Source organism: Camellia sinensis, chromosome 5 (assembly GCF_055761805.1).
Source record: "Camellia sinensis isolate YWXY chromosome 5, ASM5576180v1, whole genome shotgun sequence".
NCBI classification, from domain to species: domain Eukaryota; kingdom Viridiplantae; phylum Streptophyta; class Magnoliopsida; order Ericales; family Theaceae; genus Camellia; species Camellia sinensis.
This window is the reverse complement of record NC_138965.1, coordinates 126,901,988-127,046,166: the sequence shown is the minus strand read 5'-3', so window position 1 is coordinate 127,046,166 and position 144,179 is coordinate 126,901,988. Positions and strand designations below refer to the sequence as shown.

At 38.6% G+C, this 144,179-nt stretch overlaps 3 protein-coding genes across 15 annotated transcripts; 1 reads left to right on the top strand and 2 right to left on the bottom strand.

The window, feature by feature from the left end:
- Positions 1 to 23,507: 23,507 nt before the first annotated feature.
- Positions 23,508 to 30,893, bottom strand: LOC145790855 (putative protease Do-like 14). The gene is made up of 4 exons (XM_082869770.1): positions 30,188 to 30,893; positions 25,023 to 25,115; positions 23,954 to 24,078; positions 23,508 to 23,655 (listed from the first exon to the last, which is right to left on the bottom strand). Exons 1-4 carry the CDS (start codon positions 30,281 to 30,283, stop codon positions 23,604 to 23,606), a joined length of 366 nt encoding a protein of 121 aa, XP_082725896.1. The 5' UTR covers positions 30,284 to 30,893; the 3' UTR covers positions 23,508 to 23,603.
- Positions 30,894 to 51,433: 20,540 nt separating this feature from the next.
- Positions 51,434 to 87,939, top strand: LOC114295457 (SKP1-like protein 21). 12 transcript variants are annotated; one of them, XM_028239692.2, is made up of 11 exons: positions 51,434 to 51,790; positions 52,248 to 52,325; positions 55,930 to 55,997; positions 64,740 to 64,961; positions 65,161 to 65,352; positions 65,467 to 65,577; positions 65,747 to 65,825; positions 80,842 to 80,981; positions 81,131 to 81,312; positions 83,351 to 83,484; positions 87,645 to 87,939. In XM_028239692.2, exons 3-11 carry the CDS (start codon positions 55,962 to 55,964, stop codon positions 87,665 to 87,667), a joined length of 1,119 nt encoding a protein of 372 aa, XP_028095493.1. In that variant the 5' UTR covers positions 51,434 to 51,790; positions 52,248 to 52,325; positions 55,930 to 55,961; the 3' UTR covers positions 87,668 to 87,939. The 12 variants fall into 12 exon arrangements, with proteins under 12 accessions (XP_028095493.1, XP_028095492.1, XP_082725892.1 ...); XM_028239691.2 differs by having other exon boundaries at positions 65,747 to 65,834; XM_082869766.1 differs by having other exon boundaries at positions 51,438 to 51,790; positions 52,161 to 52,325.
- Positions 87,940 to 89,955: 2,016 nt separating this feature from the next.
- SPPL4 (SIGNAL PEPTIDE PEPTIDASE-LIKE 4) lies at positions 89,956 to 119,729 on the bottom strand. 2 transcript variants are annotated; one of them, XM_082869761.1, is made up of 14 exons: positions 119,329 to 119,729; positions 117,743 to 117,901; positions 116,559 to 116,670; positions 115,325 to 115,444; positions 114,977 to 115,128; positions 114,675 to 114,857; positions 113,000 to 113,034; positions 103,471 to 103,633; positions 102,838 to 102,891; positions 98,476 to 98,568; positions 98,223 to 98,365; positions 91,478 to 91,548; positions 90,950 to 91,033; positions 89,956 to 90,574 (listed from the first exon to the last, which is right to left on the bottom strand). In XM_082869761.1, exons 1-14 carry the CDS (start codon positions 119,467 to 119,469, stop codon positions 90,468 to 90,470), a joined length of 1,617 nt encoding a protein of 538 aa, XP_082725887.1. In that variant the 5' UTR covers positions 119,470 to 119,729; the 3' UTR covers positions 89,956 to 90,467. The 2 variants fall into 2 exon arrangements, with proteins under 2 accessions (XP_082725887.1, XP_082725888.1); XM_082869762.1 differs by having other exon boundaries at positions 103,471 to 103,627; positions 119,329 to 119,720.
- Between the last annotated feature and the right edge of the window lie 24,450 nt (positions 119,730 to 144,179).

Here is a 144,179-nt window from a genome sequence, read left to right as displayed (position 1 = left end):
GCGCCAAATTGTGTGAGTGATTTTCCGATCACACTGCCCAACTTAGTATTCAGCTGGAGAACACTGGCAGAATAAATGACACCTGGCTAACCTGCAACAGAAAGAAGAGATTTCGGCGGTGGCTCGTCCACCCAGGGGCACTCTGACGATCAAGTCAGTATATCTCTCAAAGATAATCAATAGTGCTAAATTCACTGTTCAGAACATAAATTGCATACTTTAGGTCCACGGGAGTGCCTCTCTTTTAGAGCTAACTCAATCCTTGTCCCAACAGGAGCCTAGCTCTAATGGACTTAGGATTACTATTAATCTTGGACTCCCAGTAGGATTGGGATAAACTCCCTAAGAGTCTTATCATTTTCCAACTGTAGTCTTCCCCCTTTCTAGGACTCTTGTGCCTTATCCGCTTATCTCGGATTCCGATATCTTCGGAAGTAACCTCGGCCTCACTGAGATAACCTCGGCGTCATGACCAGGACACGTGGCATCTCGGCTGATACGTTGGCATCACCTTAGCCGCGTGTTGGTACTTAGAAAATATATCCCCACAGGTAACGTTTGGTAGAGTTTTCTAAATATGATTTGAGAATAGAAATTGTATTTTGAATTTGTAAATTTTAGAATTATGATTTAAGTATAGAAAATTTGTTTGGTGAATAAGATTTGAATTGAGTGGGAAATTTTTTATGTGACATATGATATTTGATACAAAAACTTACAACTCATAACCAAACACACAACTCAAAATTTTATTCAAAAATCATAAAAAAGTTTAAAAAATTCCAAATTCTTTTAATTTAAAATATAAAAAATAACAAGTGTCAATTGTAAATATATATATATATATATATACATTGCACTGTTCCGGTCAACCGACCGAACATTCGGGAGGGGGAGGCCGACTGGCCAGACGTCCGGGGGACGACCGGTAAGTCCAAATTTTCCCGCCTCGAAAAGAGTTTTTAAAATTGAATGTGGAATTAATTTTTTTAAACTGTAACGAAATACCATGTACAAATCAAGAGGTAGAATTATATTTCAAAAACTCTTCCAAACAGAGCCTTAATTTTAACATAATTTTTTTTAGAGGGTAGAGGAATTTTAACATAATTATATTAATTTTTTTTGAGATTTAGAAAAATTACGATAAGTTTATAATTTTAATATAATTATATTTATTTTCTTTTAGTTAGGTTAATTGAATAAAAATTAATACAAATGGCGAAAAATCACAAAAAATAAACAATGTAAGTTATACATTTTCGTATAAAAAAATGATAATATTATTTTTTTCATCCATATAACTAACAAATTAGTTGTGAAAAATCTCAACAATAGTAAATGTAACTGTATTAAAATTATGAGATTTATTATATTTTTTAAATCTCAAGAGAGGTAAATGTAATTTATCCTAATTATATTGATCATTTTTTTTAAGAATTTAGGAACAAGTTATTTTAATTAATTTTTAAAATTTTTACAAAAAAAAGTGTAAAAAAATAGAGAAAATAATTAACTTTTCTGTAGTGAATTTTTGACTATTTTAGGTGGTTCTTACAAAAAATACATTTCAATGTAAAATAAATTATGACATTATTTTTAGGTGGTTCTTACAAAAAATACATTTTAATGTAAAATAAATTATGAAATTATTTTTTCATTCATATGACTAACGAATTTAAGATAAAAAAGGGTTAAGTGTAATATAAATTAAAATCTTAAACCAAACCAAATCAAGCCTAGGGATGGCAATTGGTTGGAGTGGGGTCAGGGATCATACTCCTCGTCCCTGATCCCCGATGGTGAAAATTTCCATGTCCTCGGCCCTAGCCCGAATCCCCGACGGGGAACCTATTACCATCCTCGCCCCCGTCCCCTAACGGGGATCGGATTTCCCCGCCCCTGAAAATTCCCCAACTTAAAAAAAATAAAAAATAGTAATTGTAATACAGAAGAAGCCCTCAATACGCAGAAGAATCTGGAGATGATCATCCAAACAAATTCAAATCCAAACTAGATGAAACAAGTACTTTGTTACAAAACCCAAATTCCAATATACCTAGTAGTTCCATCAAAGAGAGGAGGTGGTTCGGAAGTAGAATCGAGAGATGGGGGAAGAAACTCTTTTACGAACTGAAAAATCCAAAAAAAAAATAATAATTCAAAAAATTCAAACAAAACATTCACAGAATCAGACTGTTCGAACAATGAAATATATGGTTTATAGAACTAGATTGGAGTGAAAAGAGCTTACACAGTGGCCATTTGCATTGATTGTTGAGCGATTTGGAGTTGGAAACTCTCTAAGGTAGTGAGAGATCGATCATGTACGAGGTCGATCGTGTAAAAGTCACGAGCAGTGACAATGAAGGATGAAACTATCTGGAAGATTTGTGTGATTTCACTAGTAATGATGAAGCAATGTATATTTGTTTCATCTAGTTTGAAAGAGAGAGGGAGAGAGAGAGAGAGTAATGGGAATGATGAAAGAGGAGAGAAGTAGTGAGTGAATAAAAAAAAAAATTCTAAACATATATATATATATGTATACGGGGGTGATTCGGAGATAAGTCAGGGCTGGGGCCGGGGCCAGGACAAGGGAACTTATCACCGTCCCTAGCCCGAAAACTATTAGGGATCAATTTTTCAATACTAGCCCTGGCCTTATGCGGGTAATTTTCGGGAAAATCCGACTTATCGACCCGTCGGGCCGACTTCAAATTGTCATTTCTGGTCAAGCCTTAAGTCTTATCAAATGGGAGTCGGTTACATGAATCATTCTTCTCCACTCAATGTAAATTAAAATCTTGTGGGAGCCTAATATAATTATACTAAATTTATGAGATTTATTGTATTTTTTTAAACTTCAAATGAGGCAATGTAATTTACCCTAATAAAAACTATTGATTTGTTTGGTTTGCAATTTTTTTTTTTGGGGGGGTTCTTTTTTAGATAATTTCTAGCATATTTTGCTTTTTAGATATATTTAATATTAATGTATTTAGAATAAAATACATATACATAAATTTTAAAAAATGTATCATTAAAGATTAAAAAAAAAAAGTGGGGCAAATTACAACAGTGAATGTCAAAAAAAAAAAAATTAAAAAAAAGTTGTAAATAATATAAATATTAATTATTAAAATTATAAATTTTTCTATTAATATGTAAAAACTTTTAAAAACCCATGTTGAAGAATAATTTCCCCTAAAAAAAACACAGAAATATGCTAGTTTTTGTTTTTGTTTTTTTTTTTTGAATTTTTTTAGATTTTTCTTTTATATGCTTTACTTTTTAAATGTATTTAAATTGAATCTATTTTTTTAAAATTAAAATTAACTAAATTATGAAGAAAAAAAAAATTCATGATACATTAAAAAAATACCAAAAACAAAAAGTCCACTATAATGCCTTACAATTGAGGCGAGGTTCCTGGTGGGACAAGTTTTGGGAGAGTTAGGGTGGATTATGATGACGGCACTCCACAAAATATTAGATTCTTAAGAATTTGAGTATGGATTTCCACAGATCAACCTATTATTAGTGATTTTTTCCTTCAGCAGTGCTGCATACCCCCAGTGAGGGTCGCACCCCCAGTGAGGTGTTGCGTCCCCACTGGTTGAAACTTAAAAAAAAAGAAAAAGAAAAAGAAAACAGTTTTTTTTTGGCCAATAATGGAGTGCCACCTCACTGGGGGTCGACCCCCAGTGGGTGTATGAGGCATTTTTCTTTTTCCTTCAATGTCAAGATGGCCACGACCGATGGATAGAATGCCTTTGTGAAAGGATTTTTAAGATCTGTCGTAATTGTGGAAGGATTGGTCATACTTTCAACCAATGTGATATCCCATTTGAAGTCGCCCAAAAGGAGATTGATAATCAGTTTGAACAAATTAGTAGACGAATGAGCTCCGTAATCCTTATTGTGTGAGTGAATTTCTGACTACACTGTCAACTCAGTATTCAGCTGGAGAGCACTGGCAGAATAGATGGCGCCTGATTAACCTGCAACAGAAAGAAGATATTCCGGTGGGGGTTCATCCACCCGGAGACACTCCGACGATCAAGTTAGTTATCTCTCAAAGATAAATCAAATGCTTAACTCTCTGTTCAGAATATAAATTGCGTACCTTAGACCCATGGGGGTGCCTCTCTTTTATAGTTAACTCAATCTTAGTCTGAATAGAAGCCTAGCTTCAATGGACTTCTACTCAGTGGCTTATCTTGGACTCTCCCATAGATAAAGAAAAACTTCCTAAGAGCGTTATCCTTATTCAGGCTGAAGTCATTCCTCATTCTAGGACTCTTGTCCCTTATCCGCTTATCCCGGATTCTGATATCTTCGGAGATAACCTCGGCCTAGCCGAAATCACCTCGGCGTCACGACCAAGACACGTGGCACCTCGGCTGACATGTCGGCGTCACCTTGGCCACATGTTGGTACTCAGAAAATATATCCCCACAACTGCTTCCTAGGTTCTATTACCTCGGCATCCTGAGGTGATGGAAGCTACATCGTTCATGTCGGCTATCATAAATTTACCGAGGAGGTCATAATACACCGGCTTCTTATAACCAGGTCCTGCAATCTGTCTCATCAAGGTTTTTAGAACCAATAACATAGTTTTATTCAAGTTTCGTTTAGCCGACATATTCCTTATGGCCAAGGTCACTGCTTCATTAAACCAAGAACTCCAAGAGTTTTGTCATGCGTATGAGCTGTCGCGCATAATAGTTCAACCGTTTCTACCACGCGTCTGTCCCCTACTGGACCGTGTCTGATACGCGTTATTCAAGTCGTTTTGCGCCTGCCTGCGCCGTCTGATATATACGTCGTTCTAGGCTCATTAATTTCTTTTTGCCGTCTTTTCAAGTTTTTGACAAAACTTGTTTCCTCTCTCCTCGTCTTTTCACTTATCATCGTTTTTGTTCAAACTCTCTCTCTCTTACTTTCTCAAATCCTCCATTGTTCCAAAGCTTTCAAGTTCTGCTACCACTGCCATTCACCCCATCCGACGAGGCTCTTGCTAGTCTTTTTCGCTGCCTTCACTCGTCTGACTTCGGCGAACTCAACACCGGCTTCTTTTCTTCGGTGAGTTACTGTTTCTTCCCGATTTAACTTCTTGCTTCAGTTTCTTTTTTGCTTTACTGAACTCCACTGCTCTGCCTCTGCAATCCTGCTCATATCTTTGATATTTCAACTTGTATATTGTTTTCCACTACATGTTTGTCTCATGATTCTATTTTTTGAATTCACACTGTTCACACACTTGTTGATTTTTGCCATTGTTCTTGACCTGGCACACCTGCGCAAACTTTTGTCTTGTGTTTCTTGATGATCCATCACTGTTCTTAACTTTGAATTACATTTCTGTTTTATGTTTCCTTTCTAGATTCGTGCCTTCAATCTTCGTTTCCATAGATCTAGGTTTGGAATTTGCTTGTAGAACACACAAATTTTAGGAAAAACTGAAACGATCCCCACAAATTCTTACCCCAGCTCACATTTAGGTTTTAGCCAAGGTCTTTTAAAAACCGTTACAAAACACTTTTTTCCGAAATCCTTCACCTTCTCCTCAAGCCGACATCATGGGTATGTGGAAGCATAGGGTAGATATCCCGACCAAGTTAGAACACTTTAGGCAGGAGTTTGACATCCCAGCTGACGTTCATCTGAGGTTGGCAGGGGAGGATGACTCCATCATGCCCGATGTGAACCTCATGCCTTTTCCAGTAGTGGCCTTTATCGAGTGTGGACTTAGGTTTCCACTTGACACCTTTTTCCGAGAAGTCTTTCATTACTATAAATTGAACCCAATGCAACTTGCCATCAATTCTTACCGAGTTATCAACGATACAATAGCCTTAGTCAAACAAGAGAATGCTAGGGTTATTCTTGCCGATTTCCAGTACTGTTACACTATGTGTCGCCTGAAATTAGAAAAATGCCATATCTATTACCTCAAACCGAGGTCCACTGAGTACAAGCTCATTGTCGACCTCCCAGACTCAAACAAGGGTGCTGGAGATGATTACTTCATCATCTCGGGCAACTGGGAATTTCATCCCAACGAGCTTGTTTTAATGTTTGTGCTCTTCTTTTTGTAGTTCATACTTTGTTTTGAGTAATCATCTCCAGCTTCTTTTGAGTAATCATACTTTGTTTTAATGTTTGTGCTCTTCTTTTTGTAGTTCTTCCTCAGCCACCAAAGGGCTTTCACCAGTCTTTCTTCCCCAGCAAAGACTTGAAAAAGCTATTGGATTTGCTAGTCCACAAAAGGAGAGCCCCCCTGTTGCTTAATTTCATTCCCACTTACAAGTCGGTTCTTCCCGACGTTCTAAAGAAGAAGAAGAAGAGTCAGTCTCCTCCGTCCGCCACTACTCCTCCAACAGCCTCATCATCTCGGCCAGATCAAGGATCGACCTCTGATCCAGCAGAGCAGCTGTCAACCTCAGCTCCATATCTGATCCCACCATCTCAACGCCAACACCGGCGACGAACTGTTTTTGCTGCTGAGATGGGCCGCCAGAAAGCAGTTGCCAAAGATCTCTTGGCCAACATTCTTGACTCAGTTGATGCTCATCCAGCATAAACCCAGTCTCATCTTAAACCAAAGCCAAAATGTTTGAAGAAGGCTCAACCCAAGGCAACGATGACTCAAATTGATACTGAGGACACCTTGCCAACTTTCAAATTGGTTGAGAGTGATAAGGCCCCATCTGCTGCCGAGAAGAGGCCTGTTGAGGCCCAACCATCCGAATCCACAAGATCAAAGAGGCCGAGGTCGTCTTCTGCAACAGTTTCGGGCTCCATGAAGTCTGACTCCCCCTGGGCCCCCCAAATCACACTGGAGGACAGGCCGGTCAGAGCTGGTGATAGTGCCGATGACGTTAACGTCGGTGTTGCCCTTAGCACAGCTTTGTGCCTTCCTGGAGATCTCGACTGAAACGCCGAGATGAGCGAGTATGAAAACTTTGCTCTGATGCTCTAGCGCTCTGTTCAAGTACGTCTCTTTATTCAGTAATTTTTCTTTCTTTATCTTTTTCATACTTAGAAAATTTTCTAATAACTTCTGCTCTATTCATTTTTCTTCAGGCAATCCAGCACATCCACTCCTTCTCAACATAATCTTTTGAGACAAGGAAGGCACTGGCTGTCAAGACTAAGGAGGTTGCTAGTCTGCAGAAGACCAATAAAAGGGCTGAGGCTGTTATCAAAGCTAAGGATGACGCCGAAGAAAAAATGGATGCCGCTAAGGTCATCAAGAAGGTTCTCGAGGCCGAAAAGAGAGAGGCCGAGTAAAAGATGACCCAGGCCCAGAAAGAACTTCAAGATGCCTTGGCCACAAAAGAGGCCGAAATCAAGGCCGCCGACGAGAAGGGATACAATGAGGGGGTGGCCGATGTCACTGCGGATTATGAGAAACAGGTGAAGCAGGCATGCAACAAGGGTTTCACCCTTGGTTGGATGACTTTGCTGAAAAAGCTTGAAATCCCCGAGGACTCCCCTCTCTGGAACACCGACGTCCTTGCCTTGCCATTCCCTCCAACTCCAAGCCAATCTGACGACGATTCTGAGTTTGAGGAGGAAGCTTTGGTGAGGAAGTCAAAGGAAGCTGATAGGGCCAAGTCCCCTACTCCAAATGAGCAAATCCTGGACTTGACTCAAGATGAGGAGGGTGAGGAGGTTCCCAAGGATGCTACTCCTGAGAAGGTATCATCGGACGTGCCTCTCACCGACAAGAGCCTTGATCAAACCCTTCAAGAAATAGATGTCGAGCTCGCAGCTGAGAAGGCTGCCGAGATGTCCTCCCAGCAGTCTTCTGAACTTCAAACCCAACCATCTGGTGTTGCCGAAGAGTCTTAATTTTGATGTCCTTTTCCTTTGTATTTTGTACTGTTGTTTTTCTTCTTTTTGGAACAATTGTAAGCTTTGGCCGACATGTCATCTTTTGAATTAAAAGCTTTGGCCGACAATTTGGAACAATTGTGGAATTTACTGAGAATTCACTAAGTAATTTAGTTAGATTTTTTTTGGAATTTACTAAGTAATTTACTGAAAATTTATTAGGAATTTATTAGGTAATTTTCTAAGAATTTATAAAGAATTTACTGAGAATTTATCGAGTAATTTACTGAGTAATTTGCAAAAAATTTAGTGAGAACTTATCAAGTAATTTACTGAGAATTTACATGGAATTTATTAAGTAATTTACAGAGAATTTAATGAGTAATTTATTGAGTAATTTACTAATAATTTATTCAGAATTTACAGTGTAATTTACTGAGAATTTAGAGGCAATTTTTTTTAGTAATTTACAGAGAATTTACTGAGAACTTATAAAGTATTCTACTGAGAATTTACAACGAATTTACTGTGATTTTACAATGTAATTTGCTTATAATTTACTTGCAATTTACTAGGTAATTTACTGAGATTTTGCTAGGAATTTGCTGAGTAATTTACTGAGAATTTTCTGAGTAATTTGCTAAGAATTTACAGGGAATATTGTGGGAATTTAAGGAGAATTTGCTAGGAATTTACTAATTAATTTACAGAGAATTTTTTAAGAATTTACTGGGAATTTACTGAGTAATTTACAGAGAACTTATTGAGTAATTTACAGAGAATTTAATGAGTAATTTACTGAGAAAGCTCATTGTTTTGGGCTTATTGAGCTTTTAATAAGCTCAATAAGCCCATCATATCAATTAAAAGCTCATTGTTTTGGCAATTGAAAAGTTATTTAATGGATGATAGATAATCCATTACATCAGTGAAAGAGAGATCTGTACCATATTAAATTGGAAATAATTGCATACAATAATAAAGCAAAAATTGGAGCACAAATGAAAAATAAACCAAAATGTGCATCTTTTTTATCCAAATGATCGCATAAAATGGAGAATGGCGGGCCTAGCATAGCGATAAAGCTACCCCTTGGTGACGTGCAGGTCACGGGTTCGAGTAGCGGAAACAGTCTCTCTACTTGCGGGGTAAGACTGCGTACATCAACCCTTTCCCAGACCCTCGCTTAAACAAGAGATTCGTGCACTGGATACGCCCTTTTTTTTTATCACAAAAAAAGAACGAACATGAGTTTAATAGATTTTGACATTTTAATAATTTCATCATTTGATTTAGCAAAGATATTTTATTGAAGGTCACTTATTGGAGACAAAGTGGGTGTTTGGGAAGTGGGTTTTTTGACAGGTTTTTTTAGTTGTAAAATATTATTAGAGAAATTTTTTTTTGTGTGGGAAGATAGTAGGGTTTTTTTTGTGGTTAGATGTGATGTTTGTGAGAGAATAAGTGAAATGATTATGGGGTTTGATGTGATATTTTGTTTGAATTTGTTTTTTTTGGTTTTGTTACCAATTTATCTTTTAGTAAAAACAAAAAAAAAGCCCCAAAAAAATCCTTTCCAAACACCCCCAAAAAGTAAGAAAGGAGATCAGATTCGTGCTTCAGATTTGAAAGAAACGAAACAATTTTACAAACATCTTACGAGCATCTTAGGCGTTTGGTGTGGTGTGGCGTGGCATTTTATCATCCTAATTATTAACTAGATAGTTATTGGATAATTTCACCAAATAACTTGCGAACAAAAGAATTCTGGAAAGAAGAAGGTATAAAACCGAAGAAAACCACAAAGATATCCTAAGAGGTAAGTGAGTGTAGCAGAGTGACAGTCAGAGTGAGAGTGGGAAGATATATAATTCATACCTGCGTTCAATAATGTCTGTGTATGCTGGTGGCCGTTGATTGCGAAGAATGGTGAGGGTTGAGACTGATGAGGAAATGGAGTAGCGCTCAAGACAGGATAGCAGAATGGCCATGCTGTCTCCAAAGTTCTGTTTGGCAACTTAGGAAGGAAAAAAAAAAAAATATATATTTTTTGAACATTCAATCAATCAGTAGTCCTATATATTTTGTTGTTTTTTCAATTTTACTAATTCATCCACTCAAATCCTAATTATGTCCCTCTCTCACTCCCAGATCATCCCTAACCTCCCAATTTTAATTTTATCAAAAGAAGGGAATGACAACGATAGTAATCCAAAAGATAAGAGGTATGATTTGAATTACAATTTGTTTCCAAAAAAAATTATATTTTTTTTAATTAATTAATTAAATTATGTTGACTTACTTTAAAGGCCGGATAAAATAGAATAAATCCTATAAATTTGATATAATTATATTATGTTTTTTTTCTTTAAAAAAAATAATAATTAATTTATGAGGGAAAAATTCTAAAGTCTAGCCCAATTAGAAATTTGAGCCCAAAGGTATCTAGGCCCAAGCCTAATAAGATTCTAGAACAAGGGCGGCCGAAGCAAGTAAAGGACCTGATCTTCAGTATTCTAGAGGACTTCAAGATATGAGTTAAGAGAAAGATCAAGCCAATATCATAATTATCGTAGGATCAGTATAGATCCAACGGCCGAAGATCGTGGTAGGTTGACCATTTCTTGGACGATCTAGATTAATCTCTGACATGAGACAACAATATTCGATCTATCCTAATCTAATAGTCGTCAATCAATGCAACTTCTTTGGCGAATGGGCCACGATGGTCTGGCAGCAATGGAGTAAAAATGAGAAAATAAAATTCTTTAAAACAATAATTTTTCATTCTTATCAAACAATTTCATTGACCATGTTCTTATTACCAAAACAAAACAATTGTCGAATCTAATATCAAACACCTAAAAATATAAATTCTTTTATCAATTATTATTATTTTTATTATTAATTCAACCAAAAATGTAATGATACACCAGATTGGGATTTAGCCCTGAATGCTGGTTAACAGAAGACTCCCTGAAGCAACCTTTTGTCTCCTGTTATGTATTTTCATCTTAATTTTTTTTTCTAAAACTTATTTCGTAAAATATGCCCTCCTATTTGGTCCAGCAGGTCATAAAACAGAATGCCGTCATCGATATGGCATAGCTAAAGACTCGGATCCTCCACGTTAATTATTTATTTCGTATATTAATGGTGGTGGTTGTGACGGCAGAGTGATGGTGACAGTGGAAATAGTAGCACAATTGTGGAGAGATTAGTAAAAAAAAATTCAGTTCTCTCCAATTAAATTTTCCAACTAGAAGGTGCTATTGTACCTCTATGGGCTTACCACAAAGGTCGCATCGATAATTCGAACCGTTCAATATGTAAAAATTATCTAGTATTTCATCTGTACTAATTAAACTTGATTTCCGTTGACTCTGAATTTCTATTTTTGTTGATTTTCCTTTTTTGTTGTTCCAAAATCCCCGAAAAAATAAAAAAGAAAAAAAACAACAACAACAATCACCCACCCAAACAACTCTAGCTCTAGGATGTTGATTTTGTTTGCCACAGAGCTTTGGCTGCATGCTAGAATTCACGGATGCAAACTGAAAACCTCCTCGAGTGAACCCGCCAACAATAAAAAAAAAATATACATACACAGAAGCCAATCACAGAATACTTAGATCTCATCATAGGATTAAGGTAATTAAATATGTAGTTAATTAACTGGAAAACGAATCCAATATATACAAAATAAATAAAAAGGGTGAAAACTATAAAACTATGCATGATTGTACCCTGAGAGGGAAATTTATATGAAAAGTGGGTTGAGCTGGGTAATGGGCCGTTATGGACCACAATACGGAGGGCAGAGTAAAAAGGCCTTGAAGATTAGTCTGGTCCCAGAGCGTTGAAGTTAGTCCGGTTCCAGACGGCCCTAAAGTTAATCCGAACCCAGAGAACCTAGTGTTATCTCGGTCCGGGAGAGTACTACGGGTAGCTCGGTCGCCAGGATGCCACACACAGAGTTAGTCCGATCACAGTATAACGCAGCTAGCTCTATCGGACCTAGATAAAGGTTAGCACGGTCTAAGCAATACTAAGGTCAACGCTAGGAAAACCGTGGTAGGAGCAGTGAATGGAAGAACCGAGGTAGAGTTATCTCGGTCTAGTCTGCGGCTTAGCATAGCCATGTTTACCTCGGTCATGTTGGAGTCTGGCCATGGTAAAACCATCTCACTTGGTTTAAGCAGTGAGGGGGGTGCTGAAGGATAAGCATTATCTTTCAGGAGTATGAATCCTAGGAGGACTCTACATGGAGGAGTAAGAGTCCTATTAGGATTGTGCCACGCGGAGCCTATAAAAGCTCATAACATCACCTATGGAGAAGTAACACAACTTTGACTCCCGAATTCACAGAGCTTTTTGTCTGTTTGTCTATTTTGCTAACTTAGGCATCGGAGAGGTATCCAACACACACCCGCCGGCTAGCTCACGTTTGTGTTTTCAGGGAGTAAAGCGACGACGTAAGGAGGAGCGCAGACTTGGTCAACAGGATTATACGGGAAGAATATTTCGTGCCCGTACAATTGGCGCCGTCTGTGAAAATTTCAGACAAGAACAAAACCTCTTGATCAAGCTTTTCCTCTTTAAAATCAATGGCGCACAACGAAGATTTACCACAGTCCGCCATTGATGGACAAACACCAGAAGGAGGTGGGAAGCGCAAAGGTTTGCCTCATGTCCCTCCCATGGCGGACTTGGAGCCCCAACGACATAACCCCAGGAGGGATGCTAGGGGGAGGCGGAATAACAGCCCCCGTCACTCTCATTCACAAAGTCTTGACAGACAAAGGCGGAGGATTGATCCTCAAGTTTTGGAGGACCGTGTAAAGGAGCCGGACGAATTAATACGACGGATGGTGGTGGACATGGAGATTATGAAACGCCAGATGAAGGGAAAATGAGTGGCGACAGGAGAGGTGCACAAAAGCAAGACGCCCCCTCGCCGTTCAGAAGACCGTGGAAGGCATTCAACACTATCACAAGCAGAGAGTAGAAGCCTCAGGACAGGCGATACTCAATCCAGAACCTCCAGAACTCGTTACTCCAGGTCTGAGAGAACGAGATCATTGCGGTCTTACACTGAGGGAAGTACCTATCGACCCTCGCGCTCGCACCAGACATCATCCAGGCAGATGGAGTTGCCAAGATCATCCGATTTGCGGATCATGCTGGAAGAAAAGGCACGATGGAAGGAGGATACTAGGGCGTGCAACCCTCGCTGGGTATCTGCCCTTCAGCGGTTGGCTCCTCAGACGCATGGAAGCGTCGAGGTCGGAATGCCGTTACCACGCCCTGCCTACGAACCAACGGACAAAGCATTAGCAAGGCTGCAGACCTCGCCGTTCGTTTCGGCAATTGAAAACGCGCCCCTACCTTCAGGCTTCCTTCAGCCCAAATTCACTACGTACGAGGGGAAGACGGACCCCTACATACACCTAAGCCACTTCCGCCAGGTTATGGCGGTATATCGGCGAAACGAGGCTTTGATGTGCATCCTCTTCCCATCAAGCCTTGGTGACCTAGGCTTGACTTGGTTCGAAAAACTTCCAGAAGGCAGCATAGCCTCCTGGGCACAATTGGCGGAGGCGTTCGTCACAAGGTTCAGAACGAACACCAAAACCCCGGTGGAGATTGACCAGTTACTCTCCATCAACATAGACGAAAAGGAGACAATAAGATCCTACAATAGTCGCTACTGGGAGACATTCAACCAGATTGGGGATTGCCCCACCAATCTTGCCATTGCACAGTACAAAAGAGGCCTTCTAGTCGGGAACAGACTAAGGGACTCAATCACCATGACACCACCCCTCACCATGGAGGCCTTGATGGAAAGAGTGCATCAGCATATCAGGGTGGAAGAGGATAGCGCCCGTGCCAAAACAAAATCTGGCACGACCGCAATACCAGAGAAAAAGGCCTCAGCAAAGGTCAACGCGGTAGACCGTCCAAGTAGAAACGGACGCGGCAGGCGAGACAACGGAAAAGACCAGGACAAAAGATGGTTGAGATTCCGCACTGCCATAACCACAGTATTCAAGAAACTGATCTACCGGATTCTGAGCGAAATACGCGATGAGCCTTTCGTCAGATGGCCAGCTAAGCTAGGAGAAGCACAGAAAGACTACAACGAAAGATCGCGATGCACCTTCCACAAAGAAAAGGGGCACCACACTGAAAATTGCATGCCATTGAGACAGCATCTGGAGGAGTTGGTGGCAGTCGGTCACCTGGATAAATACATTGAAGGAGGGATGCAACCAGCCCCCCAGGACCACAATAACCCCAATGGAATGCCAATTGATGCCCCACCTCAAGGTGTGATCAATGTGATACATGGAGTATTCGAACCTGAGCGTGTATGCGAGCTCAGAGGGTCGATCAAGAAGGCTGAGCACTTAAGGGAGGTACTAAGTGCCCAACCTACCATCAAAAAGGGGAGAACAGAGGCCACGAACGTCATGTCTTTTTCAGACAAGGACTTGGAAAGAATATATTGCCCTCACAACGATGCACTGGTCGTCACCCTCCGCATCAAGGACTACGACGTCAAGCGAATTCTGATAGACCAAGGTAGCTCGTGTAAGATAATGTACTACGACACCTTCAAACAACTGAAATTGAAGGACAAAGACCTGGCACCAGCTGTATCCCCCTTGATCGGATTCAACTCAATGCCAGAATGGCCAGTCAGCAAAATTATCCTGCCAGTCAGGGTAGGAAGCGTGACAAAACAAGTGGAATTTTGGGTGTTGAAGGTCCCTTCCACTTACAACATAATCTTGGGAAGAACATGGCTCCATGCCATGAAATCAGTAGCATCATCCTACCATCAAGTAATGCGGTTCCCCAACGAAGCCGGAGTAATTGAAGAGGTCTTTGGAGATCAAATTATGTCCAAGCAATGCTTTGTCACGGTTAATGGCAGCCGCGCTGCGAAGGGATATGTTCACTCAGTGGAAGAACCCGAGAACAATGAACTATTCGCAAATGTCGGCAAAGTAGTTGATCAAAAAGCGGTGGAAGACTTGGTAGAGGTAAGAATAGATGAACAGAACCCGGATAAGTTCTTTTTGCTTGGTTCGTCGTTGTCCAGCACCGAGAGATTAGAGGTCTTAGAATTCTTAACCTTTAACATCGAAGTGTTCGCCTGGACACCCTACGACATGCCAGGCATTGATCTAAACTTCATCTGTCACCAACTCAATGTCCACCCATCCGCCAGACCAATCATTCAGCGCACTCGCAGATCGGTACTCCACCACGTCAAAATAGTGGCGGAAGAAGTGGGAAATCTACTAGAGGCAAGAGCTATCAGAGAGGTGTACTACCCTAGATGGATTTCCAACACAGTCGTGGTGCCAAAGAAGAATGGCAAATGGCGTGTCTGCGTCGACTATAAGACAGTCAACAAAGCATGCCCAAAGGACAGCTTCCCCCTACCACGGATAGATCAACTGGTAGACCTAACGGCGGGACACAACCGACTTAGCTTTCTTGATGCGTACAGAGGCTACCATCAGATCGCCATGCACGAACCAGACCAAGAGGTCACGTCCTTCACAACTCCAAGAGAACTGTATTGCTATAAGGTCATGCCCTTTGGCCTAAAGAACGTAGGGGCAACATTCCAGAGAATGCTCACCAAGATGTTTGAGCCGTTGTTAGGCAGAACAATGGAGGTTTACATCGACGGCATGGTAGTCAAGAGCAAGGATGAGAACGACCATCTAAGGGACCTAGGTGAGATGTTTCAGATTCTAAAGAGGCACAAGTTGCACCTTAATGCATCTAAGTGTGCGTTCGGTGTAGGATCTAGCAAATTCCTGGGCTTCCTAATGACCAACCGGGGTATAGAGGCAAACCCCTCCCAGATCAAAGCTATTCAGGATCTGGAGAGGCCTAACTCAGTAAGAAAAGTGTAGCATCTCACCAGCATGGCAGCTGCACTCAACCGCTTTATTAGCCGGTCGTCAGACAGACTACGACCATTTTTTCAAGCATTAAAAGCCAAGTTCGAGTGGGACGAAGAATGCGACCGCGCACTGGAAAACTTGAAAGAATACATGTCTTCTCCACCACTGTTTGTCACCCCAATACCTGGAGAAGAACTCTTCTTGTACCTGGCAGTCTCTCAGCACGCAATTAGCGCAGTGTTGGTCCGTGCAGAAGGAATCCAACATCTGCCCATCTATTATGTCAGCAAGACATTGCTGGGTGCCGAAACAAGGTATTTGCCACTAGAAAAACTGGCCTTAGCCTTAATGATGGCATCAAGGAAGTTGTCACACTACTTTCACGCCCACACCATAGTTGTCCTCACAGCTTTCCCATTAAAAGCTCTGTTTGAAAGGGCAAACTTTTCTGGGAGAATCTTGAAGTGGGCAATAGAGTTGGGACAATTCGACATCAAGTTCCAACCCAGAACCGTGATAAAGGCCCAAGCTTTGGCAGACTTTGTCGCAGAATTTATCCCAGGAAGTCATCATATCTGCCCAGTCGACCTGACTGACACAACCGAACTAGGGATAGAAGTTGACGCCGGAATAGCGCAACCCCTGGTGCAGGATACTCAGTCAGACCCCATGGCAGACCAGAGTAAAGACAGCAAGGAAGAAGCGAACCAAGCTACACCGAGCCAAGACTCACCAACAAATAAAGACTTGGTACAATCAGATAGCGAAGGACAAACAGTAAACATGGACCTTGAAGAAAACACCAGCAACATTCTTGACCCCACGACATCATCTGACCCCTCCACTTGCTGGAAGATGTTCGTTGGAGAGATGTGGAAGCTCTTCGTGGACGGAGCGTCCAACCGACATGGTGCAGGACTTGGCATAGTCCTCATCTCAACAGACGGCCTAGTTGTGGAGCAAGCAATCAACCTTGGCTTCCCAGCATCAAACAACGAAGCAGAGTATGAAGCACTTCTTGCAGGTCTCAAATCAGCATTCTACATGAAGGCCACCGAGCTAATGGTCTACAGCGACTCACAGCTGGTGGTAAACTAAATTTCTAGCGACTACGAAGCAAAGGATGACAGAATGGCTAAGTACCAAGAATTGGTCAGAACAGAGATTAAGAAATTTAAAGTAGTAACGATAGAACAGATTGGCAGGGAGAAAAATAGCAGAGCAGACGAACTAGCAGGCTTTGCGTGAATGGCAGATACATCCATCCCTCATCCACTACTAATTAGCTACCTACCAAAACCAAGCATTGAGGATCCCGAAGTAGAAGAGGTGTGTTGCGCCGAATTAGGCCCCTCATGGATGGATCCCATCATATTGTTCTTAAAAGACGGCGTCTTACCGGAAGAAAAGAAAGAAGCCAACAAAATTAGAGCAAAGTCGCAGCGATTTTGGCTCTCTCCATCTATGGAATTATACAAAAAATCATTCTCAGGACCTTATCTAAAGTGTGTTCACCCCAGCAAAGTGGAAGCATTCTTGTTTGAAATACACGAAGGGGTGTGCGGAAGCCACCAAAGAGGAAGATCGTTAGCTTACAGAGCCATTTCACAAGGATACTGGTGGCCATACATGCAGGCAGACTCGGAGAAGTATGTGAAGAAGTGCGAGAAATGTCAGAAGTTCGCACACCAAATACATCAGCCAGCCAGAGAACTCCTACCATTGACCAGCCCATGGCCCTTTGCAATGTGGGGCTTGGACATAGTAGGGCCACTTCCAACAGCACCCGGAAACAGGAAATTCTTTCTCGCAGCAACAGACTACTTCACAAAGTGGGTGGAAGCAGAAGCCTTGGCATCAATCAAGGAAAAAGACGTGAAGAAGTTCGTCTGGCAAAACATCATCACTCGGTTTGGCATACCAAAAGCCCTAATATCAGACAACGACACTCAATTTGATGGCAGAATCTTTAGAGGCTTTTGTGACGAATACAAGATAGAATTCTATAATTCTACACCGGCATATCCCTAAGCCAACGGCTAGGTGGAAGCATCAAACAAGGTCATCTTGGATGGACTGAAGAAAAGGTTAGAAAGAGCAAAAGGCAAATGGGCTGAGGAACTTCCTCATGTGTTATGGGCTTACCGCACCACACCTCGACGATCAACAGGAGAAACACCATTCTCCTTAGCCTACGGCATGGAAGCAGTAATCCCACTGGAAGTTGGCCTCCCTACAATTAGAAGCGAAAATTTTGATCCAGACTTGAATAGAGAAGCCATAGCATTGGAACTCGACCTCGCCGAAGAAAGAAGAGAAAAAACACTAGTTCACATCGCCTCATACCAACAAGAGTTATCCAGGAAATACAACAAGACGGTACATCCAAGACAATTCAAAATCGGAGATTGGGTACTGCGCAAAGTAATGGGAAATACCTTGGTCCCAGGAGATGGCAAATTAGGGCCTAATTGGAAAGGACCTTACAAAGTGGTCGGATTAGCTGGCAAAGGGGCATACCACTTAGAAGATAAGGACGGCAAAGCAATTCCCAGGCCATGGAACACTACCAATCTCAAACTATTTTATTTTTAGCTTTTCTTCAAAATACTTGTAATTTTCTCTTTTCCCCAATAAAACAAGTAGTTTTCTTTTCAGCATAAATGTTTTATTCTGTAAAAAGAGATTGTATTAGTGAGTTAGGGACATCAACAGCAAGGTTGACCGGAATAACCAACTATGTACCCTCCTAAGCCCAGGATAAGGATCCAGGCTGCAGGACGTTTGATCGGAATAACCAAACACTTTACTCTAGGTTGGCCGGAAAAACCAATCTAGAGGTTGGCTGGAAAAACCAACACCCCTCCTAAGCCCAGAATAAGGATCCAGGCCGCAGGACGTTTGGTCGGAATAACAAAACACTTTACTCTAGGTTGGCTGGAAAAACCAATCGAGAGGTTGGCTAGAAAAACCAACACCCCTCCTAAGCCCAGGATAAAGATCCAGGCTGTAGGACGTTTGGTCGGAATAACCAAACATTTTATTCTAAATTGGCAGGAATAACCAATTTAGAGGTTGGCTGGATTAAACCAACTCTTGGTACTCTTCAGCCGAAGTAAGGATATCGGCTAAAGAGTGGTTGGCTGGACTAAACCAACTCTTAGTGCTCCTTAACCGAAGTAAGGATATCGGCTAAAGAGTGGTTGGCTGGATTAAACCAACTCTTGGTACTCTTCAGCTGAAGTAAGGATATCGGCTAAAGAGTGGTTGGCTGGATTAAGTCAACTCTTAGTACTCTTTAGCCGAAGTAAGGATATCGGCTAAAGAGTGGTTGGCTGGACTAAACCAGCTCTTGGTACTCTTCAGCCGAAGTAAGGACATCGGCTAAAGAGTGGTTGGCTGGACTAAAACCAACTCTTGGTACTCTTCAGCCGAAGTAAGGACATCGGCTAAAGAGTGGTTGGCTAACCAACTTTTAGTATTCTTCAGCCGAGGTAGGGATCTCGGCTAAAGAATGATTGGCAGGTATACTTATAGTTGCAATGATTAAGACCGAGATAAAGTATCTCGGCAAGAGAATGTTGTACCTCATGCAAGACATCAGTTAGAAAGTAAAGGTATAAGCATAAAGATCAACCGAAATAAGAGTTTGAACAAAAAAGAAGTATTCATTCAAAGTTCACAAGTACAGAAGGATGTTACTTCAGCAGAGTTACAATTGTCCAAAAGCAGAAAAGAAGAGAAAATACAAAGTCAGTTAAACAGATCATCTATTTCGGCGTCTAGATCGGCGTCAAGATCAACTCTAAGACCGATTTCAGCTGGCAGCACAGTCCCGGTTGCGAGCATAGTGTCAGTAGGCAGCTTGTCAGTCAGGTCTTCCACCACTGGCTCCAGCCGAGCTGACTGATCGACAGGGTCATTGACGACCAAGGTATCGTTGGGCACGATTTCTTCTTCCTCATCTAATTCTTCAAGAAATTGTTGTTGAACGATCGCAGCATACTCCGCCATTGAGCCCGGTATGAAATATGGTGGAGGATTGTAGACCTCAGTCTCTGGTTGATGACCGAGCTGAGTCACGGCCGCCCTCCAACCGCACTTGAAGAAAAGGTCCTTCGCCGCTTCACATTGCTTAATATAAAGGGCTTCACCTTCCTTAAAACCGCGGGTCTCAGCACCCTCCAGCTTCTTCTTCATCTCCTCAATTTCGACTTTCTTCTTTCCTTCTAGTTTAACAAGTTCGCGCAAAAAATTGTCTTTGATCACGGCTGCAGCTTTTTGTTTTTCTGCATCAGCCGAGCTAACAAGACCGGCCAAATGACTGTTCTTGGATTTTAGCTTGGCTAGCTGCTTCCTAGCCTCTTCTAGCTTGGCATTTTTTTCAGTTACTTCGGCCATGGCTTGCCTTGTTGTTTTTCAGAGCTCCAACACACGCTTGTGGGCAATTTGACTCTTTTACATGGCCTGAAGGAGAATGGAAAGAAACTAATGACAAAACCGAGCAAAAAGTTGGAAAAATTAGAGAGACTAGAGGGGCTGCTTACCAGGATCATTGATTTCGTTGCCGACCGGATGGCCTTGAGCTCGGTCAAATGGTTGTAATGCTCCATATCAGGGGGCAGACATACACTCTTAGCCAGATTGAAGGCTAGCATATGGTCTTTGTCAGCCACCACTGAGTCAGTATCACGAATAGCGCGGTTTTGGAAAGATATTTTTGGAGCCCACTTGGAGGAGCTAGCCCGGTCAGAACGCTCCGGCTGAGTGATCGGTGGAGGGCTCGGTGGAAGAGTGGTTTCATCTTCATCAACAAGGCGTTGATCGGTTTGGGTAGTTTGGGCACACTTGCTGGGGCGAGATGAGGAGGGTTGTTGAGATGGAAGAGCCACCACGGTCTCTTGAGTCTGGGTGGTTGGTGGTACGTCGGCTGGGTGTGTTTCGGTTAGGAGGGCCCTCACTCTGTTCCTCTTCGCCATTTCTTCTTCAGCAGTAGTACGGACTAGGTTGATTTGTGGCAAGGTTGGGTCCGGTTCAGGAGAGGCCTCTAGCAAAAAATCTGTTACTCTGGCTTTTCGTCGGCTGCTATATCTATACGTCGGCTCAAAATTCAGTAGTTTGGCCCAACTTCTTTCAGGGTATTATAGTGCGGCGCGAAGTGTGTCTAGGTTAGGATAACTGTATAATGACTTAAGGTGGGCTGAATCTGCATAAAGAAGGCAACTGTTAGTTCGGTTCAGAAATAGGAGACCGAAATAAAGAGAAGCATGCAAAAGAGCCGAGGTAATTATACCGGGGGTTCCTTTTTTCCAGTTTATTCGGTCACCAGGGATCTGGGCTTGGTGGTCTTCAAAATTCCCAAATACCTAGAAATAATCATCATCATTCAAGTCTTTGTCCGGTGTATCCTTTATTATTTTCTCTCGGCGGCGACGTATTCTTAGATAATAGACCCAGCCATCTGCTTTTGATCTTATGGAGTATTGGTGGAACAGTTCGGCTAAGCCGAGGTTAATGCCAGCCCGGCGGTTTAGCTCGGCTATGCCATTTATTATACGGTATGAGTTGGTGGAAAGTTGGGTAGGGCATATCCTAGTTTGCCTAAGGAATTCACAAAGTAAAGGCTGTACAGGGAATCTTAGTCCGGTTTCTATTATGGACAAAAGGGTAAAGGGTACAAAGCCACGGTTTCCCCATGATATGATATCTTGTTTGGCTAAGGTGAGATGGACATCATCAGGGATATTATACTCCATTCGGAATTCGGCCAAGCCACCAGGTGTGTCTACTAAGAACCTATATTTACCCATTCTCTTTTAAGTTATGAATAAATTAAGCTTGTGATAGCTCGGTCGGAGAAAGGTGCTGAGTAGCTCGGTTGAGCGCTCAAAGGAGTGCCTAGGCAACCTAAAGTTTGCAAATTGAAAAAACAAAGGTGTTAAGCAGACTGTTGGACCGTGCTAAAAAGAAATAAAGGCAAGATATATCAAATCTTAGCTCGGTTATGTGAAATGCTATGTGTCTTAGCCCGTTTTGTGCAAAGGTTAGTGTTAGCCCGGTTGAACCTCTAGGGGCAGCGCTCTTAGTTCGGTTTTAACTACGAAGGCTGGGTTAGCCCCAAGTTATAGCTTGGCCGTGGTTGCGACTAATAGACGCACTATTACGCAGACTTAGTGTGGTTGGCTAGCTCGGTTGAGTTAAAACAAAAGGTGGTTTGACTTGTTGAAACTATTGTTATAACGTGAAGTGTTAGTTCGGTTGAATGGCCTGGCTAGAGTGACATCAACTAAAAATGACTTTTTAGTTCGGTTATACAGTGATTTTGGATCAAAATCAGTGTTTCAGTTTATTCGTGAAAAGCCAGAGGTTCAATTACATGAAAGAAAGGTATGTGTTTTGAAAAAACACACAAAATACATGTATTGTAAAAGCAAATGCGAAAACAACAAAAACAAGGCAGATTTGAGTAAACTTACCAGGTCAAGAGGAAGAAATCAGAGATGGAAGCAACGGCAATGAAGAACACGAACTCAGCAAGTTCAGGGTTGAAGAAGCTCAGGAACGAGAGAGAGAGAGAAGAGGAAATGAATAGTGTGGTGAGTGATTCAAAAAACAAAGAGTTTTGTTTTGATGCAAGGACCAGAGGCGGGAACTGTTCAAAATTCACGGAGTACGAAGACGGCGTGACAGCTGCATTGGGCCAATCAGAGGGGGCCACGTGTCATAGGAATGAGAAGCAATTCAGTTGCTGTGCTTGAAGAGACATTTTGTCCGGACGGCTACAGCCCGGAATGAGTTTAGCTCGGTTGGAAAGGCTAAAAGAGTTTTAGCTCGACTGGAAAAGCTTAAAAGCTTAGCTCAGTAGTAAGATTAAAGTTTTTAGCTCGGCTCGTAGAACAAGGTAATCCCTATCATGCTGCGCAGATGGAATAAAGGGGCAATTGAGAGGGAAATTTATATGAAAAGTGGGCCGAGCTGGGTAATGGGCCGTTATGGACCACAATACGGAGGGCAGAGTAAAAAGGCCTTGAAGATTAGTCCGGTCCCAGAGCGTTGAAGTTAGTCCAGTTCCAGACGGCCCTAAAGTTAATCTGGACCCAGAGAACCTAGTGTTATCTCGGTCCGGGAGAGTACTACGGGTAGCTCGGTCACCAGGATGACAGAGTTAGTCCGGTCACGGTATAGCGCAGCTAGCTCTATCGGACCTAGCTAAAGGTTAGCACAGTCTAAGCAATACTAAGGTCAACGCTGGGAAAATCGTGGTAGGAGCAGTGAATGGAAGAACCGAGGTATAGTTATCTCGGTCTAGTCTGCGGCTTAGCATAGCCATGCTTACCTCGGTCATGTTGGAGTCTGGCCATGGTAAAACCATCTCACTTGGTTTAAGCAGTGAGGGGGGTGCTGAAGGATAAGCATTATCTTTCAGGAGTATGAATCCTAGGAGGACTCTACATGGAGGAGTAAGAGTCCTATTAGGATTGTGCCACGCAGAACCTATAAAAGCTCATAACATCACCTATGGAGAGGTAACACAACTTTGACTCCTGAATTCACAGAGCTTTTTGTCTGTTTGTCTATTTTGCTGACTTAGGCATCGGAGAGGTATCCGGCACACACCCGCCGGCTAGCTCACGTTTGTGTTTTCAGGGAGTAAAACGACGACGTAAGGAGGAGCGTAGACTTGATCAACAGGATTATACGGGAAGAATATTTCGTGCCCGTACATACCCAAAAAAATGCCCACAATTAATCAGCATAACAAAATTGAGCGTGTGCAAAGCGGACATCACTTTCAATAATTCCCTATCTTTGTGTTCATAACTATCATCGACGAATTCTACCAACAGGTTCCATGGATCTTTTGGGGAGCGGCCACCTAAAAAAGACAAGGCACGAGGAACACAATCAGAATGAAGCAAAATTTGTTAGCGTAAAGCAATAAAACCACCACATGGAAGAGACATCAAACCTCAGAATTTTTTTATTTTTTATAGAATATTGCAAAAATAATTCACGCTTATCTGATAAATCACTGGAATTCATCCCAAATATAATAAAGAACAGACCAATTTTTTTGACAAAATATATCATAAAAACCACATGAATTCACACCCCTTATAAAGATTGGTATAAATATATCTAGACATTAACCAGAATGCATACAAGATATTTACCTGTTAAATTTGTCTGCGCTAGTCTCATCAACAACCATGGTTAGATTCAAAACGGCGTCACTTCTTTCTCTTATCATAACCACCTTCACAGATTTGCCGACCTTGTCCCATATTATTCCATAGAACTAATACCAACAAGAGAAAGATTAAACTGACATATATGATTTTGCAAGTGGCAAATGATTTAGAGACGGAAAAAAAGAGATTCATATTGAATAACCAATATAGTTACTGAGTCACTAGGCCATGTAGGCATCCGTAAACGCCATTCAGCCACGTAATAGGGTATTAGAATCCTCTACAATAATCATTCTCGCAATGGTAGTTTAAGTAGGTGGCTTAAACCCAAAACACAATCAACGGTGGTAAGTAGATGGTCAAGTCCAAAATACAATTATCCTAATAATGATATATTATTTTAGAAATCCTATTCCCCTAATGAGACCCACAATCAGTGACGAAACCAAGAATTCAACATAAAGGAGGGCATATTAATCACCGTATTGAAATTTTTTTTTTCCATAATAAGCAACAGCTAGATATTATTAAACTTGAACATTTAAATTTAAAATTTTAATTGTTAATGAGTAGGATACAACATTTAACTTGCTGCTTCCATGTTTTCACCTGTTGGAGTTAGAATAGTTCACCGTATGCTCTCTAGTCATTATGTCTTAACATTTTGAACCATAGCAAAGCATTCAAAATCCCAAAGTAGGCATGTTTCACAAGGACAACAAATTATTATTACGTGTATATGCTAGTTGCTAATAGTAACGATAATGACAACAATTATGATGATGAAGATATAGTCATGCTAATTTTAACATTCCAAACGAGGAGAAGATTATACTTTTTAAAAATCAATGAACTCGCATCTAACACCATTCTACACCTCCACAAAAGCACGAGAAAAAGGAAAACAAAACACAGTAACAAATTATCCTTTTCTCCCTCTTTTTTGATGGGGACACTTCTATATATTGAAGTATTACAAAGAAGCTTGATATGCTATTTTAGGAATGAAAATAGTGCCTCCCTAATAACAACAATGATAAGTGTGATATACCTTCAAAATACTCCGAACAAAATTTTCGCTGCATCGAACAATGACATCACCTTGGCATATTCCAGCATGTTCAGCAGGGGACTCTTTTATAACCTAGTTGACAGTTTGGAAGATTATGCAGTGGCATATGCAATTAGTAGAAATATCTCAATTAACAGAGACATCACATGCATGCATGCATCCATCCATATACATACAAACACATGTACACACACACTTGGCAATTAATTCTTTTTTTTATTATTATTAGAGGTTGTCAATGCTATACAAAAGAAAACCTCTACTCCAAAACTTAAACAAAATCCAAAAATTAGTTCAAGAACAGATCAACTGATCCATAATACCAATTATACAAAATAGAAAGGGGAAAATGGCACTTTCAAAACTGGCATCACATTGCCCTCAAAATTCCTCTATTCCGTTCGCTCCAAATCAGCCACAATATTGCCAAAGGAACCAGCTCGCCATGCATTCCTTTTTCCTTATATTAACTCGAACTCCTTCCCAAGACCACCGAAGCTCCTCGACCACATGTTCTGGACTGTGTGGACTTTTAATATTAAGGGTGGTTATGGACTCTTGCGACCTTGAGTCTAGGGCTTTAGAATGTTGTTCATAATATATTTTTGTTGAATTGATCCAGGCCACGCATCATTATATTTTGGCTACGCCTATTGTATTGGTTTGAGTATCAACAACGCTCATTCGTGCCATTTTTCTACCCCAAACTTTACAAGCCTGTGCATTAAAAATTTGCATTTCTAGGCAAATTCTCAAATGGGTGGTTGCTGAGCACCTATTTGAAAAAAGGTTGAGTTGGTTTTACCATTTTCTCAAATATTTCTTCATTGCATGTTTCCCAAGGCTTGGACCGTGACAGCTATGGCTCATACTGCATGTTAAATGATGTGGATGAAGTCATTGTTGCAAGAGATAGGGTTTGTATTTTTGACAAACTAGCAAAAATCTTGCAATAACCAAGGGGCAATTTTTATCTCTGCCATTACAATGTTTCATGAAAGGATCAATTAGTTAGATATATGGTGATGAGGAAACAAATTGCCACATCTTACGTTTAAGTCAAAAGATCAATTGAGTGCTGCATTTACAAGGTAGCAGGAAGGGGGATTTCAATGAGTTTTGGTATGATTTATATCTACACCCTCAGCTTAAGGGCGAGTGCTTAGATTCTGTTACAAGGACTCAAGTACAGGCATCGGGTGGGTTCAGATATTTGTCTCTGTAAAATTCATCTAATTCTATATTAACAAACTAAAATATAACATTTTACCTACAAAATGGAAGTAATAACTGCTACTAGTTGACGTTAGCGTAAAGGTAATGGAGAGCCTATCAAACATCTTGCCTTACATATCCCTAAGGAGTTATGTAGTTTGTTTCTATCCTTTCTAAGAAGACAATGGGATATTCCGAGGGCAATGTTTAATATATTGATGACTTGGGATGGTGTGAGGGGAAGGGCAGATGTATGATAGTTCCACTATGCCTTTTGTGGAAGGTGTACGAGGAATGATGCAGTCGAGCTTTTGATAGCATAATACAATCTTTGAAAGAGATTAAGATGAAGTTATAAAATGTCCTTTTCTTAGTTTTTGGCTCAATGAACGGAATAGTTTGAAGGCTTTTCTCTCTCATCTTGCTCTTTCGCTCCAATCTGCCTTCGCTTTCTCTCTGTTACCAAGCTGGAATTCAGATCTGTAAGTTTTCCTTCCATTTCGCACCTATATAGATGCATATGTTTTTTATGAACTCAGATCTATTTGAATGAAATCGAATATGTTCGAATTCATATCTGTTTGATTTTGTTTCGCAGTGGGTGATCAATTTATAGTTTCACATCTCAAGCCCTTTCTCTAAGTCTCTCTTTTGAAGCTAATTTGATGCTAGCTTTTACTCCTTCAGATTAGTATTGATGATTGTAAGCTACTTTGAATGATATTAATTTTGTGCAATATTATAAACCCTGAATGATATTAATTCTATATATTATTTAACTGCGTAGCTATTAGAACTTTCTTTTATCCTTTGGGAACATTTTCAAAATTGGTATCCATTGCTACAAGCAAGTGCATGTGTGAGTAAATCTAGATATTGTTCCTATCAATTAGTGTTTCTTCAAATAAATGGAAACAAATAATGTAAATCCTATGCACTGCTGCTTTTTCCCCATTCTTCATCATATTATAGTTTCATGTTTTATATTCTTATTCTAGCTTATAATGTTGCAACTTGTAATATTGCTCAGAAGCTTGCAATCAACTCTAATTTGCTTTAGGCGATTGGAAGAGTAAAACCATATTGAGATTCAATTCACTTAGACTATTTAAAATAGTTCCTAATTTGAGCATTCTTCTAACATCACAGTAGAAGTGAAGGCAAGTACCCTAGTTCGAACTATTAGAGTTATATTTTTCAAGACACGGGCCATCCTTCTTGTCCTCTAGTTTGATGAACCTTATGTAGCTGTGTTTGGAAGGTCAAATCCATCTTAGGATGCGAAAATCCACTTAGGATGTGTTTGAAATGTCAAATCCATCTTTTTATTCACATTTCTCTTTCCAATTTTTCCCAATATAAATCTTACCCAAATCAAAGATCCAAACACAACCTTACTGTATGATGGTGCAATATGAGTAGTTTTTCTTTCTAGCAAGGGTGTTCACCAAACCGTGAAACCCGACCCACCAAACCAGGCCGTCCAACCCGATGAGCATATGGACGGTTTCGAAACACCCTCCGGTCAGCTATAGTTTGATAAAATGTAATTTTTCGGGTATTGGTTCGGTTAACGGGTTTAGATATTTGGGACCCGTTGAAACCGAACCAACCAAATATATATCTTGAAAAAATGTTACCTTTCCTCCTATCAAGTTTTTATTGGTCTTCGGGATTGCACGTTATCTGCGCGGTACCCGTATCGTGATATCTGAAAAACTCTCAAACACGTTTCTCTTTTATCTAAACATTAGTCTCAAAACTCTCAACCACTTCATCTTTTTTCCAAGCATTGTATCTATCCTTTTCTTATTCTTTCTATTCTTTTCAGCAGATTTCTTTTTTTTTCCACGTATCTCTCTTTATTGTTCCCTCATTCTCTCTCTTCTTTCTCACCTACTGTTAACCACTTTCTCTTTCTCCCATGTATGTGTTTTCCTCATTCGCTCTCTTCTTCTCTCTCACTATTCTATTAGAGATTCAACTGTAACCCTAAACTCTAGTCTAAAAACCTTACTGTCTCACGATATGAACATCCAAAGGGAAAGCCCCGTTCCTTTTCACGGTCGACGACCTTCAAGCTTCATTAATGCCAGATTTATGAATTTTTAAAGTTGATGGTGACGATGTTGGGAATACGCATCAATTGATTGATCTTGAAGCTTCAGGAACAATGATAGTAAAAATGCAGATGGTTGGATGTAGTAGTGACGCCGATTGATCTAGGTTTCGTTTTAATTTTTCGATTGATCTAGATCTATTGATCCTTAAGTTTAGTTTTTGTTTAGTGTTTTTTTTTTTAAGTTTATTTTTTTTTTTTGGTATACCAGAAATCGTATTTATATGGAAGTGTTTTTTATTCTTCTTTTGGTCATTGAATCTGTTGAATCTCATGAATCTGCAATTTCTTTTCCTAATTTTTTGATATTTGACTTTTGTAATTTCAAAACCGTCCGAATCCGACCACCAAACAGAAGAAGATGGACAGATGGTTTTGAATTAACATGTGGTCGGAAACGATTAAACATGTTTCCAAACCGAACAGTCTCAGTCGAGTAGCGGGTTTGAGTCAAACCCGACTCGACTCGACTCGACTCATGAACACCCCTACTTTCTAGGGCTCGCTCATTTTGGGGAAAAAAGAAAGATTAGGGGCTTACATAGTCAAACAGATGGATTTATGGTTAGATCACTCAATTTAGGAAGCAAAATGGATGTGGCCTAGATTTTAATTTCGTAACGGTTTGCTTACGCATGAACAGCTTTCCACTAAACAAGCATATCACATAGGGTGAAACTGATCAGTTTCTTCTGAACTCTTGGTAATAATTTCTAGAAATTTTGACACAAAGTTGCATATTTTTCTATGCTTATCTTATAGGAGTCCCTGGAGGTTTTGAAGTATATGTGACAAACTTAGAGAAAAGGCTCTTGTAGTAATTGTAGAGGCTTGTAATTGCAAGTTGTGGCAAGAAATTGTGGAAAGAAGTAATTTTTTTTTCCTTTCTATTTTTCGTTTAATGTTTTGTTACTACTAGTTGGGATTGGGAGCTTTTTAAACAAAACGTATAAAATGGGGGAATCTGTGACGCTTTTGTTTCAGTTTTTTGTGGTTCTTCCAAAATTGAGGTTGGTGTCAGTTCATAGTTCATGTTTTGGTGATTTCTACTATTACAAGTAGCACATTGGCAAATGATGTGCTTGTGCTACCTTAAATTAAATCCAATGCAAAAGTTAGGATTGATCTTCATGATCAACCAAAATTTATCTTCATTCATATATCTCTCTAAAATTTTGTCTCCGTTGATGTTTGTTCTTTAAAAGCTAATTGTGTGGCTTCCTAAGTGTAGCTTGGCCTCATATGTGTAGGAAATCTGGGTGTGACCATATGATGTACTCATTTCTTCTGTTAATCTTGCAATCATATAATTTACTAGTTTGTTTAATTAATCTTGAAGGATTTTTTTTAATTAAAAAAAAAAAAAAACCTTGCATGCAGACAGTGAAGTAAGATCATCTTCTCATAGTAATGAGCAATTGAGGTTCTGATGGGTTAATTATGAACTACTCATTTTTTAGTTTTTTTGTAATTTTTCATATTTCTTTTTCATTAATTTGGCTCACGGTACCATATGTTTGCTTCCTTTATAGTATATGTACAAATGTACAGAAAAAATGACTCTTTGGTATACCTTTTATACTTAATTTAGCATTCTAGTACATAAGTACACTGTGTTGAAACAAGAGATGTAAACAGCATATGGTCCAGAATAATATATTTTGCAGTTATCTTGACAACAATAACCTCAATATTCTTGATATGCAGTCAAAATTATTGTAGTTTTCATAAAGTTATTCAACATCCAGAAAGAAGATATTGCCCCAACGAACTGGGATCTATCTAAAACAAGGTGTGGCGGAGAACATACCTTTTCAACAAGAACACCTTTGACAATATTGGGGAACTTTTGGATAATTCTTTCCAACTTGTCTACACTTGCCGTATAAAGATTATTCATTTCCATTCCAAGCCAAGGTTGACAGAGATTCCTATGCCATGATACAAACCATTAGACCCTCTAAGACAGCTTTAAAATGATTCCTATTAGTTTTTTTAATCTACTAATTCACAAAGATCTAACAAACTTCCAAGCTATAGAACACCTAGTAACACATGTACTATGCAAAGTATAGAACATGTCGAAGACACGGTTACCCTGGCTCACCTCCACAGAGACAGAATGTGACATAAGGGAGGCCACGAGTTTAAAAAGTTAGCAATAACAAAAAATAATAATAAATGTCAAAATGCACATATGAAAGTCTTTGAAAGTATAGCGCACACAACATAAATGTAAATCGAAATATAAGTATATTTATAATTACAAGGGGCATCCCTGTAGTAAAAATGAGACCTACTACAGAATATGAGGAATGGTAGACTAAGTAACACCTCCCATATAAAAGAGTGGGGCCCATGGGGAGAAAATAGTTTATCAAGCAAACTTACTAGTAGCTGCCTACACGATTTTCTTCAATCAAGTGTTTGATGGTATGTTGAGAACGGGGTGTAAAAATGTAATGAAGACTTCAAATCAATGACCATGCCTTTATAGGCTTAATTCTTTGTAATCATATCCTACTTTGCCATATTTATTATGCTACTTTACTTTCCAAAACACTAATTCACGAACAAAGTAACCTTAGGATTTCTGCAGTAAATAAAACTAATTATTCAAAAAAAATTACGATTTAAGAGTTTGAAAAGTGACCTTCAACTTTTGTTGGAGAAAGGGATAAGCAGTTGTTAATCATCCATGGAGAGCATTCCTTTTTTATAGGGAAGTCGAGCTGTTAAGATCAACTTAAGGGGGGCACGTGGCCTAATCCCTTTGGTGTGACTACTAGAAATCTCCTATCCTGAGATCTCTGTTTTGGTATCTCCTATCTCCCATACACTCTTTATGCAAAAACAATGGAGGTTCCTTACCTCAGTGTGTCAGACATATTAGATGTCTCGGTCAACGTCTCTCTCTCTAAGGCTGGTCAAGGGAGGAGCACCACAATGCAATCCTGACAATCCATTGACTCTAGCCTCCAAGCCACTATCCTCCAATGATTATGTGCTGATATTCTTTGCTCTGCTCCCAACCTGGTAACTTGTAGAGTAAGTCTTAGGCTGGATGATGGAAGGTGCACTGAGCGATCTCCTTGGAGAAATCGAGTGGATCATTAAACAATTAGAGACCAGCTTATAGTGACTGCTCGATTGGGGAGATCTTGACAGAGCCAAGGTAAGGTGACCAGAAAAGGACAATATGAGGGAGCAATCCAAAAAAGGAGAACTAAAGAAGGCAATCCAAAAAGAAAGATCCGGATAGGGTTACCAAATAAGAAATCTATATATGCCTACACACACCAAATTTTCAAATCAAACGAATCTGAATGGGAACCAGGAGTTACAAGAATGATGAAAGGAAGCCATTAAATCTCTTTATCCGTGATTATCTTGACATTAATCTATACCAACCATGTTCTACATCAAACAAGAGAGCACAGCTCACCCATGAGGCATGGACACCTCTCAGGAGGTCACGTACGAGTGTCTGACACGTGTCAGACAAGAACACGCGCCGGACAAGTGTCGGACACGCTGGAAAGAGTAGAACATGCTGGGACACTTGGGACACGCTACGAACACGCTGAGGACACTGAGGACTATTTTTTTCAAAAAAATTAAAATTTTTAATTTTTTTAATAAACTAACATACATCAAGTTGATAAATTTGATAAAATTAAATATTTGACATAAAATGCATATTAAATATCTAAAAATATGACATATAATAAATATATAAAATTATAATTTTTTCACGTGTTCCCAACATGTCATGTCTTGCATTTTTTTAAAATTTACGTATCCACGTGTCTGTGTCGCGTTCGTACTTCTTAGCAGCTCACCAAACCAATAAAGCACTTTGGCATCAGCCACCCAATGTACTTCAAGAAAAGCAAAAATCCATGGGCTCAAGTAATCGAAAATATGTAAGTTATTGATTTTCTCACTAGAGAACAATTAAGAAGCACCAAAATGAAATAACAATTCAATCGAATCTTAAAAGTTAAAATATCCAAATAAAAACAGAATAAACACCAATGTAACAAAAAGATGCATGCGCTATGCCTAGTTGGCCAAGGCCCGTATAAATATCATTTCTGATCGACTACTCCTTTCCATCAAAAGATTTATTTTCATATTACTAAATGTTGACGTGGAACAAGATGGGCCCACTCTCCATACCACTAGAATCCTACTAAAAAATTCCTATCACAACCTGCCAACAATTTTCAATGATTCCTACTCCTCTTATATTTGTAACTTCAATAAGCACTGACGCTTGATGGGGGCCTAATACCCTTCGAGGGGAAACCTCCAATTCTCGAGATCACAAAGCACCAAATAGAAAGTACCCACCACAAATTTCCAGTGATTCCCTACTTCTCTTATAGATCCCAAGCTTCTGCAAATCCCACCATCTAATATTGAACTAGCCACACAAATCTCAAGTTCCAAAACATACAATGTAGTGTCAATCAAGTAATACACCACACATGGTGGTAAAACAAGGGTTTCCTTTCATCAAGATCGTACGGACATTATTTGAAAATCAAAGTAACTTGAGAGAGAGAGAGAGAGCACCTAAAAAGCATGCAAGACATTTGCTTTTCTTTTTCCTTTTTGATCAACCATATAACAATCGTTAAGACATTTGTTAACAAGCATTGAGCACCTGCTCATGTAAATAGAATTTTGGTGACAAGAAAGTCACCACGTGTATATAATTTAGTGACAAGCACCATGCCATGTGGACAAGCACATTGACACGTAGACAAACATGTTGGTGACAATCGTATTACCGCGTGGGCAAAAAATGTCAACTCGTGATTTTGGATTTTTTTTTGTCCTTTCTAAACTTTTTTCAATTTTTTTAATTTTTTTTTACTTTTCTAGTACTTCTAGTCAAGTAGAACCAAAAAGCCCTTTCATTTTTTTTTTATATTTTTTATAATAATTTTACTAAAGAAGAAAAAAAGCCAACAAAAAAGCAAACCCCGAACACCCACCCACTCACTCACTACGTGGATTAAGAACTCCAGCGAGTTTCCAAAAGTGAACATAAGCTTGCAAGCTAAACCACTATAAAAATCTGTGTGTCCATTGTGCTTTTATTTACATTCATGCTTTGGTATCCATATTTGTATAAATGAGCTATTTGAGTAATTTGTCAATTTGCTGTAAATTGAATATTCCATTATTTTATTACATCCTTTAAATTGAAATTAGCATTGGAAAATTTACCATTGGCTCACGTAATCGTTCAATAAAGTTAGAGACAAAAAGAATTCACTAATTCATAAACTAGCACAAGCTTTGAATATCAATTTAAATAAAATATAAGAATTGATAGCTATAAAGACACTATTTGGGATACATATAAAAGACGGAAATTAGAAGGGGATTAATCAAAAAAATAATATATATTACCTAGTCACCCTCCTTGAGCATGCACAATTCCCTCAACTACAAATCTAGATGTTCTAGATGATTAGACCTTTTTGTGCATAAGAGATAATCTTTCTTGTTTAGCATTCAAGTGCATGCATGTTAAACTACCCAACAAACCCCATGTGAATGCATGTGGCTTCCAACTAGTTATAAAAAAAAAAGTCACCACATTTTGAAATGACATAGATAGATTTGAAACATACCCAGATTTCTTAAAGTGCTCCAAGCATTTAGAAACTATGTTGATTGGGAGAAAAGGTGTACATAGCGAATCATAAAAATTGACTCCAATGACTTCTCCATAATGATTGATAAGGGGTCCGCGGATACCACACTAGAAAAAAAAAAAATCATTAGTTCAAAGATTGCGTAAATACATATAATCTAGTCAAATAAAACCAATAGTTCATTGCATTATATATCATATATACTACAAAGACGTGTAACATTTTAGTGCCAGAATGTAGTCCACCATGTATGATCTACACATTGTATCACATAATTATACGCACAGTTTTCGAGACTTTCACCCTAGACAGACAAGCCAACTTAATTCAATAGAGTGCATCCCGTTGCTTCTCCCAAACATGGAGTACATCTCATTTCTTCTCCCAAATATCATACATTTACAATGCATTAAAGACATAGCCATATTCAATGACAATGAATAAGAGATTAGCTTTAATTCACCTAATCCTCATGTAATTTCTACAACAATCATAACTATCCTGTAACGCCCCGATACTACACTATTGATTGTAGCCAAGGGAGAGTCACTGTTAAGGTGTATACGTCTACTTCTACAGAATACCAATACATAACAACCATAATAATATTAATTTCAAAAGCTTGTTCCATTACATTACATCCCAAAGAAAATTTAAATCTTCATACGAGTCTTACAAAATATCAAAAGAGAAATTTTTAACTTTTCTAAGATAGCCAAAGGTCTTCGAATATTTCAGGCTCGTCGTCTCTAGCTATATGTTCCTCTTCGGCACCTGGCATAACACGCCGTGAGCTTTGAATGCCCAATAAACACACACACACCCCAACCATTTTTCCCGAGTCCAATACGCAATCACAAATATAACATCAAGTAGTAGAGCATGATACACAACACAACAAATAAATAAATGGTTACAAGTTAACTGTTAGTAAACTAGAAATCCCCCAAAGAGATTTCGTCCTCCCAACCACAAGAATCGGACTCGGATTATTCGGTATGCCCCCTCTTTTGCTGCTTTGTTACAAAACTAACCTCAGATGCCTACCATCGGTTGTATACCGCATAGCGCCAACCGCAGGGCCTCGAAAGAGACGGTGAAATAGGGCCTTGCCCAAAACCTTCCTCACACCAAACCACTTAGGGTCCGAATACAACCACTCCGTTCAAGGGTTCCGGAAACCACTTGCGCAAGACTTTAACTTCCAATTAGGGACGCATCCCAACAACCATATAACACATTTTCTCATCTTTCCATTACTCAAGTGCTCGAAAACCCAATACCCTCCCAATTAGGTTTCCCGTTGAGTTAAAAGTTTTAAGTCAAGGTTAGTCCAACTTACAAGATAATAATACGCACATAAACATGCATCCTTAAGATGAGAAAGATAAATAACATAGCACGTAAAATATCTTGCCAAGATATGATCACAACACATTTTCATGAATACCAGGACATAAAACATCCATACATAACAAATATTTCCAGATTTAATATCACATAAAGATTAAAATGAAAGGCTAGTTTAGATCCTTCACCGGACTCGGTCTTCCTATGATTCGTAGAGAATTTGATCTAGTTTCTAGAACATTTTTCAGAAATGGGTTTGCTTTTCCAAATTTTAAGGAAAACATTCCAGCGCTGTCCAGATTCTGTTCAGACCCGTCGATCGTTATGAAAATTTGATTTTCTTGTAAATCGCTTAATGTTTTTCAATGAAACCAATTTTATTTGAAAGCTAACTCCTTAAGGAAAATTTTGACCTAAAATAGAGGTCAAGAATAATTTTATACATTTTTCTGGAATTTTTGAAAGTGGGCTATAAAAGCAGTTTCTAGGGTAGATGTCCAAAACAAGAAGATTTATAAGAAAAGGGTTCCACCCAAAGGAAAGCTTTCGTTTCTTTTGTGAAGAAAACATGCTAACCAGCATATATTTAACTCAAAAAGTTTGCTTGAAGGCGTGTCCTTGGAAAGTTGAGAAATTGATATGGAGAAAAAGATGGTTTTGTACCGAGATAGGAAAATACAAAAGAGATAGAATCAATACTCAACTCTTAGCATTTTTAATACAAGTAACTAATAAATAACAGATCTGAAACATTATCTAGAACCCTAAGACATGTATTTGAAAAAGGGAAAATGAAAGAGAAGGTTGTGTTGTGGCTTACATGTTAAGCTTTGAACAAGATGGATCTCTTCTCCTTTCCTCTGCCTCTCAAAATTCCTCTCTTGTTCTCTTTCCTCTCCTTAGGTCGAATGTGGAAGTGTGAGAGTGTTTCTTGGTGATATTTATAGGCAACCTTGGTGTAGTGGGTATTGAAAGGTTGTCATTATAGCCTACTAGTTAGGATATGAAGGAACCACTACTTGAAAAATGAAAGGACCCTAGCCCACTAGTTAGGTTATGAATGAACCACTACTTTGAGATTTAAATGAACACTAATTGATATTAAATGAACACTAAACACTAATTGATATTAAATGAACACTAACTAGAATTAAATGAACACTAACTAGAATTAAATGAACACTAACTAATAATTTCCATTGATGCTAATCCAATAGCCTCAATTTAAGATGGAAAATAATTTCTCTTTTGGAATCAAATGTTATATATTAAATGGGAAAATTCTGTTTTAAAAGCAGCTATGCTAGGGTCTAATAATTTGTATCTAGGAAATTATTCAAAAAATTTAATGTATGATTAAGATTGATTTTATATCTGTACCCATCAACAAAAGTTGAATTTAGACTACCAAAACACTTTCTGAACCAAAATTCTAGGTGGTTATATTTTCTTATTTAAAAAGGCAAATTACCTACACCTCTCTTGATATTTAACAAAATTACAAATTTTTCTCTGAGGTTTCAAAAATTACATCTTGACTCACCACAATTAACGTCATTAACGGATACCATAAATTGACTAATGTGTGTGTCAATTTCCAACCATACTGCCAAACTAGTAATCAGCTGGAGAACATTGACAGAATAGATTAAGCCCGAACGACCTATCAAAAAGAAAAGATTCTGGTGGTGGTTCGTCCACCCGGGGGCACTCCAACGATCAAGTCAGTTATCTCTCAAAGATAGCAAAAGTGCTTAACTTACTATTCAGAATACAAAAAACGTACTTTAGACCCACGAGGGTGCCTCTCTATTATAGCCAACATTGACCTAATCCCAATAAAAGCCTAGCTTCAATGGACTCTGGATCAATGCCAAACCTGGACTCCCAGTTAGATTAGGATAAACTTCCTAAGAGTCTTATTTTAATCCAAACTAAAGTCCTCTCTCATTCTAGGACTCTTGTCCCTTATCCGCTTATCCCAGATTCCGGTATATTCGCAGATAACCTCGGCCTAGCCGAGATTATCTCGGGGTCATGACCAGGACACGTGGCACCTCGGCTGGCACTCCGGTACCACCTCGACCACGTGTTGTCATTCGAAAATTATGTCCCCACAACTGCCCCCTAGGTTCTATTACCTCGGCATCCTGAGGTGATGGAACCTATATCGTTTCTTCCACTTAACACGTCGGCTAAGCTCGCTTTGTCTTTCATTATCAAGGTCATCATTCGTCGACTTAATACGACCAAGACTTAGTCTGTTTTGTCAATGCCTTAGAACCAATAACTAAGTTTGTCCAAGTTATTTAGCCGAGGTCGTCCTCCTAGCCGAGGTCCTGTTCTATTAAATCAAGAACTCCAAGAGTTTCAACACGCGTATGAGCTGTCACGCACAGTATTTCAACCGTTTTTGGCACGTATCTTTCCCTCACTGAGCTGTGCCTGACACGTGCCATTAAGTCGCATTGCATTTGCGTGCACCGTCTGACAAACACGTCGTCCTAGGCACCATAATTGCCATTTTACCGCCATTTCATGTGTTTGATCAAAATCACTTCTCTCTCTTTCTCTCTTTTCACTTCTTTACCACCATTTCTGTGCAAGTTCTCTCTCTCTCTACTCTCCCAAATCCGCCATTGTTTCAAGCTCTCAAGCTTTGTAACCACTTCAATTCTTTCCCTTCTACAAAGCTTTTGCTGATGTTTTCCGATTGCTGCCATCATCTGACTCCGGCGTACTCAACACCGGCTTCATTTTTCTTCGGTGAGTCACTATTTCCCCCTTTATCAGTCTGTGTTTTTCTTTAAAAAATTTTACTGTATTACTCGTTGCCATTGCCATTTTGTTTACGTTCTTGATTATAAATCTGTGCATATGAATTTAATCATGTATCTGAGCACGTTTACTTTATGATTTCACTTTTGCCCAATCCGTTTCTTGAATACACACACTGTTCACCCATTTGTTCATTTTTGCCACTGTTCTTGGCCTCACTATTCCTGATTCTGAATCTTCATTCTTGTTTCTGTTTTCTGTGTTTTCTCCAGATTCCTGACTTCAATTCTTGTCTCCATAGTCTTAGGTTTGGGATTTGTTGTAGAACCCACGAATTTTAGGAAAAACTGAAACAAACTTCACTTAGATCCTCAAAATTTCTTGCCCCATCATTCTTTCATGTTTTACCGAGGTACCTCCAACCTTTACAAAACTCACCCTTCTGAAATCCAACACCTTCCCCTCCAAGCCAACATCATGGGTATGTGGAGGCATACGGTAGACACCCCAACTAAGTTAGAATACTTTAGGCAGGAGTTTTCCATCTCGGCCGACGTTCACCTTAGGTTGGCTGGGGAGGACGATTCCATCATGCCCACAGTTGGCTCCATGCCCTTCCCAATTGTAGCTTTCATAAAGTGTGGACTTAGGCTCCCTCTTAACATCCTTTTCCGAGAAGTCCTTCACTACTATAAACTCAACCCAATGTAATTAGCCATTAACTCCTACAGAGTCATTAATGATATCATAGCCTTAGCTAGCCGAGAAAAGGCTAGGGTAACTTTAGCCAACATACAATACTATTACACCATGTGTGGTCTTAAGTTAGAAAAAGGCTACATTTACTACCTTAAGCCGAGGTCCACAGAATACAAACTCGTTGCCGACCTCCCAAACTCCAATGAGGGAGCTGGGGATGATTACCTCATTGTCTCGGGCAACTGGGAGTTCGCTCCAGACGAGGACCTTGAGCTTTACCCTCTTAGCCGTACATTATTCAAAGAGGGAGATGGTAAAAACCAAGTGTTACATTTACTTGCTTTCAAGTCTTTAATACTTTGTTCCTTCTATATGTTCTGACGTCTGTTTTTTCTTGCAGTTCTTCCACAGCCACCCAAGGACTTTCGCAAGTCCTTCTTTCCCAGCAAGGACCTCAAAAAGAAATTGGATCTGCCAGTTGAGCGGCGGAGAGCTCTTTTGCTGCTCAACTTCATCTCGACTTACAAGTCGGTGCTTCCCGACATCCTGAAGAAGAAGAAAAACAAGTCTCTCCCTTCGGCCACAACTCCTCCAACAGCTTCATTATCTCCGCCAGATCAGGGATCAACCTCTGATCCAGCAGAGCAACTGTCGACCTCGGCTCCACAACTGATCTCTCCATCCGAACACAAACGCCGACGTCGAACTGCAATCACTGCCGAGATGGTTCGCAAGAAAGCTGTTGCAGACGACCTCCTTGCCGACATCCCCAACACTATCACCACACAACCTTCTTCATCCCAGTCTCAACCAAAACCAAAACCCAAAAGACTGAAGAAGGCCTAACCTAAGGCAACGGTAACTTAGATTGACATTGAGGATACCTTGACAATTTCAAAACTGGCCGAGAGTGAGAAGTCCTTTTCTGCTGTCGAGAAGAGGCCTGCCGAAGCCGAACCATCTAAATCCACCAAGTCAAAGAGGCCGAGGTCAGCCTCTGTAACCACCTCGGGGTCTCTCAAATCCGATGCCCCCTGGGCCCCCCCAATCACAATTGAGGACAAACCAGTCAGAGCTGGTGACAGCGCTGATGACATTGAGGTCGGTGTTGCCCTCTCTACTACCTTGCTCCTCCCCAAAGATCTTGACTGCAACGCCGAATTCAACGAGTATGAAAACTTTGCTCTAATGTTGCAACACTCCATCCAAGTAAGCCTTTAACACTTAGTACTTTTTCATTTTCTGCTATTTCATACTTAGCGAGTTTTACTAATCTTGTTTTTTCCATTTCTTCTAGGTGATCCAGTATGGCCACTCCTTTGCGATACAAGCCTTTGCCATCAAGAAGGAGTTGGCCAATAAGACCAAGGAGGCTGCTGGCTTGCAGAAGACCATCAACAAGGCCAAGGCAAAGATGAAGACCTTGACAGATCAGGCCGAGGCAGCCAAGAAGGCTCAGGACGAGGTCGAGGAAAAAGCTGATGCTGCAGAGGCCATTGCCAAGATCCTTGCGGCCGAAAAGAAAAAGGCCGAGGCAAAGATGGTCGAGGCCTAAAAAGAGCTTCAAGATGCCCTGGCCACAAAAGAGGCCGAGATCAAAGTGGCGGACGAGAAGGCGTATGCCGAGGGGGGCCGATGTCAGAAAAGATTACAAGAAATAAGTCAGACAGGCATGCAATAAGGGCTATACCCTTGGTTGGATGGCTGCTCTAAAAGAGTTGGCCGTCCCCGAGGACTCGCCTCTTCGAGAAAACAGCCGCATCGTCCTGTCATTCCCCCCTACTCCAAGCCAATCCTAGGACGAGGCTGAGTCCAAGGATCAGGCGGAGGCCGAGAAAAATGAAGAAACTGTCGGGGCTAAGTCCCCAACTCTGAATGAGCAAGTCTTGGACTTGACTCGGGATGAGGAGGATGAAGTCTCCAAAGATGCCTCCTCCCAGAAGACAACTTCTGAGGTACCAATTGCCGAGAAGAGCATCGACTAGACTCTACAAGAGATCGACGCCGAGCTCGAGGCTGAGAAGGCTGCCGAGAAATCTTCCTAACTGTCTTCTTGGACCGAGACCCAGCTCGCCGAGTAGTCTTGTTATAATATTTTTTCTTTGTACTTAGTACTCTTTTTTTACTTTTGAAACAATGTAAGCTTTAATTTGGCCGACGTGCCACTTTTGCAGTCTGAACAATTTTTCTTCAATGTCAGGTCGAAATGTCTTCTTGTACTTGAACTTCTTTATCTGAATGCAAGTCTTCTTTTCTGACTAAGTGTTTGAATGTTTGTCTGTCTTGTATGCTTTCATACTTAGAATATTTTGCATGTTTTCGAAGTACACCTTAACTGTGCAATCTCTTCGGGATAAAATACCTTGGATATATCCACTGACTTGTTTATCTTGGCATTGGTTTCAACACTTGAAAACATTTTGAAAAACTAGCCACTTTACTTTTACTTCTCAAGGCTTTTGTCTTCCATTATTTTCCGAATCTTGGTAATATGGTAGTCTCAGAAAATGCACAGGTACCTCTTTAAGAATAACTTTGGCTTAACTTCAACTTGTAAATCATCTAAAATTTCAACAAGTATTAAACCAACTTCCTTTCAACATGACCTCGGCTTAAGTTCAACATGTAAATTTTCTAAAAATTTCAACAAGTGTTAAACCATCTTTAGCTTGTAAATTCCAGCTTTCCAGGCATTATTCTCCAACTCTCTGCCCCCCTAATTTGAACTTAAGTTTCACTTATGTTCACATTAAGTATGGACCTATGATCTTGTCGCCGAGATCTTATTCGAATAGAGACTAGCTGATGTTATCAACCTCGGTCTCTGATAATCTGACTGATATATACTTAGTGCCATTCAAAGTTTTAATTCTGCCGAAGTAGCAAATCGCGGTGAATTCAACTTAGTTCAACTCTATTATATGCAAGTATGATTCAACTCTGTCATATAATAAGTCTAAGTTATTTGCCATGTTTCAATCAGAAACGTTGCCGACTTAGTTCAACTCTATTATATGCAAGTATAGTTCAACTCTGTCATATAATAAGTCTAAGCGATTCGTTATGTTTCAATCAGAAACATCGCCGACTTAGTTCAACTCTATTATATGCAAATATAATTCAACTCTGCCATATAATAAGTCTAAGCCATTCGTCATGTTTCAATCAGAAATATCGCCGACTTAGTTCAACTCTATTATATACAAGTATAATTCAACTCTGCCATATAATAAGTCTAAGCCATTCGTCATGTTTTAATCAGAAACATCGCCAAGTTACTAATCAGTCATACTACACAAGTGTAAAAAATCAAGCTAAAACTTTATTATTACTTCGGTTAATAACAAAAAACTAAGAAAATCTAATGATAGAAAAACTTTAGATTGCACGTATTCTAAGGTCTTGGCAACTCTTTGCCTTCACTGTCTTCAAGCCGATATGCCCCATTGCCCAATACCGAGATGATTCTATAGGGTCCCTCCCAATTTGGGCCAAGGGTGCCCTCTCTGGGATCCTTCTTGTTGCCGACAACCTTTCTCAGGACGAGGTCCCTAACTTGGAATTCTCTTGGGCTGACCTTCTTGTTATAAGCCCTGGCAAGCTGCTGCTGGTATGACCCCAGTTGAATTGCTGCCTTCTCCCTTCTTTCTTCTAGTAGGTCCACATCTCGGGCTAAGAATGCATCATTAGTCCCATTCTCCACTCCCTGGGTTATGATCCCTAGGATGCCAACCTCTAATGGGATTACTGCCTCTGTGTCAAAAGCCATGGCAAATGGGGATTCCCCAGTTGATCTTCTCGACGTAGTCCGATATGCCCAGAGTACACTGGGTAACTCATCCACCCACCTTCCCTTAGCTGCTTCCAGCCTCTTCTTGATCCCATCCAAGATGACTTTATTGGATGCTTCTGCTTGACCATTGCTTTGAAGGAAGCTTGGAGTAGAGTAATAATTCTTGATCTTGTATTTTGCACAGAAGCTCTTGATTAGCTTACTATCAAACCAGGTACCATTGTCTACTATTATAGCCCTTGGGATCCCAAACCTGGTGATGATGTTCTTCCAAATGAAGCTCTTCACATCAACATCTCGAATCTTTGCGAGGAGTTCAGCTTCCACCCACTTGGTGAAGTAATCTGTTGCCACTAGTAGGTACTTCCTTTGTCCAGTTGCTTGAGGCAGTTGTCTAACAAGATCCATGCCCCATTGGGCAAATAGCCAAGGGCTGGACACTGGGTTCAAGTCCGCTGCTGGTTGGTGTATCAAAGGTACAAACCTCTGACACTTCTCATATTTTTTGACATAGGCTTCAGCATCTTTTTGCATATAGGGCCACCAGTACCCCTGAGTAATGGCCCTATGAGCAAGTGACCTGCCCCCAGTGTGGCTTCCACATACTCCTTCATGTATCTCGTACAAGAAGTCTTCAATTTGTGAAGGATGTATACACTTCAAAAGGGGTCCAGTAAAAGATCTTCTGTAGAGATGTCCTTCTACTGCCAGACTGAATCTTGCCAACTTCAGTCTGGTCTTGTGTGCTTCTTTATGATCATCTGGTAGTTTTTCCTCTTTAAGGAATACTATTATTGCATCCATCCAACTTAATCCCATCTCCACACACATTGCTTCATGCTCTTCAGTGGTTCTATGCTTGGACCTGACAAGTAGTCCACCATTATCATCTTTGTCTCTCCAGGTTTCATTGCACTAGCCAGGTTGGCTAGAGCATCAGCATGGCTGTTGTCATCTCGGCTAACCTACTGTAGTCGGTAATTCTGAAATAAGGCTATCAGTCTGCCCATCTCTTTTACATAGGCCGATATCCTTTCATCTCGGGCTGCGTATTCGTCTGTTGCTTGGTTGACGATAAGCTGGAAGTCACTAAATACTATTACCTCGTCAACTTCCATTGCTACTGCCAGCTTTAATCCTGCGATCAGTGCTTTATACTCTGCTTCATTGTTTGAGGCTTTAAACCCCAAATAGGTGGATTGTTCCAATATCTGCTCATCTGGCGATACTATCACCACTCCTGCCCCCGCTCCTTGTCGGTTTGAACTCCCATCAACAAACAGCCGGAAAGAGTCATCGATGTAAATACTGCATGGCCTGAGTTTCTCTTCTTTTCTCTATTTGGCTATCCCTAACTGGGTTTCTCCTTGTTCACATCGGCTCAACGGAGCCCAATGTGTGATGGCGATTGGTGTGAACTCGGCCACGAAGTCGGTCAAAACTTGGCCTTTGGTTGCTGTTCTGGGTCTGAATTCAGGTCATATTGACCCAACACCATTGCCCATTTGGCTATTCTGCCTGTCAGATCTCCCTGCTGCAATAGGGACTTCAATGGATGCTCAGTTAACACCACAATTTTGTGGGCTTGAAAGTAATAATTTGGCTTCTTAGAAGCCATTACTAAAGCCAGTGTTAACTTCTCCAAGGGTAAATATTTGGTCTCTACATCTGCTAGGGTCTTACTCACGTAGTAAACCGCCTTTTGCTCTCTCTTTTCTTCTATGATTATTACTGCACTCATTGCATATTCTGACACTACCAAGTATAAGAACAGCTCCTCTCCTGGCACTAGATTTGAGAGAACTGGAGCTGTGGTCAAATACTTCTTCAAGTTGTCTAAAGCGACTTCGCATTCTTCTGTCCATAAGAAGTCTGTGGCTTTCTTCACTAAACTGAAGAAAGGTTTACATTTGTCAGAACTTCTGCTAATGAATCTATTTAGGGCTGCAGCCCTTCCAGTCAACATCTGCACTTGCCCCTTCTGGTAACCAAATACCCTAAGAACTTACCAGACCCAACTCCAACTGCGCACTTTAATGCATTGAGTTAGAGTCGATATGTTCTAAGGATGTCAAAAACTGCCTTTAAGTCGGCTAGATGATCTTCAAGTTCCTTGGTCTTCACGACCATGTCATCTATGTATACCTCCACTGTTCTGCCTATTAGATGTCTGAACATCTTGGTCACCAACCTTTGGTAACTTGCTCATACATTTTTTAACCCAAAAGGCATCACTCTGTAGAAATACAGCCCTTTTGGGGTGATAAATGCAGTCTTCTCCTCATCTAGGGGGTACATAACTATCTGATGGTACCCCCTGTATCCATCTAGGAAGCTCATCCTTCTATGTCCTGAAGTGGCATCCACCAATTGGTCAATCTTGAGTAGTGGGAAACTGTCTTTGGGACAAGCCTTGTTCAGGCTAGTGAAGTCCACATAGACCTTCCACTTCCCATTCTTTTTCTTCACAACCACCGTATTTGATAATCATGTCGGGTAATTTACCTCTCAAATGGCCCTGGCCTCCAGAAGTTTATCCACTTCCTCTTCTACTGCCTCGACATGCATCAACATCGGTCTTCTTGCTCGCTGGATGACAGGTTTAGCCGACCTGTCCACATTCAGTCTATAGCAAGTGACCTCGGGGTCAATGCCAAGCATCTCGTACGGTGTCCAGGCAAACACCTCAATGTTTGCTCTCAAGAACGCCTTTAGCTCTTTTTCCTCTTCCTTGGCCAAGCTTGAGCCAAGAAGGAAGAAGCGCTCCTCATCCCCTTGTTGGACAAGGATTTTCTTCAGGGCTTCCTCACTCTTCTCAGCTGGCTCTTTGCCGACGTCATCTAGGACTTCCATGTCCTCATATTCAATCTCTGCGGCTTCTACTTCTCATATGTTGCAGGTGGATTTCATTGCTGTCATTGAGCAATTCTTTGCCTGTACTTGATCTCCTCTGATCTTCTCAATTCCATGCTCTGATGAGAATCGCAACAGCTAGTGCAATGTTGAGGGAACAGCCCTCATTGCATGCAGCCATGGCCTTCCCAAGATAGCATTATAAGGGGAGGGAGTGTCAATTACTGTGAACTCAGTTTTTATCTTCTTGGTGCCAGCCTGCACCTCCAAACTAATTTCTCTCAAGGGCCATGTCGGCGTTCCATTGAACCCGACCATTGGACCATTGAATTGTTCCATATCATCTTGGTGAAGGCCAAGCTCCTTGTAACACCTGACATACATGATGTCACAAGAGCTGCCCTGGTCAATTAAGATGCGCTTCACTTGGAATTCTCCAATCTGGAGGGATATTACCAAGGCATCGTTGTGTGGATGCTGCACCATCTCTAGGTCATTCAATAAAGGACACCACTGGTCCCTAACACTCGTATGCCCTAAGTCTTTTCTACATGACCTGGTACACATGTTGCAAGTGTTTTACTTTCTATGTCTCCCCACGTATTTCGTTCTCATTGACTTTCGAGCGAATCACATTGATCACTCGAGGTCCGCCTGTCGACGCCTGAGGCAGTCTTGCTTGCTCTTCCCTTGTCCTGGCCTCGTCTACAAGGTCCTTTAAATGACCTTGTCTTACTAGGTCTTCCAGATGTGCCTTCAGGGCTCTGCACCCCTGAGTCAAATGCCCATTTTCATTGTGGAAAGCACAGTGCTTGCCAAGGCTTCTTCCCATAAATTCGCCTGGAACCCTTATTGGTGCTTTGTAATAGGGTTGATTTTGGATTTTCTCCAAGACTTTGTAAACTGGGATTCAGAACACGGTTATGACTGCCTGCGCAGCCTTTAATCCTGTCTCTTGCTTATTGTACCCTCCATTACCTCGGCCTCGCTTCGGCGAGCCGTTTCCCTTATCTTGTTTCAACTCCCTTGTCCCCGGCATGTCTTCCGCGGCCTTCGCATACTTCTCAATTCTGGCCATCAGTTTTTCCATACTTTTTGGCAATGTCTTTGCCAATGATTTTCGAAGCAAACAATTATCTTTCAGGCCATTCTTAAAAGACACGACCGCCACCTCTTAATTGCATCCTGGTATCTGGTTGAATACCTTGTAGTTCCTCTTGACATAGGCCCTAAGGCTTTCATCCTCGCTGATTCTCAAAGCCATCAGGGAGTCCACCCTTAATGGCTGTAACTTGTTTGTCACAAACCTGGCCACGAACATCTCGGCCAAGCCTTCCCAGGTTTTCACAGTTCCTTTCGACAACTTGTGAAACCAGTTCAATGCAATTTTCCCAAAGGACGAGGGGAACACCTTGCAAAGCAACGGCTCGTTCTCGGTGTATAGTGCCATCGAGTTCAGGTATAGGTCGACATGAAAGTTGGGGTTCGACTTACCGTCGTATATCTGAACCTCGGCATACTGAACTTTTTCGGGGCCTCGAATTTGTCCAACTCTACCGAGAACGGCATTCTCGGCTTAACCGGGGAGATTACCTTGGCATTTTGTTACTTCCTCTGGAGGTAATCCCTCAGATCCTCCTTGGTCCGTCCTAGGGCTCAGCTATCTCCAGATTTCAGCCTTTTTGGCGCGCTGCTTCTAGTGTCATTGTGAGTCCTCTTGGACCTCTCTCTGTTAGTTGCATCGAAACAGAGTTCCTTTCCTTGAATATGCCGATGTTCTTTGGGGTCAACTTGTTTGGTACGATACGTCCTCCGTGAATCTCCCTTTATTGACTCTCCTCGCCCGACCTCCCTTGAAGGCCGGTGAGAGTGTTCCTTGGTCCTGGTGTGCTGGGGGGCTACAGGGACTATTTTCGGCCCTCCTTTCTGGGCATTGTTCTTGGCCGCTGGAATCGGCGTGTCTTGCAACGGGAACGGTGGCTGCATGACGTTGTTCTGCATCATGAAATTGACAACCGTTTGTAGGTCTGCCAATTTGTTTGTCATTCCCTTTATCTCATCGTCCCTACACAGGCATCTATCTTTCCATACCTGGAGGTTGTCCTCGTTATAATACCCGCTTCGGTCTGATTTCTTTGATGCGTCGACTTCCTTGCCGACGTCTTTTTCTCTGGGATTCTTATCCCGAGTTTCTTCGTTGCAATTGTCTTCCTCAACGTCAAGGTCAACATGTTTACCACTCTTAGCGGGGAAGTCGTCCCCAACCTTCTCTTTCTGTCCGTCATTGGCCATCTATTCTCATTTTTTTTCCACAGACGGCGCCAAATTGTGTGTGTCAATTTCCGACCACACTGCCAAACTAGTACTCAGCTGGAGAATACTGGCAGAATAGATTAAGTCCGAACGACCTGTCAAAAAGAAAAAATTCCGACAGTGGTTTGTCCACCTAGGGGCACTTCGACGATCAAGTCAGTTATCTCTCAAAGATAGCAAAAGTGCTTAACTTACTATTCAGAATACAAAAAGCGTACCTTAGACCCACGAGAGTGCCTCTCTTTTATAGCCAACATTGACCTAATCCCAATAGAAGCCTAGCTTCAATGGACTTTGGATCAATGCTAAACCTGGACTCCCAGTTAAATTAGGATAAACTCCCTAAGAGTCTTATCTAATCCAAACTGAAGTCCTCTCTCATTCTAGAACTCTTGTCCCTTATCCGCTTATCCCGGATTCTGGTATATTTGCAGATAATCTCGGCCTAGCCAAGATTATCTCGGTGTCATGACCAGGACACGTGGCACCTCGGCTGGCACTTCGGTACTACCTCGGTCACGTGTTGTCATTCAAAAATTATGTCCCCACAACTAAAATACCCCTTTTGAGAAATAAGGGCAAATTACCTACATTCTCTTGTGGTTTAGCTAAATTACAAATTTCCCCCCGAGGTTTAGCTAAATTATCATTTTTAAATAAGTTATAAAATGCAAAATTAAAATGGAAAAACACTTATCACACTACAAAAAATTAAGATTTTAAAGACCAAAATTTAGGAACAAAATTATTTTTAGGGACCAAATATTTTTATTGCAAAAAGTGTCGTTATTATATTTTTAGTAACAAAAATTGAACATTAGTGATTAATTATTATATTTTTGGTATCAAATTTTTTTGTCTCAAAAAATAAACTATTTTGAGACCAAATTATTTTGTCTCTAAAGTCTATTTATTATTGATATTTTTGAAATTTTATCTCTAAAAGCCTTATTTTTTACTTTTCAGAAAGATCTTTTACGACTATCCTCATGACGATAGAAATTAGTCCCTAAATGTCTTTAGCAACAAAATTTTTATTCTAGATATCAAAAAAATTAGTCTTTAAAATTCTTATATGTTGCAGTGTCAGATGGTAAAAATATCATAAAATTAACAAATAATTAAATAAGTTAAAAACACAATAAATGGCTTGTCAAAAAATTCTTAAAATATGTTAGGTTAGATTTCTAGAAATTTATTTTTAATTTTTTTAAAAAAATTAAAAATTAATTTGGTTAAGAAATAAGAAATAAAAAATAATTATTATTTTTATATAATTTTATCTTTTGAGTGGTTATAAATAATTTTTACAAATTAAATATATTTTTTCATATTTATTTTTATTAAATTATTTTTTTTTTTAATTCTGAATTTTTTTTTTCTAAACAACAAATCAAAAATGGTTCCAAATTTTTTTTTTCCCCATCTAACATAGTTCTTTTGTAATTTTTGTTGATTTATTAAAGGAATTTCAACAGGAACAATATCATCTATCAATTTATATTTTGGTAATGTCAGCTAACTATTCTTAACGTTTAGTTAACGGTAGGGGTTAAATTATTATGCGAATATAAATTCTGGAGGGTGAGATGTAATTTTTAAAATCTCAAGAAAAAATCTGTAATTTAATTAAATCTTAAAGGAGATGTAAGTAATTTACCCATTTAAAAAACATAAAATACTCTTACTTGATAAGAATAGATAGTTGGATCAGCTGCTTAAGGGTTGGTTTGGCAAGGGCTTATTGGGCTTTTTTGGCTCGATGAGCCATAAACGACAGAATAGGCTCATGAGCCACAACAGACAAAACATCACATCCAACCCCATAATCATTACACTCTTTTCTCATAAAAAAATAAAAAAAAGCCAAAAAGTCAAAAGGCCTTCCCAAACTAAAAGTTTTTGAGCCCAGGCTCATATAGTCAAAAAAGTCAAAAAATCAAAAAGCCAATCCACTTGCCAAACGGAGAAAGATACTTTTAGCTAATTTTCAGTTTTGCATGTCAAGTGTGAACAACTACTAATTGCATAGAAAGAAATTAAATGATACAAACACAAAGAATAGAATAAAGGAAGCTCAACGAACCCTCATTTGTTATGAATTTTTTTTGTTTTTCATTTTATTTTTTCAAAAGTTAAAAACAAAAATTTATTTGATATATTATTTACATTATCATAAAATTAAAATGAATTATAAAATTTTAAAATTTTTTGAAATAATTTTTTTTTTATTTGTTTCAAAACAAATTATGACTCTCCTCCCTCTATTCCCGCCACCTCCTCCGACGATTTTGATCTTTAGCGACACTCTTATCAGAATCACCAAACACTTTATTTATTTTTTGTTTATTTATTTTTTGTTTATTTATTTTTATTGATTTTAAATAAGAATGTATGCACATTGAATAATTTTATTCTTAGGATAAATTATAAATATATTTCTTGAAATTTACTTAAAATACAAATTATCTCATATGATTCTATAAATTACATCACGTCTCTTAAAGCTAATAATTTTATTAATAATATATAGAAGGGTAGTTACGAATTTTATTCTTTTAGTTAATTATGTTAAATAAAAAATTCTAAAAAGGGGTAGTTATAATTTTTTAAATCACAGTTTTAAACAAGCTTCAAGGGTGTATTTGTAATTTATCCTTATTTTTATTAGGGTCTAAGTGGTGTCTCAAATAAATAATTATTGGTCTAAATCGTGGGATTCATCACTTGTATTAGAAATTTAGGAGACAAAATATTATGTGTCAATATATAAATAGGATAAAATATTACTCCAGAAATATTAAATAATTTCTTCAGGACAAGGGACCCATTTAATTTTAGAGTTAATTATCAATAGGTCTTAAAAGTTGGATTTAATTCTCATTAATAAGTTGTTTGGAATGTTCTAAATAAATGCACTTTTGAATTTTTATAAAATATGGATTGGATTTGAAGTGATGTGATAGAAAGGTGATGTGATTTAAATAAGATAATATGACTTAGGCCTTGTTTTTCGTAACTTGAAAATGTCAAAAAGTCAAAAAGTCACTATCCTATTTAAGTCACATCACATTTTGTACCACATCACTTCAAACTCAACTCATACCCAATCCATATTTCATAAAAAATCAAAAAATACACTTATTTAGATAATTACAAATCACCTTTTAAATAAGATAGTGACTTTTTAGCTTTTTAACTTTTTTAGGAGATGACAAACAAGGTCTAAGTCTTATTGAAAATAAATTATAGTAAAATCATCGTTAAAAAAAAAAAAATTTTGACGATTTTTTATATATGTCGTTAAAAATTAACAATTAATAATTTTTTGTCATGATCTTTATAAATTATTGTTAAAAATTATAATTATTGACCTTTTTTTTCAAACGAATTTTTTAAGCTATCACTAAAAGTTAAAAAATTAATATTTTTTTTGTAGCAATTTTTTAAACTATCACTAAAACTTGTAATTAGTGACAATTTTTTATAATTAAATATTTAAATTATCATTAAAAATTAACAATTAATATCATTACTTTTAATAATATTTGATAAAAAATTTCCATTAATTCTCATGAGACCAATGGGATAATCCACCTAAATCCCCCTTAATTTTGTCAAACGAGATGCACAGGTGTCTGTGCCAATCGTTAAAGGCCGTTCGCTCGTGCCAGACAGCGACGCGGGGCTCTCAGAAGTTATCACTGTATCTATAGATATCAGATACATACATATAGATATATATATATATATAGAGAGAGAGAGAGAGAGAAGAATTTTAGAGAGAGAAAGTGTCTTGAACAAAACTCTCTCCCTCTTGTTTGTCCCCCATTTTCCCGTCACACATCCCATTTTCGCTTTCGCCGGCCAATCTCTGCAATTGGAAGCGCTATTATTGTTTCAAAATTCTCTGTATCGTTCTGTTTCATTTCTCAAAATCTTATCCCAACAGGTACAGAGAGGTTTTGTATTTATTTGTTTATGATGTGAAAATGTTTCTATATATTGCAATTTTGTTTTGCTTTTGTTCGTTTGATGACAGAAATGTATGCTTATCAATCCCATTTTATGTTTCTTATTGCAATTTTGATGTAACCTCTTGTTGTTAAAGTTTGGGCGAACGTTGGTTTATTGTGAAATGGAGTGAGTGTAGGGTTAGGGTTAGGGTTGTATTATTGTCATTTCATGTTTGATTAGCTTAAAGACTCTGAATTTAAACACTTTGGTTGGTTGCTATGAAAATTAATGAAAGTGTTGGCAAAAAGAAAAGAAAAAGTAAAGACATTATAGATTTTAATGTTTTTGTTGTTTTTGGGTTTCAGGCTACTTCAATGTTTCAGATTTCCTTGCTTTTTGTCAGCCAATCAGTCTACTGGGCATTAATTGCACTTTAAATTTGATTCTTGTAGTATTTGAATCTTGTCATCATCAACCGATATTGCTTTGATTTGGAAGGATATTGCTTTGATTTGGAAGTGGGGAAAACGGTAAGAATATGAAATTTTGAATCTAATGTTTTATGTTTATGTGGGTTTTAGGAACTGGTAAATTTACCTTGTCTAGGCAAGTAGTTTCTGTTGGTCTCAGTTGAGTGTATGACATTTGTGAAAGACATGTGAAATGTACAATTGCAATCTTTCTGTAATGTGTATGGACTTAATTGTTGAGGTTGTTGGGTTGTTCTTGTCATCAATTTTGTTTGTTCTTTTGCTCATTATACTTTACCACATATATTAAAATTTTGCTGAACTTTTTTTGACAAATTAAGCTATTACATGTACAAAAGAATGACAAGATAGGAGGATGGAATTTGTATGTATGCTAAGATTAGGAAAGATGGAATTTGTATGTGTGCTAAGATTAAGAATTAGAAATGAATATATTTGTGAAATAATTGGAGAAGAGTACAACGAAGACCTATAGATGCAACAACGAAGAAAAGTGATATGATCACGAGAGTGTTGCTAATAGCCCCTACCTTTCTTCTTTGGGCCCTTGTGTCCATTTTGTTTTACAATTGAACTCTAATACAAAATTTTGATTTTGTCCTCATCTCCAACCTCCCAAATCCTACCATGAACCTTACCCCCATCTCCATCCCACCACCATCAGCAGCTTCGGCTACCCACCCCAGCCCCTCCCCATTTCTGTCCACCCCTCCCGCCACCTCTCCATCCCCTTTCAGCCACCCTCACCCCTCCCCGACCCCTTTTTACCACCCTCGACTCCTCGGTCCAAAAACATGGTTATTAGAATCCCGATCTGGATCTTTCGATCCTACGATCTTACGATCCATTTGAGTACAATCGATCCGGATCGTGTAAAAATCTCCTTATAGGTAGGATCTTTCAATCCTGGTAGTGGGATCTTATAGGATCGTGGAATCCCGATCCGAATCCGATCCTATCCGATCCAATTTACAAGCCTTGTTTTGTATTGTATGACATATTTTATTGTAAATTTTATATTTGTTGTCTAAATACCAATTTATGTGGTCAAAATAAATAATAAAAATTAAGTAGTATTGAATCAAATAGACTACGAACAACAAACTAGGAAACAAACATTCAAATATTGCAGTAATTTAAGAAAATTAAATAGTCGGAAAAACAAACTTAGCTTTAGCGGAGTCTAAGGAGGGTAAGATGATTGAAACTTTATCCCAATTTTTTGAGAAATTATTTTTGTGGCTCGAATCCGCTCCACCAGGGATGCTAACGACAAACCTTATCATTCGACTAAGCTACTTTTTTGAGTTCTTAATCTATTTTCATATCCAACTTTGTTAAATATTTTTTCTTCACTTTTTATGCATTATTATAGATTGTAAAGTATTTTGTTATAGAATTCTTCTTCTTCACCTTATTTTTTGATGAAATACAAGACTTTTACCATTGAGTTTTCTATTGCATAATATTATATGTACATTTTATATAGAGTATTCTATTTTTCACAATATCTTCACTTCTTTTTAATAGAATATAGGCTCATTTTGTGTATACTTTATAAGAAATATTTATTTAAATTAAATTATTATGTAATTTGTCTTTTTCGGTAGGATCTTACGATCCTCGATCCGATTCTACGATCCGATCCTATAAACACCTCCAACGATCCAACGTAGGATCCCGATTTTAACAACCTTGTCCAAAAAAGAGGGGTATGATTGGGATTATGATGGGCGTTTGAAGAAAAAATGTGAAGGTCAATTTTGGTGGTGAGGGGTCTGAAGAAATATGGTGGAGACAAATAGCATGGAAATATTAGGGGGTGGGGAAGATCTAAACTGATATGGAATTCATGAGTATAAAAATATATAAATTTATTTAATTTTATTGATCATATAGCCCTTGATAAAGCATAATAGCAAAAAAGGATTCATCTATTTGACGCCACTTGATTAGGACACAAGGTTTAGTTTGGTTTGGTTGAGTGTGAACAACATTCTTCCCATCATAGCATTTTGAAAATCAAGGCTTGCAAAACTGAAAAGGAATGAATTCTCATTGTTTTGATTCATACAATCCCACTATTGGAAAGAAATTAGTTGTACTCTGTAATTGGATTTTGTGACTAAAGATAATAATTCAATTGATATCTTAGTATCTTATTAACTTAAATTTTTAAATTTATTTATTTATTTATTTTATATCTTAGTTTGAAGTTTGAGTAGTAACATTAATACTTCAATTTATTTTGTCATACACGGATATCACAATTATAGACACAAATAACTCGGGTGGCAAAAGATTTTGTAAGATAAGAAAGTTGTTATCACTTGCCCAAAAAGGAAAATGAGATAGGAAAATTGATATTATGCATGGACGCCATAATAGCAAATATCAACATTTTGACAAGGAAATGAGATTTTATCTATGAATGTATTTGTTTTGGGTGACTGAGAAATCTTTTGAATGAATTGGTTACCTAAATTTGCATTCAAAAGCTGTAATTCTGAATGCTCTTTCCAAATAAAGAACATCATATTGATGATATAAATGAATTGCCATCTATGAACGCTCTTTTTTTGAAATTTGGACATAACATCATGGTTTAGAATTATTTCATATGGTAATAGAAACTAACATATGCCTGAGAAAGACCTATGTTGCATTGTGTTGTGCTGCACCAATAACTTGATCCATGTGTCTTGTATGGTCAAAAACATGTTTTTGGGTGACAGCTAGCCTCCTGTCATACCTTTCCTTGCTTTGATATCAATAAGGAAATTTGAAGAGGGATTTGAGGGGAGGAGAGTTGGGTATAGTTTCTAGCAATAAAAACCATGGGAGAGCATTTATTTTTAAAATTTTAGTGTTGACCATTTTATGTACCAAGTCACCAGCCCATTAACTTATGGATTTTGTTATTTACTTTCATGATGATTTTGTCCGATTCATGGTAGAATCTGCTATCAACTTACCTTGTATATGTCATTTATGCTAAGGTTATACATGAACTTAAATACACATATACTTGGTGTATGCACCTTTGTATGTACTTGGTATGTAATTATTTTCTTAAAGTTTTAAGAGCGTGGTATGAAATCTTCAAATTATAGGTTATACATTAGGATTTTATGCTTAATTTTTGTTTGTTCATGTGATTATTTTTGTTAATGGCATTTGATCATTTTACTCGAGTTGGAGAATCTTTTTCTTCATACAATTAATTTTTAATGGGATATTTGCCTTTGACAATGTTGTGACCCTTCCTAGTGGCATTTCATTTATGCTTTATTTTATCAGTTGGATGATCCAATTTAAGGAAGATTTGAAAACAAATGCGGGTACTAATACCCTAATTTTATGTTGTTCCCATTGCATAATATTGGATTTTATCCAAGCCATGCATAGTCTTTGAATTGAAAGAAACTAGTATTCTCAATTCTCTATGACGTCTAGATGATAAAATATTTTTGGGAACAAGAAAATCTTTCTTTGTAGCCTATCAAGTTTCCCTCACATTGAATTGGAAATGTACCATTTTTGTGTAGCATTGAGGGGGTACACATGTAGCAAGTATTGTTGTCTGAGGAGAGGAAAGTTGTTATCATTTTGGTGTTGTAATACTTTGCATCTCTATTTACAGGATTATATAGGTGCCTTTTTGTGTCATTTCCAATGTTGGAGGCCGATAGGCAAGTAATTAAACCCGAGGTATGTTTCATGTGCTAGTTTATGGAGTTTTCCATTCATATTATTTTTATTAATGTACGTGCAGTTATAAGATTATTCTACGTCTTTCTTCTTTCTTTGTTACTTATTGTTCAGTTGTAAAGAATTTATGATTTGCAAGGCTTGATTTTCCTAATATAAAGGGAGGCCCTTTTCTCATGTTATGCTCTTCTCCTTGAGCTTACTAGTTAGCTTACTACCTATATCACCTTAGAGACTTTGTTGGTTTTGGTGTTGGTGGACGTTGCTGAAGATTGAATAATCAGCTTAGGGTATGATGAGATATCACCCCTTATTTATAAATGAAGATTAGGGTTTACAAACAAGACAATTACAAGATGATCCCTGAGGGCATAACAATGATTACAGACCCTAGTGCCTTTCGGCTAATAAAATACTAAGTGACTTTCGGTGATTATAATATGCCAACACTCCCCCTCAAGCTGGTGCGAAGATATCTCTCATGCCCAGCTTGCCTAATATGTCATGAAACGGTTTATTCCCAATTCCCTTGGTGAGAATGTCAGCAAGTTGTTCACCAGACTGAACAAAAGGAGTACAAATGGTACCACTAGTGAGTTTCTCCTTAATGAAGTGGCGATCAATCTCAACATGTTTTGTCCTGTCATGTTGAACTGGATTGTGAGCAATGTTGATGGCGGCCTTATTATCACAATATAACCGCATGGAGTCCGTCTGAGCAATACCTAGATCACTCAACAATAATTTGATCCATAAAAGTTCACACACACCTTGTGCCATAGCTCTAAACTCAGCTTCTGCACTTGACCTGGCAACCACATTTTGTTTCTTACTCCTCCAAGTAACTAGGTTGCCGCCGACAAATGTGCAATACCCTGAAGTTGATCTCCTATCAGTTACTGACCCAGCCCAGTCAGCATCTGTATAGGCTTCTACACGAAGATGATCATACTTTGAAAAATACAGACCCTTACCAGGAGCAGACTTCAAATACCTCAAGATTCTCATGACAGCCTCAAAGTGAATCTGATGAGGAGCATGCATAAACTGACTAACTACACTGACAGCAACAGCAATATCAGGACGGGAGTGAGATAGGTAAATGAGCTTACCCACTAATCGTTGATAGCTCCCCCTATCCACAACTTCTCCTCCTTCATCATCTCCCAATTTTTGATTGGGTTCCAGTGGGGTGGCACATGCCTTGCAGCCAAGCATTCCAGTTTCCTTCAACAGGTCAAGCACATATTTTCTCTGTGAGATAAATATCCCATCCTTAGAGCGAGCAACTTCAATTCCCAGAAAATACTTCAAGCTTCCCAAGTCTTTGATTTCAAACTCTTTGGCTAAGTATTTCTTCAACAGAGGTATTTCCCCACTATCATTGCCTGTAAGAACTATGTCATCTACATAAACAATAAGTGCTGTAGTCTTACCGCATGAGGAATGTTTCACAAACAATGTGTGATCTGCCTGACTTTGTGTGAAACCATATTTAAACATAGCCTGAGTGAATCTTTCAAACCAAGCCCTTGGAGACTGTTTGAGACCATATAATGACTTCCGAAGTTTGCATACTTTCCCTTCTGTTTGATGATCCTCAAAACCCGGAGGAATGTCCATATATACTTCTTCTTCGAGGTCACCATGGAGAAAAGCATTCTTGACATCAAACTGATAAAGCGGCCAATCTAGATTAGCTGCTAGAGAGAGAAGTACTCTGACTGAATTCATTTTAGCCACGAGTGCGAAGGTCTCCTGATAATCAATGCCATATGTCTGAGTAAACCTTTTTGCCACAAGTCTTGTCTTGTAACGCTCAATAGACCCATCTGCTTTGTGTTTCACAGTATATACCCATTTACAGCCCACAGGTCGTTTGCCCGTAGGTAACTCAGTCAATTCCCAAGTGCCATTCTTTCTAAGTGCTTTCATTTCCTCAATCATGGCTAGTTTCCACTCAGAGATAGCAAGAGCATCCTGAAAATGGTTAGGAATGCTAACAGAGGAAATATTGGACACAAACGCTCTATATGAGGATGACAAATGAGAGTATGATACAAACTGTGAGATAGGATGTTGAGTACAAGATCTCACACCCTTCCTTTTGGCAATAGGAACATCAAGATCAATGGACTCACGAGATTCAAAGTTACCTAGACTCTCATCAGAAGCAGGAGATGGCAGTGGAGTAGCAGAAACGGTCCCTTGTATCCAGTTAACTTGTTTTCTGTCGATGTCCCGGACATAAACATGCCCATCCTTATTCTTGGTGACAGTGGGTTCTATAGTTCCAGTAGAAGAGGGGGGTGCAAGGACAACTGGTTCTACCATAGGAGGCACAGGACTCACTTCTACCATAGGAGACACAGGACTCACTTCACACCAAGGCTCCCCCGGAAATGAGGACGGTGACACCGGAGAGGACAAGAAATAGGACTGGGACTCAAAGAAAGTGACATCCATGGACACAAACCACTTACGAGAAGAAGGGTGGTAACATTTATACCCCTTTTGAGTAGGAGAATAACCAAGGAAAACACACTTGAGGGAGCGAGGGTCCAACTTACCACGAGAGGGAGAGTGATTATGGACAAAACAGACACAACCAAATATTTTGGGAGGAATAGAAAACAAGGACTGAGAACCGAGGAGGACGTGAAGCGGAGCCTGTTTGTCCAAGACCTGGGTAGGGAGACGATTAATAAGATGGGCAGCGGTGAGAACAGCGTCGCCCCAATAAGGTTGAGGCACGTTCATAAAAAAACACATGCACCGAGCCATGTCAAGAAGATGCCGATTCTTGCGTTCGGCCACCCCATTTTGTTGAGGGGTATTGGTGCAAGAGGTCTGATGGATAATGCCATGAGTAGAGAAATATTGTCCTAACCCAGAATCTATGTATTCCCCGCCATTATCAGAACGAAATATTTTGATAGTGGCCCCAAACTGAGTACAAATCATCTTATGAAAAGTGCGAAACACAGAGAAAACTTCACTCTTATCTTTCATGAGATACACCCAAGTAGCACGAGAAAAATCATCAATAAATGTAACAAACCAGCGATGACCTTTCACAGACAGAACACGAGAGGGACCCCAAACATCAGAATGTATTAATGAAAAAGGAACTAAGCTTTTATTCAAACTGGGAGCAAAAGAAGCTCTATGTTGTTTTCCAAGTTGACAAGACTCACAAAGAAAGTCAGACACATGATGATTTGCGAAACTAGAAGGAAATAAATGCTTAAGTAAATGAAATGAGGGATGCCCAAGACGCCGATGCCACAACTATACATCAGCGGGGGTAGTAGAAGACGTGGTGGAAGAATAAGCAAGTTTGTCCGGTTGATCTAGGAAGTAGAGACCATTTTCTGCACTACCACTGCCAATCGTCCTCCCCGTGACAAGGTCCTGAAAAAGACAATGATCAGGAAAAAACGTCACACAACAATTCAAATCCTGGGTAAGACGACTTAAGGATAACAGATTAACAGAAAACTTGGGAACATGGAGAACAGAAGATAGATGCATGGTAGGAGTGACTTGGACTAAACCTTTTCCAGAAATGGAAGAAACAGTTCCATCGGCAATCCTAACTTTGTCCTGACCTGAAGAGGGCTTATAGGCAGAGAAAAGATCAGAGGAGCCAGACATATGATCTGAGGCACCAGAATCAATAATCCAAGGCAAAGATGTATGACACAGGAAAGCACAAGGAACAGATGCTAAGTTACCTGAGTGGGCAAAGGACGAGGAAGCGGTACTGAGAGCAGTAGAAGATCGGCGGTCCAACAATTGGCGCAAAGCATCCTCCAGCTCAGTATCAGAAGCTTGGGTAACAGAAGTAGAATTAGAATCAAGGGTATCAACGACACTAGACTGATGAGCCCGGGAATAGGAACCACGTCCTCGAGAGTGGCCTGACCGACCTCCTCGAGAACCTGACCGATCACCTCGACCCCCAGATGGAGTCCCATGAAGCTTCCAACATGTCTCACGAGTATGCCGCGGCTTCTTGCAATAATCACAGAATACAGACTCCTTAGCAGCAGATGGAGGAGGCAGGCTGAGGCCATCTCGAGGAGTAGACAGTAATGCGGAACGGTCAGTAGAGACAGGGGACATCATAGCTGACCGACGACTCTCCTCATTTTGTACATAGGCAAATGCCTCCTGTAGTGAAGGAAGGGTGTCCATACTCAGAACTCGACCCCTAACTGGATCATACTCCATATTTAGGCCGGCCAAAAATTTAAAGACCCGTTCCCGAGCAATGAACTTCTTGTACCCGATAAAATCAGTAGGGCAAACGGGCTTATAGTCTTCCAGGTGGTCAAGGCGTTTCCAGCCGTTGGTGAGGAAAGTGAAGTACTGAAGAACAGTCTGCTCCCCCTGAAGTGTGCTCTCAATAGAGCGACGCAACTCAAATGCCTGTGAAAAATTTCCTTTGCGGGAATAGGTAACAGCCACAGCCTCCCAAATGTCCTGGGCAGTCTCCATAGACAAGTAGCCCTCACCAAGTTCTGGAACCATCGAATGGATAAGCCAACTCATAATCAAAGAGTTGGTAATCTCCCATTGGTCATAACCTGAGTCAGTGGTACTAGGTGCCTGTATCCTGCCATCAACATACCCCATCTTTCCTCTGCTTTTTAAAAACAAAGTCAAACTTTGAGACCATGCTAGGTAGTTCTGACCATTAAATAGAGAGGTGGTGATTTTCAGACTAGGGTTGGGATTCTCAGTCATGGTAGTAGGTAGAATGAGACTCTCACTCTTTGGTGTTTGAGACGAAGAGGACACACTAGTGGAATCTGTCATGGATACAATACTACCAAACCCACAACAAACTAGTAGAAATCACAAACCCGGAAAGTGGTAGTGAGATAACAGGTACAATGACCACTATAAAGACATAACAAAAAATTAAGAAATGATTTTTTTTTTTTTTTTTTTTTGAATATATATATATATATTTTTTTATTTCATTTTATTTTATTTATTTATTTATTTATTTATTTTTTTTTCTAAGTTGATTTATTTATACATGTCTTTATATATAACTATATATATATCCGGCTCTATTTATATATATATATCAGGATATATAGGTATATATATATATTTATATACCACAGTGAGATCAGAGGCTGAGGACGACGAAGAAGATAAGCGACGAAATGGCTGGAGGAGGTCGCCGAGCTGCGGTGCTGTCGGCCGAGTGACGATCGACAGAGGAGGTCGACGAGGAAGACGGCTGAGGAAGACGAGCTGAGGGGATGAGGAGATCGATTGAGGAAGGTCGACTGAGGAAGACGGCTGAGGAAGATCCACCCAGGTAAGCTTCGAACCCTAGAGTGTTGTTGGTGAAAAGGTCTACCAACGAGGGTGAGCCGAAACCCTATAGGTTCAGCTCTGATACCATGAAGATTGAATAATCAGCTTGGGGTATGATGAGATATCACCCCTTATTTATAAATGAAGATTAGGGTTTACAAACAAGACAATTACAAGATGATCCCTGAGGGCATAACAATGATTACAGACCCTAGTGCCTTTCGGCTAATAAAATACTAAGTGACTTTCGGTGATTATAATATGCCAACAATTGCATGGTTTTTGTGGGAAGGAGACAATATAGCTATGCTAGAAAGGAGGGCCCATTTAGTGTTTTTTCGTGTTAGTCCTTTTGGTACTTGTGTATGAGTTGATTGGCATGTTCACCATCTAATCTTTGTATCAATCAGTGTGTTTGGTTTCAGTTTTTGAAAAATGAATTTTTTGTTTTTCGTGTTTTTTTTTTTAGTGAATATTTTTAAAATTTTAAGCTTTTTTTTTTTGAACTTTTTTTAGATGCACCTTACTTAGATGTATCTAAAAAGTAAAATATTTGTGAAAAAATATTTTAAAATTTTAATAAATACAAAAAATATACTGAATTTTCAATTTTTTTTTTTTTTTGTATTTTTTGTATTTAATGAATTTTTTAAAGATTTTTTTTACAAAAATTATACTTTTTAAGTGTATTTATGTTAGGTGTGTCTAAAAATTAAAAAAAATGCTTAAAATATTAAAAAAAATCAAAAAAAACAAAAAAATATGGAAAACAAAAAATCTGAAAAATGTTTTCAAAAAATTGGAAACAAAAATAGTGAATGGAATTATTGCTCAAATTGTGCAATTGGGTTCTACCCATCATCTTTTGTTTTGACTTTTGGAGGAATAGAGAAATAATAGAAAAATTTGACATCTCTACAGTAAAAACGAAAACCAAAATTAAGGGAAGTGATCCTGTCAACATGAAATCAAGTTGAAGGTAGGGATGGGGGATAGAGTTTGCTTTTGGTGGGATAGGTGGTGTGGTGACCTGCCTTTAGAGCTGAGGTTCCCTTTGATTGTTGGTATTGCAGATGATTGTGAGGTGACAGTAGGTGCTGTGAGATCTGGGCAAGGGCAATCGATTGTTTGGAATGTGCGCCTGCGCCGTGATGTCCAGGATTGGGAGCAAGATTAAATGGTGGAGCCTTTGGGGTTTTTATATGGGTTGCGAGTTAGGGAGGACGACAGGTTTCTTTGGTGTGGGATTGTCGTAGGTCTAAGGGGATGTTTTCTATGCCCTCATATTATGATGCGGTTGTTCATGAAGAGGTTGTTGTATCCCTAGAAGTGTGCTTGGGTGCCGGGTGCCGGGTACGCCATCCAAGGTTGCTTTTGTTGTATGGACGGCGACTTTGGGGCGTATTTTGACTATTGACAACTTAATTCGTCGCGGACATATATTGGTCAATTGGTGTTGCTAGTGTTGTGGCAATGCGGAGTCGGTGGAGCATTTGCTCGTTCATTGTCCGGTTACTTCTCGGCTTTGGATGCTTGTTGTTGCGATTTTTGGGTTGTGGTTTGGGTGCAACCGGATTCAATAAAGGCAATTTTGCAAAGTTGGGTTGGGGGTCGGGTAAGGGGGAGGCGTCAGAAGGCTTGGATGCTTGCTTCCATTGTTTACTGTGGTTGATTTGGTTGGGCGTAATGGGCATGTTTTTCAAGGGGTGTCTCATTCAATTCCTTGGTTAGAAAGACGGCTTTTTACGGTATTAAATAGTTGGGTGACAGAAGACTTGGATGCTTGCTTCCATTGTTTACTGGCTTCTGTAGATTTTGTGGAGGATTTGATTTGTTAGTTTTGTTGAGCCTTTGTGGCTTCTATTTTTGTGTTCTTTGCATCATCTTGATACTTTTTAATAGAGTTTGGTTATTTATTCGCCAAAAAAAAAAAAAAAACACAAACACAAAAGATATTGAATTAACTACTTGGTGGGGCAAGGACTTTGTATCAGAATTTTGGTTATGGCTACACCTCGTTTAAGGTAGAAATTTTTTGTGGGAGTTGCCAATATATGAATCAACAACTTTCTCAAAGAAATATCCACAATATGAGAAGAAATGGAAAGACTCACCTTTCCCGTGCACCTATGTTACACGGACTGGGTAAGAGAATCAGATGTGGGCACATGGAGGACAAGTGTTAGATCTTCCTAAACCTTAATCTCAGCATATTGGAATATGCATCCAAAAGTAGGGTGTAGGTATGGTTACACATCTTAATATTTATATATATTACATATTGTATAATATTTTTTGAAAACATGTTGTAAATTATTTAAAATTGCACTTCATATTAAATGGAATTTAGAAAATTATGGAATATATGTCTCATTTGTTTTAGAAGCTAGAAATGTTTCTTTACTAGCAAATGCGACCGTCTTCTTCGTCAAACATCATATAAAAATTAGAGGATCCAAATATCTAAACTAGATATGGGTGTCAGTCACATCTCACACACTTACTTACCTTTGTCATATCAAGTGGATAAGTTTATGCTGGGGAAGTAGAAGAGTCCGTGTAATACAACCTTCCACCAGCACTTTTTAAGACGTTGACCCCTTGTGGAAGGGCAGTCAGCAAGATCTGGGATTTGTAACGACTTGCCAATATATGAATCAAACCATACCGAGGCAAAGAATAGATAGACTCACCCTTCCTTCCACCAGCACCTACACTTTTCAAGACCTTGGCCGCTAGTGATCTGGGATTTGCACTTGATAAGATTAAATACAAGACCTGGGCAGTTGAGCTTCGATATCTATCCAACCTTTACATTAACAGGATGGAGTCTCAGATTTGAAGTTTTAAGTATACATGACTAGACTAGCAGGAATCCTTGGTGTAAATAAGCCACAAAATAGTGACATTTTTCAAATTGCTAAGGATGTCAGAAAAAAGGCAACCAGATTTTCTAAGACGTGTGTGACCATTTTAGCCATTGAGGGTGTCATGTGACAGTTTTATTGAGAAAGTTTTTTTTCTCCCCCAGTCATGTTGAGGGAATGGGGGTTGTATTGTAGCATGTACCCAAAGTCTTTTTGAAGGGAGACAAATTTTATAGATGCATGCAATCACCTGAACACACACGCTTTGGGTGAGTTTGCCAAAAGTCAAACGTGAGATGTCTGGTTCTTGCTCCGGGGAAAGCTGTGTGGATTATTGAGTGAAAATGTGAGGCTATCACACTACATAGTATCGTTAGGCAAGCTGATACCATTTTCTTACTTCCTTTTACTGTGCCTCTAAACCCTTAGTACTTCATTTACTTTATTTTGTAGTTTGGATCATATTTTATTGTGATTTTTATTGTATATTGATGGATTCTAATCTAATCCATGTTAGCTTTCTCTGGGTTCTCAGATGATGAAGTCCTATATATGGCTTGAAACTGCTGATGGTTCAATCCAACAAGTAGAACAAGAGGTTGCCATGTTTTGCCCAATGATATGTCATGAAATACACACAGGCATGGGATCTTCAAAGAATTACCCTATATCTCTTCCACCTCGAGTCAGTCCATCTACGTTGAGCTTAATTCTTGATTACTGCCGATTTCATCAAGTACCAGGTCGCTCTAACAAGGTTATCTGTGTTCTAGTATTGCTATTTGTTTTTCGTGGATTGATGATTCGCTGCTCTTTTCTATCTTCATTTACATTAGTAAACATTTAGGGAAGGTTATGTGTTAGCTCTAGTATTATTTGAACAAGATGTTAAATTTTCCAGTGACTAACTCCAAGTAGCGAAGCTGGATTTGATTTTTGACTGTTTGTTTGTGCAGGAACGGAAGTCTTTTGATGAGAAGTTTATTCGAATGGACACAAAAAGGCTTTGTGAGTTAACATCTGCAGCTGACAGCCTCCAATTGAAGCCCTTAGTTGATCTCACCAGCCGTGCTCTAGCACGTATGATTGAAGGGAAAACCCCCGAGGAGATACGTGACACATTTCATTTGCCTGATGACCTTACAGAGGTGTCTTGTGCTTGCAAGCATTGTATATGCTTAGCATGTCCTTTTAGTAGCCTTCGGGTAAAAATTGGGTTCTGTAGTTTCTGTATTATATTGACTTAGATTTAATTGATCCAGGAAGAGAAACTTGAGCCTTTAAAAAACATGACTGATGATCCACGAATTCGGCTTTTGAATAGACTCTATGCAAAAAAGAGGAAAGAACTAAAAGAAAGAGAGAGATTGAAGGTGACTATGCCATTTTATATCTCGTTTTCTTTTAATCTGTTGTATAATGATTTTTCTGTGCTTTTTAATTTGTCTTTGCTGTTACGTTGTTTGGTTCAAATACATTGCTTGGTAACGATCATGAATGCATGTTAATACTGATAACAGTTGGGCCTTCCATGTGTTTCAGAATGTTGAGGTCGAAGAGGAACGAGTGGATTATCGTTCAGTTGATGATCTGTTGTCATTTATTAATGGAGGAAATGGAGGTATCTTGGGTATTGTCTCTTTACTTGTCTGTGTACTTTTTCTTTGCTATTGTAGGAAGAGCTTTTACATTATATTTTAGTTTTGGGTTTATATTTTGCTTCTTGATCCGTACTATCTAGGTCAATTATTAGTAACTGTTAGCTAACAGATCTTTGAAGGGTCAGACCACCTTATGGACTGTATTTTGGATTATGTAGTCTTAGTTGGAGTTGAAACTTGAATCAGTAACATCTTTAACATTTGAATGTGAAATTGAAGAATACAAACATGAAAGATGCTGATTACAAGACATGTCTCCTTAGATCAAGATGTCAGATCCTTAAAAATAAATCTGATGGAAAGTTTTTCAATACTGTTTCTGATAAAAACAAAACAATGGAATTTAATTACACTGCATCTATTAGCGGTCAAGTTAGACAGATGAGATGGGAATTACTGGACTGCACATTGGAATTGAAACCAATGTATGATCTAGTTTTGGGTGATTGAGGTGGAGTTGGACTATATTTGTGTAAATGTCAATTTTTTGCACCATGCATTGAAAGTGGAGGCGAGTTTTGGAAAATTAATTTTTAGTCAGAGTAATGTAAAAATAACCTCTATTGTTATGAAAACTGATCATGAATCTTTTAATCAAAGCAGATTTAAATTAATTCTAAATTAAAGCAGATTTATGTAGAGAGCAATCATAGGAGAGGCACAAGTTTTAATGTGGAAAATCCAAACTCTAGAAAAACCATTGGCCTTGTTTGGTGTAACTGTGAGAAAGTGATTATAGATTATAGCTTAACAGATTATAACTTATAACTGTTAACATAAGTTGTTAACCTGTTTGGTACAACTATGGGATTATGGATTTAAGTAGCAGAGTAGTATTTGATTGATAAGCTGTAAAATAACTTTTTACTGTGTAATTATCCTTTTTGCCCTTATATGATATAAAAATGATTATTTTGTCTTTTTTTTCAGTTTTAATTTTAAAAAAGTTATTTCATTAATAAAAATTAATATAATTAGTATTACAAAAATTATTATTTTCATTAATAGTATCAATTAGTATAAAATTATTTCATTTTTTCATTATAAATTAATTAGTGTCAATTAATGGCTTAATTAGCATCAAGACTTTTCTTTTTCCTTTTCTTCATTTTTTTTTTCTTTTTCTCCTTATTTTCTTTTCTATTCTTTCTTTTTCTTCTTAGTATTAATGTTGTGATGTCATTACATTATTTTTCTTTATATATTAATTTCAATAAGTTATTTAATAGAAGTTAATAATATAACAATTGCTATAAATTGCACAATTAATAATATAACAATTGTTATTTTTTTAATTAATTATTATTTTTTTTCATTACAATTAATAATATAACAATTGTATTTCTTTTCATTAGTGGAAGTAAATTGTATTTTTTTTAATGGATAAAAATTGCACAATTTATTTCAATATTAATTGAAATATTTTTTTAGTGATATTTCATTTTTTCATTTGACAAATCCTTTCATTTTTTTCAATTTATATCATTTTTAGTAAAATTATTTCATTTTTTCACTATAAATTATTACTAAAATGGCATCAATTAATACTAAAATTTATTTCATTTGGCTTAAGTAGCATCAATTAATACTAAAATTATTAATTAGTATCAATTAATATAAAATTTATTTTATTAATGGCTAAAATGCTTAATTATTGTTATTATTTTTTATTAAAAAAACAGTGAAAACCTCAACAAAAAAAAAAACACTAAAATCTATTGCTGGAGAGAGAGAGAACAGCAGCGACGAACCAATGCCGGAGAGAGAGTTGGTCGTTGATAGTCACTATCGAAGGCATAGCGGCGATGGGGGATAGGGGACGACAACGGACGGTTGATCGTCACCATCGATCGTCACGTAGTCGATCGTGACTTTAGGGTTTCAGATCGCGATCGTCACTTTAGGGTTTCAGATCGCGATTGTCACACAGTCGATGGTTAGGGTTTCGATCGCGAAGTTAGGGATTACAACGCGATGGTGGTGGTGAAGAGAGAGCGAAGAGAGCTCTGGTTCGTGAGTGTGAGAGAAAGGGAGAGCATTGGTTCGTGAGAGAGAGAGAGAGAGAGGGAGCATTGGTTTGTTGAGCATCGAAAATCGCTCGCCGAAAATCGCCACTCTCTCTCTCTCTCTCAAAGAATGAACAGTGATGCTTGTGGTTTATATAATAGCAATTTGGTAATACTTCAAATTAATAAAGGGCATTTAAGTAATTTTGTTCCTCAATTTTTAGCTTCCCGCTTAACTTGAACGAGTTAAGCACCCAGTAGGCCACTCCGCCAAAAATCATTTTTTTGACTTAACTATAAAAAGTGATTTTAAGCTCTACCAAACACACCAATTGTAGCTTAAATTAAGCTAAAAGCTGAAATAAGCAGCTTTTAGACTGCGCCAAACAGGCACATTGACACAATGAATCCACTTGTGCCATGATCCTACCTACTTAACACCCAAGTCTTCTCCACGTCTATTTAATCTTACATGTACTCCCAATCTTCACTAGCCACATCTTGAACACACCAACACGATTGGCTCCATTCCTCAATCAATGCACGTGCCACCAAGTATAATGCAATATGAGCTACCAAAAGATCCTAATCCAACACTCGCACTCGTACTCGCACTCATACTCGCACTCACACTCACTATAAACCTAATAAACCTCTCTGAAGGTTGTGAAAGAAGATGTATTGACTAAATGAAGCGCAAGGTAACCCTAACAAAGAAGTCAATGCTCCAATATATCGCAATAGAAAACCTAAGTGAATTGAACAAGAAAACAAGAACCACAAGGTGGGTGTTTGGGAAGTTACTATTTTAGTAGACTATTTTAGTTTTTGACTATTTTAGTAGGCTAAAATTTTTGTGTTTGGAAAGATGATTGGATTTGTTTTTTGTAGTTGGATGTGATGTTTGTGAGAGAAAAAGTGACATGATTATATGTTTGATGTGACATTTTGTCTTATCAGCTATTTTAGCCTATTTTGTCTTTTTGTGGATTTTAATCAAAAAATAGCCCAAAACCCACTTGCCAAATAGGGCCAAGGATTTTGTTTGAAAAACACACGAGTGTATTCCAAAGGCATACGTTTGAACGGTACATCATTGTCTTCCAATAATGAACATACTGGGCAAGGACTATGTGAAAAATTAAATCAAAACACTAAGCACTGGGTTTGAACGAACTATCCTGGTATTCCAAGGAGCAATGCACTTGACAAACTCTGAAAATAATTTTTCTAAAGGACCGTGGTCAGTTGAACGTTGAACCTCACATTCGAACACACAAGTTTTCTTCCTAAAAACATTTTTGAAACATGCCAATGCATTAAGTTCAAAAACCAAATCTATTGAGTCCTAAGGTTAAGCCCATTAATTAATTTAGCCTAGCATTCAAAACTAAATTATCTAAGGTCATAAACTCAAAACGAACAAGCCCAAATAGACTAACCTTGGTAATAATGCAATGCATAAGTTTTATCTGTACAAATTGTAGTGAAATAGACTAACTACACTACTAAATTTGCTCGAGACTCAAGTAAGCTAAAATAAAATATAGGCTCTAATCTTTTGGAAAGAAATTGCCAATATGAAGATGATTAAGGGACAACTAGACATTTTTCTACTCCAAAGGCTAAAGTGGGGAAAAGGAGGAAGAAGTTGCCCATATGCATTGCATTGTGTGGATCGTCTGTGGTGAGTGGAATCCCAGATCTTTTAATGGCACACAGTTCCATTGTATAGGCTTACGAGTACATTGCTTTTTATGTAGTTGGCAGTCCGGAGTTGTTAACCCCTCTCTAGAGCTCTTGAATTTTGTAGAGGTTTTTGATAATGAGGTGAGGTGTATATGTGTATATGGGTGCCATACGTTCTATGCTGGCTTGCAATGAAATTATTATTTATCCAAAAATACCCTAAGGGAAGAAATTGATAGATTATTCCCTCTTGGAAAGTCTTTGTTGATGTTAGTGCACGGGCACCTGTGTAGTTTTGGATATGCTTGTGCATGCCCTTTGACTTGAATTCATTTTATTGAATTAATATCAGTTCATAAAATTGCATAATGAATTCAAATTAACTTCTGAGTTTTTTGTCAACTTGTCATGCAGTAGTTCACAATTACCTTACCTTGACAACAATTGCTTGAATTGGATATGTTGATTGTGGTTAGGATCTTATTTGATGCAGGACAGCGCTGTAAGGGCTGTTCTGGGGCTGTGAAAGTGCTGAAACTTAAGTAAGAAAGGATGAGGAGAAAAAGATAGGTCTAGGAATCACTCTTAGAATCGTTTAGGCAATACACCTAGGGTTTGATTGCATCACACAATCCATAAGAAAGCTTTAAAGCTCTAAAAACTCTCCAAAATATTAAGTCTATTGAATTAATAGCATTACTTTTTTTTTTTTTTTTTTTTTGATCAGCAAAGAAAAATTTCATTAACAGCATGAAATTAAAGGTATAGGAAGATGACATGCATCGAGAGAGATTCGAAAAGTATAAAAATACCCCTACTACTGCTACTCACATCCATACAACCAACCCCTTGGCCTCACGATTTTTTTTTTTTTTTTTAAAACAAAAAAGTTAAGGACTTAACTATAAAATAAAAACATGAAACCCCACAAGATCAACCCAACAAAACACCCAAGCTGCACCTGATTACAACCCCACAAGACCCACGCCTATGCTAACACCCTATGCACACGCCACCTCTGTTGCAGCCCACACTACCTACGCCTCTGCTGCTGCAGCCTACACCACCTACGCCTCTGCTGCCCACACCACGCCATGCCGAGAAAAACTCTGCGACCGGGTGAAACTCCAAGCCAACACCGGACAGCAGCACCAAGACCCACGTTCACACCCTCCACCTACGCCTCTTCTTCTTCTTTCACACCCCAAAGTTCTTCTTCTTTCTTACACCCGCTGCAACTCCAAGACCCACTGCAGAACCAAGACCCAAGTTCTTCTTCTTTCTCACCAAGACCCAAGTTCACACCCTCCACCTAAACCAATTAGAATAAAAAAAAGAAACTATTATAATATCTTTGACTTGTAAAACTAATTTAAGACCAAATAAGAAATATAAACAAAACCTAATTAAATAACTTGACTCACAAGACGACCCATGGGCGACCCATATAACTCATGTCTAGAAATTATGAAATTACCAAATAACCCTAAACTAAAATAATAATAATAGAACATGGCCCATAAGCCTAAAACATAACTATCCACGGTCCCAAATGAGTTGCTCATCATCCAATGCATGCCAAATCAAAGCTTGGGCCTTAGAGGCATCTCTTCCTCTTCTCTTGTACACCTTAAGAAGCTGTTACCATTTGCCTCCATCATCTCTCCCTGGTTGAAAAAACCTCGACCCTGGCGAGTTAAAAGCATGGAATCGTTCATACAAGTCATGGTCTAGGCGCTGAAACTTCTCATCATTGATCCATGTACAATCTGACAGTGGATGCCCCTTCAATTTAATGAGGTACTTTTGAGAGCCACCACCTTTAGTGGAAACAAGTTGATGATCAATAATATCTTCAATGTCTTCCTTCAAACGTGGGGCTGGTGGAAGTCAAGTGGCAACACCGTTAGATCATCATCATCGTGACCCTCATGTAAGATCTCCAATGTTGAAAATCAAGTACATAGGCAGTAGAACTAATTTTCTTGAGAACTTTGTATGGACCAGAACTTCTTGAATGGAGTTTCTTGTATGCATTTTTTCTCAAATCAACATGTGTTTTATAACTGTCATTGTTAAGTACAATCTTTCTTTGAACCTCATCATGTATCGCATGAATATACTTAGCAAAAGCATTTGCTTCAATACTAGGACGTGCCTCAACGGGTAAAGGAACCAAATCAACTGGTTTACGAGGAAGTAAATCTATCACAGCCTCAAAGGGGCTGCAACCAGTGGTCCGATTAACTGAATTGTTATATGCAAATTCAGCCGTAGAAAGAATTTGATCCCAACTACCAACATGATCACCTACAAGGAAACGAAGAAGGTCACCTAAACTTCGATGAACAACCTCTATTTGACCATTAGTTTGGGGATGGGAAGAAGAAGAAAATTTCAGTTTTGTATGCAGCATCTTCCGCAAAGTACACCAAAAATAGCTCATAAACTTCACATCACGGTCTGAGACAATTGTTTTTGGCAAACCATGAAGTCGGACATCTTCTTTAAAGAATATTTTAGCAATATGGACAGCATCGGAAGTCTTTGAACACGGGACAAAGTAAGCCATTTTTGAGTAGCGGTCCACCACCACAAAATGGAATCATATCCCCTAAGAGTTCGTGGCAGCCCTAGGATGAAGTCCATGCTTAGTTCTTGCCATGGCTCATGTGGTATTGGTGATAGAGTGTATAAACCAGTATTTTTCTGTTGTCCTTAAAAACTTGATAGGTACAACATCGAAAAACAACTTTAGCGACATCCTGCCTAAGACTTGGCCAATAATAATGATCTTCAACCATGGAAATTGTCTTGTCTTTGCCAAAATGATCTGCTACTCTTCTAGAATGCAATTCTCAAATCACCCTTTCACGTAGAGATGTACTAGGCAAACAAAGACAAGTGCCCTTAAAAAGATACCCATCATGTAAAAAGAATTCTGGATATTCAGCATGCTGTCCCGGCCACTAAATTGGTGTAGATTATGCTGAAATCTTTGCAAGACGAGTAGTCTTTCTTGAGCGAATCAAAGCCCACAACTTGGATGGACATAGAGTTGAGAGTTAGCACCACATGGTTGAGCACATCAGCTGCCTTATTTTCTGTCCCAGCTTTATGTTTGATGACGAATGTGTATTTTTGCAAGGAGGCCTACTCTTCATGTCAATGATTCAACTTCTTTTGGGAGTTGATGTACTTGAGAGCTTCATGATCAAAATACAACACAAACTCCTTGAATATGAGATAGTAACGCCAGTAACGGAGTGCTTGAATCACAACATAGAATTCCTTGTCATAAGTAGAATACTTTTGCTATGTTTCATTTAGTTTCTCACTAAAATAAGCAATTGGATGGCCTTCGTGACTAAGTATACTCCCAATTCCCACATTTGAGGCGTCACAAGTCACTTCAAACACCTTAGAGAAGTCCGGAAGGCATAAAACAGGAGCTCAGTCATTTTTTTCTTTATCTCTTCGAATGCTTTAGTTCCTGGTCCAAATAAACTATCCCTTCTTCATGCAATTAGAAATTGGTGCCATTATTGTGCTAAAATTTCAAATAAAGCACCTATAGAATGTTGTCAATCCATGGAAACTATGAACTTCTTGCAAGGTGGTAGGAATCAGCCACTCAATTGTAGTTTTGACTTTGTTTGGATCAGCCGCTACGCCCTTGGAAGAGATAACAAAGCCCAAAAACATGAGGCTTGGACTCATGAAGGAGCATTTCTTCAAATTTACATAGAGTTTCTCTTGGCGAAGAACTCTCATAACCTGTTGGAGATGGAAGATGTGTTCCTCTTTGGTCTTGCTATAGATTAGTATATATCATCAAAATAGAATACAAGGAAGTGACCAGTAAAAGGTGTAAGTACCTGCGTCATGAAACGCATGAATGTGCTAGGAGCATTGGAAAGACCAAATGGCATAACTAGCCACTCATAGAGACCATCCTTTGTCTTGAAGGCAGTCTTCCACTCATCTCCAGGCCTTATTCGTATTTGATGGTAACCACTCTTCAAGTCTATCTTTGTAAAAATAGAACCAGCTATCATGTCCAACATATCATCAAGTTGAGGAATTGGAAACTGATATTTGATGGTTATTTTGTTGATAGCTCGACTATCGGCACACATGCTCCGCGTGCCATCTTTCTTTGGTGTGAGCAAGGTAGGAACAAGTTGGTCACACACACAACTTTTCGTGATAATTCGACTGCATGTATTTCTCACAAAGCTTGGCTTTCATCTCTTGCCATGTGCCTATTGGTGGTTGCCCCATTCTTCTGATAACTCCTTCAACACTCGTCCACCATACTTTTGCCAATACGAGTTTCATCTTAGCAAATCTCACTCTTCATTCGTCCGTCATATCATACCAATCAAAATACTCCTCAATGGAAGCAAGCCAATCTGAGAAGCATTGTAGGATCAACCTTGCCTTCAAAATCTGGAACCTCCATCTTAACCTTTTTTGCGATATCTCCAGCTGTGTCATGTGGCTCATAGTGATCTCTCTCCAACAAGTCTGGTCCAATCAAACATAGAATTTTGTGGCACTCTTTGACCATGGGCAATCCTAAATTGTTATCTTTGCGCAGGATCTGCACGCTGGTCTACTTCTTGTTCACCTTGATTCTCACCATTCTCACCATGATTATTAATTTCAGAGTTTTCTCCTTGTTCTCCGGTTGTTGTAGCACCATTAGCTTGAGTTGTTTGGCCTTCCAAAGAGCTAATACGAAGATTTCAATTATCAAGTTGCTCCAAAAAGGATCTCGTCACGCTGATTTTCAGTTAATCTTCCTGTAAAGGTTTCCCCGATTGTTTAGACATGTTTGAAACCTGGCTCTGATACCAAAATTGATGCAGGACAGCTCTGTAAGTACTGTTCTGGGGCTGTGAAAGTGCTGAAATTTAAGATAGAAAGAAAGGAGGAGAAGAAGATAGGTCTAGGAATCACTCCTAGAATTCCTTAGGCATCACACTTAATTGCATCACACAATCCATAAGAAAGCTTCAAAGCTTTAAAAATTCTCTAAAATATTAAGTTTATCGAATTAATAGCATTACATGGCTTTATATAAAAGAACTAAGAGACTTCTAAACCAACTAGAACTAAAAAAGGAAACTATTATAATATCTTTAACTTCTAAAATTAATTTAAGATCAAATAAGAAACATAAATAAAATCTAATTAAATAACTTGACCCACAAGATGACCCATGGGCGACCTATATAATCCATGTCTAGAAATTATGAACTTACCAAAATACCCTAAACTAAAAAAATAATAATAGAACATGACTCATAAGCCTAAAACATAACTATCCAAAGCTTGGGCCTTAGAGGCATCTCTTCCTCGTCTCTTGTACACCTTAAGAAGCTGCTACCACTTGCCTCCATCATTATTACTTGTACTATTATTATATGTGTTTAATCTTGGACTATTTCTCTTGGTTGCTTCATTTTCTATTTTTCTGGATTACATTGTTACTTCCTCTTCTGCTTCCTTTTTGATATAGGACTAGATATTGCTGCAGAAATTGCTTCTCTTTTAAACATTGAAAATTGATTGCTAATTACAAGCTCTGATGCCATGTCAAAAAAGAGGGGTAGTTGTTGTGGATAGATGCAATAAATGTCCTTAGTATTTTTTCTTTCTTTCTTTCTTTATTTTTTCTATATCTTCTGGGTATTACCAAAATATGCTTTGGGTGAGAGGAAAATAAAATGAAGGCTTGGCCTGGTCTTGACTGCACTGACTGATTGATACTCTAAATCTTGTTAGCAATCCCCAAAAGATCCAGTTGAGAGCGCCATGTCCAGCTGACAGCTTCCTTGAGGCCCAATGTACGTAATTCACGAGAAATCTAAACTACTGGTGAACATGTTGGTGCAGCTAACATATCTGTTTGAGTGATTGGAATCTGTTTGAGATTTTTGATGTGTTCTCTATTTTTCTAATTGCATTCTCTTAAAAGCTTATTTTTACCTAATTGTACCTTTTTTAATCTATTTCTTGAAACTTTTGAGCCTTCAACATTCCAAGTGAAATATTTGAATCATTTTGTGCTTTCACTTTTGACTGAATCTTGGAGCATCTGAGATTCTTTTGAGAAACATAGGTGTAAGTGTGGTAGGTAGAGTTGAGTGTGTTAGGTGAGAGTTGAGTGTGGTAGGTAGATGTAAGTGTGTTAGGTGAGAGTTGAGTGTGGTAGGTGAGTATGTTTTTCTCTTCTATATATAGGAGAGTGATTGTATACATTCAAAAAGATCAACAACATACAATCAATAATACAATCATTTCTCTTTATACATTAAATTTCTACATGGTATCAGAGCAAGGTTAAGAACTTAGTATTTTTCGCTTCACCAGCGGGCGGCAACCTCGCCTTGGCCGCCCGCCGGACCTCAACCTATTCCGCTTATTTTCTACACATACCTTCCCATCATTGGTGACCTGAACCATTTGATTTCTGCAACCATATTTTCTACACATACCTTCCCATCATTGGTGACCTGAACCATTTGATTTCTGCAACCATGAGTGGGGTAACTTGCTGCCTGAGGTTTCCTGGCCAGCTCAACTCTTACCTGCGAAAGCTTGCTGTGAACCTAATCCCATTCCCCACGTCTTCATTTCTTCATGGTCGGCTTTGCACCACTCACTTCTCGCAGGTCTCAAAGTTATGTATCTCTCTCAGTCCCAGAGCTGACCCAGCAAATGTGGGATGCAAAGAACATGATGTGTGCTGCTGTCCCACGCCACGGACGCTACTTAACAGCCTCAGCCATGTTCAGGGGAAAGATGAGCACCAAGGAGGTGGATGAGCAGATGATCAACGTGCCTCGCGCTGTGTTCGTAGATCTGGAACCCACTGTCATCGACGAGGTCAGAACCGAAACCTACCGCCAATTGTTCCACCCTGAGCAACTCATCAGCTGCAAGGAAGACGCCGCCAACAACTTTGCCAGAGGCCATTATACCATTGGGAAAGAGATTGTGGATCTGTGCCTGGATCGTATCAGGAAGCTTGCTGATAACTGCACTGGGCTTCAAGGGTTCTTGGTGTTCCATGCTGTTGGTGGTGGGACTGGATCTGGCCTTGGATCTCTGCTTCTTGAAAGGCTTTCTGTTGATTACGGAAAGAAATCGAAACTTGGATTCACTGTTTACCCATCTCCCCAGATCTCAACCTCTATTGTTGAACCCTATAACAGTGTCTTGTCCACTCTCTCTCTCTCATCTTTCCACTTTCAAACCCACAATCCTTTTTTTAATCAACCCCTCTTTCCCTCACATGGGCTTGTCCCCTCTCTCTCCTCCGTTTGATTTCAAAATCCATTATTTTTATTTTCTCCAAATCATTTTCCTTACTTCCCCCATCTTTCATTTTGATTTCAAATATATTTTTATTATTTCTTTCTTTATTTTTCTTTCACATTATTTTTAATCTTTTTCACATTCCATTCATACCATATAACTTTGCATACCAAACCATATTTTATTCATCTCACGGATCAACCCCGATCACAATTGTACACCAAAAAAAAAAAAAAAACACAACAACAACAAATCAAAACATAACACCAAAAGATTTGTTTTCTTTTCTGCAGACGGCCACCCACCGACCTCACTTCTTCGCCTATTCCGCCGGTCTTCTTCTTGCCTCCGTCCTGGGCGGCCCTTGCCGGTGTTGCCTCCGTGTTTCCCACTCCACTGGGCATGATCACTACTCCCTGTTCCTCCACTGCAGCATATGGCGGCCCTCCAAATCGGAACATAACGGTGGCCTTCCGCTTCAGCTCCTTGTTTTTCGCCTTTAGCACACTTATCTCTGCTCGCGCATCCTTATACATGCGTTGGAGCAGAGCCAGTTGGGCGTTTAACTGCTGCACCTCATTTGTCCTACTCTGCAGCCGGTTCGACAAATTTGTGACCGCCGTCATGGTTTCTACACATGACTTCAAAGTATACTGATTAGCCTCAATATCAGTTTGCACCGCCATTTTTTGCTCCACAGACCGCATCGGAAAGTTCAACGGAGCAAAACCAGAGGTGTTTGGTTGAGGTTCACTGGCCACCGCACCAGTTATTTCTCTTGTGGACTCGTTCAGGTCTGGAAAGAGCGTGAGCAGACCACGGGAAGAGGAGGCCATGTTCTGGGTAGCTGGACGGGAAGAAGAGGCCATGTTTTTTGGGTTGCTGAGTGTTTCAGCGAAGCAGCGATTTCCGACTGGTACTTTCAGAGAAGGATTGGTTACAGAGTGTTTACAGAGTATTTCAGAATGCAAATGTTCGGCGGTTTCAGACTGGTTTGCACAGCCTCCGCCTCAACCTTGGTTAAATAGCCAAGGCAGACACGCGCATCGCGCGCCACTTGACGCCAGACGACAAAACGGGCGCGCAAGCCAATGTGGTCACGCGTCTCGCCATCTTGTCCGGCACACCTTTTTATGGAATGGGCACGCCTTTTGATGGCACGCCTTTTTATGGATTGGGCACGCCTTTTGATGGCACGCCTTTTTATGGATTGGGCACACCTTTTGAGGGTGCGACTTTTTAAGGGTCCGACAAGACTCTGTAAACTGTCCCGACATTGATTCCGGTTAGCTCCTTTATGGGTCCGACAAGACTCTGTAAACTGTCCCGACATTGATTCCGGTTAGTTTTGTTAAAATCCACCTACTCTCCACCTACTTCACCCACTTAAACCTACTCCACTAAACCTAACCCACTACACCACTACCACCTCACCTACTCCACTAAACCTAACCCACTACACCACTACCACCTCCACTTCACCTACTCCTTACCTACTACACACTCACCCTCTTCTATATATAGGAATCATGAATCATTGTAATTGATATCAATATATCAATCAATAATAATACATACAATTTATTCTCTCTCTTTCTCTATACATTATTTCTTACATGGTATCAGAGCAGGTTTAGAATCAAATAATTCTGCTTGACCGGCGGGCGGCAGTCTCGCCTTGGCCGCCCGCCGGATCTCTACACATATCTTCACTCCGTTGCCACAAATTCCATATGAACTCTTCTCTGCCTTACAATGGCTCAATCAACTTATTGAGCTCTAATGATGCCTGACTTGGTGTCGGGGAAAACCCACTTGTCTGTTTGGGGCTTAATCGTGATCCTCTTCACGCCCGGGTATGTCTCAAGCCCATGCATGTCAATTTCATTATCAAAATTCTGAGACCACATCTTCGCTGGGTTAGAACTTGGAGATCCTCCATAAGAACCTGAAGACAGTTCGCTAACCTAAGCCATGAGCTTACTAGATCAGCCCTGGGACGACACCGTTGCTGGTCCTCGTCCGGAAAACGGCCTCGGAAAGCTCCGTAAACAACACACCTTCACTGTGCGACCGAGCAAGGACTCGGAGGGTGGAGGTGCGGAGGAGGGTATGAGGGTAACGAGGAGCATCATGATACTGAAACCACCGCCAGCTCAGAACGGTTCGCCTCCGGTTTCGCCTGCTGGATCTACGCCATCTCCATCCTCGACTCGCTCTCCATCGTAGGTCCGACCGGCAACCCGTTCAAACAGTCCGTCACATTCGGACCCACAGTCTTTGGCGCTGCCGCCGCCGCCATCGGAAACGACCTGCCCTTGGCCACCAGACACAAATATGGACGAACCCTCCAGATTCACACACACGGTTTCGAGAAAGAGAGAGCCTTACACTTCACACTTTTGATAGCACGCCTTTTTATGGATTGGGCACGCATTTTGATGGCACGCCTTTTTATGGATTGGGCACGCATTTTGATGGCACGTCTTTTTATGGATTGGGCACGCCTTTTGATGGCACGCCTTTTGAAAGATTGGGCACACCTTTTGAGGGTGCGACTTTTTAAGGGTCCGACAAGACTCTGTAAACTGTTCCGACACTGATTCCGGTTAGCTCCTTCAGGGGTCCGACAAGACTCTGTAAACTGTCCCGACATTGATTCCAGTTAGCTCCTTCAAGGGTCCGACAAGACTCTGTAAACTGTCCCGACATTGATTCCGGTTAGTTTCTACAAGGGTCCAGCAAGACTCCGTAAACTGTCACCACAACTGTCACAACATTGTCTGCTACAACGGTCCGACATGACCCCATAAACTGTCTTCTACATCGGTCTGACACCGCCATCCAGTGTCCTCTACACCGTTATGACACCACCATACAGTGTCCTCTACATGGTTATGACACCCCCATACAGTGTCCTCTACAACGTTATGACACCACCATTCAGTGTCTTCACCAATGGTCTGACATGACCATACAGTGTCTCTTATCCTCTTTTATTTTTATGTATTTTCTTGTTTTGTTACTCTCTCCAAACTCAAGTTGGTTAGTTCCTATCCCCCTTGAGTTTGCGGGGGCTGTTAAAATCCACCTACTCTCCACCTACTTCACCCACTTAAACCTACTCCACTAAACCTAACCCACTACACCACTACCACCTCACCTACTCCACTAAACCTAACCCACTACACCACTACCACCTCCACTTCACCTACTCCTTACCTACTACACACTCACCCTCTTCTATATATAGGAATCATGAATCATTGTAATTGATATCAATATATCAATCAATAATAATACATACAATTTATTCTCTCTCTTTCTCTATACATTATTTCTTACAAGTTTCTACAAGGGTCCGACAAGACTCTGTAAACTGTCCCGACATTGATTCCGGTTAGTTTCTACAAGGGTCCAGCAAGACTCTGTAAACTGTCACAACAACTGTCACAACATTGTCTGCTACAACGGTCCAACACGAGCCAGTGTCTTCTACATCGGTCTGCCATAACCATACAGTCTTCTACAACGGTCTGACACGACCATACCGTGTCTCCTATCCTGTTTTATTTTATTTATCAGTTTACTTTCCTGCTTTGTTACTCTCTCCAAACTCAAGTTGGTTAGTATCTATCCTCCTTGAGTTTGAGGGGAGCTGTAAGTGTGGTAGGTAGAGTTGAGTGTGTTAGGTGAGGGTTGAGTGTGGTAGGTAGATGTAAGTGTGTTAGGTGAGAGTTGAGTGTGGTAGGTGAGTATGTTTTTCTCTTCTATATATAGGAGAGTGATTGTATACATTCAAGAAGATCAACAACATACAATCAATAATACAATCATTTCTCTTTATACATTAAATTTCTACAATAGGTTCTAAAACCTAACCTCTGGCCTTGTTTTTCCATTCACTTCCTATTGATGGACTCCTTGACGTTGGCGGAATTCTTATGTGCAGACTCGAAGGGGGTCAAAGCTTCTAAAAATAAAAAGAAGAATCGGAGAAGAAAAGACCAACAAAAGAATGCTTCTTCTAACTGCAGTGCTGTTTCAAATGATGCCTCTTCTTCAAACAATACCATTGGAACCCATAAGAAGGTAACCACCATGTTATTTCTGAATCTGTCATTTTCTGTTGTTCTGAGTTAGTTTTTGGATAGTTATTAATTTATGAATGTTTTCCATTGAAGCTTTTCAGTCAAAGATATCTTAATAATGATCATGTTAATGAGTTTTACATGTTGCAGGAATCTAATGGTTTTGATTCCTTATGCCATAATGCTAAGATTTGTGATCATGTTCTCCCTAATATTGGTGAGATGTTAAAGTTACAAGATGTTGAAGATGACAGTTTTGCACCTGAAGATGAGTTTGATGATGCTGATATAGATGATGAGATAGATCCTGCAATGAAAGAAAGAATTGATAGGTGAGCTTAACGAGAGTTTTTTTGGGTATCTGAACACATATGCACACCTAGGTTCATCTCGCAAGAATGTATGTTTACCTTTTCTTCAAAATATACTGTTATTACTTTTACTTTTGTGGAGAATTTATTATTAGCCCTAAAGATGCAACTCTCAATTTTTCTGTGACCATTAGTGACCTCATGGTGTGTTTCTGCAAGATTCTATGGGGACGTAAGTCGATACTTTAAAAAAATATTATTTATTTATTTATTTATGATTATTATTATTTGTATTAAAAAAACATGGATGCTGCCCAAATACGAAAGTTACACCATAATAACCTATAAAGCTCAAAACAAAAAGCCTTGTTCACTGAAATGACAAAAAGTTGTAGGCTTCTTTCTTACAATGGAAGGGAATCTGACTAATAACAGAATAAAAGAAGAAAAGAAAAGAAATCTATCATGTGTAGACTCAAAGTGGTTATGTGGTGCCAGTGTTAGGTTTCATATCTTTGTACCTATAGGAGCATTATGCATGTATTAAAATAATTTTCTTGCAAAAACTTCTGACACTTAACTATATGATCATCTCTTTCCAATGCTTTTCCTTTTCCAGTTTCCCAAGGTTTGTGATAATGGCATTTTGGAACATTGTATTTGGTTGTGTCCCGCCTTGTGACATTTGGTTTAGTTTATGATTTCTTTTGATGGCTTGGATGATGGAAAGTGAGTCTAGATCATTTCTGAGGTTCATTTTTGGTTGTTTTGGTTCCTTTGGCTGGAGGGAGATGCTAGAACTCTTGAGGATAAATCAGTGAAATGCATTTTTTTTTTAGTGTGGTTCAATTTCTTAAATTTTTCTGTGGACCTTCCCCCTGTTTATCTTTCATTTTTTATCAAGCTTTAGAGTGTGAGACTTGTCCTGGGTTGCCTCCTTTTTCATTCTTGCTAGCAGTAACGTTACACTTACCACATTTCTATACCATATTATGCTTACCATCGTACTTGTTAACGCAATGTTGGTTTAATGGGTCCCACCACTAATGTATAGCTGCAATGCAGTGTTGACAATTAGACTGATACATCAGATGGTAAGATAAGAGGGTAGAAAGAAATATGTGGCAATTGTGGCATTACTCTTTTGTTAAGATCCACTTCTTGGAATGATTATTGTTCTCGACGCGAGAACTAAATCTAGTTTGATGGGTTTGTTTTGGGAAGCTACTTAATTTTGAGTGGGAGGCTTTTAGAGAACTCATATTGGAAATATTTTTGGGCTTTCTCTAAATTAGCAACTTACTATCAAAGGACTTTGGGAAGCTTGTGTCCAGGATGATATTTGCGTAATCTGTCATGATGCTCAATTTGGTTATCCTATTTCTTTGGTTGTGGTGCTACTCTCACCACTTGAAATAGGGTTTTTAATTTGATGATTACTCTAGAGGCTAAGGTTGCTCAGTTTTGTAGATCCAGATGCTTTTTGCATTATTGTTCTTTTGCCTTTTAGAGGCAACTTTCTATCCTTGATTGAAACTAGGGAAGGTTCTTGTTTGGATTTTATTTTTTCAGTTTAGTTTTGTAGTTGCATGTGCTTTGAGGAGCCCATATCTTTATTAGTATTCCTTTTTTAAAAATATCCTGATTTACCAAAAAAAAAAAAAAATCCTAATGCTTGTTTATCGTGACTACTTGTCTATGGGTGCTTGAATTTCCACACATCACGTTATTTCTGTTTACTAACTTTTTTGGTTTAGATATCATCTACCAAACAAAAATACATGGTTTGAAAATCAACTTCTAAATAGAACTCTATGATTCAACTATATCTTTGGTTTGAAAGTTAATTTTCGCAAGTTGTGTGGAAATAGAAGCTCCCCTTTATATGGCGTGATCCAAGAAACCTTAATCCAAAAACATGGAATTGGCAACCTAGATGTTTGAACGGGAGGGGGAAAAAAAATGGCAATATAACATTTCCATTCTAATTATTGTATTCTTTTACTGTTTGCATGACATTCTCTTTCCTTTTCTTTTTTTTTTTATATAAACTACTCAGGGAGGTGGAGGATTTTGCCCGAAGACTGAATTCAGACTGGCCTGAAAGAATGCAAGAGATTTTGTCATTAGGCCAAGAAAGGAGACCTGTACCAATATCTATTAATGGCAATGGTTCCTTGAAGATATATGAAAGTATGTTTACTCTTTCCCCAATAAATTCAAATGAGCTGTCCTTAAAGAACTGCTTGCTTTCCTTTTTTACCACCTTCTCTCCTATTTTCTTAAATGAGTCAACTAGTATATGTATGTTTTTTTCTCCACATGATTGTATAAGCATGAGTATGAATTCTTTCTTTGAGTTTTTCTACTGAGGTCAACCATAGGTTGTTTATAATGTTTTATTGGTGATAATTTAATTTCTGCTCGGGATTTGAAACTTCACCCTAGTTGGCTGCTTGCCAGTGGGTACTTGCAAAGTTATCCTTTCCCTCAGAATGTCTAATTCTGTCCACAAAATCCTATCCAACCTACATTCCTATGCAGGGCTCGCTTAATCCCAATAGGTGTGTTGATACAGATGCCATCTTCGTATACTTAAATGAGAAAAAGGAAATTAATTGCAAGATGTCCAGTTTGTGGGGAAAAACCTTAGTATATGGTCTCCTAACACTGTTATCAGAAAACACTAGTACCCTAGATATGTTTCGAAACATGGTATACCTTCGTTTCAAAATGATGAATTGAGCAATTCAAAACAATTCCAAAATATTTCTCTTTATTTTCTTGAAGTTCCCAACTCCGCCGGGGTTGTTAACAACTCGGCCGGTCCCAAGCCCGAGTTAAGGAGGAGGGTTGTGTGTTAGGTAGCCGACAACCAACACGTAAAAAAGTCGCTCGGATCCCTTATGAAAATGAATCCTGTTTTGAATCATTTAAATGCTAGGTCGTTCCCCTCAAGTGACACGTTGCGCCTGCCTCCGGGTGTTTCGAAAAGTGAGCAAGAGGCGTTGCATCGACGCCTGGATGAGGTGAAAAATGGGCAAAGGTTTCTGTTCTTTTCTGGAGGAGCGCGGGTATAGAAGCTAGTCCAAGACTATAGGTTTAGGGTAGCCACTTGGAACATAGGAACCTTAACTGGTAAGACGATGGAATTGGTAGATGTTATAATTAGGAGGAGAGTTAGTATAGCTTGCATACAAGAAACTAAGTAAACGGGAGAGAAAGCTAGGGAAATAGAGGATAACGGTTTTAAACTATATTATAGTGGTAAGGATAGACGCAGGAATGGGGCAGGAATCATAATTGTCAGGAGTCTTGTGGAAAGTGTAGTGGCGGTCACTAGAAAAGGAGATAGGATTATGCTAGTTAAACTAGTTATTGGAGGGAATATAGTGAACATTATTAGCGCATACGCTCCTCAAGTAGGGCTAGATGATCAGACTAAGAGGGATTTTTTGGAGCAAATGGATGAGATCTTACAGGAGATACCCGTAGGAGAGAACCTGGTTATAGGTGGAGATTTTAATGGCCATGTGGGCATAGATAAACTAGGTTATGAAAGGGTGCATGGTGGATATGGTTTTGGTGACAGAAATGAGGCTGGAGAGAGTATCTTAGATTTTGCGTTGGCTTCTGACCTAGTGGTGGCCAATACTATGTATAAGAAGAGGGAGGAGCATTTGATAACCTTTAAGAGTGGATTAGTTAAGAGTTAAATAGATTACTTCTTAGTGAGAAAAGTGGACCGCCTAAAATGTAATGATTGTAAGGTGATTCCTAGAGAGAGTCTGGTGTCTCAACATAGGATTTTGGTACTAGATTTATGTTTTAGAAGGCAATACCAAGCTAAGAAGGATGGTGGGCGTCGTAAGACGAGATGGTGGGACCTAAAAGGGGATAAACTAGAAATATTTAAGAATCGAATGGATAAGGAAGGTACTTGGGACTTAGAAGGTGATGCTAACACTATGTGGAACTCGATAGCCAATTGTATGAGGAGAATCTCAAGTGAAGTGCTTGGAGAGTCGAAAGGAACGGGACCCAACTCTAGGGAAACTTGGTGGTAAAGGGAAGAGGTTCAAGCGGTAGTTAAGGCAAAAAAAGAGTGCTTTAAAAAGTGACAGAAGGATAGAACTGAGAAAAACCTTAAGAGCTATAGATTGGCTAATAAGGAGGTCAAGAAAGTAGTGAGAGAGGCCAAGTTGAAAGTATATGATGACCTATACACTAGACTGGATAGTAAGGAGGGAGAGAAGAGGGTATACAAACTTGCTAAGATACGAAAGAGAAAAACAAGAGATTTTAATCAAGTAAAGTGCATCAAGAGTGAGGATTCTAAAGTATTGGTGAAGGATGATGAGGTTAAGGAAAGATGGAAGAATTATTTTGAGAAACTATTAAATGAGGAACATGGAGGTACAACAATAAGGGAAGAAATAGCCAGTAATACAATAAACCATGACTATAGGTTCTATTGTAGGATTAGGAACTTTGAAGTGGAAATTGCACTTAAGAAGATGAAATCAAATAAGGCTTTAGGACTCGATGATATCCCTATTGAAGCTTGGAAGTGTTTGGGTAAAAAGGGAGTTGGTTGGTTGACTAAGTTGTTTACCAAAATTTTGTTGACTAGGAACATGCCAGATGAGTGGAGGAAAAGTATTTTAGTGCCAATCTATAAGAATAAAGGTGATGTCCAGAATTGTAACAACTATAGAGGAATCAAGCTAATGTGTCATATAATGAAAGTGTGGGAGAGGGTGATAGAACGCCGATTGCGAGATATAACAAAGGTGTTAGAGAATCAATTTGGGTTTATGCCTGGTAGGTCAACAATGGAAGCGATCTATTTTTTGATAAGAGTAATAGAAAAGTATAAAGAAAAGAAAAGAGACATTCATAAGGTGTTTATTGACCTTGAGAAAACATATGACAGAGTGCCCCGGGATATAATATGGTGGGTGTTAGAGAAGAAAGGGGTGACAAAAGGTTACATTGACGTTATTAGGGACATGTATGAAGGGGTGGCGACCACTATTAGATCGCCAGCAACAGAAACAAATGAATTTCCTATCACTATAGGGTTACACCAAGGATCTACCTTAAATCCTTATCTTTTTGCGTTAGTTATGGACGAGTGGACGATAAATATTCAAGATGACGTGCCATGGTGCATGCTTTTTGCAGACGATATTGTGCTAGTGGATGAGACTAGAGAAGGAGTTAACACAAAGTTAGAGATTTGGAGAAAAGCTCTTGAATCTAAAGGATTCCGGATAAGCAGAACTAAGACAGAATACATAGAGTGTAAATTTAGTAACAGTAACAATGAAAGCAAAGGAGAAGTGAAGATTGAGAACCAAGAATTACCTAAGAGTGAACATTTTCGTTATTTAGGGTTGATTATCACAACAGCAGGAGAGATTGATGCAGATGTGGCCCATAGGATTAAAGCAGGATGGTGTAAGTGGAGAAGTGCGTCTGGGGTATTGTGCAAAAAACGAATACCTATTAGACTAAAAGGTAAGTTTTATAGAACAGCTATTAGACCAGTTATGTTGTATAGGACGGAGTGTTGGGCAACCAAGAAACAACATGTAGATAAGATGAGTGTGGCTAAGATGAGGATGCTAAGGTGGATGTGTAGTAAGACTAGACAAGACAGGATTAGGAATGAGTGTATTCGGGAATGGGTAGGAGTAGCATCGATAGAAGATAAGTTGAAAGAGAATCGTTTGAGATGGTTTGGTCATATTCAATGGAGACCAATAGAGGCAGAAGTGAAGAGATGCGATGCTGTAACGGTAGATGGAAGTGTTAGGGGACGGGGTAGGCCTAGATTAACGTTGACTCGCGTTTTAAATAGAGATATGAATCTACTTAATTTGACTAATGAAATGGCCTTTGATAGGGCTGCGTGGAGAAGAAGGATTCATGTAGCCGACCCCATTTAATGGGACTTAAGGTTAGGTTTGGTTTGGTTTGGTTTGGTTTATTTTCTTAAAGTTCCCCCGGATGAAAAAAAATCTCGTATGAATGAACTAAAATGCTAGGAGAATGGATTTGGTAGGGCAAAATAAAAAATAAAAAAAGGGTTGTAATACTACTAAAAATGTGAGAATTGCTCTTGGAGGCACCTTTTCTAATAGTATAATTTTTACAAGTCTACCCTAATATACTACATTTTAGAGTCTGTGGCATACCACGTTCTGGTTCCTGTTTCTTGTGTACCAAACTAGTCCCCCAAAATTGCATACTCTTAAAGCATTTCTTTATCATTCATCAGACTTACTTTTTTCCGAAAGTATTGCTACAGATTCTGCATAAAAACTGATTCTTGTTCCTATGGGCAGGAGTAGACCATGGCAAAAAGTAATCCTTCAAATGTAGAGAGGACTTTCTCAGAATGGCCAATGGATGGTTACGATTTTGACCACTGTGCTGACATCTTTGAGTTGGTAATGCTGGTGGCGTAGACCCACATGTAAACTAGTGAGCCTCATTTTATTTATTTATTGATTTTTATTTTGATGTTTGTGCCTAGTTATTGAAATGAAATTTTGGTTGTAGGGTTTGATGATCTCTTGTATTCTAACAGGGAAGGAAAATAAAAAAAGAAAAAAAGGAAATTTGTTTGTATGAGTCAAATCTGCTCATTTGTCATCAAGTCTTGTTTAGTTGCATTTTCCTGCTACTACATTTTAGTTGTATTTCTTTCTTTGTTTTAATTCTGCAAATATGGGTTTACATATCACTCAAATTTTTGTAGCATTTGTGTTAAGCCTCCAACCCTAGTGCAAATCGAGAGCGTTTTTCACTAATTTGATTGGTTGATCAGTCTGGTTTTTGCCTGATTTGATTGGTTGATTGGTCTGGTTTTTGCGTTAGTTTCTTTCTAGTGCACTCAACCATCAACTTGTTAAGCTCTAGATGCTCTCAGCCCCCCTCAGTGATTTTTTTTTTTTCTTTAAGGAGATTTGTCGACATGGTTCATCTAAGTTGAAAGTTTGAACGATTAAAATTAGCGAAGCAGATTTGAGGTCTTCCTATTTTACCCAAAAGAAAATAAAAAGAACATGTCTAGGGTTTCAACCATTGTTATATGGGCTTCATTGATGGATGCTGGGTTGCTTTTCCTAATTCTCTTTCTGTTACAATTATTATTTATTTTTCGGATGCATCTAAGCTACTGTCAAGAGGTTGTTTTTGGATATTGAGAATGATCAGGAAAAAATGAAGTACATGTTAGGAATGGCTACTAGTCATACTCTTATCTTTCATACTCTATATTTTATTTTGTGAGTTTCACTTTGAATTTACAATGATAATTTAAACCATTCATTTCATAAACTTCACAGTGGAGACCATTTGTGCACAAATTAACTCCAACGAATATCAATACACAAATGAACAAATTTCAATTTTTTTTTTATATAAAATATGCAATTTAAATTTAATCTCATAGTTGTCCGTTTTAAAAAACGAATTGCAATTTAATCATGGGATCAGTAACAGTGTTCAATAAAATTGAATTTTTTTGCACTACTGCTCAAGTTTTCGATATGAATGTTTCAAATTATCATTGTTAACCCGTGCCTATAAATAGAGTATAGAAGGGTGTAGATAATAGTAGTACGAAGGGAGCCAGTTACCGTCAAGGTACTGATTAGGTTTATGAGATGAATATTTTAAATTATCATTGTTAAACCGTGATGAAACCTACAAATAGAGCATAGAAGGCACAGATGATAGTAGGATGAAGGGAGCCATTACCGTAGACATTAAGGCCCTATTTATTTTCAGAGGTAAAATGAAAAAAATTGATAGTGAAGGGATTAATAATAAAGGGATTGATAGTGAGGGGATTAAGTAAAATTATATTTGTTTTGTTGATAGTTGTTAATGTAGGGATTGTTAAATTATTTTTATATCAAATAAATATAAAATAATAAAACAAATAAAAAAATACAAAAACATTAAATATTAATGTTTTTAAAAAAAATGCCCAACATGTAAAAAAATTTAAAAAAATAAAAATTTCCAGAAAAAAATAAAACAAATAAAATAATTATTTTTACTTAACAAAAAATATAAAAAAAATTAAACATTATTGTTAAAAAAAAAATACCCGACATGTAAAAAATAAATAAAAATAAAAAATTTCTAGTCCATCGGACTATTTTTCTAATACCAAGTCCTGGAAGCCCATCCGAATTCCTTAGTGAGGCCCATCTTAATCCGGACAGAACTCACTATCAATCCCCTCCCCATCTCTTAAAACAAACACAATATTAATGGATCCCACCTCACTATCAATTCCAACCTTCTCTCTAACTCTCCAAACAAACGGATCCTAAATGCTTTTAATTGTTGTGGTTGGAATAGAAAATTAAGAAAAAAATGAGTTTGGTCAAAAATCTCCATTACTTTGGGTTTAGTTGCCTATAAAAATGAGTACGTATATTATACTTTCTTTCCCAGTGAACAAATTCAAGATCTAAACAGAGACTAGCTGGCAACACGTTTTGTGTGTGATTCTGCTAAGATAGTTGCTTATTTTCAAATGTTCACAATAATACATATATTTTGAATATTACTTGAAATAACAGAGCCTAAAAGTCACATTCTCAGGAAGTAAAAGCAGAGCAAAACAAAACAGAAATCTATGCCAATGCTCTATCCCAGCACCCTGCTGATGGATTGTTGTGTATATATATACTGCACACAGAAAATCCAGACATGGTTGGTTCAGTACTACATGCACCAATTGGTGTACTAACTAGTATACCAACACTAATTATGACATTATTATTGGCCCCACTCATTAATTACATTACAAATCCCAAAAACAACTTAAATTATGCCATATCATCAATTAGTACACTAGTTAGTATACTAATTGGTACATATAGCATTATTCTGGTTGGTTTCTTCAAAGGAGACTGCTACAGCCCTAACTAATTGAGAAGGGAAAGGTCTGCTAAACAAGCCTATATTGCATAGATATGAAGGTATATAAATATATTGCTTTTGCTTTCACTTCTTCTGACCCTAACAGAAAAAGGGTATTGAACTAAAATAGCTACAACATTATATAATTTCAACCACTGAGAGAGAGAGAGAAACAGAGAGAGATGGGGTGTTATACAAGTGGTTGTTGTTGGTGGAGTGTTTAATTATTGGGAGGATTGTAGTTGGATGTGAGGACAAGGTCTTTGCGGTTCTCCTCTTGTCCACAGATTCTTCAGATCTCCTCTCTTTCTTCCCAATGTCACAAAGGTACCTGCGCATCAATCAATGCCAAATAATGAGTCACGCAGAGGGAGAATTACACAACTCACAGGTTTGGATTCCTGTTTGGTTGAGTTTTCCTCCTGTTTTTCAGCTTTTTGTTATCCATTTTTTTTTGAAAAAACACTTGTTTTAACAATTGTTATGGGGAAATTTTCAGAAAACAACCCACTTTCAAGGAAATACAAAGTTGTTTTTTGAATTTATATTTGCAAGAAAATGAAAATGATAGGTGTTTTGAATTTTTTTGTTGTTTTGTTCCTAAAAACACGAGAAACAAAAACAAAAAACAAAAACGACAAAAACGAAAACATAACCAAACGGAGCAACTGTAAGAATGTGCTCAGTGAAGGTTCTTGCGACATACCTAGAGTGAAAGGAACAATGTAAAGTAGAGCTGGTTGGCCATGTCCATCCATTAAGTTCAGAGCCACATATGTGATGAGAAGACCTACAAAGCCACAAACAATATAAATGATACCTTACTATTACCAGAAAACAACAATCCAATCCACACAAAACAAGTGAAGCCTCATATCAAATATGTCCGTGTATTTTTATTTTTTCTACTTTCCCAACTCTTTGTCATCATAATATATTAATTTAACCTTAAATCAGTTTTGCAAAATTTTTATTAAAAACAAAAAGTTCACAAAGGTGTCCAGAGACTGTCCAGACAGACACAGGACACCAGTGTGTTCTCAATATGTCCTGCAAAAAAACTAAAAAAACAAAAAACAAAAACAAATAACAAATAAAAATTAACAAGCCACCTTGTCCATGTCCGTGTCCAAAACAGATCGGACATGAACACAACACTCATTTTGGAGTGTCCACTCATCCTAGGAAGGTGATATTTGTGTCCATCCCATATAGAGAATATACTTTTTCATACCTAACCCATAAGCAATCATTGCCCATAAGAAATATCCAGCCCGAAGATTCTTCTTTGACAGCCAATCATACCTGCAAGGATGAAACATAAATAAAAATATATATATATATATATAATCAGTTCATGACCGCTAAATGACTTCCCCATACAGTATATACTGCATCCAATCTTTCATCTTGTTCAAGGCATAAAATATTTTCCACTGAAAATTGAAAAACAATAACTTGGAAAGAAGGGAGTTGATTGAGAACCCCATTACTGCCTAAAATGTAAAGAAAATAACCAACATACACTATAATAGTATTGTTTCTAAGAATGTATCCAAAGGAAGAGAGGAGGGGTAGGTAGGAGTGTGAATATACTATTGAGAAGAGATGTTAAAGACAACAAATCCCTAGTCAATTTTTTGGATCAGGATCCTGTCATTCTTTTCTCCGCAATGATTCTATATAATACTCTGCTATGAAGCATGGGTACTTTGAAAAACATTTTGTACCCATACTGGATATTTACTGGCCCATAGTACTTTGTATGGTACTTCTGCATACGTATTGGATACACGAAGCACCTACTGCAAAAATTTTCTTTTTAATTTTTGACGTACCTAGATGTACTTAGTATATACTCAAGCCGTACTGTACCTCGGTAGAAAAAATATTTTCTTCTGTTACAGAGACAAATTTTTTATTTTTAATTTTATAAATAAACGTACTTTATTAAAAAAACATCAAAACGACGCAAAGAATAGAAAGAAAATAGCAACCCATAATGGACTGCAAAAGCACACCATCTAAGCAAATCCTTCACAAAATGTACAAAAGTCAACATATCAAGATCAACCGAACCTGCAACCCAACTATGCAATACTATAAGAAGCCTACAGAGATAAAATTCTTTTCACTACACTTCTTTTTTATTTTTAGTTTTATACTTTGCATGATTTTGAAATTAAGTTATAGTTTGTAAGTTATTTAATATAATATCATTTAATTTTAGTTTGTAACTTTACTTTTGGTATTAAATGTTAATTGTAGGTCGGGTCTTAACAAATTAAACCATGTATTCAATTTTTGCATTATTTCAAATTAAAAATAAATATTTTTTACAAACGTACCAAGGAGTACCTATACCTTACTTTTTTGGATTTTACCGAATCAACGTACCCGTACCTATACCCATACCCCATGCTTCATAGATACTTTGACAAGTCCGCTTTCATGATTGAGATGTGTAAGGATGGGGAAAGCTATGAGACTTCCTCCAAAAGACTTGCCAGGCAGCTAGGAAGGACCTAGTAAGCCTGGATTATGATCCAAATCTAAAAATGAAATAAAAAGTCATCGTTTTGGGGTGTGAAGTTTCAAATAAATAAGAATTACTTAGAAAATATGAAGAAGAAGAACTCCGAAAATATGAGGAAGAAGGAATATATTTCTGTTATATTCAAAACTTCTTATCTTACAAGACCAAATGACACTCCTTATATAGGAGATATTACAAACATCATCATAACCCATTATATGCCACTTACATATTATATATTACCACTATCTACCACTATCATATTATATACATGCCACTATCTACCACCAACACCACTATCATATTCTATACATGCCACTATCTACAACCAACACCACTATCATATTCTATACATACCACTATCTACCACCAACACCACTATCATATTCTATACATGCCACTATCTACCACCAACACCACTATCATATTATATGCATGAACACAATTTCCAGCACTCCCCCTCAAGCTGGTTTGAAGATATCTTCCATAGCCAGCTTGCTAGTCAGCTTATCAAATTGCTTCTTGTGTAGTCCCTTCGTTAGCACATCAGCTAATTGTTCACCTGTTGGAAGGTATGTCATACAGATTATGCCAGCATTGATTTTCTCCTTGATGAAATGTTTATCCACTTCTATATGTTTTGTGCGATCATGTAGAACTGGATTATGAGCTATAGATATAGCTGCTTTGTTGTCACAATAGACCTTCATAGGTGTCGGGTGAGAAAGCTTTAATTCTTCAAGAATTCTTTTAATCCACATTACTTCACAGATTCCATGGGCAACAGCTCTGAACTCTGCTTCTGCACTACTTCTAGCTACCACATTCTGTTTTTTACTCCGCCATGTAACTAGGTTCCCACCTACAAAGGAGCAGTATCCGGATGTTGATCTCCTGTCTGTAACACTTCCTGCCCAGTCTGCATCTGTGTATACTTCAAGTTGAAGATGTCCATGTTTCTTGAATAGTAAGCCTCTCCCTGGAGTTCCTTTCAAATATCTTAAGATCTTATAAACGGCCTCAAAGTGCTCTGCCCCTGGTGAGTGCATGAACTGACTTACCATGCTGACTGCAAAGGCAATATCAGGCCGCGTATGAGACAAGTAAATCAATTTCCCTACAAGTCGCTGATATTGTTCTCTCTCTTTGACTTCTTCAGCCTTAGCAGCTTGTAACTTCAAGTTAGGCTCGATCGGAGTCTCCGCCATCTTACAACCAAGCATACCTGTTTCTCCAAGGAGATCAAGAACATATTTTCTCTGATTAACGAATATACCTTCCTTGGATCTTGCAAATTCCATTCCGAGGAAATACTTGAGGGCTCCCAGATCCTTAATGTGAAATTCTTTTGCGAGTTTCTCTTTGAGGGCTGCTAACTCTGCTTCATCATTACCAGTTAAAATGATGTCATCAACATAAACAATCAAAATTGCAATTTTACTGTTTTTTGAATGTTTATAAAATATTGTGTGATCTGCTTGACTCTGCGAGAAGCCACAACTGATAACTGCCTTCCCAAAGCGTTCAAACCACGCTCTTGGTGATTGTTTGAGTCCGTATAATGACTTGTTCAATCTGCATACTCTGTCACTTCCAAGTCTCTGCTCAAATCCCGGCGGTAGGCTCATGAACACCTCCTCTTCAAGATCACCATTGAGAAATGCATTTTTAATGTCAAGTTGATGTAGAGGCCAATCTAAATTTACTGCAAGAGATAACAGTACTCTGATGGAATTTATTTTAGCAACAGGAGCAAACGTCTCCTGATAGTCGATCCCATAAGTTTGAGTGAAGCCTTTAGCTACCAGTCTCGCCTTGTATCTCTCAACGCTTCCATCTGCGTTACATTTTTATCGTAAACACCCATTTACACCCAACTGTTTTCTTGTCTTTGGGTAGATCAACTATCTCCCAAGTACCACTTCTCCTTAAAGCATTCATCTCCTCCATGACTGCTAATTTCCAATTCGGATCATCCAATGCTTCCTGTATATTCCTTGGAACAAACAAGTGTGAAATCCTAGATGTGAAAGCTCTATGGTTTTTAGACAGTCTTTGATAGGAGAGGTAATTTGCAATAGGATGTTTAATGCAATTTCGGACACCTTTCCTAATTGCTATAGGTACATCAAGGTCGGAAATAGAAGGAATAGGATTACCTAAAATTTCGATGCCAGAACTCGGGTGGACATTCGGGTCATTAGGATGGACATTCGGGTCATTATTCCTCAGATGAAATCGCTTCCTAGTATAAACCTGAAGCTCAGGATTTAGATCATTTTGTAGTACTTCTCCCCCTAAACAAGAATCTTCTTGACTAGGCACCATAGAACTTGGTTCTCCTAAGTGATCATTATCAGACAGATGTGGTTTTTGTGTAGGATAAATGACATTGGGGAGCGGGATAGAAATATCCCAAAAACGGTCTTCTACTCCACTTGTCTCCCCCTGAAGAGAAGTGTTGGGGAAATAGGATTTTGTTTCCACAAATGACACATCCATACCCACATGAAATTTCTTGTTTTGAGGATCGAAGCACTTATACCCCTTTTTGTTTGAGAAATAACCCAAAAAAACACATTTTATAGCACGGGGGTCAAGTTTTGAACGAAATTGACTGGGAACATGAACATAGGCAGTACATCCAAAAACTTTGGCGGGTAAATCAGAAAACAACCTCGTGTCAGGAAAAAAAGTTTTGAGACAATCAAAAGGTGTTTTGTATGTTAACACCTTTGTAGGCATCCTGTTTATCAAATAAGAGGCTGTTAAAATTGCTTCACCCCATAAATATTTAGGAACATGCATATAAAACATTATAGCACGTGCTACTTCAAGTAGATGTTTATTTTTTCGTTCTGCAATGCCATTTTGTTGAGGGGTATCCCGACATGTAGATTGATGAAAAATCCCATTTTTTTCCAAAAACTCACCCAACTGCTCATTGAAATATTCTGTTCCATTATCAGAATGTAAAATACCAATTTTGGTTTGAAATTGGTTTTCAATCATATTGTAAAAATTTGTGAATAAATTTTTCACGTCAGATTTTTTATTCATCAAATAAATTCAACATAAGCGGGTATGGTCATCAATAAATGTAACAAACCATCTTTTACCAGAAAGAGTAGTGATTTTAGAAGGGCCCCAAACATCACTATGAATCAAATAAAAAGGTTTTGAAGCCTGATAAGGTTTTGACAAATAAGTAGAGCGATGAAATTTTGCAAAAATGCAACTTTCACAATGAAAATAAGAACAATCAATCCCTTTAAATAATTCTGGAAATAAATGTTTCAGATAAAGAAAACTAGGATGTCCTAGCCTATAGTGCCATAGCATTATTTTTTCTCGAACAGAGATTGAACTGGTACTATTAAAGCTCTGAGCTTTTTTATTACTAACAGGTACTTCATCAAAGTAGTAAAGACCTTCAAGCATCCTAGCACGCCCAATCATCATCCCCGAGTTCTGGTCCTGAAATTCACAATGGGATTCAAAAAATGTAACACGACAATTAGAATCCTTAGATAGTTTACTGACAGACAAAAGGTTACAGGCTAAGTTGGGGACGTGAAGAACAGCATTGAGATTAATTTTCTCAGTTAGTTTAATAAATCCTTTTCCTGCAATAGGTGAAAAACTACCATCGGCTATTCTGATTTTGTCATGACCAGAACAAGGGAAATAGGTACTAAATAAATGGGAAAAACTAGTCATGTGATCGGAGGCACCGGAATCTATGATCCACGGAGAGAAGTTTAGGCAAGAGAAGGCTTTAGGATTTCTACCTGTTTGTGCCAACAAAACACTAGGAGTACCGGTTGAGGAGTTGGATTTTATCAGCTTCCGGTTGAGGAGTTGGATTTTATCAGCTTTAAGAGTTGATCAATCTGCTCTTTGTTGAAGGGACCTGAATCGGCTTCATTAGCGGTAGGAAAGCCACGATTCTTCTCTCCTTGTTTGCTGCTTTTCCAGTTGGCAGGTTTGCCATGAATCTTCCAACACGTTTCGCGTGTATGGCGAGGCTTGTTGCAAAAATCACACCAGACCCGTGGCTTATCATCAAACCTGCGCTGGTAACTTGCAGCCTTGTTGGCCGCAGCATCGCTAATTAAAGCAGAAATTTCAATTGATTCACCATTACCTTTTTTCTTAAGCATGACGCTCCTTCGGCTCTCTTCCCTTCTGACTTCGGCAAATACTTCGCCAATGGATGGGAGAGGAGGTCTGCCAATAATTCTTCCTCGCACTTCATCGAACTCAATGTTGAGGCCGGCAAGAAACTTGTAAATACGGCTGTCTTCCACAGTTTTCTTGTGGTGGTTGCAGTCGTCAACCGATTTCCATTCGTATGTGTTGAAGATGTCAAGATCCTGCCACAACCTTTTCAACGAATTGAAATATTTGGTGACGGAATCATCTCCTTGACGAATCTCTCCCAATTTCAAAGTTAATTCGAAAACTTGAGATTGATTTCCTAGGTCAGAATACATCTGACTAACATTATCCCACAATTCTTGTGCAGTAGTATAGCACATGTAATTAGAGCTTATATCCTCCTCCATGGAATTGACCAACCATGTCATAACCATGGAGTTTTCAGCGTCCCAATTGTCGAACAGCGGATCATTCACAGCAGGAGCCTTCTTGTCACCAGTGATGTAACCGATCTTTCCTTGCCCACGGATATACATCCGGACAGATTGTGACCAGCGGAGAAAATTATCACCATTTAGGCGGATGGTGGTGATTTGGACAGAGTGAGAGTTGGACGTTTTCACCGGAATGGCAGCGGCAGGGGTTGAAGTGGTTCCGGACGTGACTTCCGACATGGCTATAACGGTTTTAGGGCTGCTGTGTTTTTTGTTGCTCTGATACCAACTTAGAAAATATGAAGAAGAAGAACTCAGAAAATATGAGGAAGAAGGAATATATTTCTGTTATATTCAAAACTTCTTATCTTACAAGACCAAATGACACTCCTTATATAGGAGATATTACAAACATCATCATAACCCATTATATGCCACTTACATATTATATATTACCACTATCTACCACTATCATATTATATACATGCCACTATCTACCACCAACACCACTATCATATTCTATACATGCCACTATCTACAACCAACACCACTATCATATTCTATACATACCACTATCTACCACCAACACCACTATCATATTCTATACATGCCACTATCTACCACCAACACCACTATCATATTATATGCATGAACACAATTTCCAGCAGAATTTTTTAAATATTTTTCTATTTCAATTTTAAATTTGATGCATCAGTTCATTTTCTTCCTTGACATATAGGTCATCATAGAGAAAGAATGGCATAGGATCAAAGTCTGAATTTTTTTTAGCAGACTCAAAGAGAAAAATATTCATGCAAGTTATGGATGAAATATTGGGATGCATGAACCTTAGTGAAAATGCTACAAGCAGTCCTGGCAAGATAATGTCACCGAATCCAATGATGCTGTAGCCACCCCACGGATCAAACATCCGTGGGATCTTTAGCAGCATTGGTATGCCATCTTCTCCACTCTTATCACCACGAGCAACCTGTACGAAAAACAAAAGCCAACTTGACATGTACATAGATACAATATGGGAACCAAACAACACCTTTATTAGTGAACTGTTATGTCAAAAGGATTTGAAGCAATACTTACCACAATCATCACACTCTCATGGAACCACCATTTAGAAACAAACACCCAAAAGATGTCATACAAGAAAGCACAACTGAGAAGAACTGTTCCGACCTGATTGCGTCAAGAAGAATGAGACCATCTTAATTACATTAATTAAGAAGCATAATGCTCTTAGCATGAAGGAAAATGAATGAAAAATACTTGTTTCAATCATTGCCATTTTTCTGGACCAAAACATCAACTTACAGAACTTTGTTCTGTAAGCATTCAAATGCAGTACAACACAAAATGCATCTCCCTTAAAATGAACTGATTTCACAAGGACTCTTGTTGAATATATAACTAACTAAAACAGAAAAAATTCCATCAGATCTTTCTGGTCTGACAAAAACACGTTATGATTGATTCAGCCATTTTTTTTAAACCCAATGTATTACAGACAAAAAACAAGATAAAAGCTGTCTACCTTTGATGGATTGGCAGCCAGGTTAGCAGGCTAACACCAAATCTTACACTTTTCTAACAGCAGGCAAGGAGAACAAATCATTTCTCCAAGACCTACTAATATTTAGGAACAATGAACAACGGATTTTAACGAACAATCAGGCTGAATATTACCGAGGTCAAGTTGGTCAATTCAGAGCTTGGTAAAATGATAAAAAGATTGACCTTTCAACTGTGAGAAGACAGGTGTTAGGAGCAGCCACCATGCAAAGAATGCAGGAGGTTAGGTCCACAACAGGCCAATCATAAAGCAGGCCAAAAATTAGGCAATGACCCTTTAATTGTGATTATATTAAAGATCTAAACAAGCGAACTCTGGTTCTCCCTTGTGACATGCTGGATATAATGAGCTATAAAATGAGGAAATTGGTTCTCCCATCCCATGTGACCTGTCAGGTGTAAGGAACACAGGTATGAGTTAGAGCAGCCACCAAGCAGATACAGCTGGAGGCTATGTCCATGTCAACCCCGCATCCCAAACTAAAAGGACCAAAACTTGGTAAATGGAATTTTATTGTCATTACATGAAGACTTAAAACTGGTCCCAGGCTTAAAGAATAAATTCCCAATTTTACATCCTTGTAATTTAATTTCAGGTTTGTTAAGCATAAATCAATGCAAATTACTCAAGTAATGTATTGATGTAACATGTATTCATTATTAGATTAGTATATGCAGCCTTTTCTCCTATCTTGAAGTTGAAATCAATATTATCCCACTATAACTGCACAGTACCTTATCTTGACATTTACTATACATACGAAGTAATAAACATTCAGGATATTTCGCTGTAATTTTTATGAAGAAACACATTAACACCACAATTTAAATTTAATAATCACAAAAATGTGAATGAATTTACCAAAAATAAGTGTTCATTATCATAAATTATAACTGCACCAAATGCTACTTTTTTTAAGTTGGATTATTTCTGCTAAATTGTACTAAAGCCACCAAATATTACTACTTCATAAATTCAATTAACAGAACTAGAACTAAGTGCAACAATCATTCATCACAACTATTGGGGTTGGCTTCATGGATTGAATTATGTCTATCTATCTCCAGCTCTCAGCCTGAAGTCAACCTTCCAAAGATTTGAAGTCCAATCCCTGAGACACCAGACTTGACATGCACATGAGAAACCTATATGGTCAACTATGCTACGTTAAGCCATGGAAACCAACAGGTAATCCTAGAGAATTTTCTAAGATGCAAAGAATCCAGATGAATTGAGGTAGAAAGTCCATTTGACATGGGAACTACTTCGATTGCATAGGCGTCAAGCCACCTACAACAACCAGATGGACTCCCTCACTCAAGATATACTTTTCATATGCTATTCTTCTACTGAGCATTTTATTCACTTGATATTTTTTAAAGTACCATGCACCAAGAAATTAACTGAGCATCAAGATCAATTACTTGAATTCTCAAAGAATATATATTTCCATTTGTATGAATGAAAAGAAAAGCAAAAATCAATTATAAGCAGTGCAGGTATAAATGTAATTAACATTTTGAAACCTTAAAACCCATATGGCAATTGCACCAATATGGTGTAAGATATCTTGTATCACTCGTAAAAGGTACTAACGATTTCATTTCTAAGAACACAAGTTACACGCTAATAATAACAGAAATAATAAAGAGAAATTCTGTTCACTCAAAAATGGACTTAATAACACATCAATCTTGAAAACAAAATATGTAACTTAAAAGTTATCTTTTCTTTCTATATATTAACTTAGGCCATGTCCAACGGTTCACCAGAATCATCACCAAATTTGAATTTGGTGAAAAAGGACACATTTTTTGTCACCAACGGTTTTATCAAAATGATATAAAATTGAGAACACCCCAAAATTTTCACCAAACTGAGGAGCTGGGGCCAATTTCACCATTTTACTGTGTGTGTACGTTGGTAGTGGGGCCCACCAGACGTCCGACTGGTTGTCCCCGCGATCGTCCGGATTGTAGAGAAAATGAAGAGAAGCAGCCATGGTTTGGAAATCTGAACTAGGAGATCAGTTTCTGGGTTTGCAAGATCGGAATCGAATATGAATCCGGACGATTCAAATGTTCTCGATTTCTTAGAAATCAACTTATCAATTTGAATATTCATAATCTCAAGGCCCAAAAAATCAAAGCTTCCTCTGAATTCACTTTTTAAATCTGCTATCAAATAGAGATTATCTTTTTCTTCAAGCAAGTTGAAGCTTTCAGGTAATGCGAGAATGGTCCATGGTGTCACATATGTCGTTGATTTTGCATCTTGTTTTTCTGTTTCAGTATATCTGTTTCAAAATTTGATCTTCATTTTGTAATGTTTTTGGGTTCGTTGTTGGTTTAATTTTTTTGGATTTCTATCTATGTTATTGGGAATTGTAAATTTCTCACTTTCCTCCCCTGACTGAGAATCTGAGATCCTTTTCCCCCAATCTTCTTCTCCTCCTCCTTTGTTTGGCAGCCGAGAAAATAATACTTACTGAAGATAGGAGATTGAGATTTGAATTTATTTCAAAAATGGAAATGAACAAATGAAATTTCTGTTTCTTTTCCATTTTTGACACTAGAGTTTTCTCAATCTCAACGCTGAAGCATAAACTAGAATTATCTCTAGATCTTCTGCGAACAAACCCATATTTAGAACCTGAGACCATTCCTAAAATTGAATATTTCTATCATCTTTTGTTTGAAAGAGAGAGAGAGAGAGAGATGCTGATGGAATGGAAGAGGTGCTTTCATTTGGGAAGAAAAAGAAAAGAAATCTTCCTTTAGTTATATCGCCTAAATCTCACAATAAGTAATGATGATGGAATGGAAGTGTCCACCCACCCTCCAGGAGAGGAGGAACTTCAGTGTCGGTGGTGGTGACCCAGACCTTCTCTCTCAGCTTGTTCTTATTGTTCTTCTTCTTCTGTATCCTAAGTTCCCAACCAAACAATGCTTCTCTTCTTTAATAGTTATTATGACAAACAATTCAATTGTTGCTTTTTTATTTTTTGCATTGCCTGGTTAACCGGCTGGTCATTTGCCCGGTTGACCGGTGGTTTGATAAAAAGCCAAATCACTCTGTTGGAGCAGGCGATATCAAATAGAGAAATTCGTCAATTTTTTACGCAGATTTGATGAAATATTTGGTGAACTGTTGGAGATGCCCCTAGTGCACAAGGAATAATGGTGTCATTATTATTTCATAATACTGCCTTTCTAAGTTTTGAGGATCATTTTATTTAGAGTCCAAGTGCTAAAAGTTTATTGCTGCAAAATTTTCATGTTTTGTATCTTCTGACAAAATTTGTGGTTCTTTGTAAGTACTCAGATTCTGATAAGTCAGAACTTGCTATGGTAATAATTCTGTGGAATATTCCTGAGTACATTATACTATAGCATTACAGATGCCTTTTTCATCTTCCTTCGTTTTGTTTTCAAGATCCAGTAACTTCTTAATTATGTTCTAGATTACCTAGAATCTACATGATCTGGATGCTAGGAATTTTTATCTATTAATTCAATTCTACGTGATTATGCAATGACTAACAACACTGAAGACCTCCCAAGATTTGGACAAGATGAAGACTAGGAAGGACAGGTTCAAAAATGACATGATTATCTTGGATTTATAGCCATCATGCATTCAAAGGCAATATTCACAAGTGATTCGTCTAAAGAGATAATAGATTGTTTATTAGTAGTGTTGGATCTACATCTTGGCAAATTTCTTCAAACTTTGATTATTGCATTTCGACATTCTTAAGAATAAAATTCGTAGCCACAAAATTGCCAAAAAGAAAACTACCAGGAACATTCAAAGCAATCCGAGAAAACATCCAAGGAAGAGTAGAATAAGTTGTTGTAAGTTTGTAAAATCACCTTCAGGTTAGGAACACGTATAATCTGGAGAACTGTGATTATCAAAGCAATACCCTGTTTGGAAAGGAAAAAGTAAAATTATTATTATCGGGGCTCATCATCAATTTATAAGTGGCAAGCTAATATACTTGAATATGAATCCAATTACGCAACTGCGGGATGTATATCATGACAGAGAAGTATGCTTCTGTGAAAATATGGGAGGCTAAAGTAGCACCACAAGTAGCAAGTCCATCACATAAGTCTTTGACAAATCTACTGTGTCATTTTTGCTGGCATCATTGACCATAGTCACCATAATTTATTTATTTATTTATTTTTAAGAATTTGTATCACTACATAGATTAACAGAACAAATGCAAAGCATCTCACAGGAAGTGTAGCATAATGCACACAAGGCAATAATGAAAGTAGCAAAACAAGCTCTTAGAATGCCAGAAATGATTAATTCGTGTTCAAGTAATGCATAGTGCTTTGAAAGTCAACTTTTGAATCTGTCTCTACAAACATATTTCCTCTTGCAGAATTACTGAATTTTAGGCTGTCGGTGTTTCCTTTTATTGCGTCAAGATCACACAAGTATGCAGACATAGAATCAAATATTAAACGAGAACAATCGAAATTCATTCTTACAAGGATATCTTGTCCTATCCAAGCACAGGAGTCACGGCGAAGAACTGCCCAAACAACAGCAAATGCTATGCAGAATGGAGAGACAGCTAACGTCAGATATGAGACAGCTCCAAGGAAGGGTACTTTAACAAATGATTCTGCAGCATGCTCAAACCATCTGAAACTATATTTGCTAAACTGTCAGTCCATACTTCTAAATACCTATTACAGACAACAAATCAGCAACTATTTTTTTTTTTTTTAAAGAATAATGCTAATTTCGGCCGAAAGAAACTCAGCAAACTTTATTAAATGAAGGGTCTCGTTAATAATTGCCCTAAGAATGTACAACCATTTTGAACTTGTTAACAAGGGAGGGCCTTAGGGCACTCATTAACAAAATCCTCAAAAGAATAAACATCATTTACACGGAAGAACATCTCTTCTTTCACTAGATATTTCATTAGGGTAATTCTTTTTACACACCTCAGTTACTCTTAGTTCACACCATTATTCATAATTTTTTAATTACAATTTTATCCTTCAATCAAATATCCAAATTGCCCTCATCTCTATTCCATCCCCTTCATCCACAAACCCTAACCTAACCTATTGACAGCCACCGCCGGCTGCCGCAATCACTACCACAGCCCCTGGACTCCAATTGCCTCCTCTCCACAGTCTTCCTCTACTTTCCGCCCTCCAACAGCTTCCTAGACGCCGTCGTCCTAACCCCAACATCACCACACCATTGTCGCCACCGTCGCCAACCCTCGCCATCACAGCCACCACCAACCCCTCTTCCCAACCACGCCGCACCTTCTCCAGCTCCATTGTCCACCCCTCGCCGTCGTACACCTTTATCTCTCCATCACGAACAACTCCGCTTCCCCGTTTGCCATCGTGAACAACTCCACCCCTACCCCGCCATCACGATCCCTCTCCCCTACCTCTCCATCGTGACTTAGGCCTCCTGCATCCTAGCCTCCTCCACCACAGAGAGAGAGAGGCTTAGGGTTTCCAAATCTAGACAATGAAGAAGAAGAAGAGGAAGATAGAGGATGGGCCGGAGAGAGGAGGGGAAGGAGTGGAGGTCGGCGGCTGCTGGCCAGCGATGGGCAAGGGTTTGGGTTAGGGTTAGGGTTAGGGTTAGCATTAGGATTAGGATTAGTTGGAGAAGATGAGGGTAATTTGGTATTATTTGAAAATTAGTGTTGTGTATTGAGACAAAATTAAAAACTTTAATTTGTGTGTAGTGTGAACTGAGCAAGTGGTGTGTACTGAAAGGATTTATGGTGTGTAATAGAATCACCCATTTCATTAATGCCTACCATGCAACACCATATATTACAATATAATAAGTAATGAAAGATTTGGTCCAATGTTTTCATTAACAAAAAGATTGCCGTTTGAGAAAAATTGGTGGTCTAAGCAGCACACTTTTATGAAGGTACCATGACACCAACACTCATCATACACACCTTAACACATTTCAGATATATGTCCAAACGTGTCCTAAAACTTTTTAATTTGTCAGAACTAGACATACTATGGACAGACACTTGGGGGCATCCATGTCTATTGCTTGGGCACATGAAATGAAACACATATGGGCCTAAGCACAAGTATGAAGAAAATAACCTGGAGGCAAAGATTAAAATTAAAAATTAAAAAAAAAAAAAAAAAAAAGTGAATTTACATCCATTGATCACTCCTTTAGGTTTACTAATTCAGGATATCTTAAGGCCTAAAACTTGTAAACCGTTAAGCTATGAAGCACCAACACTTCAAAATAAGTGTTATAGCACTGTTGGACACATATGAGACACGAACACAGTAGGGATACATATGGACATGCCACATGGAGTGTATATTTTTTAATAATTTTTTTTGGGGTTTGGTGTGTCCGTTTCTTAGTAATTTTTTTTTAAGAGACACAGTGGAGACTGTTAGAATAAGAAATTGTTAGAATAGAATTGGTTGTATTCTTATTCATTCTTTTTTTGATTACTCAGACTATGCCTGTAATTGCTCAATTATCAATATAAAAGGGAATAAAGTCTAACTCATTCCCTAACTCTTTTTCTTCTCTAAAACTACATGGAATCAAAACCAAAACCCTAGCCCATCCCTCCTTACCTTTCTTCTCCTTTGTCGGCAATCCTCTCTTGAGTCCAGGAGTCTCGACAACAACTGTAGATCCTTCGACAGCCAGTCTCTGACAGCCACCGTCGACCCTCACCCAACCCAAACCAGCCTCCGACAGCCTTGCCCAGGCCTTCAGCAGTTCACTTGGGCTCCCCGACAGCCTATTCGGCTTAGGCGATAGCCCCTCTGGCTTCCTAGGGGCCTATTGGCAGCTCCACTGGCCCTCTTGGCCTCTATCGGCTTCTCGGTATCATTGTTTCTCTCCTCGCGACTATCTCCTGTAATGGTTTCACCCTAGACTTTGTTTAAAAAAATAAAAAAATAAAAAATAAAACAACAAAAAAGGAAAAAAAAAATGATGATACATTAAAAAAAAATAATATATATTCTTTTGCTGATCTCTTTATGGTCATATTGTTTTCTATTTCTCCACCATCTTCTGAGTTTGTGATTGGCCCTGGGTTTGAAGGTTACTGAGTAGCATATTCATTGCAGATTTCACTAGTGAATCCGCAATCTCTCAGCCACCTAAGAGCGAGAGTTCCCTTATCCCTTCTACTATGTCTGATAATCTCAACCCTAGCCTTAAAATCACCACTTCTCTATTCAACGGTCAGAACTATCTAGCGTGGTAGCAGAATCAGACTATTTTCTTGAAGAGCAGAGGGAAGATGGGATATGTTGATGGCAAAATCTAGGCACCCCTCACCATAGACCCGAGTTATGATCAGTGAGAGATCACTAACTTCCTTATTATGGGTTGGTTGATACATTCTATGGTCCCGGAGATTGGAGAGGGCTATCTCTCTATGGACACTGTACAGGATATTTGGGAGACCGTGACTACCACTTACTCTCAGAAGGGAAACTTCTCACAGGCTTTCGAGTTACGTCGGTACAAGGTGAGATGACGATCCTCCAATATTTTACCTTCCTTAGCAATAGGTGAAAGCGACTTGATCACCTTCAGGATTACAAGTCTATCTGTCCCACTAATTCTGTTGGTTACCGGACATTTGTGGCGCAAGAGAGTATGATCCGGTTCGAAGCAGAATACTTGGCATGGATGTGCTTTCTTCTCTCTAAGAAGCCTTTGCTTTTGTGCAAAATGAGGAGAGTCGCCGCTCTGCGATACTTCTTTCTACTATTCCTGATCGCTCGGCCTTAGTTTCTGCACCCCCCTCGCGATGGAGACCATGTGACTCGTGGTTCTCGTTCTTCCTCTGAGAAGGATAGTCTTTTCTGTGACTACTGCCGTCGACCTCGCCACACACAAGAGACCTGTTGGAAGCTACATGGGACTCCTCCTTCTGGCGGCCAAGAAGACCGTCCTAGTACTCGAAGGGGTAGGTCTGGTCAGTCTAGAGGCCGAGGAGCCAATGCTCGGGCACTTTATTTAGACACTGTTGAGCTATCATCTTCTTCTCCAGTTGTCTCCCCTGCTGTTGATGTTTCGGGATTATCTGCCTCGGATTTTGAGATTGCTCTTCGCCACTTGCTGGACCATTGAGCCTCCACTTCTGCTACAGGTGCTCCCTCTTCTTCTTTTGCCCATTCAGGTAACTTGGCTTCCTCCCCCTGTGCATTGCTCTCTCATACGACTGTACCATAGATTATTGATTCAGGTGCTTCCGATCATATGTCTGACTCCTCTAATTTATTTTCAGAGTATAACCCCTCATCAAGTCAGGAAAAAGTGCGTATTGCTGATGGTACTATGTCCTCCGTGTCCGGGAAAGGTTTAATTCATGCTACCTCCTCCCTCCCTTTGTCCTTTGTACTCTATGTTCCAAATTTTGGTGTTAATCTTTTGTCTTTGAGTCGTATTATCCGTGACTTAAATTGTAGCATGACATTTTTTCCTGATCATTGTCTTTTTCAAGACCTCATTATGAGGAAGAGGATTGGCAGTGGTAGCGAGGAACATGGTCTCTACATTCTGGGTCAGATCAACAAGCTAGCTCACTTATCTATTCAGTTACCATCCACCAGGGGAGACATTTGGCTGTGGCACCGTCGCTTAGGACATCCCTCATTTTTATTACTTTAGCATTTATTTCCTTCTGTTTTTGAGAAAAATAATGTGTCAAATTTTCAATGTGAGTCTTGTCAACTTGGAAAACAACACAGAGCCTCTTTTGCTCCTTCTCTTAATAAAAGTTTAGTTCCATTTTCTTCAATTCATTCTGATGTATGGGGTCCATCTTGTTTTGTGTCTTTGACCGATAAAAAATGGTTTGTTACCTTCATCGATGATTATTCTAGGGCCACTTGGGTCTATTTAATGAAATATAAAAGTGAGGTCTTTTATATGTTTCAAAACTTTCATAAAATGGTTTGTACTTAGTTTGGGGTGGTTGTCAAAATTCTACATTCTGCTAATGGGGGGAAATATATTGACTCTGGCCTTGCAACTTACTTTGCCACTCATGGCATTATTCGCCAGACTTCATGCACTAATACCCCTCAACAAAATGGTGTTGCAGAACAAAAAAATCGCTATCTCCTTAATGTCGCCCGTTGTCTATCCTTTGAGATGCAGGTTTCTCGATCCTATTGGGAGGACGCAGTTCTCACTGCCGCTTATTTGATTAATCGTCTTCCTACCCAAGTTTTTCAAAAACAAACACCTCTTCAAATTTTGTTCAGGTTTACCCCTTCTGGGTTCTCCATTCCTCCTAAGACTTTTGGCTGTATTTGCTTTTATCAAAATCATTTACCCACTCGTGGTAAATTGGATCCCAGGTCTCTTAAGTGTGTTTTTCTGGGTTATTCTGCCACCAAAAAGGGTTATAGGTATTATCATCCTCCCACTCGCAAATGATTTCTCTGTGGATGTTACTTTCTTTGAGTCTCAACCCTATTTTCCGACCCCCCGGTATCACAGTCATCCCTTCAAGGGGAGCCTTGGTGTGACGAGATTCCTATTCCTATTAAACAGATAGCGGATGATGAGCCAGCAGTTGTTGAGGAAAAGGAAGCAGACAAAGTTTATATCAGGGACAAGGACAGACAGCAAATCATCTAGATACAAGAGACTACTTTTCTTCCTCTACTGCCAACTTCTTCTCCGGATGAGTGTCCAGAGCAAGGTTTTGAAAATCGGACCGGCCGGTTCGACTGGTTGAATCGTCGACCGGTCGGGGTTCCGGTCCGAATGGACCCTCTAAACTGGCCAGAAATGAAAACCGGCGTTTTTAAGGAGAACCGAAAAAACCGGCGGTTGGACCAGCGAATCGGTCGACCCGAAGCCGATTCGCCAGGTTGATCCGGATCAGAAATTTTTTTTTTTTTATTTTCTTTCTTTCTTTCTTATTTTATATATATATATATATATAAAATATAAGAATATAAGAAAATTTTAATTTTAAACTCTTTTTCAAGGGTCTCCTCTTGTGAGGAATCCCATTAAGAGCTTGATGAAATTATTATGAAAGTCTTCACCTATTTATAAGAAAAAAACTCTTTCAAAAAAATTCAAGAAATCCATGTGGGATTCAATCAAATGTATTGGAGGGAATATTGAAAATTTGATATCCCTCCAAAATTTTTGCTCTCCTTTCAATCAAATTATTTGAATTAAAATCATATGGAGGGAATATTAAATATTTGATTTCATCTTCCAAAATTGAAATTAATAATATTTTTAAATATTATTATATTTTTCAGTAAAAAAAATATTAAGACAAATATTTAAGATAATTTAATATTTTTAATATTTTTAATTTATAATTTTATTACTTATATTTTTAATTAAATATAATTTTAATATATTTATTACGTCACAGTTCAATTCCGATTCAACCCGACGGTTAAACCGGTGACCCGTCCACCCAATCCCTTTTTCAGTTCGCTCACCGGTCCGGTTTTTAAAACATTAGTCCAGAGTCACCCATCTCTACTGAGAGTCCAGATAATTCTGATTCTAGTACTTCTATTCTTGCTTTTTTAGATATTGATGTTCCAATTGCTAATAGAAAGGGGGTTAGGTCATGAACTCAGCATCCTATTAGTAATCATATCTCTTATTCTCATCTGTCTTCCTCATATAAAGCTATGTTGTCTTAAGTGTCTTCTGTGAGTCTACCTACCAATTTTCAGGATGCTCTTTCTATTCCTGAATGGAAACATGCCATGATGGAAGAGATGAAAGCTCTCAGCAAGAGTGGCACTTGGGAGTTAGTGGAGTTACCTAGCGGCAAAAATCCAGTTGGGTGTAAGTGGGTGTACACGGTAAAACATAAAACAGATGGTTCCATAGAACAATACAAAGTAAGACTGGTTGCTAAGGGCTTTATTCAAACTTATAAGGTGGATTACCAAGAGACATTTGCACCGTTTGCTAAGATGAATTTTGTGAGAATTTTACTCTCTCTTGCTGCAAATTTGGATTAGCCCCTTCATCAATTTGATGTGAAGAATGCCTCTGTTTATGGAGATCTAGCAAAAGAAATCTATATAGATATTCCTTCTGGCTTTGCAGATGCTAAGTCCAACGGTAAAATATACAGCCTCCGAAAGTCATTTTGTGGGCTAAAGCAGTCTTCTAGGGCTTGGTTTGAAAGGTTTACTCAAGCTATACTGAAATATGAGTTCAAGCAAAGTCAAGCTGATCGCACATTGTTTGTAAAACACTCCTCACATGGTAAGACCACAGCTCTTATTGTCTATGTTGATGATATTGTTCTGACAGGAGATGATGTTGAGGAGATTCCTCATTTGAAAGAATACTTAGCCAAAGAGTTTGAAATCAAAGATTTAGGCTATTTGAAGTACTTTTTGGGCATTGAAGTAGCTCGGTCCAAGGATGGCATTTTCATATGTCAGAGGAAGTATGTGCTTGACTTGCTAAAGGAAACTAAAATGCTTGAAGGTAGACCATGTGATACACCTCTAGAACCGGACCAGAAACTGAGTGAGGATCAAGAGGGAAATCCAGTGGACAGGGGGAGATACTAGAGACTAGTGAGCAAGCTCCTATACTTATCCCACTCACGTCCAAACATTGCCATTGCTGTGAGCATAGTGAGCCAGTTTATGAATGCTCCTAGAACTTCTCACTTGGAGGCTGTTATGAAAATCCTGAGATACCTGAAGTCTTCTCCTACAAAGGGTCTCAATTTCTCAAAACATGGCCATCTTAGTATGGAGGCATTTACTGATGCAGATTGGGCTGGATCAGTCACTGACAGACGATCAACTTCCGAATACTGCACATTTGTGGGTGGCAACCTAGTTGCATGGCAAAGTAAGAAACAAAATGTGGTGGCTAGATCTAGTGCCGAAGCAGAATTCAGGGCTATGGCTCAGGGTGTGAGTTACTATGGATTAAACTATTGTTAGGAGACTTGGGAATCCATTAGACTGACTCCATGCGACTATTCTGTGACAACAAGGCCGCAATCAACATAGCTCATAATCCAGTTCAGCATGATAGAACTAAACATGTGGAGATTGATAGGCACTTCATCAAGGAAAAACTCACTAGTGGCACCATATGTATTTCATTTGTGAAGATTGGGGACCAACTAGCTGATGTTCTCACCAAGGGACTAGGGAACAAATCCTTACATCGCATTCTCAACAAGCTGGATATGAGAGATGTCTTCGCACCAGCTTGAGGGGAAATGTTAAAATAGGAAATTGTTAGAATAGGAAATAATTGGTTATATTTTTATTCATTTCTTTTTCGATTACTCAGACTAGGCCTGTAATTGCTCAATTATCAATATAAAAGGGAATGAAGTCTAACTCATTTCCTAACTCTTTCTCTTCTCTTAAACTACAGGGACATGACAAGGTCATGCTTCAAGACATGGGGTCTTGTTTTAATTTTTCAAAGGTTTTAGTTTTGTTTTTCTTAGTTCGGATTACAGCATGTATACATGGATGGCACCCTTTTACTCATCATTTCAATAACTTTTAGAAAGAGGGAGTTGAGTCTAAAAGAATCACAATTAATGAAAGGCTACACAGTCCCAGTCAAAACAGTGAAGAAGTGTGTAATCACCAAGAAAATTCCATATTCTCTATGTGTTGATGTAAAATGTAAATAATCACAATTGAAGACCAGCACATTCCAGTAGATCAAAGAAATTTTCTTCAGAGGGAAAGACGAGGACCAGGGAAGTACGAATATGGATATGAGATACGGTGATACGAAGATATGCCAAAATCTGAAAAAGTAAGATACGGATACGGCGAGGATACGTTCGTAAAGTAATATGCATGAAAATAAAACTTAAAACAAATTTATAAATAAAGAGAGGAATTCCTATTAAATAAAGAAATACTAACATTAAAGTTCCTAAAATTAAAAATTTGGTAAAGAAATACTTACATTAAAATAGTGTGGGGAAACCAACAAAAAAAAAAAAAAAAAAAAGTGGAAAAAAAAATCAAATAAAGCAACCAAATAGATGAGGGGGAAAAAAAGAACGAGAGCAGAGAGAAAAAAAACGTAAGAAAGAGAGAAAGAGCGAGAGAGGAGTGAGAGACAGAACGACAAGAGCAAGACAAGAGACAGAGAGAGTGAGAGAGATAGAGAAAGAGAAACGAGAGTGAGAGTGAGAGTGAGAATGAGAGAGAACCTGTTGTTGTATATAGCTTTTTGCTTCGATTTGTCTTCGAGAAAGAGAGAGAGAACCTACTGTGGTCAATCAAGAAGAAGGAACCAGATTTTGCTTCGATTTGTCGATTTGAGCTTCGGATTTTCTTCTCCCTTTTTGTTGATTTTGGTTCGTGCGTATATGTCTGATTTGAGGATCTGATTTGTATTTTTTTAATTTAATTTCTTCTATTTATGGTTTGACTCACAAAAACGTTTTCAAAATTACATTTTCTGCCCCGCCATATCCCAACAGTATCTGAAACGTATCCCCCACATATCCGAGCCATATCCGAAATTCAAAAAATATATTAAAAAAATTTGGGATACTTTCTGGCCATATCCGAGCGTATCAAATGCGTATCTGTATCCGATACTCATACGCAGCCTATTTTGGAGTATCCGTGCTTCATAGACGAGGACAGATCAATGTGCAAAGTAAAATATTTTTTTGATCAACAACAAAACAAAATTTTATTAAAAAAGAAAAAAAAAAAAAAAAGAGATACAAAGGAGGACAAGGAGTCCTCAAAACAAGAAACTAGAAGAGAAAGTTAGAAGTAAAATATAGCTAGACATGCATATAAAGTGCATTTAAAAGATTTAAAATAATAACAATAATAAATAAAAAGGAAGAAGAATAATCCCATCACAATTCTGTCATGCATGTATATTCTCTTAAATGCACAGATAAATAATAGCTAGACATTTTTCTTTTCCCTCTCAACAAAGCTTAACCCTTTAAAAGTGACACATTACACTATTGTGCTTTGAAAAAGTCAATACCACACATACCTTGATAACAAGGCCACCAAACAGGTTTGTAAACCCTGCAAATAGAATGAGAATACAAGGTTCAGCATTCAAAAGAACGAGAAGAAAAAATGAGATGAATTGAGTTCACCAGCTCATGTCTTGTTTCAATGGATGTATTCTGAACTCTGACAAGCAAGCATGTTAATATGAAGTGAGGTTCATAAAGTATATGAGGCTCAGGTCCTCAGGCTCACTTCAACACAAGTCCAGAGAAAGAACACCTTGAGGCTCAAACCTCTAAGGGCCCATGTCACAAATAAGATGTACATGAGTTTAATCCCAAACAGGAGACACGCTTTACAATTGAGGTATATGCAGCCTTTGAGACCATAGGCTACAATATCTGCCTGACCTATTTTCAGTATGCACAACCATGTGTAACAATGGACACAATTGTGATGAGTACTACACTGGAAACTTGTTGAACAATAGTGAGCTGGCCGTAACAATATATATATATATACACATACACACACAAATACTACAAGAAATTTGGGTAGGTTAGAAAAAATATGCAAGTCTATATACGGGAGAACTATGTTACACGGACTCGGCACTTTGGGGCGAAGTACCCGTGTCGACACGACACGACGCGGGTGCAAGTGTGGGATCTATGTCGGATTCACCTCTTCTCTCTCGAACACGGCTCTTTACAAACGACAAAAGAAATGAAAGATGAGAGAGCAAGAGAGAACCTAGTTGCCGTTCGAAAGGGCGAAGACATCAGTCGCCGACTTCGATCCCTCTGGTCGCTGCTTCGACAACTTCGACTACTTCGACTTTCGCTCGATGCTCGATCTCCTTCTCTGTCTTCTCTCTCGTCTCTCGATCTCTCTCTTCCTCTCTTCTCGTCTCTCGATCTCGATCTCGATCTCCCTCTTCCTCTCCTCTCTCGATCTCAATCTCCCTCTTCTTTTGTTGACTTCTCTCTTCTTTCTTTTTGTCTTCTCTTTACTCTCTATGTTCTCTTTTCTCATATTTTTAATTACATTTATATTATATAATATAAATTACATTAATATGATAATATATAATATTATTCATATTATATAATCTTATTCACCCAAAAAAGTTCTATCATATAATATATCATAAATAATATAATTTTTATGTCTAAAATAAAAATAACTTATTTTATCATATATAATATAATTTATTTTATATCTATAATAATTTTTATAAATTTTATTTATTATTTATATTTTATTTGTTTTTTTTTTAAACAAAATCTGTTATTCCTTAGTTTTTTTTTTTTAACTCATCTTCATATAAAAATATATTTTTAAAAAAAACTATTTAACGTATCCTCGTACCCATATCCAAATTTGGACCCATATCTACATATCCTCAATTTTTAATTTTGAAGTATCTGACCCCTAGATACACATCCGCATCAGATACCCATATCCGAGTCCGTGTAACATAGAGAAGAGGTAGATGTTAGAAAAGAGGAACAAGACTTTATTCGGCAATTACTAGGATTACTCAGGGAAACCTGTCTATAATTTACTAACCACAAATAATAATACTGGCTTGCTTAAAACTAATTAGACATTTGGTTTTCAATTTTTTTTAGAACAAGTGACCTTAAATATTCTTTAGTATATTGTGAGCATGCATACAAAAAAAAATGTAAAATGAAGAATGGACACACCTCTGCCCCTCCAATGGCAAACAGAACAACCAGGATCTCAATAAACCAGAGTGACATTAGTTTGTAAAGCATGACCAAGAAACACGAAGCAATCACAACAAAGAGGATTGCTGAAGTTGTGCTGATGTCGACCACACCGCTAGAACCAGTGGCCTCCGTGCTTAAAACTTCATCCGAAGCATCCTACATAAACAACCTCAAATCAAGAGAAAACAGTGGTATCTTGCAACTATTCACATCTTGCAAATGATAAACCTTCTTTAAGATAAGGTTATGTATATGAGAAGGTATTGGATAATGACCTTTAGGAGTTTGTCTTGCTCAATGGCTGCTTCTTTGGCACTCCATGCAGACCAATAAGAAGCACATAAGATAGTACCAACAGCCATAAGCCACAGAAACACTTCAGCTATGTCGACTGGTGGGCGCTTTGGAGAGTATAGCTGCACTGTAACTGAAGAAATGGGCATGTATAAGTTATGGTGGAAAGAAACTAAACCAATGCATACAAATACAACATCTGGTATCAATAACAAGAGAATAATATCATTTAAGACAAGGAAGACACATTGTTAATAGTGTTATTAATTCAAACATATAATTAGTTATTTTTTCCATTAATCTTTGAAACCATACAGAATACACCTTACCACTTAAGTTGTTCATTATACTTTTTTCCAAGCTTGTGCCAGCATCTTGTGGGAGCATGACAGCAGGTATGCCTATCTTTACATCAGTTTCATTGACTTCACAGACCATCTTGAAAAGTTCTGCAAGAAAAGAAAATAATAATATGTAACAGATGAAACATAGGTAAAGAAGTCTTGACTTTCACTCTGATTAATCATAATCATCATCGATAAACATTACACGGAGACCCACACCCAAGTGAATTCAGCAGACTTCTAAGGAGACTGGAAGCATATAAATAATAGCAATGGCGAATTTGAACCTCATCCTTCGAGATTTGGCGTATATTTGTCCTATTTGTAGCAGCATCAGGGAAAACCCTAAGATTCTATGGGCTAGTCAAGTCTGATCCATGCATAATATCATGAAAAATGGATACAAACTTTTGATACATAGTACTGGCAATAGGTCTGAAATGGTATCTAAAACTATCAAATTTAGATATCTGTGCATTTTTGGGAAGTAGCCTCCTTCCTTCTTACGTGACTTCCAATTCGACTCTTTTTCTCCAATTTGAAACACTTCCTCTTTCTTGCCATCCCCATTTAAAAACTGCGCCCCAGCCCCCACTTAACTAAGACTAGAAGAAGAAAAAAAAAGAAAAGAGGTACGTTGCTTATTATATTGAGGAGATAAAAACGTGTGCAATTGATTTTCCCAATTGCTTATTAAATTAGACAATACAAAGATGAACATTTTATTTTATTTTATTTTTTGATAAATAAACAAACTTTAAAAAGATGAACATATTATAAAAGCAGATAAATTATTCTTATTCAGGGCATCCTCTTGGGATACAAATGTTCTTTGTAGTAGACATCAAGGGACTATTGAAACCATGACATTAAAGTAGGGATAACTCCTGCCCCCATCATCTCTTCCACATTGACACCTTTTACTATTGGTTGAAATATCGACCAGCAGAAATTAATTATTTGACCATGCACTATTGCCTTTTTAACTTTTAAAAATCCCATGAAAAACTAAAGAAATTGAGCACCTTTTGGTACAAAGATCCTTTTATGAATACCAATGTGGATCCATTGTACACAAACATGGAAAAAATTACCCAATTGAAAAATAATTACATATTATTAATGTCCAAAATCTGCACCCACATGAATAAATCAACTCTTCGACTTCATTAATGGACCAAAAATTTGAAGAAAATGTGAAGCACAAAATAAAAAATACCTGCACGATTGTTTACAATGAGGATGGCTGAAGCACCAGCGTCATCTGCAACATTTGCCTTGGTTGTGAAACTGCAGCCACCCCGGTGCACAAGGATGACCTCACCCGTAAGCTAACAAACAAAAGGACACTTGAATTACAAGCTTGTGATATAACTTGCCAAATCCTAAAAGAAATAGGATCTAGAATAGATTGTCTTGGCAATTTCCATACCACAAAACTTGGTCTTGGGAATGTGTTGCAATGGGGCTTGGTAACTACACTGAGTTTTGTGAGTGTTCAAGTTAAAGAATTAGATCAGCAGTTGAAACCATTACTCCATTACCCACACACTTACAAGTGCATTTCATGTAGATTATTTTCTTAGGACACCTCTGTTTTCATAAGTGCACCAATTATGTTGTTTTTCTAGCACCATTTTGTGAGTTCGCACATTTCCAAAACCAAGGGATTGATAAAAGATTGATTGGGGATCAATCTCCTGTACTGGATTGCTGAGGGATCAATCCCCACTCGAATGGATCAATCACTAGCACACACCAGAGGGATTGATAGCCACTTTAAGAGATCAATCGCCAGTGGGATAGATTGCCGATGCGGCCCATAACACGTTTTTAATCCAGCAAATCAAAGGAATTTTGTGGTTTAAACAGAGCCGTCAGAGTACAAAGATCAAGGCAAGGAGTTTTATAGTGATCAAGCAAATCAAAGAACACTGACCAGGTCAGGCCAAGCTCATGGAGCGGTGGAGAGGATTTCAGAGTTAGATGAACTGGGGTATAGTTGTAATATCTTACATGTGTCATGTAAACTTTTGATTTGTTTAGTGGATTATTTGAGGTGTTGGGACAGTGGTTTTTCTCCCTCTTTGAGAGTTTTCTTGGAGGGTTTTCCACGTAATCCCTGAGTCTATTTGTTGCTTTATCATTCTATGATTTATTTGATCACCCTTGATTTGAATTAGAATTTTTAATGGCTGGTAAATCTCACAAGTAAATTAATTTTTAGTGATTGGCCAATTCACTCCCCTCTAGGCACAATATATTCAGACTCCAATATATCACTAATGCTTTGAACTCACATGATACATGCTATGAACTGAAATGATACATGCTTCAAACATGATGCATCTATGAGAAGAATTTGAGTGGTCGATGTAGAAACACAGTAAAAACAAAGAAAACCTTGTTTTTGGGTTTAGTACAACAATCAGATGGATCTGCAAGGACAAGTTTAGTTTGGTTGGCATGCTTCTCCTTCGATTCCAAGGTAGGGCCAAAGCGAGCACCAACCCCTACATATTCAGCCACTTCATTACCATCAATATAAGTCGGGACTTTCACCTACCAAATAGAATCAAATTAAAACTTCAGCTGAGAACTGCTTTGAGGAGTATAAAAGGCAAAAAAAGCCCATCATTAGAAACCACAGAGAAAAGAGGTCGAATTGTAGACGATGTAAGAAAGAAGCATCATCTGGCAACAACTAATTTCCATGTAAGAAAGCTTCAGCATTTATGATCTAAAATTCCTATATCTGATGCCAAAACTTTGCCCCAACACATGCCATTTTATCAAACATGCTCAATTTTCTAAATCGATCTGTTGTACATACATAACTTAACTACTCAACACATTCATGCCAACTAGCAAACAAAAAATATAATTGTTGTACATGCTGACTACAAACCACAGCTCCACAAAGGAGCATACAACATGCCAATTTATCGAAATAAAGATATAAGAGGGAAAACTATCCGCAATAAGGGGACACAAAAAAGATTGTTTCTAACATATTGATCAACTCAAACAGTCTTTGCACTGAAATACAAACAACTGAAGACTAATATCCATCAAATCAACCCCCTAAAAACAATTTTTTCAAATAAAACTCACATGGAACAAACCCAATTCATTCAATCATTCAATTATGTTCTCCATTAAAATAAATAGTATAAAAAATAAAAACTAATTAGCATCATAAATGACATGAATTAGCATTCAGGGCACCAATAAATAAAAGGGAGAATTTCAACACAGTGGACAGATAAAAAAAAAATTACAAAAACATGTAAGGTGCAAGCCAGTGCAACCCATCCATGGTTGTGTAAAATTTTATTTTTTCTCCCACTGGATGTAATTCTCCCTAAATAAGGGGGAATTTCAAAACCCCAAATCTTACAAAACCCAATAAGAAAAATTACAAGAAAATATAGCCCCCCAAAAAACCTGCTTCGACTCAGCTAAATTAACTCAAAATCATACAGTACGTTTTTCCAGTTTCTTCCATCACGACCACCACAATCACCATCATCTTAGACCATCTAAACAAACTGAGCTCAAAAAACTAGTACATATACACATAGATACATACATACATATATACATTCATATAGACTAGTCTATACATACGTACGAGTAAAAAAAAAAAAAATTTGCATAAACAGGATTGATATTTACCAGTACATATACAGTCCAAGTAAACAAAATAAAAAAACGAAACAATCCCCAAATCTTACAAAACCATAAAAATTAGTAAAATTATAGGTTTCTATTAAGCGAAATGAACTCAAAATCATACTGTACGAATTTTAGTTTCTTCAATCACGACCACCACAATCACCATCATCTCAGACCAGCTAAACAAATTGAGCTCAAGAAACCAATACATATACACATACGCATACACATACGTACATACATATATACTTGTACATTCATACGATTGAAGAAACAGAAAAGAAATTTACAGAAACAGGATTGAGACTCACCAGAACGAAGTTGTTTTCGCAGCCAGGCCTCTTCGGTGCTACATCGTCCTGGTGAACTATATCGCCGGCGTAAACAACCGGCGTAGAACAGAACAGTAAGAGAAGAAAAACGGCAGAGAGAGCTGAATTGGAGCCCATCATTACAATCCGAGGGTTTCTCTCTCTCTCTCTCTAGAGATCGAAGTGAATTAGGGTTTTAATTTCTGTCTGTCTGTCTGTCTGTCTGAGGACCAAAAAGCAGAGCAAAATGGAGTTGGAGATATAGGTATAGATATAGAGAGAGAGAGAGAGAAAGAGAGGAGAGAGAGAGAGAGAGAGGTAGATAGATATATATCACCGTACATACATGTCTTTGAGGGTATGTCGTCATGAGAAGAACGCGGTGTTGTAACTGTTGATCTGGTTTTCATGACTTTTGTTTCTTCACTGATATTCACCACTCGCAGTCGTGGTTGCGTCTACTACACGCCCCACTCAAAAAGTGGTGGATGATGTGGAGCCTTTTTTATTATTATTTTAAATTTTGATTAAAATAATTATAAAAAATAAAATAAATATTACATTTAAATTATAATTATTTTATTTTCTCTCACACATCCAACTCATTTTTCACATTATTTTATGAATAAATTATCTTAACCGTCGTTGAATTTTGGTGAGAACACAGACTTCCTCTTTTTTATAACTTTCAAGATTTCATTTTGTATTGTATAATATATTATATTATATTTGAATGACAAAGGACGTGAAATTTCTAGCATTGAGAAAAAAAATTTAACAGTAAAAAATGATGGTTAGATGATTTGTATAGTCGATTATATTTGTTTATAAAAGTAAAAGATATTGCTGAATAAAACTTGTACTTCTGCAAGGAGAAGATAGTACTTATTTTTTCTTTTCTATATCATATATATTATTATTTTATAACATGTTATTAGTATAAGATTCTACTCAGTTGATAAGGAAAAGTTCAATCACAATAGTATAAGATTCTACTCAGTTGACAAGGAAAAGTTCAATCACAAACAAATAAAATTTGTGTGGTTTTTTTACAACGTGATTAGGGTAAATATAAATAAATTTTGAATAAATATTTTATAAGAGTGATTCATGATAAAATTAATTTTATATTTTTATATTTTTCTTAATATATTCACGTAATACTAATTATGCTATTATTGTTGGGCGAATTTTTTTAAGGTCCTGGTATTAAGATTTTATAACATAACGGACACTCAATATTTTTATGATGTCTAAAGTCCCTCAATATCAATTCTGAGAAAATTCAATCCAGAAAAAATTCGATCCAGAGAATTTCTTTGAACAAATCACAGAGAAAATTTCAAATTTCTCTGGACAACAATGAGGACTAGTGCTCTGCTTCAAAGAAAATTGGGTTGGTCCAGAGAAATTCTTTGGTTTGGACTCAATTTTCTCTGGGTTGAACTAGTGCTCTGCTTAAGAGAAAATTGAGTTGATTCAGAGAAATTCTCTGGTTTCTAGTGCTCTATTTCAAAGAAAATTGGGTTGGTCTAGAAAAATTCTCTCAATTTTCTCTAGACCAAATCAGAGAGAAATTTTCTTTGATTCAAATATAAAAAAGCTGTTCAAGCTCAAATCTTATTGGATTCTCAAATGCTGTTTTCTATAGCAAAAAATATGAAGTCTGCTTGTTATCTGCAAGACTTTCTCAAAACAAGAGCATTTTTAATTCAACAAACCAAAAATTTACTCAACCCAGAGAAATTTACTCAATCCCAGAAAAAATCCCCTCCAACCAAAGAAATTCACTTGTTGTCTGCAGTTTGATGGCTTTAGTGATTTGATCCAACATTATTTTTATACTACAAAAAGAGACTTAATCCAATAACTATATTTATGTCTATATTCATAATGAATTCAACAAACAAAACAATCCTTGGAATTTAGAGTCTGCAAAAAACAAAAAATGGGAAAAGAGAAGCAGTTTTGGCTGCTGAAGACAGAGGTAGGAGAGTAGTCATGGGATGATCAAGCAGCCAACGGAGGCTTATCAAATTGGGACGGAGTGAAGAACAAACAAGCCTAGAAGAACCTCAAGTCCATGCGCCTCAGCGACCTTTGCTTCTTCTACCACTCCGGTCCCAAAGCCCGCCGCATCGCCGGCGTAGTCTCCGTCGTCCAAGAATGGTACAAAGATGATGGTAGTGCGGTAAATGTGAAGGCGGTAGGGGAGATGAAGAGGTCGGTGGACCTGAAGGAGTTGAAATGAGATGATAGGTTGATGGGTTTTGGTCTGTTCAGGCAGCCCAGATTGTCGGTTGTGCCGGTTTCAAATGATATGTGGGATCGGATTTATGAATTGGGTGGTGGGTTTGGAAGAGGTGAGGCATGAGTCTGAGAGAGAGAGGGGGGGTGAAGGTTTAAAGCTTATACCAAATTTCTCTGTAATACATGGGTGTGGGGTTGAGGGACCTTAGACATTATAAAATAATATTGTGAATCTCTTCTATTACTAAAATTGAGAGAGGGACCTTAAACTAATTTTCTCTTATTGTTGTGTTGAGTGCATGAATATGTTGAATTTTCAAATATTAGAATTCATAACTCTTGACATTTAGAAAATTTTATTTATCTTTGATCTTTGATGTTGAGATCCACCTCGAGGCAATAGTTTAAAGATACTATTAAAAATGAAAATGAAGCATCCCTGCAAGATCACGCAAAGACAAGGATATTCATTCGCTACCATCTCCAAGAAGAATTAAAATTGAGTACCTCATGATAACAGATTCACTTATTTTGTGAAATAATTTGAAGGAGAAATACGAGTACTAGAAGACCGTAATCCTCCCAAAAAACCCCCTTATAATTGATTGCACTTGAAGTTGTAAAATTATGAATCAGTTAGTGAGTACAATATATAGAATATGTATTGAAATTTTTACGCTGATAATATGCTCATATAGTAGCAATATAAAAAGTGTTGATCTACAAAATACTCTGAACTGATTTCATGCCTTTTTGTGGCTGAACAAACTAAGCAACTTTTATTGAAAAATCATCAATCCCGCCTTACTAGCTCTGCTACATTCCTTGAAATGAATGAGGTTGCATTTCATGGTTGTGAACGAGGGATAAGTCATGGTTTTGGACATGGTTGAGGTAAAATTACAAAATCCGTAAGGGACATTTCAAAAACATTCAAATAAAAAGGTCTTGGTTTTTATTCGAATAAATTTTCGGTGCTTTTGGCCCAAAAGGTATAAATTTTCAGTTCAAATAAATTTTCAAAAATGGAAAAACATTCGAATAAAATTTTCAGTGCTTTTTGGTCCAAGGTTTAGCCCAAAAACCATAGAGTTTTGACAATCCAAAACAATGGAAAAACAATAGGAAAAACAGCAGAGAAAGCAAGCAAATAGGTAAAGTCTTATACCTTTTGAAGAGAAGAAGCAGTTCTAAGCAACAAAACCAAGTAAACACACCCTCTAGAGCTCAAACCAAGCTCAAAAGTGCCTCAGCTCAAAGATGGTGAGATTTGGTTAAGGGTGTATAGTCAAAGATTGAAGATTTATAGGCAAAAGTGTAGAGATTTGGTAGAGAGAGAGAATTGTAGAGAGAGAAGAAAATTTTTGATCTGAAAATTTTCTAACCTTAAAACATAAGAGAGGGGCCTCCTGTATATAGAAAACATGCAATTTCCTCAAGGAGATACAACCCTACACGTGGGGATAGATGCATGCATCTGTGCAAACAGCTGGCACAGCTGGTATAAAATATCTACAAAATACACTGGTGGCCGACAAGCCACAACAGTGGCCAGCAGCTAAAAAGTGATGGCCGGTAGCCCAAAAGGGGTGGCCGGCAAGCCACCAGAGGCTGCAGGCTGAAAAAGCTAGGCTTGGTCGAAAACTAGGACAACAAAGGTATAAGATTTGAAAGGTTCAAATCTGTGGCATTCCGCTAAGGACTTCGAGCACTTGGCAAGCATATAAACTCATCATCGGGTGTACATGCAATGGTGTCCAAGTCGTAAGGGCCGTCAAAAATAGGGTGTCTACAATTGCCCCTCTTTGACAAAACTCGCAGTCATGAAATGACGTGAGTGAAAGTCAAAGTCCGAAGACAACCTATTTTGACAAGGCCATCAGACTTGGACAAACAATCAAGACAGAAAGAAATGGTTCAGCCCGCAGGCTGCCTACGTATCCGTTTACAGGGAATCAAACCTATGTAGTTCTGGGACAAAATGTAAAATGATATGCACAAAAATTTTGAAAGCTAGGCTCACACGCTTCGCAAAGCCGACTATGTTAAAAACTCATGATCATGCAAGATGATGCAATAGGCAATAACAAATTCGATAAGCAAGAATGAATACATATGAATGAACAACTTCAAGCTTAAAACCAACACAAGCTTTATGCAAAACGAAGATAAGCACACATTAACCACGCCAAAACATAGGACAAGGAAGGAAAACACCGCTCAGGGTTGCGTTCCGCGCATCCTTGACAAATTGAGAATCGTTCAAGGTCGTGTTTCACACGTTCCGAGAAACAAGAAAAAATCGCTCGAGCTCGCATTCCACGCGTCTCGAGAAGCAAGAAAACCCGTTCGGGCCCACGTTTCACTCGTTCTAAGATGAAAAATTACTCGGGCTCATACTTCGCACGTCCCGAGATGAAACCTGCCCCAGAGCCGCGTGTCACGCGTCCTGAGATGAAAAACTGCTCGAGCTCATGCTTTGCACGTCTCGAGATGAAACCCGCCCAGGGCTGCGTGTCATGCGTCCTGAGATGAAAAATCATTCTGGCTCATGCTTCACTCGTCCTGAGATAAAACCCGCACAGGGCCGCGCATCACGCGTCCTGAGATAAAAATATAGAGGTGTATGATAGATGCACGAACAATCTCTTCTGCAAAGTCGCCCAGGTTCTCATACCGAGACACAAATGCTTAGAATTCCTCTGAATGAATTGTACGTACAATATCGTTTGACGGTTAGTATGCGATAGATGCACAAAGTGAACAAGTGCGATAAATACATAAAGTGAGCAAGTACGATAGATGCACAAAGTAAACAAGTGCGATAGATGGACAAAGTGAATGCGTGCGATAGATGCACAAAGGACTTAATCTGGAACTCCCCCAAATAAACCAAACATACAATATCGTTTGCCTGTGTTGGCAAAGGAAGAAAGAAAAGAACTTTCCTATTTACGAAAGCATAACTAACATGAACAATGTGCGATACAGTGACAATGCATATTCTACGCAAGCTAAACAACTGAGATAGAGGGCATGTTCTATGCAAAATACAAAAGCATATTTTATGCATGATAAACAACATGCTCTACGCGTGAAGCATGAATAGTGTAAAATACGCATGCAACGTTTGTAATGTATATGCTACGCAACAAAAGAAAGCAAAAAGAGACGGGACTTTCCGATTCACCTCTTGGAGGATTTGTAATATGTTTAAAAAGAATACACCTTTTTCATGTTGACAATGATGAACATCATTCGCCAAAACACAGTTTTGAGCTTCCGTAGAGACAATCTGGACCCAACAGTGAACCTCTCTCTGCACTTCCTGGGAAACAAAGACACAAAATAGCATCACAACACAAAAGAAGGCCACTGGCCATTGGCCTGCCACAGGGGGAGGCTGCCAGGCACCTGCCGACCACTATACAGCCTTGCCAGCCACCAATGAGCCTTGCCGGCGCCCTGCCAGCCACCGATGGCAGTGCGAGGGTTTTTCGGTCTTTTTGACTCGGGTCTTTAGGTATGGACCAAGGCCCTTCATTTCCTCACTACCACACATCCAAAATTACTCTCTCTCTCTTTCTCTCTCTAGGTGTTTTTCCTCTCTAGATCCGAGTTTTTTACGCGTTTTCCAACACCCCATGCAAACTTTATTCACTAAACCCTCTTGATTCTCTTCACTTTGAACCGATTGGAATTTGATTTTGATACTTTTTTCCCTTATTTTTACCTTTCTAGGCTTGTTTCCCTCAAGTTTCTTTTGGGTTTGGTGAACTTTTCCTGACTTCGACTTTTTCTTCTATTTTCTCTCTCCTAGGGTTGACTTTTTCCAAGTTTACCCTCTTTTCTCCATTTTTCTTCATTTTTCACCTACTTTTCATCCATCTTCCAGATGGTAGACGATTCACCACATAACAGAGCCCCTCCCAAGGTTCCATCCGTATTTCTATCTGTTCCCGAGACAGATTAGCTGGTCGTTGCCAAAGCGGCTGGAGGTATTGAGGCTAACCTCGAGGCAGAGTTCGAGCCTGAGCCTGAGCCTGAGCCTGAGCCTGAACCTGAGCCTGAGCTTGAGCCTGAGCCTGAACCTGAGCCTGAGCCTGAGCCTAAGCCAGAGCCACTACCAATGAGGGTACGGCCATTTGATCCAGAGAGGTACCATCCCCGTATACATATCCTGCCACTCGGAGGCATTAGACGCTTTAGCGACGTCGTTCTCGGTGTGTCGAATGACCTTCTATTGAGGAAGCTGGCTTCTCACCTTTCATCCATCGCCATTAAGGTATGAGCTCGGTTTTCATGCATTTATGCATGTCTTTACTTGCATTTCTTGCACTGTATTTTTGGATTGTACTTTCATTACTGCCTTATCTTATTATACTTGTTCTTTGCCACGGGGCGAGTCTCGTGCCTTCAGAGGGTACGGAGCTACGACCGCACGAGATTGGTATGACGAGCTCCCTGCTAGAGTTCACGACATTGTAGACAAGACCGACTTTGGCTTATTCTGCTCTGGCCTGACGCGGGTTATCACGAGCCGTCCTCGTCTAGGTGCACTTGTGGAGAGGTGGTAGGACACCACCAACTCCTTCCACTTTTCCACTACTGCGGAAATGACGATGACTCCCTACGACTTCACCATGATCATTGGCTTAGGAGTAGGGGGCGATCCGATCCCTTTCGATACAGACATTGGGGGGTGGGAGGTGGCCTGGATTGAGTTGCTGGAAGTGCGTCCACCCATATACCGGACATGCATGGTCAGATATAGCTTGCAGTTCAGAGGGAGCGGGCCTGAGACTATAGAGGAAATGGAGCAGTACGCCAGAGGCTATCTGATGTTTATCTTCTACACCACCTTGTTTTCAAACATGTGGAACACCGTGGGCTTATATCTGCTGAGCGCCCTGGTGACCCTTCCTTGGGTGGGCTTCTATGACTGGGGCAGAGTCGGCATTGTCACCCTATATGGATACATGAGCTCTACCTCCCGCATGAGAGGAGAGTTAATTGGAGGCTACTGGCAAGCCTGGGAGGTATGCATTTCAGTTTTCTCTATGCATTTTACATTTTTTGCTTTACATTTTCTGTTTTACATCTGTTCAACACCTGTGCTTTCTACTTTGCACTTTTTGCATCTATTCATATTGTATTGATCACATATCACTGTATTTTCTCCGTAGCTGTGGATGTATACTTATTTTCTAACTCTGGCTCCAAAGCCCATAAATGAGCTCCCACTAGCAATCCCTTACTCACGGAAGTATGACGGCTGGCACCAGCGTAGGACCCGCGAGACCTTCACATTCTTTCATCATTACTTCGACACTGTGGCTGCTCGTGAGGTAACTCGAAACACAGTCATTTTTGCTTTACATTTAGCAACTGACAGCAACTAATAATCTATACAACCTCTATTTGCAGATCATGTGGTAGCCATGGGCTATAATGCCGGCTGGGATTCGAGACCAGTACGCCGGGGGTTGGGCCACTTCTTGCTTCCGCATTCTACTTGAGGGCCTAGTCTGCCGGGCCTGGTTCCTGAGTGAGCGGTTCATCCAGTAGACGGTGGGCTTACCAGATCCGATCATTCCGATGCCGCCTCCAAAGTCCATAAGATCAGCAGACAGCCTATCTGTGGATGCAGTTACGCAATTTATGGTGGGCTTGGATGCTTATTACTTCCGAGCAGAGGGCAGCTACACGACCTTTATCCAGACACATCTCATGCGACCCCTGACAGGTGCTCATGGAGTGAGGAGGCGAGAGTTCCTTCTGCGAGAGAGGCGTCTAAAGTGACCAAGATAACTAAGGCGACCAGGGCCCGTGCTAGAGGGGCTTCCCGGGCGAGGCAGAGGACCAGTTGGCCAGAGCTTTCCCCACGCGCTGACATGCTGGAAACATACTGGGGAGATAGAGGCCCGATTGAACCTGCAGCGGTCGGGCATGAGCTTGTCAGAGTTAGAGGCCCGATTAAGGTATGGACTACTCTTTACCACTTGCACCCTACATTTCATTTTAGATATATTCACTGCGAACACTGATCATCTAAATGCATTTGCAGGCATCCATTAAGTACACATGGAGCACTCTTGAGCTGATAGCCTCCTTGATGGGTATGATACAAATGAGGGAGACGTTGCTCGGTTTCCACGCCATCCCGGTAATTTCTTTAGTTTGCACTTTATGCTATCAAATTTCCACTAGTGCACTAATATTTTAACTATAGTCTATTCCAAACTGCACTGATACACTACATTGGCACACTGCAGTCACACACTGTACTTACACACTATATCTGACTTCTGCATACACTTATTCTACATTGCACGCTTGTATCTGACACACACTACATACTATGTTTGCATCTAATACACACACTGAAACTGATATGTGACAACTGTCCTTTTCAAATCCCAGCTATACCGACTACTCCAGTAGCGGGAGCACTAGCAGCGGCAGTACCTCCTACAATAGTAGAGAAGAAAGGCGGAGACAGGAGTACCCGAGCCCGAAGGAGTCCTCTCGAGCCCATCTGAAGGGACAACGATGCTAAGACCAGTGGCTCGGAGAAAGCAGCGAGTCAGCACTCTGGGTCGTCTGAGAGCAGAGATGACGAGCCGGCTCGGGTTCCGATAGCGGAGGCGACGATGTTGAGGAGGGTTCTATGGCAGAGAGTGGAGACGATGCCAGCTCTGGTTGAGGCTCAGAAACAAATTCAGACAGTGAAGCCAATGGAGATAATGCCCGAGAGTCTTCTCCTCCGAGGAAGAGGACGAAGAGGGCCTTCTGGGCATGAGGCGACTGGCACTGATTTTTTTGTACTTTTGCTTAGTTTCTTTTTGTTAGTAGCATTAGCACATTGTATAGCTTTATGAAGGTTTTTTTGTTTTAAAACTTGTACTTCTCTTTTGTAAAAAATTATGATCGGAATAAAACCTCGCAGTTTTTATGAAAAGGGTGATCATTTTTGCATCATGAGCACCATATTTGCATGAAATAAACATAGAATTGAAATGACCAAGTGCACTTGATTGAAACAAAATTCTTAATCGGGTAATGAACTGACCAGCAACCAAAATGCAAAACACAACATATAACTCGATAAACAACACAAAAATAACTCGATAAACAAACAAAACAACTCAAATATAACTCAACAAATTTGCTAAAACCAAAAAGACTCAATACAAGACTTTAAAACACACAAAGAACATAACAAAACACATGCTTCTAGCACTGCTCAGCACAATAGTAGACAACAGGCCTAAAAAGAAGGCTGCCGACCAGGGATTGAGATTGCCGGCCACATGCCAGCTACATGCCAGCCACAAGAGGTGGCCAAGGTAGCCTGCTAGCCACCTGCTGGCCACAAAATGTGAGAATCACCAGATTGATAACAGTTGGCTTCCACTTACTGCCTTATCTTCTACAAAACGTTAAGCTTCGTAAATTCTTCATTTCAGCTGCAAATTTTTCACAAATTGAGCCATTTGTTTCGAAAAACGTTTTGAGGTTTGCTACTCGCAAGTAGGCTAAAATACGGATTTCGACGAATTGTTCCAACTCAAACAATCCAACCTTCACCCACAGGCATTCAGGTAGTTTATAACACATAAGCATCTAGCCACGTGGTAAGCATGCTGTCATGGCAAACACTCACATTCATGCAAGATGCTAAAGCATAAGAGCTTACCTAGTACTCCGTGCCAAAACAAGAACATGTTAGCAAACATGCATGATCCAAGCCCATGTTAAGTGCCTAATGCAACGCATACAAAATGTCACTAGAATAGGCTCGGCTAATCTAGAAATGGCATGTGAAATGCACCAACATCATGTATTCAAGTTAGATTTGAAATACTAATGCAGTTAGCATGATGCGCCGAGCCCAGTGCATGCAATACTGATGAATGATGCACGCATGCACAGCATAAGGTATGCTAAATTAAACATGACCTATTACTCACCATCAAAACAGGTAAGTAAAAGGGAGAAAGAAGTGGGGGTTGGAAGACATGCACACACTCACCCACACTTATTACAAATTTGCCCTCGCTCGGAGGGACCGAAAGAATAGTACAAATTAACTAACTCGCAAGCTAATTAATTATTACAAATCACCTAATTAATTAACAAATTAACTAAGCTAAGAAAAGCAGTAAAAAAAAGGGGGCTCGGGAAGAGGGTCCAATGCACGCATGCTCGGGTCTTGCTCGGAAGTCCAGTGCCATGCACAAGCCGCCTCTGTTTTCCCTGCTATACTCCTCTGAAAACTGCCAAAGTCTCAGGATATTCTCACTGGATGCTAGGGAATGCCACCGGCTGGAGGGAATCATCATCGGTTGTGATTTGGTGTCGATCGACGAAAAATGAATCCATCGGCCACCGATGGATTGCCGGTCGGCACTCTATGCAGTCGATCGGCAAAAAGTTCCTGCAGAATCTGTTTGACAGCAGTAGAGGATAGAGTTTTGCATGACAATGTAATTCAAGCAATGTATGCACCAACCATATCCCTTATCATGTTTATGACTCGAAGGGGCATGGTCCTTGGTTCTCGGACCATCAATCGGGCATTTCAATGTGTGATATCCCAAGAGACCAAGTTATGCATGTTGACTTCAAATGCAATGCAAACCAACAAACAAAGGCCCAACTCCCATCACTAAATCAAGGAACAAGGCATGCATGCTAGATGGAGTGCAACCTAGGCATATGAACTAGTATGCAACATGGGCATACAATGCATTTATGCAAGTATGCAAGCAAACATGCAAGGTAAGCATGCAAACAAGCAAAGGATGAACTTAAGCTCGTTTGGGCAGCCCTTAAGGAAGCCCAAAACAGTGGCCATCAACCAAGGAAATGAGGCCAAATGCACATGCAAGCATACATGACAACATAGACCAACATTTAAGCACATAAAGGCAACTTTTAAGCGCACTTTAAAAGAGGCATAGCATGGACAATTAACATGCAAATGAAGCTCTGAAAATCATGCTATAGGAGGTGCCAAACCAACTAAACAAAGCAAGCATATCATGCAACCAAGCCCAACGCCTAAGGCTCACCAAAGAGGCATTGGACTACACTTATCAAGACCAAACATGGCATGATTTAAGCAACTAAAATCAGGGTTTTAGCATGTTAAAATGAACCCCAAAAACCACTTAGATAACATCTAAATGACTTACACATGGAAGTATGCACAAATGCACTTTCAAGGAGCATGAAACACAAACTCTTGAAACATCAAAGAGCCATGAAATGCAAGTATACAAGCATGCTAAGTGGACTGAAATGACATGGAAAATAGTCCCAACTCACTAAATCAAAGCAAGTAATGCATGCTATACACTCACATACTTGAAGCCTACAAGCTAAAATGCAAAGGGGCTATGCAATGCATGCTAAAGTCGACCCAAACAACTAAGGACAGACCTTAAACATGGCAAAATAAACATGAAAGCTTCACAAAGCTAAGCCTAAAGCATGCTAGAACAATGGTTTACAACCTAAGGCATGTTAAGGCAACAAAATGGCATTACAAGGCATGTATGCTAAGCAAGCATGGTGTACCAAAACCAACTTAAAACAATGCTATATCATGGCATAATAAGCATAAAAAACAGCCAAGGCATGATCAACATGAGCTTAAGCTAGGTGCTCCCTCAAGAGGCAAAAAAAATGATCATTTTCAAGGACAACAAGGAGAGGGGGTGGCCCTCTCCTTCTTGGGACCTCAAGGCACCATCCTCACTTCTGAAATCCCTCAAGATTTCAGTGGTGAGGAGGCCCAAACACCAATGTCTCGGAGCTCATCCAAAATGGCACAAAATGGAGCCTTACAAGGCTTAAGAGGGGTCAAACGACCCCAAAGCTTGAAGCAACCTTAAACAACTATTTAGAGGGCCTAAAAACAGAACTTTTTATGTTATACACTAAGCTCAAAAACAGATGCAAGATAGGCTAAAAAGCTATGCAAAAATGGGGTAAAAAGGGACAAAAGTCTTACCCTTGTAGACCCTCTTCACAAATGGTGGACCAGCAGTCTCTTTAAGTCCAAACCAGCTTCAAAACTCTGAAAAAAAATCCCTTAGAACCTCAATAGCCAAGGGAAGGTGTAATGGTAGGTGTTTGTGTGTAATACTATGAACAAACACACCTAGAACACTCAAAAGAGAGAGATATAGAGATGGAATATATATATAAGCCCTAACCTAAAAACCAGAGCTTTCTAACCATGTTTCTCTCCAACCTTAGAAGAGGGAGGAGAGCCCTTCTCTTATAGAAGCTCCCTCTTGCAAAGCTTACAAGACAAGCTTGCTAAGAGGGAAATCCCTCCATACACGTGTATGGAGGGGAGCAAAGATGGGTGCCAGCTATCACAGCTGGCACAAAATATCTATTAAAAGTAGATGAACAGTGATCGGCCATCCAAAATTGCCATTTTGACAAAATAAATGGCCGATCGACAACAAAGAATGCCAACCGGTAATATATATTGCCAATGGCATAAAATCACTGGCCGGTGGCCTCGAGCCATGGCCGGTGATGTGTGGGGATGCCTCACAAGGCATTCCCTGCACCTCCAAGGCAAAACACAAGTGTTTGGTGCAAAACCAGACACAAAACAGTCGAGTCGAGAGATCCTGAGGCAAGGCGCACAACCGAGACCTCTGGGAACTCAAGACGAACACAATCATGGATGATCACCGAGTGTTCCAACGGTGACGTCCAAGTCTTGAGGCCGGTAAAAAATGGGGTGTCTACAATATGCAATGCTCGTACCAAAGTATTTAATTTCTTTTTTCTCATGATCATACAATACTCGATTAATATCACAGTTATCAATCATGTCATTTATAATAGAAAACAAGGCAGTGGAAATTCCAAAACAAATCCAACATTTCCCAAAAATTTCGTTTGGAGGAAACCGTAAAACGGGACCCATGTAAACGTAGGCTATACAAGCACTACTATTGCCATTTCACGAAAATTTCGTCTGCGAGATCGGCATCCATATATACGCGCGATTTTTGAGACTTTCACCATGGACACTCCGGCTAACTTATTTCAATATACAACATTCAATTCTCGGATTCACCCATTTCTCTCAAAATGATACACATTTCCAAGGTGTAAATATGAAACAATGCTCAATGCAAATGAATGAGAAAATAATTTCAATTCTCCTAATCCTCATGCAATTTCTACAACAATCATAGATATTCTCCACCGATAGCCCAAAACAGATATCTCTAATAAATAGAAAATTTCAATAACAATATGCATTATTATCATTTCCAAGATATAAGCGGTATAACATATTCAACTCCACCACCATCATCATCAATATCCTCCATCACCATCATTAAGATGTGAGCGATATTACAAAACCAACATCATCCTTCAATATTTTCTAACACAAGTCAAACCCAAGATTTTATAGCAAAACCCCGTTTTCTTTCAAAATCTCTTTTGAGTAGAAAAAGACATCATTCCAATTACATAAAACCCAACATCATTTCCATTATCTTTACAAGATTAACATTTGAGATCTCTAGGGCAAAAACCTCTTTTTTCTTTACAAACCATTTCCAAAGATAAAAATCCATCACTTCATCATATATCAACAATAAACACCTTTCTACAAACATTTCCAACAAACCATTTGAAAACTCCTCTTTTTGGTTTCCAACCAAAACCCTAGATTTATCCAAAATCTCTCAAGAATCACAATACTATTTTAGAAATATCAAATAACTAAGTTAAAAATCATAAGAGAGTGCGAAGAATCTCTACCTCAAACTTAGAAAAGAAAGAATGAAGAAAACCCAAAAAGTCGACGGAGATGAAATGATGATTTGCTCCGATCAAAAAAAGTGAGAAGATGCTTCCAAGTGAGTAGAAATGAAGATCTTTGAGAAAAAAAGTGAATTTAGAGAGATAAAAGAGGGACTCATGGTTTAGAGAGGGAAAAGAAAATAAAAAGTGAAGAAAAGGCTACGTGAGGGCCCTATTTATAATGCTAGGTTAAAGTGGAATAAGGTCCCAAAGTCAACCCAAAAGAACAAGTCAAAATCCTTAAGAAGTAGGGCCCAAAACCGAACAAAAATCTGGAAAAACTTTCACAGGGGTCGACCCTTGCGTTGGTGTTATCGACCCTTCAGGAAGAATTGACAAAAAGACAATGCTGATAGCAACCAGGTGTCGACCTTTGGACCCAAGGTGTTGACACTAAATTTTAGCACCTAAACTCAAATTCTGCTGTATAAAAGAGTCGACCTTTCCCAGACTGGTATCAACCCTAAATTTCAGTAGCTATTCCAAGAACATAGCAGCAAAATGGTTAGAGCTTAACAAAACAAAGATAAGAGGGCAGTGTTGACCCCAACAAGGGCAATGTCGACCCCCGAAGCCAAAACCAAATATGAAAAGAAAATAACGACCATCACGAATATGGTTTTCCAGATTCAAAAGCAATAAATGGATCGGATCTAAGCTCGGATCCTTATAACCTCTCCCCTTAAGGAATTTCGTCCCTGAAATTGTAAATCAAACTTTAAAACCATGTTTAAACCCATTACAACAATGATAATCAATCAATTCCATTACCATGACCAATTCTTCGATCATCCATTCTCATCAACTCAATACACAAGTTCCGACATTAAAAGTACAATTCACATTTTCCAAAACATATACAATGTTTCCATATTTTCAATCATATACAATGTTTTCATATTTCATTAACATAATATAATCTCAATACATGCTCAAACATCAACAAATAAGTCTGGATACTTCTTACGGACCTCTAACTCACGTTCCCAAGTTATTTCCTCAACTCCGTGATGTTTCCATAACATTTTTACCAAAAGAATTGTCTTGCCTCGCAAAACTTGGTCTCAGGTATCTAAGACCCTCACTGGTCTCTCATCATATGAGGCATCTTTATCTACTTCTAAGTCGGTCCAATCCAACACGTGCGATGGATCCGGCTCATACTTCCGAAGTATACTAATATGAAACACATCATGAACCCCGGAAAGTTGTGGTGGCAAGACCAAGCAATAAGTTACTTCTCCAATCCACTCAAGGATCTTAAAAGGCTCAATAAATCTAGGGGACAACTTCCCACTCTTCCCAAACCTCATCAAATCCCTCCTAGGCGATATCTTCAAGAAGTCATGATCTCCTACCTCAAAAGACAAAGGTATCCTCCTACGGTCGGCATAACTTTTCTAACGACTCTGGGTCGTAACCAACCTCTTACGAATAAGTGCAACTTTCACCATCGTTTCCCAGACTAACTCCGGACCCAACATTGGTGCATCACCCACCTCGGCCCAACACATAAAGGATCTACACGGTTGTCCATACAAGGCCTCAAACGATGCCATGCCAATACTCGACTGGAAACTGTTATTGCAGGCAAACTCCACAAAGGGTAAGTGTCTCTCTCACGACCCCTTAAAATCAAGAACACAACCCCAAAGCATATCCTCTAGAACCTGAATGGTGTGCTCTGACTGCCCGTCAGTTTGAGGGTGATATACGGTGCTAAAAGTTAATCTCGTGCCCAAGGCACTCTGTAGGCTCTACTACAATCGAGCTGTAAAATGCGGATCTCTATCCGAAACAATCGTCACTGGAACCCCGTGCAACCTCACTATGTCCCTAATATAAAGGTCGGCAAGATAATCCATTGAGCCACTCACGCGCATAGGTATAAAGTGCGCCAACTTGGTCAACCAGTCAACTACTACCCAAATCGCATCACTACTCTATTAAGTTCTAGGAAAACCCACAACAAAATCCATCGTGACATGCTTCCACTTCTATTCGACTATAGACATGGGTTGTAACAAACCCGCTGGTCTCTGCTGTTCGGCTTTCACTTGTTGACAAGTAAGGCACCTCGATACGAACACGGCCACATCCTTCTTCATTCTTTTCTGCCAAAACTGGCGACTAAGGTCGTGATACATCTTTATGCCTCCTGGATGCACCGCAAGGCAGAATAGTGAAACTCTCAGAGTACTTCCTCTCGACAAGACTCCGACACGAAAAGAAGGTCACGATATCTAACACTTGAGTTAGGGTACACATTCAAGCCTTTCTCTACCTTTCCACTAGAGATCATTTCCCAGAGGGTTTCTACCTCAAGATCACCCTTCTACGCTTCTATCACGCGGTTCATAAGTGTAGGTTGTGCCACTACCGAAAACAAGGCTGCATACTCCACGGACTCACCAAGATGAAAGTCAAACTCACCAATAGCACCCAACATCTCTCATTCCCGAATGGCAATACTAGCCACACTACCAATGGATTTCCTACTCAAAGCATCGGCCATAACATTGGCCTTCCCCGGATGATAATGTAACTTAAAATCATAATCTTCTATAAACCCCATCTACCTTCTTTATCTCAGATTCAGGTCCTTCTGTGTAAATAGATTTTTCAAACTCTTGTGATCAGAAAACACCTCAAACTTCTCATTATACAAGTAATGCCTCCAAATCTTTAAGGCAAAGATCATCGCCGCTAACTTTAGGTCATGAGTAGGGTAGTTCCTCTCATGTGTTTTCAACTGCTGCGAGCCATAAGCTACTACCTTCCCCTCTTGCATCAATACACAACCCAAACCTTCCCATGAAGTATCACAATACACCGAATAGCCCAACCCCTTATCTAGAATAATTAATATTGGAGTAGTGACAAGTCTAACCTTAAGCTCTTGAAAAGACTTCTCAGAAGTCTCGCTCCACACAAACTTAATTCCTTTCCTCGTCAGTCTAGTTAACGATGAAGCTAATCTAGAGAAATCTTTCACAAACCGACGATAATACTCAGCCAATCCCATGAAACTATGGATCTCAAAAGTATTCTGAGGTTGTTCCCAATCTTGCACTACCTCTATCATGGCTGAATCTACTGTCACCCCTTCCTTGGATACCACAATGGCCTAGGAACTTAACCTCTCTTAACCAGAATTCACATTTCTCAAACTTAGTATACAGTTTGTGGGCTCTAAGCAATTCAAGCACCACTCGTAAGTGTTCCTCACGCTCCTCCTCAAAGGGTGAGTAAATCAAGATGTCATCAATGAAGACAACCACAAAATGGTCTAGTAACTCAAGGAAGATCCGGTTCATCAAATCCATAAGCACAGCTGGTGTATTGGTTAGCCCAAAGGGCATTACTAGAAACTCGTAATGGCCATACCGCGTACGAAATGTCATCTTCTGGATATCCTCCTCTCTTACTCTCAGCTGGTGATAACCCAATCTCAGGTCTATCTTAGAAAAGTAACAAGACCCCTTTAACTGATCAAACAAATCATCTATACGAGGCATTGGGTACTTGTTCTTAATAGTTACACAGTTCAACTTTCGATAATCAATACAAAGTCGCTACGCGCCATTTTTGTTTTTGGCCAAGAGAGATGATGCTCCCCAAGGTGAAGTGCTAGGGTAGATAAAACCCTTATCTAACAGTTTTTGAAGTTGAATCTTTAACTCACTCAACTCGATAGGTGCAAATCTGTATGGTGCCATAGAAATCGGTGCTGTGCCAGACACTAAATCAATAGAGAACTCGATCTCTCGATGAGATGATAAACTAGAGAGATCCTCAAGGAAAACATCCGGGTATTCACAAACTACCCTTAGTAATTCAACATGAACTTCACCACACTTATTACCCAAAAAGTTGGCAAGGAGATAACTAAGTTTACTTCGCCAACGCGGATCATAAACAGGTAATAAGACTCTATTAACTTGGTCCCCTGAGAAATATAAGCAATCACCGTCAAGGTACATACCGTAACTCTTTGATGGTAACAATCTATGACAGCTCAATATGATGACAACCAGTCCATACCCAAAATAGCATCAAAACTAGACATGTCAATCAACACAAATGCAAAAGGAAGTCGGCGATCGGCAGCCTCTATGTCACAACCCCGACACCCCTGCTCAAAAATAATCTTACCACCAATAAGTTACTCTACATTGAGAGGAGATGCTAACCGAGCCAACTCTAACCCCAAAGACGAGGCAAATGCAGATGCGATAAATGAATGAGATGCACCCGTATCAATCAACACATTAGCAATGGAATTGCATAACAAGAAAGTACCTCTCACTACTAAAGGCATTGGTACTAGGTCTGGTCTGGTAACAGCATACACACGCCTTGTAGGTCTCTGCTCCACCTGCTCACCCCTCGGAACATAAGTCTGATGTACTGACTGAGCTGAAGAGGCTCCCTGATTAGCCCTCAAGGCCTGTGCTGACTATGCAGGCTAGTGGCTCTGTGTCTGCCTCAAACTAGACGCACCAGGTGTGCCACACAATTGAGGGCAAAATCTCTTCATGTGCCCTAACTGCCCACACTAATAACATGTAAGCGGCTGCCCTGTCCTTTGATTCTGGCTCTGAGAACGAGCCAAAAACGGTGTAGCCTGCTGCCCTCCTCTCTACGGGCAAGCTGGCAATTTGTGACCCAACTGGCCACATTTGTAACAAGAGAAACTCCCCTGATTACCTCTCCCCGAACCTGAACTCAGTGCAGGAAAGGTGGATTGAGACTAAGCTCCCTGGGACTGCTATGGGTTAGAACCCCTCTGCCTCTTACTATCTCCCTAAACATCTTGACTCCTCCTAGAGCCTCTCATCTGCTCCTCCTCAGTCTGAATCACGGTCTCCAAATGAGCCGCTGCCTCCACAAGGCATCCGTAATCCCTAATCATTGACGCAACCACCTTGAAAAGGAACCCGATCCTCAACCACTTCTTAAACTCGCATAACGGTGTTCATCCGTCGCTACAAGTTCAGGTGCAAATCTAGAGAGGCTAGTAAAAGCTGCCTCAAACTCGATTACTGGTGTATTGAGTTGCTTGAGCTTCAAAAACTGGTCCCTCGATTTCTCCCTAGCCGTGTGAGGTAAAAACTTGTCCTAGAAGAGGTTAACAAAAGCCTCATAAGTCACTCCAATACGCCTACGCGCATACTTTCACCACTAACCCGCATCTCCCTTCAATTGGAAAGATGCCAAGGTCATTCTCAGTCTGTCATCCTCGATGCCAAGTATTTTAAACGTCTTCACAGTCTGCTCCAACCACTCATCCGCCTTTAGTGGCTCCTTCAGATCACCCAGAAACTCATCCAGATTCAATCGAAAAAAACTCACTCTTCAAAAAAGACTACCTTGTCTCAATAACTTGGGTTTGGACTTGATTCTCAGCTCTAAGAATGCCCATAGATTCCAGTAATGCTCCAGTCATTTCGCGGGCCAAAGTGCTCATAGCCTGTTGACCAACTGGCTCAGCCATATTGGATTGACCAACTCTTTCTTCTTGTGCTAGAATATAATCCGATAAAGGCACCTCATGCCTTCTATGCCTACTACACCTACTACCACCACGTCCATGTCCTGGCATCCTAATAAAGGTAACAAAAGAGATTAGCACATTTACAAATGTGCCGAAGCTAACTCACTTGCGTCTTAATGTGGTGGACAACAGTAATTCACTCCACATAAGCATGTAGTCACATAAACATATACGAATTTTCCTTCCTAGATAATGATCATCTCGCAGCGTTGTTAGAGTTCCAATTAGAAACAATATTGATCAGGTACTCTTCTAATAAGACTTCTACAAACCCCGCAGACCCAATCAATATTTTAAGAATTAAATCTCATACCCATATAACCACAAAAGTATGCTATTACATAAGCATACCATACATACAAACATCTCTATTAAGCGAGACAAACCCATTGTGGTAATAACCACTTCCTATGTACTCAAAGTATTCAAATCCGAAACGCTCTGATATCAAGTTATAACGCCCCGAAATAAATAAAATAACCAGTCTACGATATTAATCGAACAATAACACAAATGAAATAATTATCTTTTATTAACTTTCAGTTTCTTGTACAAAAGTATAGCATATGCGGATATACATTTACAATTCTAACCTTGAATTTATAGCATATGTTACATGATGAAGAATGTAAAATGAAAAATAAACAATTAAGAGAATGCCCTAAAGGCTTACAACTTTCCAAGCCAGTACTTGGTTACAACAAAACGGATTTAAATCTAGTACATTTAACGGCCATTGGCTTGTACAAAACAAATACACAATTAAACAAAGATGAAGCTCTTGCTCCAAGTGTTCCCAAGCTATTGCCTTGGCAGAGGCATATCATCAGCACCTGAAAATGTTTTTCCCATATAGGGTGAGCCAAAGCCCAGTAGATATAATCCAATACAACATATGAATTTTAACAAAGGTATAAGGTGAATGCATATGCAATGCTCGTACCAAAGTATTTAATTTCTTCTTTCTCATGATCATACAATACTTGATCAATATCGCAGTTATCAATCATGTCCTTTACAATAGAAAACAGGGCAGTGAATCATACTTAGGAAATTCCAAAACAAATCCAACCTTTCCGAGAAATTTTGTCCGGAGGAAACTGTAAAACGGGACCCATGTAAACGTAGGCTATACAAGCACTACTATTGCCATTTCACGAAAATTTCGTCTGCGGGATCGGCACCCATATATACGTGCGATTTTCGAGACTTTCACCATGGACACTCCGATCAACTTATTTCAATGTACAACATTCAATTCTCGGATTTACCCATTTCTCTCAAAATGATACACATTTCCAAGGTGTAAATATGAAACAATGCTCAATGCAAATGAATGAAAAAATAGTTTCAATTCTCCTAATCCGCATGCAATTTCTACAACAATCATAGATATTCTCCACCGATAGCCCAAAATAAATATCTCTAATAAATAGAAAATTTCAATAACAATATACACTATTATCATTTCCAAGATATGAGTGGTATAACATATCCAACTCCACCATCATCATCAATATCCTCCATCACCATCATCAGGATGTGAGCGATATTACAAAACCAACATCATTTTTCAATATTTTCCAACACAAATCAAACCCATGGTTTTAGAGCAAAACCTGGTTTTCTTTCAAAATCACTTTTGAGTAGAAAAGACATCATTCCAATTACATATAACCCAACATCATTTCCACTATCTTTACAAGATTAACATTTGAGATCTCTAGGGCAAAAACCTCCTTTTTCTTTACGAATCATTTCCAAAGATAAAAATCCATAACTTCATCATATATCAACAATAAACACATTTCTACAAACATTTCTAACAAACCATTTGAAAACTCCTCTTTTTGGTTTCCAACCAAAACCCTAGATTTATCCAAAATCTCTCAAAAATCACAATACTTAGGAATATCAAATAACTAAGTTAAAAATCATAAGAGAGTACAGAGAATCCCCACCTCAAACTTAGAAGAGGAAGAAGGTAGAAAATCCAAAAAATTGACGGAAACGAAACGACGATTTACTCCGATCAAAACAAAGCACTCAACAAGCTCTACACTTAATCTCGAAGGAGCAAAGCGAGGAGATGCTTCCAAGTAAGTAAATTTGAAGATCTTTGGGCAAAAAAGTGAGTTTAGAGAGAGAAAAGAGGGACTCACGGTTTAGAGAGGAAAAAGAGAAGAAAAAATGAAGAAAATGGTAAATGAGAGCCATATTTATAGTGTTAAGTTAAAGTGGAATAAGGTCCCAAAGTCAACCCAAAAGAATAAGTCAAAATCCCCAAGAAGTAGGGCCCAAAACCAAACAAAAATCTGGAAAAACTATCACAGGGGTCGACCCTTGCGTTGGTGGTGTCGACCCTTCAGGAATAATTGACAAAAAGACAATGCTGAGAGCAAACCAAGTGTCGACCCTTGGACCCAAGGTGTCGACACTAAATTTCAGCACCCAAACTTAGATTCTGCTATATATAAGGGTCGACCCTTTCTAGACTGGCGTCGACCCTTGAGGCCAACAACAAAAGACAAGTGTCGACACTACCAAGGCTGGTGTTGACCCTAAATTTTAGTAGATATTCCAAGAACATAGAAGAAAGATGGTGTCAACTCTTCCAACACTGGTATCGACCCTTGGAGCTTAACAAAACAAAGATAAGAGGGCAATGTCGAACCCAACAAGGACAGTGTCAACCCCCAAAGCCAAAACCAAATATGAAGAGAAAAGAACGACCATCACGAATATGATTTCCCAGATTCAAAAGCAATAAATGGATCGGGTCTAAGCTCAGATTGCTATAGCCTCAATGAAGAACATTGCATTGATGATCCATCATTGAAATTCCTGTCAACTCTCAACGAAATAAGGAATCGACTCCATAGTGTTTGAAGAATACCGTCGAAAAACACGTTAGAAATTCCTATCTACCGTTGTAGAAAACTCATCGGAAATTCTTTTCAGGTAAAACCCTCACGAAACACACAATCTAGTGTTGAAGATACAAAAATCGAACTGTTCGGCACACTAATACCGACTATTTGCATTATTGTTCAAAACCCATATATTGAACTAAATGTTTGTGTTCAGTACTGTGTTACCGAACATAATCTTAACAGTCGGCAAACTAACGATTGAAAACGATCGAGAATGTTAATGCAAGACAAATAAACTTACTAATAGAACGCTAACCTCATCAGAATTGTTGTTATCGTCCTCTATTGCTTTACAATGTGAAATAACTGATGAAGAGTAATGCGTTAGACTTGAAAAGAGCTTTTTGATTAAAGATTTCTAGTTCAGGAAGATTTATGATGGTGATGAAGAGGATACATTTATGATTTAAGATGGTTATGAAGAGTAATATGATGGTGATGAAGAGGATACGTTTATGATTTAATATGATTATGAAGAGTAATAGATTTAGGGTCTATGTTGGTTGGTTACGACGAATAACAGGTTTAGGGCTTAGAAATGTGGAATACGTATAGCTGGAGGAGGAGGTGGGAGTGGGGGTGGGTGTACAATATTGTAGAGTGTTAATTCTTATTTGGTAGGTGGGTGTTATATTAAATGATATCTTTTAATATAATTTTACTTCAAAATATAATTGTAATAAAAAGATTAAAAATTGGAAGTCTAAAAAATTTGGATAGATGCTAATAGCAGCACTCTAAAACATATGACAATATATTATTTATCTTTATTAAATAATTATTTTTTAAAAAAATAAATTAGTCACAAAAATCTATTGCAATGCAAACGATAATAAGAAGTCAATAGTACATAACATTTTAGGCACTTTAGTAATAAATCTAATTTTAAAATTTTTAAACCTACTATTACTTAGTTATCCCAATTCCTAGCCTAAGTAGCGAGTATCATACGGGCTATTCTTTTAACCCACTCCACTCTCTCACAAAAAAGTCAAAAGGTAATTTTTAACCATCTTTTCATAACACCATGAATTGGCACATGCCCCATCTAGTTTATTGGAAATATATACTTTTCAGGTTATAAATAAAATAATTTAGGCTTTGTTTGGCATACCCATTTGGGACTAATTTAGTCACATAAGACAAAATAGGATTTTTAGTTTAATAAGACAAAATGTCATATCTAAATTATGATTATTTTATTTTTTTCTCACAAAAATCAAAAAAACTATTACAAATAAGACTTTTTAACTCTAAATTAAAATAACTACAAAATCAAAAAGTTAAAAAATAACACACATCTCAAACGAAAGCTTAAAAAGCGAAGAAATGACACATAAATAAGAAATCTAAAAGCAGAATAATTATAAGTTTGTTTGGTTTTTGATAAATTTCAGACATTTTTTTTTTGGGGGGGTCCATTTTGCAATAGCTTATTTAAATGATAAGAGGAGGGAAAATTCTCACTCAGCTTTCTCACTAAAAAAAAAAAAAAAAATGTAACTTTTGTAACATTTATATCAGTTTTTTAAATTACTTTTTCCTATAAAAAAACAAAAACAAAAAAAATTTATTGAAAAAACATTTAACAAACTCCTCCTAAATTAATAGCATACAGATGAGTTATAAGCCTAGTCAAATTAGAATCGGGCTTTATTGATTTATAATTATTTTCTCATTTTCTTATTTGTTGAGATTGTTTGGTGTAATTTATGACCTGTTATGATGTTTGTGGTATTTTATTATGACCTATTATGGCGTTAGTTATGACAAATTATTGTTATGTTATTATGACATTATTTTGCTTATAATTAAAAAAAAATCTATAATTATACTTATATGTTGTATAATTACGACTTTTTTTTTTAGTTATAACTGAAAATAATCTAATTATAAGATTTATAATAATTAATATCATAAATTACATATGTTACACACTCCATAACATTACAATTTTTAAAAAAAAATATTTGTGAACTTATATCAAAATTGTAGGATTAAATTTTTTTTAAAAAAAACTTCACTTAAAAAAGTGAGTACAACTTGCCAAAATAAAAAAAGTTGAAGAATTACACTCTATTTGGTTTACTTTTCAAATCACAGTTCAAAACCTAAAAATCTATTTAGTTTTGGGTTTTTAAACCTATATTCAACTCAACCATTTGAATACTCTTTTCAAAATTTATAACTAAACAAGTTTTAAATTTGGCCTTATTTGGTTTATGTTTTGAGATATTATTTCAAAAATAATTTTTTAT

Bases quoted from the DNA above. Each gene is read 5' to 3' on its own strand.
- LOC145790855 (XM_082869770.1), bottom strand. From the start codon at position 30,283: ATGGAAATGAATAATCTTTATACGGCAAGTGTAGACAAGTTGGAAAGA. The intron at 25,116-30,187 runs GTATGTTCTCCG...ACTGTCAACTAG, and splicing joins AAGGTGTTCTTGTTGAAAAG to GTTATAAAAGAGTCCCCTGC. The intron at 23,656-23,953 runs GTAAATATCTTG...TGTCTTTTTTAG, and splicing joins AGCGCAGACAAATTTAACAG to GTGGCCGCTCCCCAAAAGAT.
- LOC114295457 (XM_028239687.2), top strand. From the start codon at position 55,962: ATGTTGGAGGCCGATAGGCAAGTAATTAAACCCGAG. The intron at 80,982-81,130 runs GTAACCACCATG...TACATGTTGCAG, and splicing joins CCATTGGAACCCATAAGAAG to GAATCTAATGGTTTTGATTC. The intron at 83,485-87,644 runs GTATGTTTACTC...TCCTATGGGCAG, and splicing joins TTCCTTGAAGATATATGAAA to GAGTAGACCATGGCAAAAAG.
- SPPL4 (XM_082869761.1), bottom strand. From the start codon at position 119,469: ATGATGGGCTCCAATTCAGCTCTCTCTGCCGTTTTTCTTCTCTTACTG. The intron at 98,366-98,475 runs GTAAGTATTGCT...TTTTTCGTACAG, and splicing joins ATGAGAGTGTGATGATTGTG to GTTGCTCGTGGTGATAAGAG. The intron at 91,034-91,477 runs GTATGAAAAAGT...GTGGCTTTGTAG, and splicing joins AATGATTGCTTATGGGTTAG to GTCTTCTCATCACATATGTG.